General features: G+C 38.4%; 10 protein-coding genes and 1 long non-coding RNA gene across 17 annotated transcripts in view; 5 read left to right on the forward strand and 6 right to left on the reverse strand.

Moving 5' to 3' along the window:
• Positions 1-1585: 1585 nt before the first annotated feature.
• On the reverse strand, positions 1586-6573 carry LOC145479836 (uncharacterized). The gene is made up of 2 exons (XM_081458296.1): positions 6240-6573; positions 1586-3670 (listed from the first exon to the last, which is right to left on the reverse strand). The coding sequence occupies exons 1-2, from the start codon at positions 6571-6573 to the stop codon at positions 3174-3176; spliced, it is 831 nt and encodes a 276-aa protein (XP_081314422.1). The 3' UTR covers positions 1586-3173.
• A 1072-nt stretch (positions 6574-7645) lies between these two features.
• Positions 7646-9739, forward strand: LOC145479837 (uncharacterized). The gene is made up of 2 exons (XM_081458297.1): positions 7646-7735; positions 8089-9739. Exons 1-2 carry the CDS (start codon positions 7674-7676, stop codon positions 8690-8692), a joined length of 666 nt encoding a protein of 221 aa, XP_081314423.1. The 5' UTR covers positions 7646-7673; the 3' UTR covers positions 8693-9739.
• A 6088-nt stretch (positions 9740-15827) lies between these two features.
• LOC145479838 (cytoplasmic polyadenylation element-binding protein 1-like) lies at positions 15828-29429 on the reverse strand. 2 transcript variants are annotated; one of them, XM_081458298.1, is made up of 12 exons: positions 29158-29429; positions 28638-28707; positions 28359-28510; positions 26028-26388; positions 25547-25669; positions 25331-25423; positions 24912-25039; positions 23984-24098; positions 23111-23194; positions 22942-23036; positions 19719-19870; positions 15828-18040 (listed from the first exon to the last, which is right to left on the reverse strand). In XM_081458298.1, the coding sequence occupies exons 1-12, from the start codon at positions 29260-29262 to the stop codon at positions 18001-18003; spliced, it is 1518 nt and encodes a 505-aa protein (XP_081314424.1). In that variant the 5' UTR covers positions 29263-29429; the 3' UTR covers positions 15828-18000. The 2 variants fall into 2 exon arrangements, 1 of the variants encoding a protein (XP_081314424.1); XR_014048463.1 differs by lacking the exon at positions 15828-18040 and having other exon boundaries at positions 19795-19870; positions 22188-23036.
• Positions 29430-31460: 2031 nt separating this feature from the next.
• Positions 31461-37670, reverse strand: LOC145479840 (uncharacterized). Its single transcript, XM_081458301.1, has 4 exons — positions 37547-37670; positions 36618-36741; positions 34047-34124; positions 31461-33878 (listed from the first exon to the last, which is right to left on the reverse strand). The coding sequence occupies exons 1-4, from the start codon at positions 37615-37617 to the stop codon at positions 33801-33803; spliced, it is 351 nt and encodes a 116-aa protein (XP_081314427.1). The 5' UTR covers positions 37618-37670; the 3' UTR covers positions 31461-33800.
• A 61-nt stretch (positions 37671-37731) lies between these two features.
• On the forward strand, positions 37732-63390 carry LOC145479839 (signal peptide peptidase-like 2B). 2 transcript variants are annotated; one of them, XM_081458299.1, is made up of 13 exons: positions 37732-37826; positions 37917-38039; positions 39323-39502; positions 40601-40696; positions 41540-41682; positions 43519-43772; positions 44591-44714; positions 44932-45119; positions 48001-48120; positions 49543-49623; positions 50544-50698; positions 51647-51741; positions 63312-63390. In XM_081458299.1, exons 1-13 carry the CDS (start codon positions 37770-37772, stop codon positions 63382-63384), a joined length of 1689 nt encoding a protein of 562 aa, XP_081314425.1. In that variant the 5' UTR covers positions 37732-37769; the 3' UTR covers positions 63385-63390. The 2 variants fall into 2 exon arrangements, with proteins under 2 accessions (XP_081314425.1, XP_081314426.1); XM_081458300.1 differs by lacking the exon at positions 63312-63390 and having other exon boundaries at positions 51647-52182.
• Positions 63391-63813: 423 nt separating this feature from the next.
• Positions 63814-66454, reverse strand: LOC145479841 (U6 snRNA-associated Sm-like protein LSm7). Its single transcript, XM_081458302.1, has 4 exons — positions 66118-66454; positions 65959-66046; positions 65447-65518; positions 63814-64176 (listed from the first exon to the last, which is right to left on the reverse strand). Exons 1-4 carry the CDS (start codon positions 66121-66123, stop codon positions 64040-64042), a joined length of 303 nt encoding a protein of 100 aa, XP_081314428.1. The 5' UTR covers positions 66124-66454; the 3' UTR covers positions 63814-64039.
• Positions 66455-71787: 5333 nt separating this feature from the next.
• LOC145479844 (methionyl-tRNA formyltransferase, mitochondrial-like) lies at positions 71788-86475 on the reverse strand. The gene is made up of 12 exons (XM_081458307.1): positions 86222-86475; positions 83116-83182; positions 82188-82294; positions 81997-82077; positions 81588-81710; positions 80967-81006; positions 80811-80873; positions 79802-79880; positions 78595-78686; positions 78088-78157; positions 77699-77781; positions 71788-72568 (listed from the first exon to the last, which is right to left on the reverse strand). Exons 1-12 carry the CDS (start codon positions 86344-86346, stop codon positions 72419-72421), a joined length of 1080 nt encoding a protein of 359 aa, XP_081314433.1. The 5' UTR covers positions 86347-86475; the 3' UTR covers positions 71788-72418.
• A 24-nt stretch (positions 86476-86499) lies between these two features.
• On the forward strand, positions 86500-103551 carry LOC145479843 (phosphatidylinositol 4-phosphate 5-kinase type-1 alpha-like). Of its 3 annotated transcripts, XM_081458305.1 has the most exons (21): positions 86500-86750; positions 86980-87056; positions 90007-90120; positions 91290-91340; positions 91854-91933; positions 92885-92959; positions 93215-93257; positions 94238-94390; positions 94658-94717; positions 94833-94916; positions 95253-95345; positions 95499-95561; positions 96024-96216; positions 96639-96744; positions 96929-97012; positions 97141-97189; positions 97515-97599; positions 98283-98546; positions 99107-99189; positions 101337-101372; positions 101989-102077. In XM_081458305.1, the coding sequence occupies exons 1-20, from the start codon at positions 86717-86719 to the stop codon at positions 101361-101363; spliced, it is 1818 nt and encodes a 605-aa protein (XP_081314431.1). In that variant the 5' UTR covers positions 86500-86716; the 3' UTR covers positions 101364-101372; positions 101989-102077. The 3 variants fall into 3 exon arrangements, with proteins under 3 accessions (XP_081314431.1, XP_081314430.1, XP_081314429.1); XM_081458304.1 differs by lacking the exon at positions 101337-101372 and having other exon boundaries at positions 101989-103551; XM_081458303.1 differs by lacking the exons at positions 101337-101372; positions 101989-102077 and having other exon boundaries at positions 99107-99608.
• An 11966-nt stretch (positions 103552-115517) lies between these two features.
• Positions 115518-122486, forward strand: LOC145479854 (uncharacterized). 3 transcript variants are annotated; one of them, XR_014048464.1, is made up of 3 exons: positions 115518-119892; positions 120753-120844; positions 121804-122486. It is a non-coding gene; the product is annotated as an uncharacterized LOC145479854 (long non-coding RNA). The 3 variants fall into 3 exon arrangements; XR_014048465.1 differs by having other exon boundaries at positions 120116-122486; XR_014048466.1 differs by having other exon boundaries at positions 120767-122486.
• A 6849-nt stretch (positions 122487-129335) lies between these two features.
• Positions 129336-142206, forward strand: part of LOC145479846 (protein N-terminal glutamine amidohydrolase-like) — a 13476-nt gene continuing 605 nt past the window's right edge. Inside the window, exons 1-7 of the mRNA XM_081458309.1 lie at positions 129336-131115; positions 136867-136943; positions 137713-137812; positions 138474-138527; positions 139346-139491; positions 140786-140910; positions 141422-142206. The exon at positions 141422-142206 is cut by the window's right edge and continues 605 nt beyond it. Of these exons, the coding sequence (XP_081314435.1) occupies positions 130927-131115; positions 136867-136943; positions 137713-137812; positions 138474-138527; positions 139346-139491; positions 140786-140910; positions 141422-141528 (798 nt within the window). The 5' untranslated portion in view covers positions 129336-130926 and the 3' untranslated portion in view covers positions 141529-142206. The remainder of the gene's footprint in view (positions 131116-136866; positions 136944-137712; positions 137813-138473; positions 138528-139345; positions 139492-140785; positions 140911-141421) is intronic.
• LOC145479845 (UDP-N-acetylglucosamine transferase subunit ALG13-like) lies at positions 134710-136846 on the reverse strand. The gene is made up of 4 exons (XM_081458308.1): positions 136665-136846; positions 136438-136600; positions 135533-135671; positions 134710-135386 (listed from the first exon to the last, which is right to left on the reverse strand). The coding sequence occupies exons 1-4, from the start codon at positions 136761-136763 to the stop codon at positions 135269-135271; spliced, it is 519 nt and encodes a 172-aa protein (XP_081314434.1). The 5' UTR covers positions 136764-136846; the 3' UTR covers positions 134710-135268.

Consider the following 142206-nt stretch of genomic DNA (forward strand, 5'->3'; position numbering starts at 1 on the left):
GCAAAGGAATGTGTACATAGGTTTGACGGTCACTAAAAGGAATGTGACAAACACGGAGTTGTTTCAATGAAGAGTCAATGAAACTGCTTAACTTGAAAAAGAAATATCTGGAGTTGTGAAGTGTAGTAATGAATTAATAAAATAATCATAATAAATGCAACAAGTGAGGAAACAAAAGAGACCAAGTTCATAGCATATTTTAATCAACAGCTGAACATTTGTTTGTTCCGTTGCTCTGTTGCTGTTACACGTTCATTTGTAAGTTAAAAATGATTGCCGAGTAAGCAATACAAGAAATTTTCTCCTCATCATCTTAAAAGTCGTCGCGAAAGAAATTAAACGCCTGTTTAAGTGTTACGGGTCCGCCACAAACATCAAATATTTTAGCACTTGGTTGTTACCTTCAAAATCTAGTTGCTGTTAGGAGCACACAACGACGATTTTCTCTCAAATGCTTTGAAACGCTGTTTTACGCTATCTGGAGTTCTTTTAAGGCTCTGTATAGGTTAATTTTAGGCTGCGCTATAAACGTATTGTCTGTTAGGTTATTTTAGGGGAACTTGAAGGGCCCTTGTCAGCCATACCTTTGTTTTTTGTTTACATGCGAGAGTTTGGCTAATACATTTTATTCGGAGCATGTCGAAACGAAGGAAACTACTGTGAAACTACTAAAGATAATTGAAGATACTTTCAGGAACACAACTTACAGTAAGGCAAAAAAATTTCGCTTCACCATGCAATATCAATAATTTAGAGGGCACAGAAAATGGCAGAGGCTGACTTGGGTCCTTTAATTTGAGTCTCGACCTTTTTCGGTACCCAAAATGACATTTTTACCCATCCGAAAGCGTCAGACATTAACTCCTATCACGGGAACTCGAGGTGACAATTCTCTTAAGAAAATCAGAGGGGATTTAAAAAGCCTTCCTGTGCTAATCAGAAGTCCATATGGAATTTTTCTGGATTGGAATCCCTAATATGTACGATGAAATTCGTGAAATGAAGGGACCAAAGAATTCAAAACTTGCATCGCCTATCTAGAATCGCAAAAAGTGATCATCGTGATAATATCTAGCCTACAGAACAGGCGGTTTAGCGCAGTATTTTTCGCTGCTTCTTCTCGCTCACACTCTGTCCGTCTTAACCACCTGTTTGTAAGCTAACAATTTCTAGCTAATTTCTGGCAGTAAGGTTAAACTAAACATTCATACACACTTTATTTATTCCAGATGCAAACTAGATATGCAAGTAATTCATTCCATAATTTGACTAATTTAACAATCCTGATAAAAAACGAATGTTTATAACAATCAAGTTTTGCGGGTTTGACATGAAGTTTCTACGAAGCAATTAGATTATGAGCTCGAGATTTCAGTCTATCGCGTGTGCGCCCTCGTCAACTATTAACGCATAGAAATCGAGAGCTAATAATCTAATTGTTTTAGCATAAATCTACTAGTCGTTCAAAACTTTATCACAGACACTTCCAAAATGCGAAGCGGCCGTCATTTTGTTAAGGTGATTCCCTAGTAAAAGAACCCGCCATAGATTTCCGATGAAACGTGGTATGCTGTTGTTACAGGACAAGGAGATATTAAAAACGTAGTAAAATAGGGGGTCACAGTGCTTGTTTTCACGCCACAATGCTGACAAATACGGTTATTTAGGTGACTTTTGGTAATCTTCAGGCGTAACAAATAAGCTCGATTATTTTTCAATGCAGCGTGTTATATCACACAGAGTTTGAGTTTCGTTGATTTTTGCGCTGTTGGGCCCGTCATGTCTCCCTCTGTAGTATTTATTTCATTTGCAAAAAAAGTAGCCATAGATTTCTGCTAATTTTTTTTCTCAGTTATTGAGGATATTCTTCTCATTGAAATTATGAAATAAAACAGTGGGGGTCACCGTGCTCGTTTAAGAGAAAAGGAGCATTTATTTCGCTTTCGAGTTTAGTTTGAGGAAATCTTTCACGTTTTGTACGCGCACGCGCTCATGTGCGCGCGCTGATGACGCGAAAATCGTCCGCAGTAGGGATGCGCAATGCAATACTAATAAGGAATCACTTTAACAAGCGCACACTGCTACACTACTCACTATCTATCAACAATTAGTATCACCCAACTAGTGGACTAATGCAAATCCTGCATTTTGATTGGCTACGCTACTAGGGGACTATTAGTAATAGTCATCGAGTAGCGAAATTGGCGCCATCGAGCGTGACGCTTTCTTTCGTTTTATTCCCAAATAAATATTTCTTCAACTTGCATTTGCTAACTTTATTATTACCTTTTCTGTCCAACTAATTGGGTGATACTAAAACAATTAGACCCTTCGCCCTCAAGGACCACGGGTCAATAGCCCATTCGGCTTCGCCTCATGGGCTATTGACCCGTAGCCCTTGCGGGCTACGGGTCTAATTGTTAATTATTCCATGAGCGTGCGTTGGATATGAGTTGGCTATAATCATCTCATATCCAACAAGCGCAAGTGCCATAATTGTTTCATTAAAAACGCCCCCAAAATATAGAAAACTAAACAAAAAATAAAAGTTAAAAGGCCCCAAAAACTCACGTGTACTCTTACCATATTTGTAGAGCATGGTATAATGGCTCATAACCCATGATGGCTAAGCCAATGAGAACTCTTGAAATGCATTTTCCAATGATCCAGTTTTTAATAACACAGAATAGATAGGGTTGGGGAGGTCCTCCTGAAAAAGTGGAGGATCTATAATCGGGTCGATTATCTCTCTATAGATCTTCAGCAAAGAAGATGAATATTAAATTCCCTTCCATACTTTCCCCTAACAACGAACTGAAATGTAACAGTTCACTCTCTATTTACCGTCCCAAATTGACAGTTTAGAATTGTTCCTTTCTCCACATACTAGACATTTATATGTTACTGAACTAGTGCGAGGTCCACATGGGGGGAATGGGGTGGGGTGGGAGGGGGGCATGGGGAAAATATGGAGTGAGCTTCAAGTGACCTCCATAAATTTGCACAAAAGAAAAACAAGACCAATGGGACCAAACAAGCCAGCTCAATAATGTATTCACTAATTTATAATAATTCTTTTAAAATTTTGCAGATAATGCATTCATTAAACCCACTTCCAGTTATAACCTGCCAAGCATATAAATTTTTCAAAACAAAAAATAGTCTGCCAAATTTTAAATTTCCTTGTGACACCAGTACATGTACAATTTAAATCTAATACCCTCAAAAAAAATCCCTTTTTCTTTAAAGTGCTTCTCCATTAACTCATTAAACAATTCTTGGAAAGCCTTCTTATCACTTTCACTGCCACCAGCTATTATTGAATAAGAAGCAAAATGCTTATAGGCTTGATCAAAAGAACTTGCCTGTAAGCAATTTTCAAAGCTGATACACTCTTCTGGGGTGCTAAACAGATGCTGTGAGAGGAGACTGAAGACTTCTTTCCAATTTTCAAAGTGAGGGAAAACTAGAGAATTTCCCTCATGTAAAATCCTCAAAAAGTTGAAAAGGTCTTTTTCCCATGGTATAGATACGTCTAAAAGACTCCACATCAATCCAAAGGAACCATTTGGGACAAGCACTCGGTGGATCTCTTCCAAAGCTGAACGGTTTGTGAACCAGTGAAAACTTTGAACAGCAATTACAACATCCACACTTGCATCAGGAAGAGCTGAAAACAATAATTCCTTGTGATCAAGTTTATCATTTAAGCTCCTAAAATTTATCTAATATATGTATATATATTGCATAAAACGTACAACAGTTTTTAAAGACATGTTTCGGCATGCTTATGCCATCTTCAGTTTAATAGAGTGACTAATGATACGTGACACAAGTTATATACTACAAAATATGAATAAACTATTTACAATATGCATTACAAAACAGTGGAAACGGAAATTACAGAGTTAAAAAGGTGTTGAAGTGATGTAACTGTTTGTTAAGGTCAGGTTTGTTCTTACTAATATAAAAGGCTTCTTTAAGTTTAAGATCAATAGAGCTATTCGCTGAGTCTAAGATGCGAAAACAAGAAGGTGTGTACATGCCCCTGCATGAAGAAAATTGAGAAAGATGTTTAAAAATATGCGAGTTTTTATCGCTTACTGTATGTTCTTTAATCCTGGTAGAAAAATGGCGACTGGTTTCACCAATATAACAGGAATTACATCCCGCACAAGTAAATTGATAAACTACCATGGATTTTAGAGCATCAGGAGTACGATCTTTAAAACTGAACATATTCTTGATTTTGAAAGAAGTAAAAACTAATTTGATATTAAGATCCGTTTCACAAAAACGTTTAAGTAATTGCCGTAGTTTGAGTTCTGTTATTCTAGAGTACTGGCCGATAAAAGGAAGCTTAAAATAGCGTATATTGTTTTCATCATTAACGTTGCAGCTTTCTTTTTCTTTTTTTTTTTTTTTATATGAGCGTTTTCTGGAGGGGTTGAGAGAAAACCAATCTCTGCTAAAATTTGACACAGATACCATATCTAAGATGTTTTAGTGAAATGTGAACCTTACAAAGGGTCCTCACATGAAAGAACACTCTGTCAAGGATAATATTTCTGCTTTAGTTTTGTGGCAATCATTGTGAATTTCAAAATGTTGGTACATATGTCTGGAAATAAGAAATCTTCTGAAACTGCTCATACCTTTGAAAGGTTATTCACCTGAGATGACTGTCATTGGCTTAAGACTGGTACATAGTTATACATGTAATACAAGTGACAAGTGGGATATTTCAAGTATACCACTCGAAAGCGTTGCATAACTATTATACCATGCCATAGGAAATACAGTGGCCAACACAATCAATGCAACACGTTTGCAGTGCATGATAAGAATTGGTTGGATGTAATACCATCGAAGACACAACGGCTTTCCTGTATTGCGATTGGCTGTATTTTCTATGGCATGTTATATATAGAAATTTATATCTTGTGACAACATTTCTCAGCTGATATAGATTCATCATCATCGTCATCTCTTCTCATCTCGCCAGTACGTGCTTAAGGCCATTGATGTGGATTGCAAATAGATTAAGTTTTTAAGTCTTCTACCAAACCAGGTAGACCGCAAATTCAAAGACAAGCATGACAGTTGACTGTGGCGCCAAACATCAATGATTTTGGTCACTTGGCTTTGTTTGTCAAATCCCTAAGGTGAATGCACTTGCTCACATTCCTTTCTCCTTGCTGACTTCACCAGTTTAGTTTGTTGTTTGCACTTCAGAGTCAACCATTTAATGGGACCCCACAATGCTACAAATTATGAAAATCCTGATGCCAAGTCTCCGCTTTCCACAATGATGGGGTCTAAAATACTTTCTCTTAAGTTTTCATCTATGGATTTCCCGCACAATAGAGTGTGCCCTTTACTGTTTACAGAATATGCCATTGTTCAATCACGCTCTGGAATGTGACCACATGCATTCATCTTTTCGGTTTGACAAACAAAGCCACATGACCAAAATCATTGACGTTTGGCACTGAAGTCAACTGCCACGCTTGTCTTTGAATTCGCGGTCTACCTGTTTCGGTAGTATTTTGATGATCCCTTCCCAGTTTCATTCCCAGGGTTTCTCTTCCTGTGCATACATTTTTCACCTTATTATTTGGTTAGTGATATTTCACTAACCAAATAATAAGGTGAAACATGTATCATCACACAGGAAGAAAAACCCTGGGAATAAGACTGAGGTGGGATCATCAAGATAGACTTAAAATATTAATCCATTCACATGGTATATTGCTTGGTCCAGATGGTCAAAAAAAAAAACAACTCCTATTAAATGGCCACCCTTAGAGAAATGGATAGTGGCTGCTTAAAGGGGGCTGGCTGCTTTATAGAGGTAAAAACAATAGATGAGCCCTTAACGAGACTTTGATTACTGGCCACCTAAGAGGGGTGGCTGTTTGCCACCCAATAGGGGTGGCACAATAACAGTGGGAAAACAAGGGAATTTGTCAATGATCATGAGACAGGTCAAAGAATACAGTATCAACTTTCACTGAGTGAGCAAGCTCTGAGGCCATGTTTGTAAGCAGCTCAGCCAAAATTCAGAATAAATAAGTGTTATCCCCACCGCACCTTAGCTTGTGAGCAAGCTCTGTTGAGTAGTCCACTCCTCCCTCCCTTCGCCCCCCCCCCCGCCCCCGCCCCTTCCCCTCTCCCCACCGCCACCCTGGTCCTCCGCTATGTGATCCCGTGAGTCACCAGATGTTTTTGTTACTTACGTATTTTCTCGGCAGCGCATTGGATAATTTCCGTTTCAGGTACCATCAGTTTAAATTGTTGACACATGCTCTGCAAAGGTTCACTCGCAATCACTTTGACTTTCTTCCCCGTCAACAATTTTACCATGACTCGAGTAAATTTTCCTGTTCCACAACCGAGTTCCAAGATCGTGAATGGCCGATTGCCTGTTGTGTTTGACGCCTCATTGTCTGTAACACCAAGTTTCTGTAGCAAGAATTCCACTGCCTCTACAGGATAATCCGATCGTACTTTTTCATAATTGGCAGCTGAAGCAAAAGCTTTTCGCGCAACATTGGCAACAACTTCACTCATTTTGATAAGATGGGTCACTGATACACTTCATGTTAGCATACATAACCGATAAAGCTAAAACGCATCGTTCCCAGTCTCTCTTGACGAGCCTGAATGTTTCACCTGGCGTCTTCCTTTCTTTCTTCTTCGCCGTCCTGGGTTTCTGTCACTAATCCACCTACATCGAGTGCTGTGTCCTCGGAATCATACCTCATACGTAACTATAAACCTTCATTACTGTTCCTTTCGTGCTGTTATGTTGTATTTTAGGGGAAGAATAGTTCTGCCGAGAATAAATATGTGGAATATTAGAGGCTTTAGCGTTCTTTAGGTTGTTTGTCAGTCTCTAATATTCTCCGTGACTTGTCGGAAGTGTTTACTTGTTCTTAGCGTTCATATGGCATCAGATGTAATCAGGAGAGAGCTATTTATCAAGGGGTTTTTAACCTACACTACTTTCCAGCTTGGAAAGTACTAGTCTTAGTCTGCAAATGTTACTTTCCATTTCAAAACTTAAGCTAACCCGTAACCGACCTAATTGAACTGAACTTAATTTTTCCATACGCTGCAATTTAGTTTAGGAGCAGGAGTTCAAAATGTCAGTGTGATTTGATGATACCCAGTCTTGTAGGGAAATGTAACAGGCCTCAGTGGACCTCCATTTGTTTATCCCCCCTTAAATTGAAGACATTTTCTGAGGGTTTGGAAATGTATTTCTGATGTGTTTGCTCCAGCTTTAACTCTTTGAATGCCAAATATTTGGCGGTATACATCCCACATGTGCTGTCCCTCTTTGGCTTCTCTGTGGAATACAGTTTTAATACAGTTAAGTCATTTAGCAAATAGAGTTAGCAGTCTGTGTTAAAATGTATGTCTAATTTACGTTTTGGTCAAACAACTTCCTGAGCTTTTTTGGAAATCTTTTCTAACCATCTGAAATATTTGAAAAATGATCAGAAAGAGACAATTTTTGGAAATCTATAGGAAGTAAATGAAAATATGGTAGAAATAGTCACAGATTACTCTTCTGCTGATGTTTGTTGCTTAAAATGAACTAAGGATTGGTAATTCCTAACTTATTTGCTTGTCAAAGTTGCAGAAAGTTGAAATAATAATCAAAGATGTCTCATACACCAGCCAAGATTGTTCTCAAGAGTACAACAACCAAGACGCTGAATGATCGGTGAGCAATGTACCATGTGCCTTGCTGTGCATGGTATTATAGTACCTTATATCTGGCTTCATGCATTCAGTCACATTGTGGCTACTAGATAAGCCTAAAGAGCTTTATGAGCTTCATAAGTGTCATCACTGATGTTAATAGAATACCATGGTCCACAATTCAGGCCATACAAAAATAATAGTTGCCAGGGCATTATGCACTGCCCATAGAAATGCTGTGGCTATAAAGTTGGTTAAAATTAGTTTGTTGTGTGAAAGTGAAATGCATACAAGTTTGCACTGAGAGTGCAATTGCATTGAAGCCAGTCACATAATGCAAGGTACAAATTCCCCCTCTCCATCCATCTTCTGAAGCTTCACCGAAATGGCCAAAAAGCAAGTCCGCTCGCCACCACAAGTCACCATCACTGGAGTCCGAAGCAATCAGTTTCAGATGTCACAAGCCTCCATAAAGAATCGCCGCCTTGCAGCACAGATGGCCAACAGACCGGGTGTCCAAGCAGCCCTTGGAGGAAACACTTCAAGCCTTAAAAGTCGACTTGGTTCACCGACGAGGGGTAGAGGACGAGGTGGAAATGCTAAAGGACTGTTGAAAAACCGGCTGGGTTCTAGCCCAACTGTTGCAGGAGGAACTCGTGGTGGAGGACGTGGTGGTAGTTTTGGTGGTGGATTTAGGCGAGGTCGAGGTCTGGGTAGTAATTTACGTGGTGGTGTCCGTGGTAAAAGAGGTGCTGGTGGAGTTACCCGTGTTGGTCGTGGAATACAAGGTGCTGGACAAGGGGCTCGTGGTGGTAGAGGGGCAACTAGGGGTCGTGGTCGGGGACGTGGCCGAGGTGATAAGCCAGTGTCAAGAGATAAACTAGATGAAGAACTTGATAAATACATGTCCAAGACAAAAAGCCATCTTGATGCTGAACTGGATGAATATATGAAGCATGCAGAGGAAGACAATGAATAAGCCAAGTGTACTGGCAAGAATAAACACTCTAGAAAACATTGACAACATTATATGGCTGTCATGAACTGGATGAAATTACCAGCAATGTGAACATTTGCTCTATTGTAGCTTTTATCTTCAGACAAGGCTTATAATTTGTGATCGTGTTTGCAACAGACCAAGGATGGTGCACATGTTTAACTTCTATACTGAAGAACTTTGTTTTACTTTGTATTTTCTAAGAACAGACATTTCAGTTATTGAATGTGGACCTACTTCCATGCTATATATAATGCTGGTGCTATTGTATTGTACAAACAAGTATTTTTATTTGACTGCTGAAGTGCAGGAAAAGTCATATAGCATTATACTGTATATAATTATTTGTAATGTTATGAATAATGTATGTGTTATGACTAGCCTTTTTCAAGCTGGATCTTCACTATTTAAGGCACTTTGCAGTGGTGTTACAACATTACATGACTAACTGTCCTTCGTGTCTGCATAAAACCAATACCGTACTTGCTCTATCATTCAGCAATTCCTCTCTTGTTTTAGCAATATTGTTTTCTGTTTCGGTAATGATTATAATTTGATACTGAGTTTTATCTACTTCAGTTATTAATTTATTTTATCTCGAAGGGGAAAGGGGTTCACAGGAACCTACTTTTTTCTGTGAAAAAACCATTGAGCTAAATGCCTTGAATAGTGTAGGTCTTAGCAGTTAGAAAATGTTTATTCTTTTATTTATCAAACATTGTGAGACATTTGATCAGTAATTAATTATGTTGTACAGGAAACATTTTGTTAGGATAGCCAAAACAAATGTGGTTCCATAATCAGTAGAACACAAAAATTGCTGCTAATCATACTGGATGCAATTAGTGATATCTTGAATTTTTTGTTGAGCATCTCAAGTTGATGGAAAGCAATATTGTTATAACTTACAGTTTCCTAGATGTACTATTTCCCTGTACTAAAACATTTTAAGTCTTGAGATTATACATCTTCTGCAGTTAGTCTCTTAGATTTTTTTAGTCAGATGGATTAAATGAGTTTTCTTTTAAACTTTGTGTCTTTGTAGATTTACTAGAAAGCATACTGCTTCTTAAACTGAGCCATTGTGAATGATTGTCATAGAACCAAAGCTGGGAGAGTGAATTGCAAAAATTAGTAATTTTTGTTGGTTTAGACTTGATCAAATATTTTAACAGTAGCCTTCATTTGCAGGAAAATATGCTTGGCCATGGACATTATCAGTTCCGAGAAGTGAACGTCAAGGAAAACTGGGGGCTTCAAGGAACAGAAATGTCCATGGTCAAATATCGAAGCATATGAGGCTATTGTGTTATTATCCTTCAATTATTTTTTGCCATGAGCAGAATTTGAAAATTGGGGAATATCACTTGGAATAGGGGTTGTTCAGAGTCTGGAATTCTTGAAAAGTACGGAAATCTGCAAACTAGTTCTCAAGAGCTGGAAAAAGTATGGATGATAGAGATTAAGTCTGGAAAAAGTTGGAAAAAATGGAGTTTTTTTCTGAGCTGCAGCAAGTTCTTTTAATCATTAATTGCTAAGTGAAGTCTTTGCCACTTGTCTAATTTCATGGGTTCAGTCACGGAAGAACTTTCTCTGTTCCCAGTGCATCAGGGTTAACATTTTTGAAATGTCCTGGTTAATTCAGTCTGGATGGTATGGGAAAAGTTTTGAATTCTGGATACAAACGTTTGTATAAACTCAGTTGGATATTCCGAGTTTAAGCTGGGGGCATATTCAGTCGTCGTGTGACGAGTTTAGATCGATCTTGTGTGAGCGAAAATATTTGCTGAATTATTACTGTAAGTATCCCTTTGAATATCAGGAATGGCAATGGAAACGTCCCAAATACCGTATAGCCTGCGTAGCAAGTGTTATTTTGAAAAGCACGCGAAGGGAAGGAAACTGCGAGCGAGGGTGAAAAAAACAAGGAGCACCCCCTTCTCACCTCTGCCCATTTTTTGCTCACCCCAGATGCACTCGCTTTCTCGCTTGTTTGCTCGACCTCCCCGCCTGGAAAATGGAAAGGAAACGTCTACTACGCAGGCCAAATAATTTAGAAAAAAGGTTTATATTATCATAAATATTAAAAGTAGAAATGACAAGACCCACATTTCACCGTTGCTCACCATAGAGTCTCCAGTAGCGTAACATTAATATTGACAACCCTTCTGTGTTGTGTGGAGTGAGGTGGATGGGTTGGGGGTGGGGGGTGGCAACCCTGGTGCAGGGGGGTGCAAAGTCTGGGAGGCAGGATATGAGATTGCTATCGTCATTTGTCTTACCACCATGCAATTGAATCCCAATTTCAATCAAAATGGGTTTTAAGCCAACTCGTGATATCTGAAAAGGATGGTCAAAAAGATTTAGAAGAGTTTGTGTGAAAGTGCGTGACACAACAAACATTTTACTGCAATCATTAACTTAGAAATAATCATTGACGTGGAATACTTGAGCTGGTTTGATCGTGCCTTTGATCGTAACTACTGAAAAAGTAAGAGTTCTAACAAAAAAAAAAAAAAAACTGAATGTGTTATGTCCGATATTGCTTTATAGGTAAAATAACTCAAATGAACTTCATTTCTATCAAATCAAACAAAATCCAGCTTTATTCCACGTCTCCTTACAGGTATCCAAAGCTTCTTATGAGCCGTGAACATTATTATTAACCCGAGCTTGCGTAGCAGCATACATAGTAACTTTTGTATGGGAATGTAACGATCGCAATATAATGTAGTGAGTAAAACCTCTACAACTGCCGCCGTGGGGACAGAAAAACAACTGGCCGTTAAGGGGAGGTAGGGGTGTAACATGACACCTTTTTTCTGGGGTGCAACACTTTTTGTTAAAAAAAAATGCTTATTTTAGCACATATATGCGTAACACGATCAAACTATATCAATAAAACAGAAACTGAACAAAACCAGAGACCAACGACGTACCGCATAGGGTTTTTTTTATACACAGTTTATGTTAACTGTCCGTTGTTGAGAAGTTATTTTGGCAGTTGGGACGCTCTTTAGTTGCCGTTACCGTTGTCGAGAGGTGACCGTTGTGCAGGGGTTAATATAAGAGTGCATGTTTGGACTGTCCGCCGGGACCAAAGAAAGAGTTGGCCGTTAGTGGAGGTTCGTCTGCATATAGAGAGGAAAGCTATGATTCTGGAACTCGTGGAATCGCTTTGAAATTCTCGCACATGATTTTTACTAAAGTTTCGTCTAAAGCCACTTTCAAAGCTATATCGATGGACTAAGTTATACAACCATCTTTGTTGTATACCAAATAGTATTTCATTTAAGAGCACTTCGACTCCAAACGCGAAAAATCAGTCCATCACTTTGGCAGCCATTCCAAAAAGGTCCAAGCTCAAGCAGCAGGGCTGGATCCAGGATTTTTTTAAGGGGGGGGGGGAGGGGGGGAGGCGGTTGCTTGAGGTTGCAGAGTCGATGGGGCATGCTCACAAAGTGTTGCGATCTGAGAACTGGAACCTAATAGAAAACTGTTACACCAGAAATACTGACAGTGCTACAAAGTAGAAATTAGAATGAGGTACCTGTCCAGAGTCTTCTTTTTTTAATTGTTGTCCAATCCACCCCCTCCACAGTGAGCAGTCGGTGCAATGCTTCTTTGGAGATGTGCGAAACAGTAACGTGACGTAACAAAATGGTAGTTGTGAACTTTTCAGTCATGTGGGGACTCTACCTGAGTTGTGGATTTGCCTCTTTTCAAGTCTTCCTGGGGGTACAATATACGTTCTTTTATGTTATATACAACAACAAGGAAGGCATTGAGGAAGCGTTATGAGTGATATTGTGGACAATAATGGGGAAACGTGTGTGGACGTGAGGTTTTTTCGTCAGGTATGTCAGGTTTTGTTCTGTTTTTTATGCTTTGATCAGCTTCCATGGGCCATGAAAAAAATTCAAAGACGTTGTACAGTCATTCTAGCTGCTTTAAGCGAAATCTGAGCGATTTGCCGATATTTCGGTGGACGGGCCGCGATTTTGCAGGAAGCTCTCGTCTGAGGTGAAATGAGACTGCTTCCAACTGACCTGTTTGGGCGTCCTTTACTTCACTTCAGTCTGTAACTTGGTGGATGATCGACATCAAGGGACATAAAAAATGTACCGAAGATCACTGCTGATTATTGTCTGGACGTGTGCTGGCGCAAGAGGATGTGAGGTATGTTTTCTTTCTGGTTCTGTGAATCCCGCTGGCCGCGGTCTGGGTGTGTCGCTAATTGAACTTGGCCGAAATTTACTCAGTCTTTTGCCATTTTCAAACTGTAATATAATAAAATGCATTGTCAGTTTTGTACCCACAAGGAGTTAGGAAAAGAATATGAAAGGAATGGAGACATTTTCGATTGACGATAGACTTTCGACCAGAGGTCATAGGTCAGAGAGTCAGGTAGGCTCGATCACCAGCCGCTGCTCGGGAAAGGAGTCCGCCGGACAGACTCGAGAGAGCGGCGGAAATCGAGCCTAAGAGTCCGGCCAATTAGGAAATTCTGTTTCACTGTGCTTAGTCGTGTTCATTTGCATAATCTGATTCCTTCTGGTTATGCTATCACTCTTGAATTACCCGCTGACATAACAAATCAACACCGGAACTTAACAGATGAGTAACCGACCTCTCGTTTGCATAATCTGATCACCCACTACAACTCGTAACTTGCTAACCTAATTACGAGTTAAAAACAGGAGACCTGACTGTTAATTTTTTTGCAGTCCAAAAATGTTTGCTTTTGAAGATCTGATTCTGGGTTTTGATATTTCCCGTTTGGACGAGCTACACTATCATGTTATTTTACGCACTTCACCTGGGTAAATTTAAACAAACTTGACAATTTTTTTCAAAATGCTCAAGCCCAAATAATTCGTCCACTGAAAGACCAACAGTTTGGAAATCACTCAGCATTTCTAAATAAGCATACAATCCTTTATATGGATAAATCTTTACGTGGAAAATTCTGTAATTATGTAACTGAACTGCTGACTGTTACTCTGGGCATGAATTTTTCAGTGTTGAGAACATAGTTATTTTGTAGTATGCTTAAGCTCGCGAATTCCTCAACTAAAAAAAAAACGCAACGAAAATGATTGATTTCCAAACAAATGTAGCACACTCGAGAGGTTTGAATAAGGCCTTCCGTCGAAAAACTAAACATTTTAGACCCATCTTAGGCTGCTGGGGGAATTTGTCAATTTGAACCAGGGGCCCGTTTCTCGAAAGCCCCGGAAACTTTTCGGGCCCGGAAAGCCATAACAAAATCTCGAACCTTACGATTACAGCGCTCCTTTATTCATGTATTCTTAATATGAACAGGGGTTCCCTTCACACAAGAAGTTTCAGGCGTATACACTACTCCGTTTGTGGACACAGATGAACTAAAAATGACTTTACGGGCCCGAAAAGTTTCCGGGGATTTCGAGAAGCGGCGCCCAGGAGCCTGTTTCTCGAACGCCCCGGAAACTTTTCGGGCCCGTAGGGTCATTTTTAGTTCATCTGTATCTAAGAACGGAGACGTGTATACGCCTGAAACTTCTTGTATGAAGGGAACCTCTGTTCATATTAAGAATACGTGAATGAAACAGCTCTGTAATCATAAACTTCGAGATTCTGCTGTGGCTCTCCGGGTGCGAAAACTTTTCGGGACCTTCGAGAAACGGGCCCCAGGGCGGAAAAAGGCCCCCTACATTTAAGAGCCCTGATTTGAGCCGTTTTAAGCCGCTCATGAGCACTAAGGCAGAATAGAGTATTCAGAGGTTAAAATAAAATGGGGAATTTATGAAGTCACGGCCGCCTGAATCAACTTCTCATGTTTGTACGGTAATGAAAAGAGAGCACCATTTTTGGTGATAAGTTGTTTATCCAACATATTTCTAGCGTCAGAAACCTATCTAGTCCTAGGCGCTATAGAACACGTCGACTGCGCGAGTAGTTTTTTAAGGATTAGATACTTATTGGCCGGGTATTCTGCAATCTAGCCTTAAGCAGTATTTGCTTAGTCCTTTACAATCAAAAGGTGAATATCAACTGATCATCATGTGCCTTGGAAGGTCTTAGCCTATCTTGAACGGAACTCAGAAGATAGTGGGAGCTTAAGCAAACCGCGACGACGACGGCAACGAGAACGCCGCCGAACAAAAGGTTTAATGAGCTGAGTACAATGGCTACGCACGTGCGTTATAAATTTTTTGTACGTTTCTTTGCCGTTCTCTCCAAAACACGAGGGAGTTTACGAAACCACGACGGCAACGGCAACGGCATTGAAAAAAAGAATTAATGAGCAGTACAATGGCTGCACACGTGCGTTATAATTCTTGGTACATTGCTTTGCCGTCCTCTGCAAGACAACAGGGAGCTTAAGCAAACCACGACGATGACGGCAACGAGAACGTCACCAAACAAAAGGTTTAATGAGAAAAACAAAAGCTGTGCGCGTGCGTTGTAAATCTTTGTACATTCTTTGCTGTCCTCTGCAAAACAACATGAAATGACCGAGTTCTTCGTCGTCTACGAAACGTGGACGACGACGGCTAATTTTTGGTATATCCATTTGGAACTGAACGCCGTCGTTGCATACTTAGCTTAAGCACGTTTTTAGAACCACTGGCATACTGAACAGATCTAGACAATCGCGAATTTCGCTTGTTAAATGTAAGTTCATTTTTTACTAAGCGTCGTCCTCGGGATCGTCGTCGTTGTTGCTTAAGCTCCCTAACAACGTGAAATGACCAAATTCTGCGTTGTCTGAACAACGTGAACCTACAACGGCCAATGTTTTAAATTTCTATTCCAAATTTGTGTCCAACATTCAGTTTCGTGATAGTTTTGACAGTGCTAAACAAAGCAAATGACTTAAAGAGTATCGAGAGATCCGTAGGTAAAATATAAATTCACTTGTTAATCGACGTTTTCCTCGGCGTCGCCGGCGTAGCTTCTTTTAAAACTCCCTAATAACGAGAAATGGCCAAATTTTGCGTTGTCTGGAGAACGTGAACCACGGCTAATTGTTTAAATTTTTATTTCAAATTTATCGCCGTGTTCCGGATTTAGTTTTAACAGTGGTAATCGAGTATCGCGAGGTTCTTAGGTAAAATATAAATTCATTTTTAATCGACGTTGTCCTCGGCGTCGCCGTCGTGGTTTCGACTCCCTAAGAACGTGAAATGACCAAGTTCTGCACAGTCAGAGGAACGCGAACGACAACGGCTGTCTCGTATTTCCATTTGGTATTGAACATTGTCATAGCAATTTTAACCTGAGCAAGTTTTTTGAGCCATTGGTGTACTGAAGAGATCTAGACCATTGCGAATTTCGCTAGTAAAATATAAATTCATTTTTGACTGGGCGTCGCCGTCGTCGTTTCTTAAGCTTTCCTAGGCTCAAAAACGGTCCTCGCACTTGGGGTAAACATTGATCTCGTCTGCTCTGCAGCAGATAGGTTTCTTAGACTGCCAAAAGATAATTAAGAATTCATCACCCTGCAATCCTTCACCTCACAACATACATGATATGCTGTGAAAAATAGAAGGGCCGATTAGGGGTGCCGGTAACGAGACACAACCACACAAATGCAACAAGGCTTTTCAGTTTAATCTGAGAAAACAACCTAGTTTTTACCAAGGAGTCTTCTCATATACTAAATATCTGTACACCAATGATGCAACAGGCATGTAAGATCCTGTCAATAACAACTTTTGCCAAGAGCACATCAATATTTCTCAAAACAAAAACATTAACATGCCCAAAAAATAACTTACCAATGAGAACTCTTTACAAAACTTTTTAGCTTATCATACTTGAACATTATAAATAGTTAATTATACTTATATTAGCTCTCCACCATCTCTCCAACAATAAAAAGCTCACCTACTTTATAACAGGTACAAAAATAAATACATTTCACACTTTCTACATATACGTTTTTTTTGTTCCGTTTGTTTTCTAAGTTAAAAAACGATTTTATCACGCTATACTCAACAAGGATGAAACTTTTTGTCTAAATAAGTGTAACCTCAATAACTTAATGGTATCCAAACGTGTCAAGTGTAATTCACTACAACAATTAAACTTTTTTCAATTCTTTTTTCCAATTATGGATAAAAACAGCTCTTTTTTTCCCTTTTTTACCTTTTGTCATATAATTATAGTTAAAAGAAGCTATATCAAGACAAAGTAAATTACTTGCATTCAAAAGTTGAAAATTAGAAAACACTCCAGCAAAACTATGTACAAGTATTTTGCGCAAATTGTGGTGCCCAATAAATCAGACTCCAGTTTAGTAAAAAAAATAAGTAGAAATTAGTTAACGATAGAAATACAAGTGTTTGTGTGAAAATGACACAAATCAGTATAAAAAAAAATTGAGGTTAGGAAATAGACATAAAAAGAGTGTACTCCTACTGTTTGAGGCCCAGCCCTTGAGGAGTAGACTTTCTCCGATGCAATTAAACAACACTAGGCTCAGGCAGTGTAGCTTGCTATTTGCGCAAAAATAAACAGTAACTGCCACTCAAAGCATGTGGACATCGTAACAATCAAAAAAGCCCTAGATAACCTAAAACAAATACAAAACTAAAATAATTCAAAACGAAGATTATCCATCAAAAACAGAATGATAGCAAGTTTAAGCAAACCATGGCAGTGGTAGCAAAATGCTGTCAAATACAACTGTCAAAGTTTACAAAACATAGATCATCTCACAGCCATATATAGCCTAGAAAACAAACGACAAATGCGAATTTTTCATGCCTCAACAAGGACACAAAAATTGTAGGTTTTTTTAATATAGTTTCTTTTTTCAAAGAAAAACCCCTATCATGAATGTTTAAACTTGCAAATCACGCAGTAGAAATGTGTAGAAAATGCTAAAACTGGAAGTGATAGACAAAGCAAAAGTAAATCATTAGCTTTTTTGTTAAATTCATAACAAAAATTAAATCAAAACGGTGTTGAGTAACTTTGTAATCCCCAGCTCAACATATTAACACCAGAACATGATAGCTTACGGTCAACGTCAATGCAAGGAAACATTTTACCGCATGTTGATGTTGCCTGAGGACTAGAAAGAAATTTAGACTAGTAGGAGAACTTAAACACTTTAACCTTCAACAACTGTACTTCAAAATACCAATCAGAACATTCACATTACATGACTGAACCCGTAGCAAAAAAGAAACCAATATTAAAGCACAGCTGACAATCTTTCTCTGCAAGTCAGATGCAATAAGTCTAGTAAGCAGCTGGCTTGCGGCAGGTACAATGTGTCGCTAGGCTGTAGTGAATCACTGAGTTGTTCCACTCTTGCTTGTACGAGTCAAAGGCCTGTAACAGATCGTAGTTACTTTAAAATAGAGGGAGCAAATATAGCAAAGTAATGTGCCATACAGCATGAGTATAATAAAAAAATAACTTGGAGGAAATTTGTAGACAAGTACATGCTGATAATAATCACCAATTTCCTTCTGTCAGCATAAAAGGACTGACAGCTCACATAGGACAAAGAAAAAACTCCTCTCGAGTTGGGTCGGATTCAAATCTACAACCCACCTGATAGTACTGTCTGTACTATCAGGCCTGAAACAGGAGCAAGTAATGGATTAAGGCTGTTGCCTTAAAAGGACATTTTTCAGGAACCCAAGCCATTTTTTCAGTAGCCCAGGATAAAAAAGTGCCATGGTTAATCCTGGGGATTGGGAGGTTGATAGGCGGAGGGGAAGACGGAAGGGGGGGAGGGGGTTGACAGAGCTCGACCTTGTGTCCACTGGGGTCGCCAATTCGACCAGATTTCTTTCACTGGTGACTAACTCTTTACACTTGGTTCCCAGGCTGGCCCCCAAGCTGGCCCCCAAGGTATACAGTGAAACCCTGTTAATCCGGTCACCAAGGGGCTACAAAAATCTGGCCGTATTAACAGGGAGGCCGTATTAAGGGGTTCTGTAAATGAGACAATGATTGACCGAGCTTTTTGCCGGGCCAGAATTAAGTGGCCGTAATAACAAGGCGACCGTATTAACGGGGTGGCCGTAAGGCGGGGTTCCACTGTATTAATTATTCTTTTAAATCTTCATACTCATCTTTTTATGAGTAGAATGAATGTTGAATACCAAACTATACTTTCAGTTTTCACATATGCAGCCTTTGAAACGGACGGTGTTCTTCTTGTGAAGTACACTTTGAAATATTTTATGAACAACATTCTATGGAGGCTTTTTCACTAAATAAAAGCAAAGAATTTAATTTAGCCATTTTCCCTGTAACTTCAGGCCATCCTCTTTTTTTCTTTCGTTTAGCGTCGTCTAACCGACCCAAATTTTTGGCGTTTTCAAAAAAAAGTAAAGATGTAGTTAAACCATTTTTCACTTTAAATAACTCTTTTAATCTGAAAAATGAGCATTGCAACAGCATAGAGAAAAACAGGAACAAAACCAGGAACATTTTTTGCAGTATGAATTAACCAACAACAACTTCATCAACATCAACCGACTTTTCTGCCTTATTGACTTTGGGTTAATGTCTTGTTGTTTCCAGGCTCCACAGCAATGATACTGGGGTACCAGGCCTCCTATTCAGAGACCTGTGGTTTTTTTAAAGGTTTTGTTTCGAACAACTGACCCAGTATCAGGAAACGCATTCGACGCTAAATGAAAAAATAAGGGGATGACCTTACAAAAAATGACAAACTGGTTATACATGAATAACACACGATTTGTGCCATTTCAGCACGTTTTTCATGGAAATATATAAACCGCTTGAAGGGCCTAAAATTTTTGGTGACTAAAATACTTGTGCTGGCGACCAAATCTGAAAACTTAGGAGCCAGCTGACCCCAAGGTTTTTTCCCGAAAGTCAAGCCCTGCTTAGGCTTAGAAATTTATACATTGAGGAGTATTATGTTATTTTTAGGAAAAGCCTATGAAATGAAACATGCGAAACTTTGGAGGCAAAAAAGCAACAAGCCACCTGTGGAAATAGAACTTTTAACTAAAGATGGCCTTACTACCTGTGCTGACGATAACCCTCAATTGAGTGATGCCACAACCAACATGAATGACAGTAATACTTGAAACAGGACTCTTCACGGCAGAAGAAAGGTCCAGAGGTAGTATGGCAAATGTCACACATGGAGTCCTCTAAATATGGGTCAACTTGGACCTAAACAAGTCATGAGCAACACTGATTAAATACAATCCAGAAATGTAGCCATGTATCAGATAATGATCTACAACACACAATTTTATGGCACAAGCAATTTGCTCCACATAGTATAAGTAGTTTTTAATTTATAAATCACATTGTACAAGTAAACGTTACGAGGCCTTCTTTCCCTGGGATACTCCCTAGTACAGTGAGGCTGTACCTCTTATCAAGTTGGAGAATATAAAAATTATAGGAGCTGAAGAGACGAAAACGTAAGGAAAACTACCAATAATAAATTTACGCATTTAAAAGTCCATTTTAAATATCCTGAACAAACCCACTTAACAACCAACAAATCATCTAATATGTCTAGTCTAAGGGCTGCTGTGTATATCGAGTGGAGCACCAGCTAATCATTTTCTACACAAGATATATGAATGGGTTACCTTTTCTGTCTAAGATAGATGCCTTTAGCCTGGAGGGAGAGACTCCTCATATGAAGTTAAGCATTCACCCTCACCCCCTGGTCTGATCAAGCCAAGACTGATTCAAAAACTTGGAAATACAGGGTTTTCAAAATTAGCCGGCACCTGACACAAGTCACTGGCTGCTTCAAGCATTTGCACCGGCTACTTTTTTTCACAAAGTTAATTAATACGCTGTATTAATTCACCTACGTAATCATGATCTGCTTTTTCTGAGATAATAAATGAACAGGTGAAAACGTAACAGTGTGGCTATAATATAGGCCTTTTGAATTCCGAAGCGAGATCAATTTTGGCAGGCGTTGCGTAGTACATGAATCAAATTTGCGCAGAGACAACAGACTATACCGTCTTTCATTACCTTACTATTGAAAAGTCACAAAGGCAAACAGATAACAGACAGGTTACAAAGAAATATCATGTGCTGTTCGTCTTCAAAGCGACGATAAAACAATTAACAAACTGACCTAGCCTCTGCGCGTCCACGTGTTGAATACGAAGGCAGTCTTCGTCATGAAATGTTACTCATTAAGATTAGAAGTGCTCCAAATGTCTTGTAAGCAACGGTTTGAAAGGTTTCTTAACAACTAGATGCTCTAAGAGCGTTTACTCTGGCTTGGTACCACAGATCAAATCGTACTTTACGAGCATGCGTATTGAAGACAATAAAAACATAAAAGAATCAGGGTATTTTTCGCTAAGATATTTACTACTGGTACTCAAGTTGCTTCGTTGACTGTCCTCCTAATCCAATCGCAAGTTGTGAGTTTAAACCATTTTGGTTCAAGAATCAAGCACAGCTGTCTACGCATTTATGGAGAACTTGTTCGCAAAGAATTTTCCAGGCCTAGGTCTTTTACAACTTAGGACGATTACATTGTACACAGTGTGGCAATCCAAGTGAATCGTGCAGCTGAACATCTTTGCCGTGTTACATTCTTAAACCCTTTCCAGAGTCATGTCTCCTTTAGAGGGCGAATAATCTCTTTCGAGAGAGCCAAAACAAATCATGATAAACTCCTGGCATAAAAAACAGTCTAACGACAAGGCGTTAAATTAAATTGCACATAATTTGCATAAACTTTCAAGTTCTGTTTTTTGCGAGTAACTTCCGAGAATTTGCTACCCTCAACGCAGTTTCTGAAGAAATATTCAAGCTACATATTTTTACTGAATCAAGAGAGTAGTTTTAAAAAGGAACTTTTAAAAGGGAAGATGCGGCATTCTGTCTGCTATTCATTTTCGTTTCGTACTCGTCTAGTTCATGTCACGCAACATGATTTTCTTTAGCAGTCAGACACAGTTTTCTAAAAGAATTGGCGATTGCCAAGACTGCTAAGTATATTTGAACTACTGGTAAAGTAAATTTGGCTAAACTATCGTCAATGCAGATTTTCCCTAGGACTTTGCAAAAATACTGGTGCGTCAGTAGTCCCACACAATTCCTTGCACAATCGAATTTTTAATTTTCCCGTACAATTTGTCTCTAAAATCATACAATATTTTTCCTGCACCATACCAGAAAAGCCAACTACCTTAGAGGTAAGATATTTAATCCAAATTACCGAAAGTGTTATCTTTACATATTTGGAGATCGACATATTTTGCGCAGTGCAAGAAACAAGTCGCAGGTTTTCAATAAGCTACGAGTCCAAAAACGTTTTCATATTTAGCTTGTTTTATTGCAATATGATTTGTTTCAATGCAATGTTCTAAATAATAACAGCAGTAGCTACATGCAGTCATTGACTGCCTACTTTTTGTCTGTGCTTTCCTAGTTTGAACTCATACCGCGATCGGCCCAGTTGATATCTCACAAGAACATTTCAAGCATGACCTTTGCTTACCTGGCTGGCTTTCTAGCGATATAATTCGAGAACCGACCCTATCCGAAAACGATCGACATCTTTGTATGTGAGATGAACGTATAAAGCGGGATTCTTGCCAAAACACCGCAATCTGTGACTGTCGCGTTCTCGTCCCCAGTTTCTGCAGCCTACGCATGGAATGCCTGGGACCATGACCCCCCTTTTGGCGACCAACAACGGCTTGCATTTTCTGACTTGGGCTTTCCTATGGAAGCCTGAGTAATAAAACTCTTCATTAACGCCAGTGTTCGGAATTTAAGGCAAAAAAACCCCACAAATTCGAAGCAGAAACGAAACGAGATCGCCGAGTTTCTACTGATACTTCATGTATGTGGCAGGAAATATATCACTGGAAAAAAAGTTTCAAATGCCACAGGAATGACTAGAATTACGTAGCATCTTATACGTGAACTTCCAAAGAGACTACTCTTGCATTCAGCAAGTTTTAAATAAAAGCATCTCAATGCAAACAGATTTTCAAAATTTTCCTGGGTGAGCACCACATCTCCCTCACACAGGAATGGGTAACCCACTTCCAGACTTTTCCCCACATGGCCGCCCTTAATTATTGTGAGCCAGATGTGTGCCAACTACTGTACGATTTCCTCCTGCTACTTTATTTCAATTTGAAAACACTGAAATATTAAATAGTTTAATATATGCACCAGCTGTCTTCATCGTGTCTCTTACAGAAGAGACATTACTCTGTCATAAAAGGTTACAAGTTACTCACCTTTTTAACAAATTTTGGTGTTTCTATTTCAATGAATCCTGAACGGACAGCATCGAGAAAGCTCTTCTGGTTGTTAAATGTAATGCGACCAGAACCTGCGATGAAAACATTAAAATTGAGACTATTTTGTGGTGTCTGCTTGATGGCACAAATATATAAATTAACTTACCTATAGGGTAGCGATGTTTATCAGTGTCAATGCCAGCATAGACAACTCCACCAAAAAGCTCATTCATAATATAAGCCAGACCCTCTGAAATATCAAAAACCCATGCTATGAATACATACAAAATGTCATCTGATTTAATAGTTTAACATGTCATATGTGCTGAGGAAAATAAAGCTCTCTGTTACTGTTGAAAGAAAGGATTGTCTCTCTGCATTGTTTATTGTCTGGATGCTTCAACAACGGATCATGTGTACTAAAGGCATCTGCAGTCACATGTCGATCGATATCCGCAATCGATACCCTTGATTGACCTTCAATCAAGTGTTGATTGAGTATCAATCGGGATGTCGATCCAGTATTGATGGAGATGTCGATCGAGGGTATTGATTGAGATTATTGATCGACAGTTGACTGCTGATGCCTTTAGTACACATGGTCCTCATCATCTTAGGTCTGTTCACCAAATAGCTCACCACCCATATATTGTTCTTAACTTTTGACTGGCAATTTTTCTTCCAAACTCACATGGCATTATTATCAACTGAGTATGTAGCCATCTTAACTTATATGTACAAGCTACAGACTACAGTAACTTTGGACAAGAGTTACATGCAGAACTTACAACAGTTAACTTAAGCACAAGCTAGAACTGGTACTCTAACTTACTGCAGGCTATGCTAGTCCTAGGCAGGTTGTGCCAAGAGTCTTGCTCAAGAAAAAAACCGACCTAGGTCAGCACCTGCAGCAGGCCAGTGCAATTGAAGTCCAACAGAGTAACCACGTGTACTGTATACCCCACCCCTTTTGCATGAAAACACCTTTTTGAGACAGAACTTCAAATTTTCAAATTTCATCTATACTCATGTGACATACCTGCATTTAGCATACCATGTAATCCACCTACAAACACAGTCCAGCTGGTGTCCAGTCTTTGATGAGGACCACGCACATAGTTTGTATCAGACAGAACCCACGGAATCACCTGTACCTGCACCCACAAGCAAATTGATTAATGATTACATGGCATGGTAACAATAAGCAATACACCATTGTTCACTGATTGACAATTTAAATCAAAATGCCTTGCTAATGAGCAACTCTAACAAGAAGTACGTGACTGATAGTGCTGTGATCAATTCGAACCACGTTTTAACCCATTGACTCCTGTGCCGCCCATCACCGGCCGTACGAGCCTTGGCCTTTATTCCACTTCTGACGTCATCACCTTTGACCAAAAATTGCCATCATTTATACTCAACTTCTGCAGGACGAAAAGATCTTTCTGATGATACCCAGATCAGAGTGATTGGCCCAATGGAGCCTGAAGTATGCACAAAAATGCACAGAAATTGGAGTGAAAAACTCAGAGCAAAATTTCCTGCGACTACATGTGGCTACTCTGTGGTAAAAATTGCCCGTCTCAATGATACTCTCTCAGAATTTTTTGAACTGGAAGAGAGCCCAGTAGAAGGTCAATCACTGCAGCAAAAAGATAAGAAAAGGGGAAAAAGGAAAGAGGAAAAAAATTAAAAAAAGGAAATGCCTAAAGACATAGGTCACTTTCTAGCCCAAAAACTCAAACTCAAAATTTGGAATTTTTTTGCATGCCTGAACAAAAATGTCGTAAAACACGATGGTAGTGCATAGAAAACCATGCGGTCATGTTGCAACAGCCTTTTTGAGTAGATTGGAGCTAATTTGGCCCATATCCAGCCTGAAAATCTCCAAAATGTCCAAAAAATGCATTTTTGGCAAAAAGCTCTGGGAGTCAATGGGTTAATTATTAATAAGCCATAGTTACCTCTTTACATCTCATACGTCTGCTAGAGATCTTAAAGTACCAATCTCCACCATTGCAGAAATCATGAGTGCAGGAAGCTAATAAGGCTTTGACTGATTTCTCAGAATCAAAGATCAGATAAACATAACCTGAAATGTTAGTCATAGAAGAAAAATTAGAATCTTGGGTCCAATGTGAATAGAAAAGCTATACAAGATGGCTCAAACTTCTTAACAAGCAATCGGGAATTGGCGGAAGAGAAGGAAGAAAGACCACTTGTTACATTTGTTCAACAAGTCTCTGCCACCCTAAATTTAAGTCTGTCAACATAGCTATCAGCGATGTCATCTGATAAGTGTGAAAATCAGAATTTACATAGCATTTCCCTTAAGTATGGAATTAATTTGATAAAGACATTATTAAAGACAGAAAGACCTCACCTTTAGGAGGGTGGTGCAGATGTCGACCATCAGCCTTCCCAGGCCACTCCACTTTGACTGAACCAAAAGGTTTAAAGGACATCACTAGAGATGCTAAGAGTTTGAGTCTGTGTTAAATGACTTTTATTTTGGCAAATCGCGAATAAGAAAATGGAGCTCTAACATGCCAAACAATATCACAACTATTACAAAATACTATTAATAAAGTTTAATTACCTTCTGTAATATCCCAAGGAACACCTCCGAGGAAAACTTTGGTTGAGTAGCTTGGATTCTTATAGTTACGGCGAGGTAGTTGTCCTGACCACTTTTTCATATTCACCTTACTGTAGTCAGTAACTTGCCATTTTCAAATAAGGAAAAGTGAATCAGTATGAGATTAACATGACACCGAGGCTTGTTGACAGAGTTCTATAGTTGGTCTTGTTTTCTTTGTATCAAGGTGTCCTATTGTATTTATCAGACAAAGCAATCAAAGAAAATTTGCAATTTTGGGCAGTCAGGCTCAGAATCATGTTACGGTTTCAGCTTATAACTTCAGTTTACCACATGTTCTTGAACTCCTATTCCTGGTGCATTGTAACTAGCACTTTATGTGACCACAAACTTTAATCATGTTATTGGCAAAGTTTAGCTACTGCCATATGAAAACAAATGAAAGATAACTCATAGCAATTACCTGTTTTTTTTTTTTTACCTGGTAACAATTGTGCAAGCCCAGTTTGCTGCATATAATCAACACCTAAAGGATCAGTCCACATTCCAAACAAAGGATTAACACCAGTCCACCGAGGATCAGTAAACAGGCTACCCATTGATGGTATCTCAGCTGGCTGAAGTGCTGCAGGAGGTAACCCAATTTGTCTTGGCTGACAACGGGGGAACATAGGGCTGCGGTATGAATGCCTCAAGGGACTAATACTGGAATCCGACTCCACAGGAGAAAGAGGTGAGAAAGGAAATGCTCCAAATGGTGAAAATGCACCAAGTGGAGAAGACGGAAGACTGTCTGGTGGCGTATGCATTCCAAAAGGAGTACTGCCAGTCATGAAATTACCCTGAAATAAAGACAAAAGTCCTGACTTGTTACTTAGTCTAGGACCACTTCATGTATGGATTTTGACCATACTAAGCATGCATGCATGAGCAGGATGTTTGGGATACTGGGGAAAGTCCACCTTTATAACGGTCAGTGTATCCAGCAGGCAAGAGGAACTGAAAGTGTCCTGATATCACATGCATATGAACACAAAAGGCATTAAAGTTAGGCCACTATTCTTACTGGAGACCACATTAACTCAAATGTCAACTGAAAAGAGATTTGCCAGAAACACACAAAAGTGAAAAATATGGTCAAAGTCCCAGGAACTTCCGGGGGGGGGGGGGGGTGGGTGGACGATCGCTTTAGTTTCCAGAGGTCCTTCCATTCAATACGGATCCAAGTGTCGATCTAGCTGTTCAAAAATCCTTTCTTATCTAATAAGTACAACTTTCACATGAAAAAATAGTGGCTTGAATACTGGTATTTTAATCGCATTATATCTGAAATACATTTTCTTTCTTCAAAAAACAATTTGGAAGCTAACAAATGCGAAAAATGTGCAGTTGCATGGAAATGGCTGCCATTACTTATTGTTAAAGCACTGGTGACTAGCCTAGTTTGTTTTAGCTTTGGTCTTCAAAGTGGCAGTCAATTTCTTTTGTAAAAATAACTTTCTTTATAAAGGTAGAAATGTTACGATTTCACAAACTTGAGAATTTCCTATTCTTGTTTATCTCTGTCCCTTTGTATGTAATTTCGCTGTAAAATTGGCTTTCATTCCGAGTGTGTTAATGCTCGTGTTCACGATAAAAGTATGGTGTCAATTTCATCCACACTTATTTTATCAGTCCCTCAACAGAAATTATACAACATTTACAAAGGGACTTAGTCATACAGGAAGGTAATTTGACAAGTTACCATTTTATCTTTTCTTTTAAAGCATGTTTCACTAAACTGCTGAATGTTTTCTTTGTGAGTATTTTCAGATGTTATGATTGATCGTGAATATTAACAGTGACGTGCAATGCAGAGGAATACATGTTTGGAGTGTTTACTTTAACTTTAACACACTTTCTTGCCAAAACTATTTTTCTAGAGGGTATTGGGGGTGTACAAATAGTAGTGGAAATTCTGGAGGGTGGGTGGTGGGTGGGGGAGTTATTTTTGTAGTCAAAAAATGGAAATTCCGGGGAGGAGAGGGGCAGGCTTGAGTGAAATTCCCTCCGTGGTGGGGGTTATGGATATTTTCTGGAACTACACAATATGAAAAAATAAATTGGCAAGACACATGCTTGTCAAAATATCATAGGACCATGGAAGCAACAAGTTCTGTTGAAATGACAAGCCATACCAGATTGTTCTTAAAGGAACTTTGGGAAGTTAACAAAGTTTGATGTACTTTAGAAGGTTGACAATACAGTTGTAAACACTTTATGTCTCTGGGGGCGGGTTAGCATATAATGCTAAGAGACATGGCTCAGCAGAATTATTTCACTATCACTAAAACATACACCAAAAAATATAAAGTAATCCTGTTCTGAGTTTTCTAAGTTACCCTCCCCAGACTTGCAATGACTAACTACTTCAACCGAAATCTGTACTACAAGTCTATCATGTCTGCCTGTAATTTTTTTTGCATTGATTATCAGATCAACCAATAGGTCCATTGCTGCACCAGCAGAATTTTTATCAAAGTAAGTTCTTGTAACATCAAATTTAACAGCATTTTCAGAGTGATGACAGGCGTAGTCTTTGACACAAACCCACGAGTGACAAAGTCAACGGCAGCGGTAATAACTATGGAAATTATCTGCTAACATCGCCACAATTACGATTCTACTCCCCTACATAAATCGCCTTTTTCACAACTACTACAAACATAGCAAGCAATCAAGCAGATGCGGTCAGAAACAGGGCGCAATTGACCACGATCAGCTTCTCCAAACGGCTTCAATCAGCACTAAATACTAATCAATACACGTTTACCATAAAATGTTCGCCAGCCCTTTCGTCTATAAGCAATGGGCTTGGAGATCTCGAGTCTGGCGGTGTGGGCTGAAAACCAGGATAACCGATGAAAGACCCACAGGATGGCTGCTGAATTGGTTGAGGTGGAAACAGACTTCGCCCAGCTGAGTCTGCAACAAAACATCAAAGGAACAAAACGACACATTTTGCGTCATGCCTTTCCGTTAATTACATGACGATTTGAGTAAATTTTTCAGTTTTGTACTTTCTCAAATGAGCATCGGAAAGTTTACTTACTAGGATCCAGGGCTGAGTCCAGCAAGGCATTGATTCGGGTCAGGATGGAAGTCTTATCCTCTGGTGCATTCTACAATATCAGGGAAATAAATGACCACAGTGCATTGAGCGAGAGTAGAAAAATTCTTAAAAACAGTGGAGCACAATTGATGACCTCAATGTCTGACCCACAGCGATTGTTACCTTTGTGAATTTATTTATCTCGACCAACGTGTACAAAACAACTTCAAAACATTACTCAATCGACGTTTATTATCTCTTGGACTTTAAATTTGAGATGAAGGTAAGATTGTGACTGTGATTTAGTGCTGAAAATATTATGTTGGCGTTTTGCGTTTCATTAGAGTCAGAAAAACAACTACATCGAAGGCAGCCTTTTAGCCGGAAAGAATTCTTTCCTTCCGCACCTGGCCCGTTGGCAAATACCGAGGCAATTCTTGAAAAATAGCTACCAGTCGCTTGCCTTAGCTGTCACCAATATTCAACTACAGAGAAAAATTAACTGAAGATTCAAGCTCACCTCCTTACTCATGGCTGAAAGTGAAAGCGTCGGGAACTGGCAAACCTCTCCATTCTCGACTCTCATGGCCGCACTATTTGTATCATTTCGGTTTGGAAGCTCCATGCACGTGGAATCTGTGGATTCTCGTGCACGTCAGCTCATTGGTCAGTCAATATTGTCATTGTTTCTTAGCCAATCGAATCGTCGTACTCAAGTCAGGCGCTAACTTCCTCTTGTTATCACTCCCAGTTAATTTTTTCACCCGGTAATTATCATCTTCGTACCAGTTAATTAAATGCTAAGTTGGAAAGAAAATAAGATCTTGCACGTCTGGAGAAATACGAGGGAAAAACACACTACTTGGTCTTCACAAATACCTGTCAAAAGAGGTGCTGTCTGTGGCACAAATCAGAGTTTCCGGCCAAAATAATACGAATGATTCCTCGCCAGCTTTGCTTTCCCAGCAATAATAATTCGATCATTAAAAAGATATCTGCTAGTTAAGATTTTCAGAATTCAAATTTCGGGAAAAGATACTTATTATCGGCTTCCCCTAAAACAGTATTAGTATTTCGCGCCTTTTTCGCACTGTTTTCAAAACAGGAGAAAATTTACTCTAATGCAATGAGGTGTATTTCCTGTTGATTACAGTTTGCTTCGTCAATTCGCGATTTGGCAGAGAAATGTGCTTCGTAGTAAACAGGATTTCTCTATAGTAAAATATTTACACTGCCAGAATAAATTAGAGGTGTTTATGATAATTGTTTTTGTTCTCCTTTTGTATTGTTGGGGACGTGAAATGATTTTCAATTGTTTGATTGCGTCCTCGAGTCATCATGAGATTGTATATTTGGAATGTTTATATAGAACAAATAAATGACAGAAATTAAACTATTCTATAACACAGAAGTGGCGGAAAATAACGTCATGCTGAAGCCGTTGCAAAATAGTGTCACAAAACCCTTGCAGAGCGCAAGCTGTATTTTGATGCTTTGATTAAGCCTATAATAATATACATGAAAAAATTACTCGATTCTGATTGGCTGAGAGCAATGCAGTTCAAGTGTAACACCAGTGCAAAAAGTGTAACACCAGTGCAAAGACTGTAACACCAGTGCAAATTACACATCGAAATTGAGGATTATGATTGGCTGAAAGACAATAGGAAATTTTCTAAGCCAATGATATCACGTAAAAACTTTGAAAAAAGTTTTCTCGAATGCATGAGTAAAGATGGCTTCTAGAGAGATCTTCCGGCACTTCCTTCACGCGAATTGTTTTATGTTTATATTATTAATAAGTAATCACACGGTTTTTCTCGTTCAATTTGGAATTAATTTGCACTTGTGAGTTTTTCAAAAAGCTCACTCGTGCAAATTAATTCCAAATTGAACTTGGAACTGTATGATTACCTATCCTAATTTATGTTGTATGGATCTCGTGTATGGACCACGGCGACGGAAGAGAACGTGAAACGTGTTTTTAAACAGTAAAAGCGTACAGCTCGTGTTATTCTTGACGCAGATTTTAGTGAAAGAAGTGCGGAGCTTTTTAGACGGCTTGACTGGCTGCCACTGAAGGATGAAGTAAATGTTCAAAAGTGTAGTTCAATATTTAGGCGCATAAAAAACGAACAAGACTGTCCAAGCTATATAACGAACCTATTACCTAGGAATGCAGATACCAGGAGTGTGACCAGATCTAGCCGCTATGGAATGTTTAATTTGGTGTGGCCATGTTATAACAGGGAAACTGAAGGGGACCGTACTTTTCAAGTTCGTGGGGTTAAGCTTTGGAATGCGATTCCACTCGATGTACGAAAGAGAGACAGCGTTAACGCGTTTAAAACTGCTTTTAAAAAATATTTTTTAGCGTAGCTTCAACGTGTATAAATGTCTTTTTTATCCTAAATTTTAATGTATATGAGTAATAACGAAGAGGCAAGATTTGCTGTTACTCCGAGTTTCGTGCTTACGCACTCATCAGACAGTATTTGATGAGTGCGTAAGCACGAAACTCGGAGTAACAGCAAATCTTGCCTCTTCGTTATTACTCATATACTCAGCTCTACACTATATGTGTATTGAGCACTATTTTAATGGGATCTGCTACTTCCTCATATGGTTAAATTTTAATGTATATACTTTTTTCTTATTTTCTAGTCTTTTTAATCTTTAATTTGCTGTATTTATCATAGTATTGTGTAATTTAGATCGAGGGCCACTGGTTTATCAGTTTTTACTGTCATGTGCTACACTCGAAAAATAAAGTTGTTACTTACTTACTAGCCTGTTTCACAATTTTGAAAATGAAACAGCGAACTATAGAATACAAGAAACTACTATGAGTAGGAAACCTAGGAAGCCATAACTCGTTAGAATCGATTCAAATCAGCAGAAAACGCGAACAGACAACAAGCAATACACTGTGGAAGTACAAGGCATTTTTATCAAGAGCTTTCTTGTATTTCTACCTCCTAAAACCGACCGTACATATTGCTATACTTGTTACACGGCTGAACTGGTCCGAGATGAAAAGGAGAACTCTGATTGGTTCTCTTAGCGGTCCGAATTTTACAATATAGACCGCGAAGTTACACCGCTCAAGAATTAATTTCGGCGAACTACTTTTTCGATTCAAAAAACAACAGTTCATTGGTGAGTAGGAATCTCTTAAGCTTCATGTTTGGAGAGCAATTTCAGTTTAATGGTCACAAAAGCGACATGAGAAACAGAAATAGAAGCTTTCCTTTTTTATTTTGTCTTTCTCCTCGTTCTTTTTTTTTTTTTTTGCAAGTTTATAGACCTCGCCTGCTCCTCGGTCCATAAACCTGCTAAAAAAAAAAAAAAAAAAATCTTCGACCAATATTTCTCCAATACGGACACCACGCTAGTTAAATAACATTTATTTTAATATCAAGTGTTCTAATTTTGCCACGATCGCCATTACGCAAGATGAACTTGAGCTTAAGGTGCCTGTGGCCACATTAGCAGTGCAGTACGCAAGTTCTCATGTGTACAAAAACGTGACCAAGACTGCAGCTATATGCTTTCAAAATAGAAGAGATTGGAAATAAAGCTTGATGACAAAACATGGCTGGCAGCTGTATGCATGAGCGTTTAGCCATTAATTAACGCTCATTCACCTCTACGCCTGGTTGGATAGTTAAATTTCGGATCGAAAGCGGTTTACGATGATAAAAGGAAAAAAAATCTTCGAAAATGTACGTCAGGCGTGGAGTAGCACAGGGCTCGGTGATGGGTCCTATTTTGTTTACGTTGTTTACGAAAGATTTACCGTCATGTATTAAATCTGGAGATACGTTTATGTACGCTGATCATGATGACACTACGGTTTTCTGTATAGGCTCCTCGCAAGACTTCACTTGTAATTTACTAAACTGTACCCTTGAAGAACTTTTCACCTAGTGTGTTAACAACTGCCTTACTTCACATCCTGGCAAATGCAAGGTAATGTTACTTTCCAAAGCTCGGCTTATTGGTCCGCTGCCTTCCATTTATATTGGCACGTCCATTATTGAATACAAGGCTACGGCCAGGCTTCTGGTTGTTACCTTGGGTCAAAACCAGAGCAGAATACCTCATCTGAAAGAAGTTATTAAAAACTTTGCAAATAAATTAAGCCTTCTGAAGAAATACAAGTTTCTACCCAGTCATGTGAGTGAGTCTTTTTACGTAAAGGTTATCCAGCCATCCATTCCGTACGCGATGCCCTGGGGTGGGGTTAATCAGACAGAGTTATTAAAAGCATTGGAAAGACAACACTGCCGTGCTCCTAGAATTATTTTTGGATTTTCACCGGACATGCCAACGGTTGACGTTTTAGCTACCGTTAAGTGGAACACTTTAACACATCTGTACAAATGTTCTTTAATTAAACTTTTTTACAAGGGTTATCATAGCATGCTCCCGCGCTCTTTAGCTGAAGAGTTGATTGTCTACGGCAATAGATCTTCTTCCAAGACTGAAGCATGGGCTGATAGCTCCTAGTTGTGCCTCCGAATACGTTCAAAACTCCATTTCCTATAGAGTCGAAACAGTTTAAATTCACGGTTTAACAAGCAGATATGAACTCTCAGTTCGTCTGACCACCAGTCCATAAAGCTGAGGAAACTGACATCTGGACCAATCTCGTGAATACTCCTCTCGCACTTGTCCTACCAGGGTTTATGGCGGGCTATAACACCATTTGATTGCTTGATTTAACTTGACACTCTCTTTTTCATTTGCTCATTAGCTCATCCATCCTGTTTGCCGCTTCTACCTAATTGAACCTTTCTGGTACTCCTCGGAAGCGAACCAAAAAAGTTACCACACCCAAATTTGGCCAAAATTCAGGAATGTTTTTCTAGTTACGGTAATCTGTCAGGCATTCCAGTTATGTGGCATGTGTGAGGAACAGTCCAGGACAGTTGTCTGGTTTCTGTTTGCAGCTCATTACACCACTGTTTGAAATGTAATTCTCACTGAGGTGATTGAATAATTGACCTACCCATACAGGCAGACACTTCTCTGTCAAGGCGTTGTTTTAACTTCCACCGGCTGCGTACTTTTGATGGCAGCTGCGGCGAAGTCAGTGAAAATACAGTCTATAACTGAGTAGATAAACTTCATTTATTAGAATTTACTGACTTCTCTTCCTCATTCTGTTTTGCTGCTGTCTTTATTTCTTGCTATCCAGCGGGGAAACTCTTGTTCAACCAACTTCCAGTAACTCTCCTAGAAGTTAACAAAGTTAAGAGTTAGACTGACGTATGGGTATGAAGATGTTCTTAGCTCCAAGCTCTTCCTTATGCCTTCTTATGCACAGATCACCGACTATCTGAGAAAGGAAAAATTGTCAGGCAAAATAACAATCAAACTCAAAGACACTAACTATTAACTGACCTGAAGGCCAATAAACTTAGCATTGTTGGAAGAGATGGATGCTTTCTTTTCTAATCCACTTTGAAGCACTTCCAACTCCTGAAGAATTAAATAACAAAATTAACGTCATCATCCACAGCATATAGAACTCTAATTAAAAGTTCAAGATTATTTCTGACTGCATGCACATGTAGTACAGCACTATTAACTACTTAATAACCGAGAGTGAGGTCGTTACGGGAAAATCTCAAACTGAGGCCTTGCCGTATTGACCGAGCGATAGCGAGGTCAATACGGTAGGTCGAGGTTTGAGATTTTCCCGTAACGACCGACTTTTGGGGCGAAACGTCAACGCATATAGAAAAGACAGTAAGTGCTTCAGAATTGTCCAAACCAACCGTCTTTCGGTGAAAGAAAATACTAATGCTTCAGAATGCACTGCTCAAAATAAGCTTAACTCGATCTTCGCATTCGCTTTCGACAACATATCTTCGCCTTCTTCATTCTGGGATTTATGGATGAACATTTCAAGCCTTGTGAACGTCTGCAGTTATCAGAAACACTGCTACCGACAGAAACCGCCCGATTGTTTACATCTGATGATCCTGGAAGCTGATTTACACTTGCTTGTGTCAAAGCGAGGGAATCTATTTGACGAGAACTTTGACGGAGTTCAATACTTCGGTAATTGCTGTGACTAAGATGATAACTTATAAGTTTCTTTGTGGTGTTCTGCTCAGGATGCATGGCAGATCTGCCGATGGTGTTTTTTACTTAGTGATTTTAGCTTTACTTAAGACTAGGCAAACTTTGATTGTTTTTCACTAGTGCCCGCCACGGTTACCGACTGGTAAGTCATCTATATAAATTTTATTAAAGAAATATCTCTAAACTTTTAGCTACTGATATTCTCGTACTGATTTTAATCGGCTTTCATCGCTTCAATGCGCTTGAATTTTCAGAACCAGGCTCTTCCTAATTTGCATAATCCGTAATCGGCCCGTGGGCATTACGGGAGAATAATGCCCTACAATTCAGTGACAATTAACCAATCAGAGCGCGCGTTAAATCGGCCACAAGCCAAAGCCATATAATAATAATAATTATTTACAAATCCCATGCTTCATGCTATAAAGCTGTCACAACTGATTACCCTCTACTGATTATGCAAGTATCACTTACAAGAGACTGTTCTAATACGTGGCCAGCTCTAGTTATGACCATTTTTTTAAAAATTTCCTAAGCTGGTCACTTTCAAGAAATTCAATTGTATTTGGGTCCCAAACATTGCACCTGAGCAGAAACTTAAAATTCTGGTTAGGAAAACTGTTCTACTTTAAAAGTGCAGTCATTAGGAGGGATGTACTGTGTGACCCATAAAACTCATAAAAAGACTGGAAAGGAAAACCCTCCATCTGCCTGCTGCACCATTCATTTACATTCATTCGTTTGTTAGTTCATTCATTTGTTCATTCATCCATCTGTCCAATCAGAGGCTTGGTCAGTCCGTCAGTCATTGCACAGTTCCAGAAAATATCCATACTCCCCCCACAGAAGGGATTGGAATTTCCTGGGGGTTGAGCGTTCTCTAAGACCAAAACATTTAAAGAAATGTATCAAGCTTTATTGGAATTTCCAGAGGTGGGGGGTCTTGAAAAAAAATCCCTCCTGCAGTGCTTGAAATTAGCGGTCGTCCGGTCGTCTGAGACAACTAAAAAATGGTCTGGGCAACCATTTTTCTGTAAAATTAAAGGCCTGGTTATCCAACGAAAATAACAATGGACAACCCAGGAAAAATTGAAGTATTAACCTTTACTGTAAAGTGCAACCGAATAACAAAAAAAGGTATATAAAAGATTTAAATCTGGTGTTTTGTTTGTTGATGAAAGCGGCAAACTGCCATGTTTTCAAACCCAGACCTCCCAAAAATATTATGGTGCATAGGTAATCATTTCTTTTCTGAGGCATTGTTGGAAAGTACTTCACAAGTTGTCAAATATACATTTTATACAGTAAGAAAATTCTGTTAATTTATCGGGGCTGTTGGAGAGTAACTAGCCAGCTTTGGCGAAAATTGCCAATGCTCAGTTATAGGGTTATGAACTACACTATTATCTAGAGTACCATAATATCGTATCTTTCAGGGGAGTGTATTTTGTTTGCCACTCCCCTGCTTTTCATTGAAACTACAGGCCTTTTGCTGTTGTTACTGTATTTCTCTTACGTGAATATGCAAGTGTTATACTTTCTGTTTCAAGGAAGTACTTTTGCTAAGCGTTAACGTTTTTACGTGAAAGTGCAAACATCCTGCTTGAAAGATATTGCAAGGGAGCCATTTGCGCCACTTGGCGTCATCTACGTCAAAAAAAAAAAAAAAAACCCTTCCACTACCTATAACTAAGCGACAAATTACATAATAATTTAAGGGCAACCAAGCAGTCATTAGGACAACCAGAGCCAGGGGTTAGGTTGACCTGCATTTGGAATACGGACAACTTGGATATTTTTTCTAATTTTGAGCGCTGGTTCTGTGGGGTAGGTATGGATATTTTCTGGAACTACACATTCTACAATAACTAACCTACATCATACCTTGACCAACTGATCATTTCTTGTCTTGGTCCTATGAAAATCATCTGCAGTAACCTGGATTTTTTTTTCTTTTGTTCCCACAAGTGACTCATTTGCTGTAAGTAACATCTCGCGCTTTGCAAGGCTGAAAAGCATTTTATGTATAATTTAATACAAGCCATAATTATTATAATATTGCTTCCAGTAACACGTATTTATCCCATACACAGTATGCAGTGTTGAAGTAGTGTAATTAGGTAATATGATCCATATTGAAGACAGTTTAAACCCAGTAAGAAAAGGTCAGGGATGCTTGTCAGAAAATTTGAGTTAAACCCCTAAAAGAGACCAATCTGGGCGTAGATTGAGCTTTATTTGACCCCTTACACTTGGGAGACTGGTGGAAATTGAGACTAAAAACTGAAATAACAGCATTTTTTATCATTATTTCTTCGAGTGCACCTCATATGGGAGTCCCCCCTCCCCCAGGGTTTAAACCCAGAAGTGTTCTCAAAAGTCACAAAGACATATCGGGTCAGAAAACTATTCTGAAATCTTACGTTCACGAAACATAAAAGGCTAGATTTAGCCTTAAACTTCTCGCAGAGATTATAATAGATCTCAGACAAACCAGTGGAGGCCTCTCAATTTCAATCACAGAAAAATATTGGAATTGTGTTCACATCTTGTTAAAATAAATCTGTATACCAGCCGGACCAACCTGGCTAAATAAACTTGTATTTTACTTACTTACGTTACTTTAAATATAAGTTAATAGCGATACGTGAAGCTTAAAAAAAAAACGAAAAATAAAAATTAGTCGCCGACATCGAACTGACCTTGGACAACATGTTTGAAATGGGCGCGCAATTTTAATTTATATGCGTACCCCCGAGAAATGAAGAACGCTGCCTCGTCAATTAGGTGTTAAAACAAGAAAGAGAACTTACATTTCTTCGTGCTTCTGGCTCAGCTGAGCTTCTCGAGCCAGCCATTTCGTATATTTAGTTTGGTCTTCCATTTCTTAATTTTTTGCAGCGGAAAAATCACGTTAGAATTAGGTCCATCGTCATGTAGCGTACACTGTACTGTCCTGTGGGACATGCGAGGGGCTCTGGGATCCACTCATGACGTAATTATCAGACAGTCCCTTCAAACACGGAAAGACCCAAGATGGAGGAAGTCCGCCGTGTTATTTTGCTCTTAGTTTTAATCTCTTTTATGAGCCAGGTGTGTATTGACAGCTGCAGGAACCTTAGCAGTTTTTTTCATGTTGGGTTTTTTTAACAAACATCTTAAATGTTGTGCTCTTTTGATTAGGGAAATGGGCAAGATGCAGGCGATTTGGGAGTTCTTCACGTCGAAGGAACTAAAGATTGGCAAGATTTTTGTATCGCTTACAATACAATATGGGCGTCAATTCCAACGGATCTTGATAAAACGGTAAAAACAACATGCATAAGAATTTGTTTAACAAAACACATTTCGTCTTGCGCTCAAACATGGCGAACACGCATGGATTTTTTGACGAGTGTTTGAGTTGCGAGGTAACGAAACAAATTTTATTTAAGGTTAAATCTTGTACTTCATCGATTCATGACTCCTTGGAGAAATATTTCGCTTGTTTGTTTGGTTTTCGTAGAGATACGTTCATTACGCTCCAGTAGGCTAAAAATAATTTGATTCTACCATTTTGAGTGAACCTCTCAAAGGCATAATGAATGCCACTACTGTGCATTTGAAAATAATCACTTTTTTATTAGAGTGGGGGTGGGGGGGGGGGGGGATGGGGGTAGGGAGAGGTTCAGATTCCGATGTCTACTGACAGTCAAGATTTCTGTATTGTGTGTGCAGATTTCACAAGAGTACTGGTGGCCATTTTGGAGAGTTCCGATGTCGTCAAATTACTACTACTCAGATTGAAATATTAAAGTCCAATCATTCCATAGTCAGATCGGGTCAACAAAATAGTCAGATCGTTCCACTTATAAAAAGTCATTCTTACTTGATGAAAATGTAAAGAAACATGCTACTTTATTACTGACTGATCTCTTCAGTTTAATATTGTGCAAATAGCATGGTTTTGTTTCATGGCAGAAACAGCATTATACTCTTGATCTATCATGTAAACAGTGCATGCATGGATCGTGGGCATGTGCACCCAATGCCGGCGACAACAACATCGTGCAACATGGCGGCCATACTCCGGCTATCACCAAGTCATGCAGTCTTGGTTTACAGCGTGTATCTTTGATATTGGACATCCATGTTATGATCAATAGTAGAGAATATCTAAATACACTATAATAAGGAATACATGAAGTACTTAGGCCTGTCTAAACAAGGTATCGGCTGACCAGTATCACATGACCATAACGTAGGCTCACATTTAGAGCTCATTTTTGTCTCTTGTTGGTTCTTTTAAAGTTGACTGCTGTCTAAGTACTGGTTTTTGATTGGATCGCAGGCTCATGTCAGGTTATTTTGTTGTAATCAGGACCAGGTTGTTCTGAAACTGGTTAACGCTAATCCAGGATTAAAAGTTAAGGTGGCTGAACACAGTTTTTGATACCTGTGTTTCATTAACCCTTTCCTCTAAAACCCTTGATCCTTTGGTCGCAAAAAAGACTGAAATAGATAATCAGTGGCTAGCATTTATCAATCTGTTATATGTTGCAATATTGTAATTGAAAGCTAATTATAATTATTATTTTGTTTCCTACCAGCCCAAGTATTCATTAGTTGAGGCCAAGCCCTCTGTTCTGTGCCAGCAACCTGAAAATCCCTCAGAGATACAAGGTGCTGCTGTGGCAATACAGAGGGGAAACTGCACATTACTTGTGAAGGGTCTTGCTGCAAAATTTGCGGGAGCAAAGGAGGTGATTATTGTCAGCAATGATACTTTGGTGAGTATTCAGTAAGTTCTGTATTTACTCAAGTAAGCGCCATGGTACTTATTAAATTTTTACACCTCAAATGCGGCACTTATTCGGGGGTGGTGCTTATTTCAGGACAGCGTTTACTCAAACGATGAACATGACAAAGTTTTTTCTTTTCATATAAAGGTACATTTTCAATCTGTGAGAAAATCTATTTGCACAAGTAATTGGGAAAAGGAAGAGAGAAGTTGGGCTTGTTGTTCCCGCAAAGTTCATGGCCTTCACAACAGAACTACATATTGCAAGAATTTTAAACAGGGAACTTAATGGGCTAGTGGCTTGCAAAACTGTAATCATTTTGAACTGAAGAACATTGTCTTGGTGAAAATAAATTTCCAATGCTGTGTTAGACTACGTTGCTTTTTAATGGAGTTTTAGTTACACTGAATTCCTCGAATATGCACCACATCCAGGCCGCAGCGATTATGCGGGGGTGGCACTTATTAACTGTTTTATCCCAATGCTGCACTTGAGGGTGGCGCTTAATTGGGGGCAGCACTTATTCGAGTAAATGCGGTATTCAGACAACTGGAGCATACAAGGGTCTGTCGGGTAGGACTTGTAAGTAAGTGACTATGGAGCATCTACAACAGCAAAAACATATGTTTGACCTTTGATTTACAAAGAAGCATTATAATATAGGAATACAAGACTGTACATTTAGCTGGTAAAATTCCAGTTACAATACCTAATAGAAGCCAATCTAGCTGGATGGCAGATCTGACAAATTGAAAGGAAAAAAGATCTGGTAATTAATTGAATATTATATATTGTTGATAAAGTGCATGGAGAATTTCAACTTACATTTAATAGTTATTTTATTAATAATGTTGACTTACTTGTATATACATTTATGGTCTTTATTATATGTGGGATTGTCCACCAAGGTTACTCAAACCAGGGAGAAAATTGTTATCCTCAAACCCAGGTTTAACCTTCCTACCTGTACTGTACATATCTAAACTCTACAGGTATTAGGTACCTAATGGAGAGAAAGACCAGAACTAGCAGTGTGACTTTGGTAAATTTCTACTGAAGGAAACTGTTATGTCCTTGATTCTGTAGTTTACTCCATTTGCAAATTCATCTGCTGAATATATGAAAGTAGATATTCCAATGGCTGTGATCAGTCAGGAGGACTGGGTAAAACTCAAGAATAAGGTTAGCAAATGGTATCAACCTAGAATGCTGTTATATCTTTGAATCTATTTTTAGTTTTACTTTTTATTAATTCAAGCTGATCGCTCATCACATGACATTTGGAGAGCTACATCATACAGGTTTAAGCTTTGTTACTTCATGATCATGTAATCAATAGAAATTTATTAGGATTAAATTTTTAAACGAGTTTGGAGATATGATAAAGGTGCTCTGTAGATTGCTTGAGCTGGGCAAAATTCTGACTCAACATAGAAGTGTGTATGGTAAAAATGTGACAAGTGGCAAGCACCAGCAAGGCTCACATTCAGTGGAAAATGTACTGATAGTTGATACTCAGATACATGTGTGATGTGGTTCAAAGACTGGGGAAAATGATCTGTTGGGATCAGCAAGCGAAAAATTGAAATTGAGACTCCGGTTATTATATAATCAAAATATAGAGTGTGCTTCTTATAGCAGTAGTGGGAGGTGCTGTGGCCTCATGGTTAGTGCACTCAATTCTGGAGCGAATGTTCCTGGTTTGAGCCCTGGCCAGGGACATTTACTCTCACAATGCTTCTCTCCACCCAGGTGTGTAAATGGGTACTGGCAAATTTAATGCTGGGGGTAACCCTGTAATGGACTGGCATCCCATCCAGGGGGGAAGAGAAATACTCCTAGTCACTTCATGCTACTGAAACAGGGATAAGCTCCAGTCTGATGAGCCACTTGGTTCGTATGCAGTGATATATAGTGATAAGCACAATTTACATGTAATATAATATTTAATTTTTATAATGATCCAAATTACATTGTAGAATAATTTGTTTATGAATGTTCATCAGAAAACATTATTTTGTACAGGATTTTGGTAGACATAGAAAAGTGCAGCTGTATGCTCCACCTACGGGAAGCATTGATGGAAATTTGGCCGTATTGTGGATTCTGGCAGTAGGAACAGTCACTGTTGGAGCCTACTGGTGTGGAATCACGACCAAGGAAAGGATGTGAGTGACATCCTATACACAGGACTCGAAAAAAGTGCTCTCCGGTCGTCCAGGACAAGTAGATTCTCCTCCTGGGCAAGTAATTTTTCACTCTCTTTTGCCTGTTAGGCAAGAGATCAGGCAAGTCATCTGCCAACTAAATGGTAATAATATTAAGAGCCAGAGCAAACTAAGACTTGCCCAGGGCAAGCAAAATTTTAGAAGCTACTTGTCCCAAGGGCAAGCTGGAATTCAAGTTTTTTTTTCGAGTCCTGTATACAGTGTAGAAGTATGGAGTGTCACATAGTGATATTAACAGGGCTTCTGATATTTTGCGGGGTTGCGGAGCTGCGAATTTCAAGTAAATCTGTGAAATCCCACGAAATTCACAAAAACACTCGAAATCCTGCGAAATTCGCTAGAAATGATGCCAAATACTTGTCGGCACAACATGTTTGAAAGTTATCTTGGTTGTTGGGGCTGCTTACATGTACTTGCTGTAAACTTGCTAAATTACCTTAAAACTTTGTCACTGCAATGAGTAAACAACATCCCAAAACTACCAGGCGTTCTTAGATTAATGCTGTGAAAAACTGGGCAGCAGCCACAATGTAAAAAGCTTTGTCGCTGGCACATTTCTAGAGCACATTGTTGTTAAAAGAGCAAAATAATGATGTTCTCTATTAAAAATAACCTCATGGTCAAACATAGGGCAAAACCTAAACAGAATAGAACTTTGAAGATGAGGCAAACAACATGCAATTGGATAAAGAAGATATTCAACAAAGCAACTTGAATAGTAAATATCTAAGCGTAACTCCTGTGTTTTTAATATCCTGATTCTCGTATTTGTTTTTATTGTGTTCCATAAGCTTGCTTCTGAAGTACGATTTTATATTGCAGTACGAAGCCTGAGCATAGTTAGTAGAGGAGACAGATACAATCTCCTCTACTAACTGTGGCCTGAGTAAATGCTCTAAGAGCATCTAGTTTCATTAAAAACTCTCCTCAAATCAGCACAAGACCAATTGCTTTCTAGCGAAATTTGCCCAAAAAACTCCTGGAAAATTGGCTGTTTTTTACCAATTGTTTTTCAGCAACAATGGCCTCGAAAATTCCCACAAAATTCCCACAAAATCGCCGTTTTTTCCTGCAAATTCGTCCCTGGAAATCCCGTGAAATTTGACTTTTTTCCCGCAACCTACCAGAAGTCCTGTATTAAGATGATAATGGTGTGGATAGTGGAGTGGAGGGGAATAGTGAGCTTGAATGTATTTCAAATACTTTTAAATACATTGCATATGTTAACCAAAAACAAATACAAATATTGAGAGAATCAGATACAAAACTTAAAGTTGGGAAATCTTGATAGTAAGCCCTGGTCTGGCTTCAGATGGGCTTACATGTATCTTCAGGAGAGCTTGTTATTGCTGGAGGCAGGGTAGGGTAGGGGGCCTTATTACCAGAAGGAATTTTTTCATTTAAAACTTATTTGCATGATGGGTTTATACAATGTATTTAGAACTGATGTTGTACATGGCAAAAAAATTACCTGACATAGCTCATTGTGAAACCATAAAGGAACATACTGATATGCTAGTAACACAAAACAAGTTGTGCATTCCGACCAAATAAACTACAAATTTAACAAATTCTACGAAAGGGCCTAGCTTGTTACGCTATCTATCTACAGGTCTGACATGACTGGTGAGCAAAAGCCAAACAGTTCCTCTGATCTTGGATTGGAACTGTGTACCTATCTGTATGTGAAAACGAGAAAAAAAAAATGGAAGTTACAAACATTTGTAAAATATAATGTGGTTGCAAGGTTTTTAGCTGTGAGTTGATGCTTTTCAGGATGAGATTGCTAAGAAAAAATCCCTCAGCAACTGGAGAGCAAAATGAAGCCAATGGGTCAAATGAAGATGATGGCTATGTTGAAGTGACTCCTTTGATGGTGGTAGTATTTGTTATTCTCATCTGTGGAACCCTGTTACTGCTCTACTATTTCTTTGATTACTTGGTGTATGTTGTGATAGTGCTCTTTTGCCTGGCTGCCTGTAATGGACTGTATGAGTGTCTACGCCCCATTGTCCTGTGGCTTCCTCTTGGTATGTGAGCATTGATTAATTAACATTACATTGAATCTGATATAGAGGATATTACATACCCGTGCATGGATACGAATTTTATCTTCGAGTGTTCAACTCGATATCTCATGAGTGAGCGCAGTGAATGAGTGAGATATTGAGTTGAACACAAGAAGATAAAATTTGTATCCATAACCAGGCATGTAATATTCTGTTTATTATATAAACACACTAATGACGACGTTTTTGACGATTTTCCGAAGATTTCCAACCAATTTCTGAAGATTTCTGAAGATTTTTCAAAATTGTTTCGAAGGCCAGATGAACGTATCCGAACATTTTCCAGACATTTCCGAACATTTTCTGAAGATTGCTGAAGATGACGGAAGAAGATCCGAAGATGTTTTGATCATACAGTGCATCAACAAATTTTAGTGTAGTTAAAGGGACAAAAGAAAAATGTTATCAAAAAGGAGTGATATCTTCACAGTGTGAAAGATAAAAATAGTATCTTCACTATGCATGATGAAGATATGATTTTTTAGTAAAAGGAAAAATCCTGGTATTTTACTGGTGTTTAATAAAATTAACACTTATTTATTAAACAGTTAGATAATGAGCTCGAGATTTTTATGAAATCAAGAATGAATTATTTAATAATCTGCTAAAAATTGTTTTTCATGTAGGGGAATTCTGTGTAACATTCCTTCAAATAAACATTTTCAAAAATTTCATATTCTAACCTAAACTTTATGTTATAATGTATATATACACATGTTATTACCATATTTTCATTTAACAGCAATTGCTGTGAAATTGAGTATTTTGTTACTCTTTAGGAGACTGTAAAGTCCCACCCAATCGAATTCCATTGCTGAAGGGACAACCCCAGATCAGAATCATTGTGTTGATTGCATTCTGCATGGCCGTTTCAATTTGGTGGGGTATTGAGAGGCATAAAAGGTACGCATCTGATAAATAACAGTATCTATGTTAAATACTGTATACATGTAGGTAGTAATCAGTACTGGCAGTGTTTGGATTGTCACCATGCCTAATTTGTAGTAAGCTGGTTTCTTTCAATTCTTGTATGTGTGGACACTATTGATTTTGAAAAGTAATTTATTTGTCTAGAATAATTATTCAGCAATTCCACATGTAGATTATTTGCTTTTTTCAGCTATGCCTGGGTCCTCCAAGACATCCTAGGAATTTCATTTTCCATTAGTTTGATCAGGAACATCAGATTACCGAACCTAAAGGTGTGCACCATGCTACTTGTTCTGCTTCTTATTTACGACATATTCTTTGTGTTCATCACACCCCTCTTCTCTGCTGGCAAGAGTATCATGGTGGAAGTTGCTACAGGTAAGGGCTTAAAATGTTCTGATAAATATTTCAGTCTTCAATTTGGTTTTTGGCTCACCATAGGTTATGTGTGAGAGGCCTCTTGCATGGTGGAGGGGGGCTTACAATAGTAGTTCTTATTGGTAATTTAAAATGGAAATTTTTGTCACTGAATCACTCCTAAGGATGTTAGCTAATTAAATGTGATGGCCGTCTACACAATTCATTTATTAATCTGTCAACATCTAAGCTCTGTGTTCAGATGCTGTTAAGTTTACATTTAAGTAACACTCTGGCTAAGAATGATAGCACCAAGGGCAATGGAATGAGCAGAATTTCTTTTTTAGCCACAGATAATTGGCTTAAGTCATTCAAATATGGCATTCTGATTGGTCTAAATCAGTTTTACCCGAGAATGCCACAAGTTTTGCTGATCATGGCCCTGAAAGCCCAGATCATCGAACCAATTGGTCAAAATCTAGTGTTGTGCAAATTCAGGGAAAATTTGTATGTGAGCTATGCAAGCTATTTATAAAACAAAGATTGTAACACATGGAGCTCATATGTCACAGCGTGGTAGCCATCTTGTGAACAGCAATTCATTGCGTTTTTTTATGAAAAACGGTAAAATGAAAACAGCCTAGATTAGTCATGAATTCAGAGAAATTCTAAAGATTGCAAATGAGGATCAATAATGGTGATCTTGGGGGTTATTCTTTGATGGATCTCTCATTGTGTTGTTGTTCCCATTGGGTACGCACATCGATTTGTCTGTTTGATATCATGTGCCTTGTGGCTTGTAACTGACTGGGCTGGAAATAACAGTCGGTCATCGGACATTGTCCGACCAAATTTTGAATATGTCTGGCCAATTTCACATTATGGTCGGACATGATGTCCGAACATTTCACCAACACCAAGTTATTGTCCATCCATAAAAGTTGGTTATATTCATTGTTAAAAGGCTCGAGGTTGCGACCAGTACGGTTGCCAATGCGGCTAAAATTTTATCTTTGGCGACCCAAAATTCTGGTTTAGTCAACAGCTGAAAATATGTCAGCGTTCACAGGCTACCATAATGGCGACTACATTTCCCTGTGTTGACGATCAATAACGGTTATTTTCTCAGTCATTATGACCTTCCAGAAATACATAGTGAAAGATCTTTGCTTCTTTAACATTCAACATAAGAAAAGAAAGCAATCTATCATTCTGCTTTGCTGTAAAGGATTCCTCACATCGGAGAACTTGCAAATGGCTGATCGCATTTGAAAAACCCTTAAAACCCTTAAATGATAAATAAATCAAATTTAAAGACAGTTTTGAACGATTTGTATTGAAAATCTTTACTGTATGCTAAAAAATTTTCTTATGCTAATTAATTATGCTAATCAATTATGCAAATTAATGTCCGGTCAGATTGATAAGATGTCCGACCAAAATGAAGATTTGAAAGGACACATGTCCTGTTAAAGAAGAAAAATTATTTCCAGCACTGAACTGAAGAGAAAGATTACCAATATCAAAGGATCCAGTACTACAAGTACTGCTAAAATTAAGCAAAGTAACAAGATTTATATTCGTTGCCAACTGAAACATGAAGTGAGATTTCTCTACTTTATAAACACATTCACGTCACATTCCTGCAAAATAATTATTTTGTTTTCGCTGTGCCAGGCATGAAATTTTGCAAGAAAGTAATAATTCCATAGAAAATGAATGGTGTTTTTCTCTCTGTCTGCTTCAATTAAAAAATCTTTTGCATGCAAAATTTGTATGGCATATAAACTTCGTATGAGTGTTTGCTTCGAATGGGTAATAAGAATTGCGTGAATAAAAAATATCACTCTCACTTAATTGCCGCGACTGTAATACAGGAAATGGCAGTCACTGAACACCAGTAGATACGGCATTGTTGTTTCAGTTAATTTGAACTTGAGACGTAAAAGAGATAAATACACTGTAGAATCCTTTGTCAGAAGACAGAAGCTAATTGCGGGAAGGCTTCAAGAAGGCGGTACTGTTTGTGAGCGCAGTTGTTATATTGCCAGCTCAAGATGTTTGCTCAAGATATTTTGAGCTCAGCTCAAACAATACCAGCATTTATTAACTGGCTTCAAGGTGAGCGGATTTCTTGTCAGATTCTTTTCAAGACTTTCCTGGAACTTATTAACTAAATAGTCTTTTTTGGGACACTGCAGCAGATGAAGATCTACTCTGAGATGTTGCTTGCTGTAAGCTTTTGCATACCAAACTAAGTTGCAGCTCTAGTTTTGCAAATGTTTTGGTTTTGTAGCCTATGTACAGCCACCTAGTTTTGTACCAGAACGCTTTTGGCCAAACAAGACAATAAAATGCTGTTGACAATTGATAAATAGGTCAAAATTATGACGAAAAGAAGAGAAAATAGAGCGTTAAGTCTGGTGGTTCACAAAAAGTTATTAGTTCCTCATTATCTTGATACGTCGCAGCCAAGTAGGTCATGTGATAACAAAGATATCCTGTTAATTTGAGCTAGGAATTGACCTCTAGGTACCCCAAATTTTTATAAAACCATTTGAATTTCACGCTAATAGCGATTTAGCCAATAAAGTAGCTCAGATTAGTTTAATCATCACGTTTCTGCTCATTAGCTACTAACAGCTCCTGTTGCTGCAGCCCTATTGTTTTTGCTATCCTTCTTAGCGGGAGCGTTACTTAATATCAATCTCACGCTTAAAATTCATGACAAGCTTGTTCTGTGTGTCATTTGTCCCTACCAAAAAGCAAGGATATATGAAACAAAAGTTAAAGGATATAATGCATGTTGTACTAGAATTAAATAAAATGCAGTGAAATGTGTACATTGTAAAATAATAATTACATGTATTTGTTACAAAAGAAATCCTTTGCTTTTCTGAAGGTGGTGGAAGTAAAGAACAGTTACCAATGGTTTTCAAGGTGCCTAGACTAAGCAGATCAGCACTGTCCGTGTGTCTGAGACCTTACTCATTGCTGGGTTTTGGAGACATTCTGGTACCTGGTGAGTAAGAATTACTCAGGTGCATGAAGCTGCTCTTAATGATTTCTAAAACCTAGAACTATGTCACATGGTGAGCTAAATTTTCAGGACTGAACTATAATATAATTATTGTAGTATTTTCTCAACCAACAAACAGTGTACATGTACATGTACCATTATACTTTGTCACGTGCACTGTGTCATGGTTGCCGGCCTGTATTTTTTGCTCCTGAGTATTTTATTACTATTTGCCTCTCTGGGCCATTTTCACCCGAATTTTCTATTCCTTCTGATGTCTAACAATGTCAGCTTTACAGAGGAACAGAGTTTGTACAGGGATGTGCAGTTTTTAGATTTTTATGAGCTGTTTCTGCTATGGCAAGTCAAGATATTTCAAAATGAACTTGGTTCGGGAATGAAACCTGTCATTTGGTGTTAAGTTTGCGAAGCATGGCATGATTTCTTTAGCTCTTCCATCAAGGTTATTTTGTGTTTGACTCAACAATCCATGCTGATATTTCTCCATATCTGGGCCCTTGTTTTCAAAATGCATCAAGAATATCTGACAACCACGAACATTGTGAACACTTCAAGGCTGCCCATGTGGATGATAACCATAATTATTCCAGAGCGCAACTCATCTCGCTGAAAATGTTTGCAACTGCTTATCTAGCCTCTCAGGTAATAACAAGTCTGAAACAGCAAGGACTTTTTCGCGCTCGCGGAGTGTGTAGTGGAAACCTAGTGTGACTGAAAAGACTGAAAAGGATGTGGTATATGAGTATTCCTGCTGTCACTCACTCTAGAATATTCAAATCTAACTGTTACACTAGACACGCATCAGTTAACAGCCCTTGCAATGCCAACAACTTGTCTACAGTGAAGTTATTTAAGCCTGGCCCTGCTCCCCCTAGTATCATCCTCAGTTGCATGGTCATCAATGCTTGTTCTCTAGTTACACTGGATGCACTGGCAGCACTAAATACTGAATTATGTATTAACAAGATTGACCTTACTTTGCTTTGTCTCTGAAACCTGGCTTAATAACAAAGTTGCATCAAATTTGATATGTCCTGATGGGTATGTTATTGTAAGGCAAGACCATTTTGACTTATATTCTGACTTACAAACAGTCCCAAGAAAGCTTGGTTAATAAGAGATTTCTTCTAGATTAACGACTGAAAATGTCCAGAAAAATCCCACAATCACAGACTTGAAAGACACTTGACCCTAAGTTTTTGAAAATAATAAATAAATGCAACCTTTGAGCAGAAAAGCAGTTTTAAGTTTTAATTTTTAGCACAAAAGGCCTGGTAGTGAGCTTCTGTAAATGTTTTATTGTTGTTGTTGTGTGTGTGTTTAGTTTTATGTCATGACTGCATAATATCTGTTCATGATAGATATTAGTCAGAGTAACTAAGACTGTGGCTTGTCTGTTTGCAGCCCTCTATATTGGTTTTTGTCACTCATTTGATGTCATGACAAACACACCACGTAGGATATATTTTATTGCAACATCTATTGGTAAGTTGCAATAACTGTTGCTGCAAGTGACCTTGGTGTACTCTTAGAGTTTGTATGGAGTTCTGTGAGACTTTGCACGGGTTTCTTTCTAACTTCTTTTTAAATTTTATTTAACATTCTCAAACTCATAAGTAATTCATTAAGTTTACACAAAGAAAATGACCGTAGCGGTGTTTGGATATCTGATCTTAATTAACATAGAATTTTACAATTTTAATTCTCTGTTTTCTCCTTAGTTGTAGTTTCGATTGAGAAGATATATCAAACACTCAAGACACTGTTTGACCACATTTCCAAACACCTCGAAGTTTGTTAAAAATACTCTGCTGCACGTCTTTTTTTCCAACTCTCTTCTCGGTGGTTGGAAATGTGGTCAAACATGGTCTTTCATGTTTGATAGATTACTTACAATTCAATAAATTGCTTTCTAAACATTACTAATGATATTTTGCAATGAATTTTACAATACAGTACTCACTAACACTCAGTTACTTACATTAAATGTTTACTTGCAGTATTTATGGTCAATGTTAGAAATGTTCTTGACAATGACTAGTTATTTGTATTCTATCAAGCTAACTTTTGAAAATCAAGTTCAGGTTTAATTTATTAGGTTTAGATTGACCTTTACAGGTTTAATATATGCTTAGAAATCTTGTTGCTGGTACATTTAAAATGTGAGGGACAGTTTTCATTAATTTTTAAAGTTCTTTTTAATATGCTTTGATCAGCTGCAAGTTATTTCAATATCTGCATGCATAGAACTGCTGTGTATAATAGATAAAAAGAAACTTACTGAAAAAAATAGTATTTCATTTAATGTTTTCGGTTTTGTGTGTAATTGTTTCCAACTGGTCAATGTTTGTTGAAAGTTCAACCTTTCTGTTAATACACAATCAATGGTATTTGATTGTTTCCAGCTTATGGTGTGGGTTTGTTCATAACATTTGTGATGCTGTTCATTATGGAACAAGGCCAACCAGCCTTACTTTATTTGGTACCATGTACTCTGATTACTGGTTTGCTGATTGGCTGGCGACGAGGGGAACTAAAAAAACTCTGGACTGGACAAATGGTATATCTTCCTGCTTTTGTTTAATCTGGCCTGTATCTTCTACATCATCTTCTTTCTCTTCATGTTAGTATTCAAGACTTTACTTTCTAACATATCTTAATCTTAAACATTATCTGTTTCAACTTAACGCTTTTTTCATTTTAACAACAACAACAAGCTTTATTTCCCCTTGGACGAACAAAATTACTTTTTACAAGGTTGTATATTAAATTATAGAGTTAGGGGTGTGCCTACCTGAAATATTAGTAGCTAATCAAAAAATAGCTTCTTTCCTGCCAATTGCAAGTACAAGGGTAATTAAGTAACCATCACTTTTAATTAATAATAAATTTCAATGTTTCCAGTGCTAGCCTTGGATTGAAAACATAAAATCAAAATGTTATGATCGCACAATTTAGTAAGTTAATGTTGCACTGGTGTACTGTACATGTAACATTTTAAGATACACCTTCTGAAACCTTTCTCCAGTTTGGTCTCATGAAGATCTCTGATCACTTTGTACTTTGCTAATAAAACTACCTTGAAATATAAGACTGAGTAAAGATCTTTACATTTCCATCATGGCTCTGATAAGATCTTCTTTTAATGTATCTGATTAATGTATAAAACTTTCCATTGCTAAGTATTATAACTGTAATTGTAAATTATACAAATAAATGTGTCCAATTAAAGTAGGTATGAACAGGTAGCTGTTTTTGACTGGTTGGCAGTCTAAAGCACATAATCCAGTCTCAGTAACATGAGCCTTTTTAAAGTGTTTACTATTATTTTAAAGTGCAGCAGATTGTCTGTGATAAATTTAGAATTAACTTTAAGTTAGTTCTTCCATAATTGAAAGGAAAGTCTCTGTTTTTTCATTGTCGTAATGCCCTCTTTTTCCATTATTTGTCTAATGTAGTTAATATGTAATAATCATTTATCTTATTATATAATAATTTTTTTTTTCAGGTTCCAGATGATGCTGATCAAGATGATAATTATGAGAGTGAAGATGAAATTTTAAATCGTGAAAGTTTAACAAGAAAGCTTCTAGAAAATGAAAAGTAATGAACAGTACTGAAATAAGTTCACTGTCAGAAACTTATACATTGTACATGTTATAAAATATCAATTTATAATGCATGTTAATACATTTAAGTTATATTAGTATAATGGTACTGGTATTTTGTTAGAAATGATACATATTTGGTATTTTTTGGATGCTATTGTGGTATATTTTGCTATTACTAATAACTAAATTCATGACAAAAAAAACATGAAAAATTGTGTTGAAAAAGTAGGACTGATTATGAATGCTTTACTTGTCTCCTCAATGACTTCAATTTGCTTGATGGAACATAAGCAGGAGCACATTACTTAATTTTCCATTTCATTGCTGTCAATGAAGTTGTTTTGATATTTTAAGGCATTGATATATCCTGCTGTTGTTTCATGTTGTTTGTTTTGACTGTTTGTCATGATTAAAGTGTCATCATTTTACCAGAGGTTAACATCTGTGGTAGGTATTGACTATAGGCAGTGCCTTAACGCTGAGGGTTTTTTCTCCTTTATGTTCTACTGTACTGTTGCCTTGTGCCTCATGGACAGTTTTTTAATGGTTTTTGACATTGTAATTTTATTGTCTAGAAGGGCTGTTTGATGTGACCAATCAGTCAGGTCTGGGACTAGCATTGACATTGCGATTGCATGATTTTCCTCCAGAGTGTGTTTTGATTTTAATTTCCCCTTCCCCTCTTGTTTCCCTGTCAAGATAAGTTCATTGGTAAAGTTAACCAACATCTTTCAGTTGTCAACTGGCAACAGTGAACTGCAGTACACTGCCATTTGAACAGTTTGCACAATTAAAAAATTGCGTTACTTCAAGGTATATTGTATTTGGCTTATAATTGGTCAGAATTTTAATGTTATTTATTACATGTTCATTTGACTGCAGTAGTGATTAACTTTACTGAAAGTTTTTTTTTTTTTTTTTTATTTACCAATGACATACGTTACTTACATTAAAGTTACTTACAGAAGAATAAAATATCTTCAATTAACTTACAATCAAAAATGAATATATAATTAGCTTACGATAACAACTCTACAATATACAATGATGAGGAACACACTTATATATTAACTAACAGTACCGAGATTATTTACTAATAGATTATTCACATGAAATATACAAACGCGATTACATTGCTCACAAAAATTAATACTAACAATACTACAAAGCTTGAAAATTAAGAGATACAACAGAAGGGAGAATATTTTAATTAGCTTTGTGCTTTTAACAATGCAAAAAGAAGAAAGAAAAAGAGAAAAAAAAAAAACAGTTACAGTTGTCATGCTGTTCAAAAAGTTCAAATAATAATAACGCCATCTACGTGATTAACAAAAAAAATGAAATAATACATAAATTAATTTGGGATTAGTACCCACTTTTTTTTAAAATAATCTTTCTTTTTGATCTTACTTTCCGTTTCGTATTTGATGGCAATTTTAGTACGAAATCCTTGAATTGTGGGTTGAATTTGGCATCTTCTGCAGTCCCATATAAGTAGTTTACCAATGATTATAAAATAGTTCAGTAAGTTGAGTAAAGGGCATGGTTTGGATAATATTCCAAATAAAACATCTTGGAGGGAAAGATGAACCTGCTGATTTGAGATTTGGTGCCAGTAACCTTGAAACTCACTCCAGAATCGTTTAACAAAGGAGCAATGATAAAGTAGGTGGTATAAAGTTTCCGGTTCTGCCTTGCAAAATGAACATAGATCGTCTGTTTTAAAGCCTATTTTGTGTAATTTTGAATTAGTGTACAGAATAGAGTTGAGCACTTTGAATTGAAATCCTTTCACATAAGACTCAAGAACAACAGAGTGTGGCAGACTGAAGATTTGTCTCAGCTGATCGATAGAAAAGTTAAAATCGTTCTGCAGTTTGTTTATGATATTAGGCAATTGTGCTATTTTGCGAACAAGAAGTGAGTAATAGTCTTTTGATTTCTTTTTTCTGACGTCGAAGATGTTGTCGTCAATAAAGAAGGATGGAGGAGCTAAAGATGGACAGGAAATGATATTCTTTAAAAAGGACGGTATAGAATGGCGAAGGCCAGCCCATTGCAAATAACTAATATTGGCTATCTTGTCAGACCAGTGGCTGAGTGCGTCATTTATAGTTAAATCAAAATGTAGGTCTTGGATACGAATCACTCCCGCCTCAAAATACTTTTTGTAGAAGACTGGTCTTTTTTCGATACGAATTTCCTTATTATTCCAAATAATATTTTGCCAATCTCGTTGAGAGGCAAAGGAATCACGAAACTCCGACCACCATGAGAGCATTTCACTGTAGAACTGAGAGAAGATGTTGTAATCCTTTATATCATAGTTACAATTTAAAAAGAAAAACCCTCCCATGGGATCCAGCAAGTGTTTTAGATATGATTTCCATGTTCCGTTGTTGTCATCAAATATACGTTTTATCCATGCCAGCCTTAAAGACTTAATCATGCAATTTATATCAATCATTTTTAAACCACCTTCCTCGTATTTATTTATAGCCGAAACTCGAGTGACCTTATCCGTCCCATTCCATAAAAATTTGAATAACAGTTGATTCAATTCTTTCACTAATTCTTTAGGTGTAGGCAGTACCGAGCAGACATAAACAAACTTTGGAATAAGAAATGATTTGATGATTGTAACCTTGCCGTACACAGATAATCCTCTAGAGGACCAGATGTTGATAAGTTTTTTAATACTATCCAAACGTTCAATGAAATTCTTTTCTTTTAATAGTTTTGGGTCGTACGTGAAGCACACCCCTAGTGCTTTAATTGGCTCGTTAGGCCATTTAATGCCAAACGGTTGTGCTTTGTTTCCTTTTGATGAACCAATCCACATACCCTCGGTTTTTGTGTTATTGATCTTGAGGCCTGAGATATTCTTAAAAAGGTCTAATACTTGAAATAGTACTTTGGCCGAGCTAGTGTTGGCGAGCATTGCTGTTGTGTCATCAGCGTATTGTAATAGTTTTGTCTCTTCCTTGCCAATAGAGATACCCTTTATAGCTGGATTTTGACGAATGGCAATTGCTAACGTTTCTACAGCTACAATGAAAAGATAAGGAGAAAGTGGATCTCCCTGTCTAACGCCTCGTTCAAGTTTAAAAGGTTTTGAAATCATGCCGTTGTTAATTATGCAGCTTTGTATGTTTTTGTAGAACAGTTTTACCCAGCGGAGAAAGTCGGAACCAAAATTAAAAGCTTCAAGGCATTTAAAAAGGAAATCCCATTCAATACTATCGAATGCCTTTTGAAAATCAATGAAAATCATTAAACCAGGGATGTTTTCTTTAACAGTCGAATCCATAATATCATAGATGGAGCGAATGGTTTCGCCGATAAAACGATCTTTAATATACCCTGTTTGATTATGATGAATGATATAAGGTAAGACATTTTTAATTCTCGAGGCTATTACCTTAGACATAATTTTCGCGTCCACGTTAACAAGAGAAATTGGGCGCCAATTTTCAATGAGAGAACGATCTTTACCTCTTTTTTCTATAAGTGTGATAAACGCTTGTGTTGTGTCCGGAAAGGTACCAAGACAACAGACATTAACGCAACATGCTTTAATACGGTCGATTCCTACAGCTAGCACAATTCCTTCCCCCGCTATCGGTCAGCGGTCAGTTAGGACTTCATGTTACTACATCTTCCTTTTTCTTTTAACTTAACTGAATGTCAATAAACACATCACCGTTTTCCAGTGTCCTAAATGAATACTAATCTTAGCATTGTTCAATAAGTCTTTCCGGTCTTCTAAGAGCTCCTCTAGGTCTAAGGCGGGTCAGCAATGGTTCAGGCTGTAAGGGCTCATTTACTGCTGGTTGGTCCTCAGGGACAGGCAGTTCTCCGTAGTCTTCTTGGCTGGCTCCAAGAGCTGAGGAGACGTCTGGGCTCCTCTCTCTTGTTGGTGCTGATTCGCGACTCTCATAGCCCTCATTCTGGGGTGAGACTGGAGGTCTTCCCTCAAGAACTCTTCGTGTCATCCTTCGGTTCCTTCTGACTTGGCCATTTGAGGTCTGTATGACTACAGACCGTGGAGATTCGTGTTGCTTAATTACTGTCCCTTCTGCTTTCAGGTCAGGAATCCAAACGCGGTCACCAGGTGACAGCTCCTCTCCCTCTACTACTCTGTGTCTCTGGTCATAACTGAATTTCAGTTTTGCTCGGTACTCCCTCTCTTTTCTTCTAATGTGATCATAGTCAGGGGTCTCTGGCTTCAGCTCATCCGGGTGACAGGGGACTCTACTACGTAGTTTCCGACCCATGCTTAATTGTGCTGGAGAGTAACCATGATGCAATGGAGTATCTCTGTAATTCAGGAGAGCCAAGTATTCGTCACTACTCTTATTTAAGACCATCTTCATAGTTTGGACCGCCCTTTCCACTTCACCGTTGGACTGGGGATATCTTGGAGATGAGGTAATGTGCTGAAACTGCCACTCAGTGGAAAAGTTGGCGAACTCGCGTGAATCAAACTGGGGGCCGTTGTCGGTAAATAAGATGTCCGGAATCCCCTGTCGACTGAAGATCCTTTTAAGCTGCAGGATAGTCTGGGAAGAGTTCACATCCTTGGACACTAGGCATATCTCTACATCTCTTGAAAAATAATCTACAGCCAGGAGGTAATGCTTATCCTTGTGCTGAAAGAAGTCTACGCCGACTCTGCTCCATGGTCGATCTGGAAATTCAGTACCTTTCATCGGCTCAATGCGTTCTCTGCGATATTTCTCACATGTGGCACAGTTTTGCACAACCTTTGTAATGTCTTGGGAGATTCCAGGCCACCACACCGAGGAGGCCGCATTCGCACGTGTTTTGGTAATCCCTTGATGACCATCATGTAGACGCCTCAATACATCCGCTCTTAACCTTGGAGGTATAATGATTCGTCGTCCTCTCAGGAGTAGCCCGCTGTGGAGGGAGATGTTGCCGCGTTCACTCCAGTATTTAGCTACTGGCCCATGGACTCTTCGTTTCTCTTCAGGCCACCCATTCTGTACATACTGCATCACAGTTTTGAGTGTGTCATCGTTCTTCAGCTCAGAACGTATCTCATCTAACCGCTGGTCAGAGGCAGGTAAAGTCACTAGTACAGCATTCACATAGCCCTCAACTTCATCATGTAGGTCGTTCCATGACTTAGAATCCTGGCCTTTACTTTCTTGTGGGGATCGAGACAATGAATCAGCTGTGTACAGGAGTTTACCAGGAACATGCGCGATGGCAAAGTCAAACCTCATGAGTCTCATCCTGAAGCGTTGTATGCGCACTGGAAGCTCGTCTATCAACTTAGTGGAAAACAACGGAATCAATGGCTTGTGATCTGTTTCTACTTTAAATCTCATTCCGATCAAGAATTCTGCCCAGTGTTCAAGTGCCCATGTGATAGCCAAAGCCTCTTTGTCGATTTGGGCATAACGACGTTCTGTCTCGGTCATTGATCTGCTTGCATAGGCCACTGGCCTCATCTCGCCGGATGGCTGCTTCTGCATAAGGACTGCACCAAGTCCAAAACTGCTGGCATCAGATGAGACCATGGTCTCCTTTTCCGGATCATACAGTGCAAGAACTTGCTCGGATGCCATGTCTGCTTTCAGCTGTTGAAAGGCTTCTTGTTGGGCTGGGCCCCATACCCAAGCACTCTCCTTCTTGAGTAAGTCTCTTAAGGGTTTCGTCTTCTCAGCCAGGTTTGGGCAGAACTTCATTAGGTGGTTGACCAGTCCTAAAAAACGTCTCAGGCTTGCAATGTCCTGGGGTTCTACCATGTCAGTGATAGCTTTAACCTTTGAGGGATCTTTCCTGATTCCTTCACTGTCAATGATTTGGCCCAAGTATTGCAACCTGGTTTGAGAGAATAAACACTTCTCAAGGTTGAGCGTCAGTTTCCTCTCCACCAGCCTGTCCAGGACTTCCTTAAGTCGCTGATCATGTTCCGCTTGGTTTCTCCCGATGACTAGAATATCGTCCATGCGGCACTTGACCCCCTCTATTCCAGAGAGCTCTTTATCCATCCTCTTCTGGAAATATTCGGGCGCCGATGATATGCCAAAAGGAAGACGCTTGAACATGTAACGGCCAAAGGGCGTAATAAAGGTAGTTAGCTTGGCACTTTCTGGGTTTAAGACTATCTGGTGGAACCCTGAGTTAGCATCGAGTTTGGAGAATACCGATCCTTCTGTGAGGCTTCCCAGTGTCTCTTCAACTGTTGGCATTTGATAGACTTCTCGGCGGACTGCTTGGTTAAGCCTTGTAAGGTCAACACATATCCTTACTCTTCCGTCGGCCTTTGGCACTACCACAATCGGCGAACACCATTCTGTCGGCTCGTCTATTGGTTCAATAACGTCCAGTTGCTCCATACGTTTGATCTCCTCCTGCACTTTCTTCATAAGTGGCAGTGGTATTCGCCTGGGAGTGGTCAGACAAAAGGGTGTGGCCCCTTCCTTCAGATGAATTGTATGCTCACCCTCCAGTTTGCCAAGGCCTTGGAAGAGCGTCGGGTACTGCTTGACAATGTCCTCCTTTGTCCCTGATCGGAGTGGATGGTTATCAGGCATCTGATTGACAGCTTTGACACTGTACGTCCCAGGAATTTCATGGATAAGGCCAAGACTTCGGATGGCAGGTACCCCAAGAAGCAGCTTGGATGCCCCTCTAACCACGTACACTCGTTCTTTAATGACTGTTTCAGCTAGGGAGAGGTTCATGACTGCACATCCAAGGGTCACCAGAGGAACATCCCCTGCTCCGACAAGTTCTCTGTCAGATTTTGAAAGCGTCCCATATGACGACTTGTAGATGGCCTCAGGCATCACAGACACTTGTGCTCCTGTGTCAATGCACCATGTCAGCATGTCTTGGTCTTGGATCTTGAGCTTGACATGCCATCCGGGGTCGGACCTCCCAGTTTGAGGGTTTGCAACTGGTTCTGCCATGGAAGTATTGGAACAAGTGGGTGCGGTAACCCCTCCCACGAATGTGGGGCTAAAGGCATCCTCAGTTTCGAGAACTTGGTTGACTGTTTTTACAGGTACACTCTTGCATATGACAGGGAAATGTCCCATTTTATTGCACTTGCTGCATCGTGTATCCGCAGCTGGGCAGTTCCTCCTTCCAGGAGGATGTCGGCGGTTGCAATAACCACAGTTCCGGCCACTCGTTTGGAAGGGCTTCCTCTTAGAGTCTTGCTGGGTCCTTTGCTCTGTATCTTGATCAGGGATACGGTCTGGCCTGTTCCCTCGCGGTGTGACACTCTCAATCTCTGAGGTTTTTGATTCTTGTAACTCACGTTTTGTTGCTTCCTTCAAAGACAGGATTTTCACTGCCTTTTCGAGTGAAAGGGCTGCTCCTTCGTCATAGAGTTTAAGCTTGTAGGTGTCTTCCTTGCAGGAAAAGGTGAGTTTGTCTCTAACTGCTTGCTCATAGAAATCGGCTGGAAACTTGCACTCGGCGGCTCTTTCTTTGACAGTCACGACCCACGAATCAAGGGTCTGTGTCGGCTCTCGTTTAAGGTGAACCCAAAATTTCTCTCGCAGCATGAGTTGAGGGTCTCGTTTTTGAAAGTATTCATCAAACTTTGCCATAACGGTCGCGTAGTTGTCGGGATTTTCGGCTGGAAGTTTTTCTTCTCCTCCGGCGGGGTCGTCACGCTCGGGTAAGAAGATGAAATTTGAGTAAATTTCCAAACACGGCTCGCCGATGTGGTTTAATAGCAGCCCCACTTTCATTTCATCAGGTTTCTTTGCAGCTCCAATTGCCTTGAGGTAAATTTCGAATTTTTGTTTCCATTTCCCCCACGAATGAGCGGGATTTCCCGTCGAAATTTCCAGCGGTACCGGCGGTCTGGCAAATGACACACTTTCCGCCATCTTGTTTGAAACCACGTGTAGAATTCGCGTGCAGTTTGACGGGTCAATTCTTCTATTCAATCCGTTCCTCCAACTGGTTTGATCTCAGCAGCTGTAGGCTAGTAGGACGATCTCGCTTCTGACACCATGTTGTGTCCGGAAAGGTACCAAGACAACAGACATTAACGCAACATGCTTTAATACGGTCGATTCCTACAGCTAGCACAATTCCTTCCCCCGCTATCGGTCAGCGGTCAGTTAGGACTTCATGTTACTACAGCTTGCTTTTGAGATTGGGACATCTCTCCTTTTTCGAAACAATCATTAACACATCTAATAAAGCAATCGCTGATTAAAGGCCAAAATTTTTTGTAGAACTCGATCGGAATTCCATCGTTCCCTGGAGTTTTGTTGTCTTGAAAAGTATCGAGAAGACGTAAACATTCCTCCGAAGAGATTTTACCTTCACATGATTTTTTTTGCTCTTCAGTTAATGTAGGAATATTTAAATCATTTAAAAAGGAATCAATTTTAAGTTCAATGTCCGGAAGAATATTATAAGTCTTGTACAAATCACAGTAGAATTGTTCTACTTCCTTTAGTATACAGAATGGATCCGTTTTGATTGCCCCGTTTATATGCAGTTTTCGTATGTGTTTCTTAACGTGATTTCTTTTTTCTAAGTTTAAGAAGTATTTTGTACTCTTCTCGCCTTGTTCGTGCCATCTGGCGCGTGCACGCACAATAATTCCTTTTGTTTTCTCTTCGTAAAATGATTCTAATTGTTTCTGAGCTGCATCCAACAGGGTTGCATTGTTGTCGCTAGGGTTGGTTTCAGCAGCTTCTTTCGCTACATTAAGTTTATTTTGGAGTTTAGTTTCTGTTTCATTTCTTTGCTTTGATCTTCTTTTGGAGTGACGGATAGCGTGAGCTCTTATGTTATATTTGATCCAATCCCACACACATCGATCATCAGAAAGTTCTTCCCGTCCTTCCGTAATCCACATTGGGATCATTTCAGTAATACTGTTGACATATTCTTCATCATCTAACAAAGAGCAATTCATCTTCCAGTAATTTGGTCCTCTACACTCGTTATATGGTTCTCCGCAAAATTCTAGATAGATCGCGTCGTGATCGGTTCTTATAGCTGGAATTATATCCGTCAGTTGTACAGAATCATTTAAGTTGTTCGAGATTAGCCAATAATCCAGGCGACAAAAAATTCGAGATTTTTTACTCCATGTGAAACTTTTAACGTTTGGGTTTTTAATTCTCCAAATATCTACTAAATCAAGTTGGCTTTGCAAGCAAACGATGCGAGATGTGACAGATTTTCGTTGAATAAGAGTACCACCTTTCTTGTCAATAGTAGGATTAAGTGGACAATTAAAATCGCCTCCGATTACGATGTTGTTTTCGGAATCCAGATCCTCGTTTTGCAGCGTTATAACTAATTTGTTTAAGAAAGTTACAATTTCTTTATCTTCATTTGGTGCGTATGTTTACTAGAACATATAACTTACCATTGATTTCAGTTTTCAAAATAATGTAACGTCCCAAAGGATCTAGAATTTTTTTATGTATGGTGCAGTCAACACCTTTCTTAATTAGAATTGCAACGCCGCGAGAATTAGAGCTGCCATGGCAAGTTATAAGCTCCGCACCCCATTCATTTCTCCACTGATTTTCCGCTTCTTTCGTGGAGTGAGTTTCTTGCAAAAATGAAATGTTTGCGCGTTTCCGGCACCAATTAAAAATAGCCCTCCTTTTTTTAAAATTGCTTATTCCCTTTACATTAAGCGATAATAGTTTTAGCACCTCGGTCATCTTTTGAGATCACAATTGTCGCTAATGTGACTGAAGAAGAAAGATTGAAACAAAGGAAAAAGTGATGATGAAGTATTTGAAATGACAACTGTAAATGCAAATCCAAAGTCGAAAATAAACAAGTATAACTTAGTTAACAAAAATAAATATGGTACAAAGCAAGTTACTTCGCGAATGCAAGGTGATCTAAAGACTAAATAGAACGGTTTCCACTGAACAGAAATGAGTACAATTAATAATACATAGTACAATACGAAAAATATAAGTTGAACTACATAAAGTAAAAACACAAATACATCAATTGTCCATCCGACGTGCATTTGAGAGCTACAGCTCTCCATCTGCTTGGGTATTACTGCTCATAATTACACCATAATATGGAAGATTTTCTGTTTCCTTTCCTCTGTAAACTTGACCATTTATTATCAGTTTGTCGACCTTAAAGAAGGCTTGTTGTTTGTCTCGCTTAGCTTTCTTCAGAACTGGGTATAATTTTGCATGGATATCATCTATTTCTTTAGGATAATCATGTGCAAGTCCAATTCCGGTGTCTTTCAAGTTTTTGACTGAAGACCAAACAAATTGTTTGTCCTGGTAGAAACTGAATTTTGCAATAACAGGTCGTGGCTTATCAGGATTGTTTTGGTTGCGTCGAGTTGGCAAACGATGGACCCGCTCGAACCGAATATCATCAACATCCTCTTTTCGGATATTCATTTTTTCTTCAAACATAGATTTAACTAACTCCTCAGTATCACTGGGCGTCTCACCTCTTATCTCCGGCAAGTTGAATATCTTTATATTCTCTCTGCGGGTGTAAGCCTCCAGCTTAATGTTCCTGCATCTAAGCTGTTGGATGTCCGCTTTCAGCTTTCTGAGTTCATTATCGTTGTCGGCTGCCAGGGAACACGTGTTGACCATGCTAACCTTGAGTTCGGTTAACTCTTCTTGATTGGAAGCCACCGTAATTCTTAAATTCTTATTTTCCTCTTCCACCTGTGTTAAGCGTGTTTTTAGGGCATCTAATTCAGGCAGCACGGCTAAAAGTTGGTCAATTTTGGCCTCCATTCTCTGCATGTTTGCCGAAGCTTCACAGCAATGGCCGCACTCCGCGAGGGTTTCTTCGTCAGTTTGAGAGCCATTTTCGCGTTGTCTTTTGCGCAATGGCCTTCTTTCGCTTGAAACATCATTTCCTTGGTCTTCGTTCATAATAACTGCAGACGGAGAACTGAAAACCTTTCAAAATCACATATTTTTTTTCGAAATTACACAGAGCTCAAAAATGTACGTCCTTCGCCGTGCACTGCCGCTACTGAAAGTTTTATTTTTGTGAAAGATCTACCGTATATATAAAGAATATTACATGGCATGCAGAGATAAAAAAAATATTGGAGCACTCAGCTCATGAGTTATAATTTGGGACCCAAAATGAGGCTTTACCTCAACCAGCTGTAAAAGCAATGTTAAAAGAATGTCCAGTAATCTTCTAAAAGGCAGGGGAAGTGAAACATTTGTGCAGGTACAGCGAGCTGCACATGGGAAGAAAGACAATTGTCCATCATGTCACATCGTCATACTTAAATTGCATTTTACCTTTTACAAAGCTTTCATTTTCTAGCAGGGCACAACAATTAGTAGAATGATATAATTGTGACACATGGAATTACACAGTGAACAGATAACCACTGTCTGTAACACGAGATTAGCTGTGTACATTTACAACAGTATTTCACTCTGGTGACAGAGTACTGTGTATTTGTCTGTATCAATATTAAGTAGGCTTATGTAACATAATATGAGCATTTCATCAGGAAAAACAAAACTGTCTATAATAAGTGGGTGTCTATAAAGTTGCATTCTAATCAAATTTCAGAGGCAGTGGCTGTATACAAGGTAAAAAGGTAAACTCTGCATACGAGCCAAGTGGCCCATCATGCTGGAGCTAGCTTATCACAGTTTCTGTAGCATGAACTGACTAGGAGTACTTGTACACCCCCTGGATGGGATGCTGGTCCACTGCAGGGTTATCCCCAGCGTTAAGTTTGCCGGTATCCATTTTTACACCTGGGTGGAGAGAGACACTGAGAATTAAGAGTTTTGCCCAAGAACACAACACAATGTCCCCAGCCAGGGCTGGGCTGCTCCATCTGGAGTCAAGCGTACTAACCATCAGACCACCGTGCCTCCCTGGTTGTATACAAGGCAAACTACTATTTAATCAGCCTAGAATTAAAACCAAAAAGAACATCAACACTAATTTTTCATCTTTATTTATTAAGTTTTTGACATTTTCATAGAAACTTGACATAGCAACATTTACAGTCTAATGTACCACATAGGCATTGTACTGCTGAGACTTCAATCTGCTCACATGACCTGTATCAGAGTGATCAAAAGAAGATTGCAGCCATCTCCCACTCCTATCCCAACTCCAAACAATAAAGATCTTTGGAGGTTTTCTACCCTTATTTGAAGCTGACTGGTATAGGTTGCATATAGATGAATACATACACATATGTAAGGTACAGTACTGTTGTTCAGGGAGTGCTATACAAGAACAGTAATAAAATGCTCTAACACAAATTACTCTTATTTCCACAATCATTCTTGTTGTAAGAATGGGTTTGCAATGGGTTCCATGCCATCAACAGGACAGACTAACACCACAGCTGTTCCTCGACACACTGCGAGACCAATCTGTCTTGTTTCATCAGTGAGTTTGAATGGATCATCTGGATCTGTTAGTAACAGAGAAACCCAAAAATGCCTGTTAGAAAACACATTAGGTAGGTGAACATTTCATTGTAAAAGTATGTGGCACCATAGAGTAAGAATCCCAATGCCAAGTGGTCCATGACATATTTTAATTTGCCCATTGCTCCAGTGTTAAATTTGGTTGCATATGCATTATCAAAAAAAGATTATCATAAAAAAACTACCACTCAAATGCTAAATAACTTAGAAACATATTGTTTAATTTCTTAAAAAGCTTATATACTGTACCTTCGAATTTAAAAATGTTCACACTGGACACCCAGTGAACCTTCAAGGCAGAATATTTATTAGAAATATATTTTAACTCATCCAACAAGGGCATTTAGAGCCAGTTGAAGTAAATTATGAAACAAATGATGTAACTGAACATACCATGGTTAAAAATCCCACCTCACTTCCCACATAATGTAAATCTGAATAATCAATAGACTGTTGTTATCTCCTAGTCAACATGTATGAGTTTATTTTGTTTTAGCCTGCGGACAGGCTCCCGTAAAGGATGGAAAAAATATTGGCAAGCTAAGTGAGCGGACGAACGCAAAACTGAAAATTTGGAGAGTGAAGTGCCACCCTTGGTGATTAGCCTGTAACAAATAAGTCAATGAGGTAATTAGACCTGTCAAGAAACTTCATTTTCCGTACCTGTAAACAGTTCTAATCAACCTAATCAAACAGCTGGGCTCGGCGTCATAATATAGAGTGCAAGTATTAAAGCAACATGTTCACAGAATATTTTAAACTTTGTCCCTCCAGAGCCAACACTTAAAGAGCTTAAAACAAATTTTTCAATACTGAAATGAGCCTACGGTAAACGAAAATGACGAAATAACGAAAGGTCGAGAGACCAAAAATTACAGAGAAGAGCAAATGCACAACTGTCCCGAACCATAGCAGTCGCATTTTACAAAGATCTGTCAAATATCTTTCTCAACGATGTCAACAACCAGGCATTAACCAATCATATCATGATACCAGAACCTGGTATAGTGGAATAGTGGCATCAATATAATGTCTACAGGCTCCCTCGCTTAGTCCAAGCTTGCCAGGAGCGTGTTCACAGCCTAATTTTGTTTATACTACCTGCCAGCAACACGATGCATAATCACACCAAGTGCAAAGTAATGATATCCATTTCATGAAATAACAGAATTTGCATCCTGAAAAGAGGTCAGGTTTCAGGTTTTGGAGTAAAGGCTTGGCTAAATTAAAGTCTAATTTTAGTATTTCCCGTACCTCTTAAATATTCAGTTGTGTTGTCCAGCACAATATTCAGTAATGCATCAAAACCCTTCAAAACCCCTGTGGCTAAACAAAACAGGAAACAAATTATCAATTAATTTTCAACAATTATCATTTTTTTTGTTGCTAAACTTAAAATAGAGTTGAACCTCTCCGCAACGGCCACCTTGGAAACAGAGGATAGTGGCCGTTGTAGAGATGTGGCCGTAATTGGAGTTTCGACTGTATGTCATATTTTTATAGCCTGATGAAGTATAGTTTGTGGTGTAATGCGCAACAATATACAGCTTGTCTGTAGCTTTGGTTTCCAGTCAAGAAGTCTTTTTGTTAGAAACCCACATTTCATATTAACGTACATGAGTAAACGAAAGAAACATCCTCGAAGCTGCAGTTATATTGAGTCATTCCTGTTTATACCTCCGTAGAATAATAACTGAACAAGTTTTCAAGAACGTGTATTGATCTACGATAAGGCGGAACGAGTTTGAACTAAGCTTATCACTTACCCTCCCTGCCCCCTTGAAATTTCACTCGGACTCGTTTATCGAGGAACTTGGATAATTCAAAGATGCTCTCTTTTTTCTTCCTGTCCGTCTAAAGAAAAAATCCCTCATTAGCAGTTAATAACATAAAACCAGAGAGCCACATTCTACGACAATTCTTACCGCCATCTTGATTTTTTCCACGCTGCTCAGGCATGACGGGATCGAAAAACGTTTTCCCCAGATCTCCAACGATCGCTCTGTCGTTCGCTACCTCCAGGGTCATCCGGGTAGTCCGGGGCATGTGCTGATCTGTGCTGGATGTACCGGATGTACGGCGTCGCCAAAATCTGGATCGGACCGGACCGGATCACGGATCGGATCACGGATCGGATCAAGGAAAAAAATTCAACATTCAAAAGTCAAGATTCAAAGTTCAAAATTTTGTTGAGCAAATTACACTAGAGTGACTATTGTGAGCAGAACGTTTTATTTAATTCAGGTGTGATATTCCTTTATTCTTTCATAATATCAAGCCAACTGGGAGCTGGTCACAGATGAATTTTTTTCAGGCTGTTGGGTTTTGATTGTGATAATAATGATATTTTAACGGGAAGCTTTCTCACCCGTAGGTGATCTACAGAAAGGTCCCGATCCAAAATAACATTAAATTATTAAAAAATAAATGCACAAATTAAAAAATATATTAAAAATACAAAAGTAAATTATAGACTAATAGATTTAAAAAAATTACTTTTAAACTGACATATGGTGTCAGAGTTCTTCAAGTCACTGTCCAAGGCATTCCAGCCATTCCAGTGATGATCAATATGTCTTCATATCTTTCTCCGCAGTTCAGGTAAGTGATATTTCGTATATTCGTTTGCATCAAAGGTAAACTGTCATAAAACGAGTAAGCATGGTAATAATAGGACGAACGTGTGAATCGAAACACAAAAACTAAAAACACTAAAAAAAATTAAACACCTGATGATTTCAAACAATTTCCGTTTCTGAGACAAGTCTATACTTTTACAAGATGTGAGTTTGGAATACGATATTTCGTACTGGAATAAAACGAAACAAACCATTTGTATTTCAAGGAAATATAGCTGTTTTACAAAAAATTATAGGAATAACATCGATAGTGTGAACGATAACGCAACCCGAGAATAAACAACATTTTAGGAGTTACGTCACGATTTTTAGAGTCATTTTTAGGGTCGTAAAGAGTTGCCTTTATATGGACTAAAACCTTAAAATGATCGTGTTCTAGGATAGAAAGTACTTAAGAGGCAAGAACAAATCAAAATGGAATGAGGGTCGTTAAGGATGGCAAAGATTAACGAGGACTGCAAATGACGAACTTGAAAAACTAGGCTATTTTTTTTCAAGATACGCAAATCGTGACGTAGCTCCTTTAAAGCAAGTCATGTCCTTAAGCTTTCGTACGTAAGCTTTCTCATTAACTGTAACGCTAACTGTAACGCTCACATCTGACACGAAAAAGTAGCCAAGAATTAGCTACTGATACTAACAACAATTTCAAAAACGAGAATGGAAGGTTCACGCAAGCTTCGAGCCAACTAACGTTCAAATATAACTACATCTGCTGTTCATTACAATTTAAATTCCGTGATCCGATCCGTTATCCGATCCGTGATCCGGTCCGTGATCTGATCCGTGATCCGGTCCGGTCCGAACCTGGTTTTGTCGACGCCGCTAGAGGTAACCAGAATGTGTGGTTCGGTGGTTCCATTCCACCTGTTACCATCCTTCCCCGGGGAACTCCCGGGACAGGTCCAGCCCTTTGTGTCGGGGATGGGGAACTGTTTTAGGCAGTCTTGTCCCGGGGGTAGGGGGCGGGGCAAGTAAAAAAATTGCTTCGTGTAAGTGGTTTGACCGTTTCCGTTTATCAAACGCAATGGCGACGCACCGCTTACCGGACGTAAAGAGTGTTTTTGTAGGAAAGCTGGAGGAGTTTGCTTCGGCTTGGCTGGAACAAAACAATCTTTCTAAATTAAAGTCCATATTTAAAGGTAGGTTGATTAAATACAAATATGAAATCAAACGAGTTACACATTATTACAGATCCAGTACCTGTAAATTGAGTAAAATGTTTGTTGGTCTGATCATATAAAATCGACAGCTACTGATTCAACCTTTTAAGAAAGTCAGATTTTTTGAAATAGCTTTTTATACGGCCTTTATTATGATTCAGTATTCTCTTTACTTTTTGGTTCAGCGCCAATATTAATTGCCACCCTTTTTATTGCATGCACATACAGACATAGTTGAAGTAGATAGGAATCCCGGGGGCAGGGAATTGTCCCCATTTTCGTGCCCGGGGTGGGGAATAGGCCGCCGAATAAGAAAAAAAAAAGTGAAATCCCGGGGGTATGCCTGGGGGACCGGGAGGGTGAATTGTAACGGGCCAATTTCGATATATCAAAATTCAGCCTAAAACAATAGACCTCGGTATGAAGCTTTGGGGAATAAGTACAGAGTTTGAGGGGTTTATTCCCCAGAGCCTCGCGATCGTGCTGAGGTCTATTTTGTTAGACTGAATTTTAATATATCAAAACTGGTCTGTTGAACCACGCATAACGGAGTTAACGTAGTTAACTGGCCTGGTGGAGTTGGCGCCATATAAGGCATGAAAAGTGTGCAACTTGCCTCTGCTGTGGGAATGAGTATGTTTAAGACTATTCACGTTTATTCGGTCCTATTCGATTGCGAATTTTTAAAAAGTAAAAATATTCGGGTTTTCATTGACTTGGAATCCTTTTTGTCCTTTTATTCCAATTAATTTGAACCACATGAAAAATGTAGAACACAAACAGCTTGTCCTGACTAAAGGAAGAACGGCTATCACCCTGTGGATTCCTAGCTTCCCCCAGGCTTGTGGGTGACGTACCGCCTAGCAGTTTATTTGGATTGAAGAGGGAAGAGTGAATGGTGAAGAGTGAAGAGGCAAGAGGCAAGAGGCCAGAGGCAAGAGGCAAGAGGCAAGAGGGAAGAGTGAAGAGTAAAGCGTGAAGGGTGAAGAGTGAAGCGTGAAGCATGAATAATAATAAATAATAAATAAATATTTATATTACGCCTCTCCATGCCTGCTCTAGGCGCTGTACAATTCGCCAAAATGAGCTGTACTAATCTTAATAATTAAAAATGTGCATTTAAGAAAGTAATAGAAAGTAAAAATCGCTAAGAATAATAAGTTTTCTTAAAAAGATGAGTTTTGAGTTTAGATTTAAAAGAACTTAGATTGTCACATGAGCGGATAGAAACAGGTAGACTGTTCCAGAGTTCAGGAGCGGAAACAGCAAAAGCTCGAGAACCATACGTCTTCAGGTGAAAATTCGTGGGGTTAAGAAGTAATAAGTGTGATGATCGGAGGATTCGGAGTGAAGTGAAAGCGTCAAGGGTGAAGAGTGAAGAGTGAAAAGTGAGGAACGAAAAGTGAAAAGTAGAGGGCGAAGAATGAAGAGTGAAGAGCGAGGGGTGAAGAGTAGAGCGTGAAGCATGAAGAGTGAAGAGTGAAGAAGGGAGAGGGAAGAGGGAAGAGGGAAGAGCGAAGAGTGAAGAGTGAAGGGTGAAGAAAGATGTGCGAAGAGTGGGAAAATCCTTTGCCTAGTCCCTATTTTTTGACCAGCCTTCAGTCCCATTCGCATTTGATTCCCAGTGACCCCTCCTTTAGCATTTCCCTTAAGTGAAATCACATAATTATCGTGATGTAATCGTTTTTGAAAAGCTCCGTTTTCAAATCATGTTTTCCGTCCACTCTAGAAGGCAAAACCGGTGTTTTCAAATTCCTCCGGTTTGAAGAGCGTTTTCGTTAAGCTCCGTTTCCGTGACGGATTAGTGTGGACGGTAGGCCTAACCGTAGAAATAAAGCTCCGTTTTTGTGACGAATTAGTGTGGACGGTAGGCCTAAGCGTAGAAATAAAGCTGCGTTTTCGTGACGGATTAGTGTGGACGGTAGGCCTAACCGTAGAAATAAAGCTGCGTTTTCGTGACGGATTAGTGTGGACGGTAGGCCTAACCGTAGAAATAAAGCTGCGTTTTCGTGACGGATTAGTGTGGACGGTAGGCCTAACCGTAGAAATAAAGCTGCGTTTTCGTGACGGATTAGTGTGGACGGTAGGCCTAACCGTAGAAATAAAGCTGCGTTTTCGTGACGGATTAGTGTGGACGGTAGGCCTAACCGTAGAAATAAAGCTGCGTTTTGGTGACGGATTAGTGTGGACGGTAGACCTAACCGTAGAAATAAAGCTGCGTTTTGGTGACGGATTAGTGTGGACGGTAGGCCTAACCGTAGAAATAAAGCTCCGTTTTCGTGACGGATTAGTGTGGACGGTAGGCCTAAGCGTAGAAATAAAGCTGCGTTTTCGTGACAGATTAGTGTGGACGGTAGGCCTAACCGTAGAAATAAAGCTGCGTTTTCGTGACGGATTAGTGTGGACGGTAGGCCTAACCGTAGAAATAAAGCTTCGTTTTCGTGACGGATTAGTGTGGACGGTAGGCCTAACCGTAGAAATAAAGCTGCGTTTTGGTGAGAGATTAGTGTGGACGGTAGGCCTAACCGTAGAAATAAAGCTGCGTTTTCGTGACGGATTAGTGTGGACGGTAGGCCTAACCGTAGAAATAAAGCTGCGTTTTCGTGACGGATTAGTGTGGACGGTAGGCCTAACCGTAGAAATAAAGCTGCGTTTTCGTGACGGATTAGTGTGGACGGTAGGCCTAACCGTAGAAATAAAGCTGCGTTTTCGTGACGGATTAGTGTGGACGGTAGGCCTAAGCGTAGAAATAAAGCTGCGTTTTGGTGACGGATTAGTGTGGACGGTAGGCCTAACCGTAGAAATAAAGCTGCTTGTTGGTGACGGATTAGTGTGGACGGTAGGCCTAACCGTAGAAATAAAGCTCCGTTTTGGTGACGGATTAGTGTGGACGGTAGGCCTAACCGTAGAAATAAAGCTGCTTGTTGGTGACGGATTAGTGTGGACGGTAGGCCTAACCGTAGAAATAAAGCTCCGTTTTGGTGAGAGATTAGTGTGGACGGTAGGCCTAACCGTAGAAATAAAGCTGCGTTTTCGTGACGGATTAGTGTGGACGGTAGGCCTAACCGTAGAAATAAAGCTGCGTTTTCGTGACGGATTAGTGTGGACGGTAGGCCTAACCGTAGAAATAAAGCTGCGTTTTCGTGACGGATTAGTGTGGACGGTAGGCCTAACCGTAGAAATAAAGCTGCGTTTTCGTGACGGATTAGTGTGGACGGTAGGCCTAAGCGTAGAAATAAAGCTGCGTTTTGGTGACGGATTAGTGTGGACGGTAGGCCTAACCGTAGAAATAAAGCTGCGTTTTGGTGACGGATTAGTGTGGACGGTAGGCCTAACCGTAGAAATAAAGCTCCGTTTTGGTGACGGATTAGTGTGGACGGTAGGCCTAACCGTAGAAATAAAGCTGCGTTTTGGTGACGGATTAGTGTGGACGGTAGGCCTAACCGTAGAAATAAAGCTCCGTTTTGGTGACGGATTAGTGTGGACGGTAGGCCTAACCGTAGAAATAAAGCTGCGTTTTGGTGACGGATTAGTGTGGACGGTAGGCCAAACCGTAGAAATAAAGCTGCGTTTTGGTGACGGATTAGTGTGGACGGTAGGCCTAACCGTAGAAATAAAGCCTCGTTTTCAAATTCCTCCGGCGTAGTTTGGACGGGGCTTACTTGTTTTCCCGCGTTTTTTCTTACTTGTTTTCCCGCGCTTGCCACCAGTTATGATATTATTCTCCATTTTCTGTATTATTTTAATTATTGTTGGTTTTAATGGGAAACACAGTCATGCTAACTGATTGGCCTTTCAGGTTAAAAAAAGTCTTTTATTTTTATTTATTTTTTATTTAGTGACATTTATTGAAGACGATACAAAATGAACAGTATTAATAAAAATAGCATTTTAGAGGGACTATTTCAATTTCAGATTGAATCAAGATCAATCAACAGAAGACTTCTTTTGTTTTAACGTGGTTTTGTATTTCATTAGTGTGCGCTTTTGCCTACAATTACCATTAGTAAAGAATTTGTTTCAATTTAAGTTAACATTACGTTTTCCTTCTCCGTGGAACATACGTAACAGTTCTCCAATCAATTACAGCTTTTGTTATACTTGCATTACAGAGTAATTCATTGAACCTAGCAATTGTTTTATATACGTACTAATCATAATGTCAAAACTGTCATAAATATAATTCAGAAAAAAGAAATGCAAATGTTCCGTCAACTACTGTCACAGCCGATAATACTATCTAGAACACTATTTAAAGTAAATAAATATCGCGAATTACATTATTTTGTATTAATTGTCGACCTTACATATTTAAACTGGCCAAATTTCAGCTGCCTGGTACCCTTCAGTTATCAGAAAGACCTAAGATCCACTGACCATGGCACAATCTATTTTCTTTTCCTTCATCTAGGTAAGGACATTTGTCATCTTTCCTTCCATGGCAAATTTTCAAAACATTTCTTCGCTGAATTTTGCGCAGAACTCGGCAGTCGCAGGTATGAATTAGCAAAGTCTCTAGCAGTAATGACTGTCTTGGCCTCAAACTGAAGCTCTGTCACTCCAACCCAGCCGTCCTAAATATAAACAAACAAACAAAAAATCTTAAAATGAGTTTAAAACTGATGTAAAAAATGTTTAACAAAAGAACAACTAAATTTTCGACCGCCTTCTGCGGTCTTCTTTAGAGGAATGGCAAATATGTTAGTAAGGCCCCGGACTCACTACGGCAGAGAAATTTGAAAGCGCAGCTTTCCTTCTAACGTCTACGCGTCACGAAAAGAGAGCTTTTCGAAAACGCTTGCCGTTTTAGTGCCGACGGATATCATTTAGAAAACGGACCTTTTCGATAACGATGACGTCACGATATTCATGTTATTTCCCTTACCGAGGTTTCCTCAAACACAAATCCAAAATGACCGGTGATTGCTGCGTTTTTCAATTTCTCCAGGGTAGTGAATACGCTATTTCTCGCCATCGCCCAGGGAGGTGAATAGTGATAACACCTTGGGAAGGGTGCGCTTTCAGTATTATATTCACATTGTCTGCTGAGGAAATTTTAAGATGTCATAAGATGACTTTCTAAGGACAAGCTGGTTAGAATTTGTAAGTTTTTCTTTAGGATTCTTATACAAATAATCAAGATCGAACAATTACATTATAGCTCTATATTCAATTGTACTTCGTAGATTTGTCAAATCAAATTAAAGATACTTTTCCTTTAGCTACTAAGTAAGGCGCTAACAGTGGGTAAACCAGTAAATAGAATAAGGGGTTTTGTATCGTTAAGTGTCACTTTCTAAAAATGTTTAAACTTCTTTTGTCGCCCATTGAACATATAGCTTGTTCAGTTCCTAGACCACAGCCAAGGAGTGAAAGGGAGCCAGCGATGCCAAGGATGAAGGCTGGAAAATGATGGATTTATGTTCTACGTTGGGATTTATCAATTTATCTAGAATTGTTCAGAACGCAGAACGGTCTAAAACCCTACTCAAATTAAAGATGTAACGCCACCGATTAGTACCAGAAGAAAATACGATAAATTAGCCGTCGTGACTCACGTTCGTCAAAATACGCGAAACTTGGTCTTTTGCAGAGGACGGTTACGAAATGTACAGACTTATAACTCACGTGCACAGCTAGTGAATTGCTCATGCATTATACCTTTTGTTTGCTGGCGTTCTCGATGCCATTGCAGTCGTAGCAACTCTCTAAAACCTAGTTCACACTAGCGACATAATGACAGAACGACATATTCGCCTGGTAATGTGAACATCGACATAGCGACATAAGGCTAAGTGAAAAATGGAGCAGGAGACACTTCTTTTAGTCTTTAAGTTCCTTCATACTCTTGTCATACAATATTGGATACCATCAAACCGTTTCGGTTTCGGTTTGATGGTATCCGATATTTTATTCTCCGTTTTCGGAGATTGTGACGTGACCGGCATGGCGGACGGACGCACCTTTTAGCGCTCCGTCCTTAGCCCGTATTTCCCTCCTCTTGAAACAGTTTTTGGCTCGAAGAGTTACTTGTTTCTCGGTTAGCGTAGACAGTTAACATGGTACATGGGAAACAAGAAGAGAAAAAAGAGATTCAGCAGCCCTAAAGCTCCACAAACCGTTAACGCGAAGCTTCCACGTGTAAATAGTGCGAACATGGATACATCAGACGACAACACTCTTTCGCCGGTAACTCTAAATGCTATCATGGATACTCTTAGTTCCCTCGGAGAAAAGATGGACAACAACTTCAAGAGGCTTAGAGAAGAAATGGGAATTTTCAAGCAGGATTTAAAGGCCGAAGTCCAAGTGTTGAGAAACACTGTGTCTGAATTAGAAATGGCCGCACAAACGTCTTCGTCCAAAATCGAATCTCTCGAGGAGAGCAACAAGTCGTTGTCGCTTGTCACTGGCCTCTCAGGCAAAAGAAATTGTTACGCTACGAGCAGAATTAAAGAAGGAAAAAGAAGAGGTTTTCATCTGGAAGAGTACTCGCGAAAAGAAAACTTAATATTCAGGAACGTTCCCGAACGCCCAAGCGAGAACTGCAGAGAGCTGATCTTCGACATCATGACCAAAGAAACGGACATAGAAATAAGTCAAATGCGTTGTAGTGCTGTACACAGGATGGCAAAGTCCATTCAAGGTAGACCTAGACCGATCATTGTGAGATTCGTGTGCAGGGAAGACAAGGAGGTTGTCTTTCGAAAGAGGAATCTATTAAAAGAATCTATTCACTTCCCAGATGCATACATAACCTTGGATTACCCGAGCGAAATCAAAGATGAGAGAGCCGTTCTCATCAAAGCGATGCTAAAAGCCCAAGCAAGCGGCACACAAGCGATGGTTACCGGAAGAACTCTGAAAATTGGAAGTGCGAGCTATACAAGTAAGAATGTACCCAAAGAACTATTAGAGTAAGCTTATCTTAACGATACTTGAGGTTAGTACCTTTGAAGCGGACAAGGCAATTGGGGTTGCTCTATAAAACGCAACGCGAATATTAATTTCTGAGGAATATCTTTTTTGGGGGGGGGGGGAGGAAAAGGGTAAGAAAGTGATTGTCTCAGTGAACTGCTCTCTCTTCCTTTTTCTTTGAGAGAGATTTAGCATGATCAGGTCAAAATGGACCTTAATTCTATGCTTAGTCAGCCGAAATATTTTTCTGTTAGTATTTGTTATTCATCGTTTCAATTTAATTTTTCTTCATGCTGTTTATCGTTTTAATTTTTTTCGTACAATGCTACAACGCTACATATTTGGCATGAAGTAGCATATTTTAAGAGATAAAATGTATTATGCCCAACACTTACATGCAAAGATCAAGTGTTCTCACACCTCTTCAAAAAATGATAAAAAGAATGATATAGAATACAAGAGGGACTTTGAAACTAATTTTTACTATGAATGACTTAATCACAGTTCAAATCAAAATTATCACCCTTAATGTTAGAGGTTTAAACGGGTCCACTAAAAGGCGGTCAATTTTCAGATGGCTACACAACCAAAAAGCACATTTCTATTTTCTGCAAGAAACCTACAGTGATGAAAAAACAAAAGCTTCGTGGGAAGCAGAGTGGGGTGGAAAGATTTTCTGTAGTCATGGAACAAATACAGCAAAGGTGTCATGATTTTACCGAACCCAAAATATGCGGACATCGATGTGATAAAATTCGAGAAAGACAACCATGGAAGATTAATTGTTCTTGATACAAAAATGAATGGCGCAAACTTAGTGCTAATGAACCTTTACGCCCCAAACGACATTCCTCAACAGGTTGAATTTTTCGAAAAGGTTTTATCATTACCTCAAAGTTTCAGTAAAAGGGTTGGCAAAACCACATTGGATTTTATATGGGATAGCAAACCACATAAAATTAAAACAAATACATTAATTGGAGACAGGAATGTAGGTGGATTAAAAATGAGTGAGTTTGAGTCGATGTACCAAGCCTTGAAAGCTTCATGGGTGAGAAGATTTTTAATACAGAAATACAGAAGTGGATGCGCTGTGGAAAATCATCCCAAATTACATGACTCGACACCTAGGCGGTTTTAAGTTCTTATTATCACGCAGTTATAAAACCAAAGAACTCAATTTAAACAGCATTCCTTGTTTCTATTCAGCAATTCTAAATTGTTGGGAAATGATAAAAAAAAAATCAAAGCTGAAATAGATCAAGAAAAAACAGATCCATACGATGCTATAATATGGAACAACCATGAAATAAAAATCGCAACTAAGCAAATATTTTATGAGTCATGGCACAAGGCGGGTGTTACAAAAGTTAAACGCCTCTTAAACCCTAATAGCGGAAAATTTCTGACGTATCAAGAATTTGTTAACCTTTTCAAAGTTAAATCTAGTTTCACTGTTTACTATGGCCTTCTCAGTGCAATTAAAAATAAATGGAAAATTTCGCCTACTGGTAGACAGAGGCAAACACGGAGACAGAACTGGTACGACAATGAAGAAAATCTTTCCAACGCTGCTCTGCACAAAATAACTGTTGAGAACAAATTTCAAAAACCTACCAATGAAAACCGAATTATTAGTTACGGAGTGGAGCCTTCTGAAATCCAAAAATTATATAAATGGCCTTTTTCTTTTACGGAAAATACAAAGTTAATAATGTTTCAATTCAAGATAAACCACAATATCATCTACACTAAAGCCAAACTTAAATGAGCCAACATAACGGCTGATGATATATGTTATCTATGTAAAAGTGAACAGCATACAATCCAGCATGTGTTTTTAAAGTGCTCCCATGTAACTTTATTTTGGAATGAATTTTTTGACTGGTGGTCGCAATTCACCAGTGAATACATTCAGTTACCAGACTCAACAATTTTACACGGACCTACAAACCCACTCAAGCACCATCAACCCCTAAGCTTGGCTTTGTTGTTGGCAAAATACTTCATTTATAAATGTAACCTAAATGAACAATCTTTACTCTTCTCGCTGTTTAAGATACAACTTCGAGAAAATATAATGACTGAAAGGTACATTGCAATAAAAAACAAAACTGCCCAGCTCTTTAATGAGAAATAGAAATGCCTTATATTAAAAGGTTTTGTTCCAGAAATTTTGCCACCACCAACGTCTCAATAGGACAAATTAATTTACTTACTTTGTGTCAATGTTGTCATGGTTTTCAAATTTCTAATCAGTAGCGCCTTGCATTAATTTATTTCTATATCTATTGTAGTCCTCAAAGTGCCGTAGTTTTCTTTTTGCATGGAATTTACTTTACTCTATGTTTTATTGTACTGTAAGTGTTTTCTTCATGAATAAATAAATAAATAAATAAATAAATAAATAAATAAATAATAAAACAATCAAACCGTTTCCTCAAGTGTTTCTTCATCTATCCGAGCCGTCAATATTTCTTACACGGCAACCGTCAATTCTTGCTCAGTCGCCGCCATTTTGAATATAGTCCTGGGGGCGGACTGGATTCTATCATTCTTGCGCCGCTCTGATTGGTTCTTTGTTCTGTTGTTATGTCGATGATGTTCACACTTGTTTTCATTGTCGTTGTGTTCATGTCGTTATGTTGCTATTATGTCGTTATGTCAAGATGTTCACACTGCCAACACAACGACATAACGTCCCTCTTATGTCGCGCGTGTGAACTAGGCGTAAGGAAACCTTTAACTCCCTAACAAGCAAAGTCTACGAACTGCTTAGCACGAACCTGACATCTAATGAAGAGTGTATCACGATCTCTGTCAAATTTCACTTCTCCTGGGATTGTGGTTATGACCTCTTCCTGAGTCACTACAAATAAAGAAAAAAGAAGAACTTATAGTGAATGCTCTGTATAAGCTTTATAAAACTGAAATTCCTAGCCCATTATCAACTGTTAAACCGACCGAAACAAAAGTGAAATACTCTCAGCTTTCGGACATAACATTTGAAACAAGACATCCCTACCCACAAATTTTTACGTTGGCTATTCCACTGAATAGAGAACGAGAATTCGAAGTGTAATGTAAGACTAAGTAATAATAGAACCAACATTGTCTTGCAAGTCGTCGTGAACACTGTTCAAACAAACAGAAATATAAAAATAGAACTACTTACGATGAAGAAACTCCTTGGACATTTTTATCAACTTAACCTTTTTGCCTTCCCAACTTGTCTGAACTCCAACCTAACAAAAATAGGAGCGCAAAATGTCGATCAAAACGCAGGAATTTGGCAAGAAGAAGGTGATAAGATCTTAGTAATATAAGTCATAAGTAATGTTGCTATAATTAAAGTTAACCTGCGTAGTAGGGAGTTTGTACAGCTGACGTTTGCGGTTTTAAGCGTTATTAAATCCGCCTTCGTCAGAGAAAGTTAACAAGTACTTTTCATCCGGGGCCTACGTTCTACATGAACCAATCAATTCACAGGTAAAACATAATCTGTGAAATTTAAACACATCATTAAAGGAACTACGTCACGATTTGCGCATCTTGAAATTTTCAAGTTCTTCGTTTGCAATAGATAACCTTCGAGCAGAGAATTACAATTAACGCAGTTCTGAAAAAATAGGGACTCCCAGAGGAAACTAAATTTTTTGAAAACTAATTTTAAAGTTCTTACTCTGGAAGAGAGGGCATTCCATCGTCTTCTGATATAAGACCAAGTGTGATACGTCCAGTCAATGTAACCAACCTCTTTAGTAAGGCGACGAGCTGTTACAAATCACACAAGGCAGATTGAAGAAAGAGAAAGCAAACGAATTTAATAGTGCTCACCACAAGGAAAAGGACAGTGTTTGAGTAGTTCATGACTTGGCAATATTCTTCACGGGACCAATTCTTCATAACTAAGGCAACGTCCACCCTGCGCCAGAGGAATTTGAAAACGCAGCTTTATTTCTACGGTTAGGCCTACCGGCCACACTAATCCGTCACGAAAACGCAGCTTTATTTCTACGGTTAGGCCTACCGTCCACACTAATCCGTCACCAAAACGGAGCTTTATTTCTACGGTTAGGCCTACCGGCCACACTAATCCGTCACGAAAACGCAGCTTTATTTCTACGGTTAGGCCTACCGGCCACACTAATCCGTCACGAAAACGCAGCTTTATTTCTACGGTTAGGCCTACCGTCCACACTAATCCGTCACCAAAACGCAGCTTTATTTCTACGGTTAGGCGTACCGTCCACACTAATCCGTCACGAAAACGCAGCTTTATTTCTACGGTTAGGCCTACCGGCCACACTAATCCGTCACGAAAACGGAGCTTTTCGAAAACGCTCTTCAAACCGGAGGAATTTAAAAACGCTGGCTCTTCGTTTTAGTGTGGAAAGAAAACATTTTGAAAACGGAGCTTTTCGAAAACGATGGCGTCACGATAATTATGTGATTTCCTTCACCGAGTTTTGCTCAAATTCAAATGTAAAATGACCAGTTGTTGTTGCGTTTTAAAATTCCACCGGGTTAGTGTGGACGGAAAACATTTTATGCCTTTTCAGAGTGAAACTTCCCCTGCGTACTGTGGGCGGGGCCTAAATTTATAAAATCTGTTCTTAGGTGGAGAAATATATGCTATATTCAAAGCTAGAATCAATTTAAGTTTAAGGATTTTTTTTATGTTTTTTTCTTAACAGTTTCAGCCCCTTTGTTTCCCTTTTACAATTTTTTCATCGATTCTTGGAGTTTTCGTCAAAATCTTCTTTTTTTCTGCCGGAAACGTATTTTGCATTTAGTACATATTTCGTGGAAGGGGGCAGGGGGGGAGGGGGGGGGGGAAGAATTCAACTGAGCTTACTTCATCGATCAAAGTGGTTCCACTAACTTACCCCAGCTGGCTTTCATTTGTCTAACTGGCTTCACAGGATTTTCCCGCAATGACTCCAGATTCTCAAGAGTGTACATCAACTACAAATGTAAAATAACATGGCATTGTGAAGTCCTCTTCGATGTAGGGCCATAAATCCAGGGCGAAAAATCTAGGATCCGTAACTCACAGAACAGACCGAGAAGACGAGGTTAGTGAAAAATAAAGTATTTTTTATAGATCGCTTCCGTGTCTTACGGGTTTGGGAAGCCATTTCAATTTACTCAAGACGGCTTCAAATGATTGACATTTGCCAAACACAAAACGAGTTAGTACATTTTAATACCTTTCGTCACAATTTTACGGAAATGAGAAAGTTTTGTCCGTTTATTCATAACGTCAAGTCAACCTGTAATCACAACTTGGTTTATCCACAAAGTTAAGACAATCGGTTTCAAAATTAGCGTGCCGAAGAGTAGAATATGGCCCGCTAAATTGGCCAATCACAGTGCACACAGCATAAACTAACACAAGTGAAAAGTTTTTACAAGCACATTGTCACTCAGTGAAATGTCTATATCAGGCTGCGAAATGACTTCAAATTCTGTACTTCAGCACTTTGTTATAAGAAGGCTATAAACACTTGTTTCAGTATTTTTGTGGGATGTGAAACAACAGCTCACAAATAAGCTGCTTTTCACAGCTACAGTAATGTCAAACCAAAAGGAAATTGTGTAAACCAGAATGTAACTAATACCAAGTAAAGAAATCAATGATTTTTTTTTGTGGCTGTCTAACCAAACATCACAGAACAGGATTTAGTTCATGTTGCCTGCTCCAGAACTTGTAATAAAGTGGCTGACTGTAGACCAATGGCAACCCGCTGATGAAAATATGTCAAAGACTGACTGGTAAAATTGAATTGCTGTATAATTTATTGATTGAAGCATTCCGATATTTTCATTACATGTAAATAATGCTAACAAAGGCTTTATGTAAGATAATTGCTATTAATTACTCAGTATACTCACCATTTTTGTTCCAAGGGTGGCAAGCTCATCTGAAAGATCATCATACATAATATCTTCTGGAATCTTTGAATAATAAACATTCACTCTTTCAATAAGGAAAATGAATTATCATTGAAGATTTCTTTTAAAAAGATATGGTTCAATCAATTTCCAAACCTTGTAAGTTTCTTGAAGTAAACTCACTCCAGCATCAAATCTACAAGTTAAAAGTCAAATGACAAATAAATAATAAAGTTGTTGTTGTTGTTAACAAAAAAATTATTGTCAGGATAAAAAATTCTGCTCACAGCCAGTTGACTCTTTCAATAATTTTCAACTGATGATTTAACTACGTGTACATGTACATGCATGTTTACGGGCAGATTTAGGAGGGGGTGGATTCAGGGTGGTTAGCCACCTAACCACCCCCCCCCCCTCCCTAATTCTGGAGAAACAAAAAAAAAAACACAAAAATTGACATAAAGGCAAACACTCAGGACAGGTACTTCATTGTAATTTCTACTTCGTGGCATTTTTATTATTTCTGGTGTAGCAGTTTTCAATTAGGTTAAAAACCTCAAATTGCAAGATTCTGGGTCAGGGCTGTTCTGCAACCCCAAGGTACACACCAGCCAGCCCCCTTGAAGAATTCTGGATCCACCTCTGCTTTACCAAGTACAATTATTGCTCTGTTCAAGCTTGAGTTTCCTCACAGTCAGCATAGATTTCAGGAAAATACAATTTCAATTTTTACTCTTCATTTTAGCTAAGTTTTCATACTATTAGAGATTACTTGACCTGTCTCTTGAGACTTCAACTATGGAGACCCCAGTCTCCTTTGCTCCACTTAAAATTGCATGTGACATTGGAGCAGCTCCTTTCCACTGTGGCAGGAGAGATGGATGAATGTTTATGGCACCACTGGAAAAAAAAAAGGATGATCACATGTCAAGAAAGTCGTACCTTCCAGCTATCAAAATTAAGTTCTCTCACTGAAGCTCTGAATGTAGGAATGGACCAAGGAGGGATTAGAACACTGGCAATCTGAACCAATTACTGATAATGTGCTATGTATTAACAGTCCAATAATTATTTTATATCCAAACCTAAAAGGGAAAAATGTTAACAAACAAATGGAGCAGGCACACAGGACTTTTGGTCTTTTCCAGAACTAAAAAAAGTGTCAGTGTGAACTCTTTTTCTTTACCAAGGAAACAAGTCCAGGACATGGTTAGGTATCAAATAGCCAAAAGATGCAACTACAGCAATGTCATATGGGCCTGGAGGTCTAAAGGAAAGAGAAGAGCTTATTAGTCACTTACTAACTAAAGATGACCAAAATCATGCCAAACACATAATTTTTTTTTTTGTGCACCAGAAGTTATTTATAGGGCTTACCCCTGATTAGGTTCCCATCCATCCTTACCATGCCAGTAGTGTATTGGAATGTCATGTTTGATAGAGAACTCTCTTGCAGTGTCTATAGTATCACCATTCAAAGCTTTCTAGTGGATAACATTTGCAGAAAAATTAACTTGATAATAACTTCAGTTGTAATTTGACAAGTGCGTAATAATATTTATCAAAGCTGTCTCACAATTACAATCTCTAATAATTTTACTTGATTATATAGATTAGCATCTCAATCAAGACTGTCCATTTGCTCTTCTGAGGGACATTTTATCAAATGTGGTTAATCATCCAGTCGCCTTCCCATTCTCTAGACAGTGGTCCTGTAGCTCTAAAAGGGGCACCTTGTATATAACAAATACAGTATGAGTCATTTCTTTTTTGTTAGTCTGTTTCAGTGTCATTGCTTCCAAAAACAAGGAATGCATGCCAAATGGCTTTCAGGAGTTGTTAAGCATGCAGTCATCTGCAGTTTGTTGCTCTCACTCTATCTTTGTCTTAGCGAATGTTAGATAAGTATTCCATTGACTCAAATTATCAGTGTGCTGGTGCACAGTGGCTGCAGTTCACGGGGATGCCATGGATTCGTTCCTACCATTTCAGAGCTCTGCCCGGCTCAAAGAACTAGGCAGCCATTCAAAAGTGCACCTGTTGATGATGAGTTTATAAACTGGAGACAGGAGTATACTTTTCCAACCATATTTAATGTAAGTAAACCTTTCGCACAACTATTGCATATGGCTATAATAACTGATACTTTTCTATGATGTTCCTCAGATCTCCCTGTGAACGCTACAAACTGAAAACAACAGACATCTCCAATAGACAATAAGCCACACAGAGATGTATCATTTGGTTATACAATATTTAGGTTACCAATAGTTAAACTAGGCAGCTGTATCTATAGGTAACATACCTTGCTAACTCTTCTTCTCTCAGGAGGACACACAACATCAATCAGTTTCACAACAGAGCCTGAAGTCCTATAACAAACAAACTAGTGAGACAATCTCAGATAGTGCAGGGGGCAATTTACAGCTCTGATACAGTAGTCACACAGGTCCTCACCCCTGCTGTTCTCTCCCTTGGTAGTCAGTCAACTAGGCCTTTTCCCCTTTGCAGAGTATGAGTGGACAAACACGTGACAAGGCATAATCTTGGTAGTGTGTATGTTTCATGTTTGTCTTTTCTTTCAAGGCCCAAAAATAACTTACAATTACCATTTGTCAAGACGGTTTTGAATTTTATTGTACATAGTGTTTTACTTTAAGTTTCATTCATTTTAAATTCAATAATACATGTGTGTACAAGTACAAAATGTGACAATTTTACTTTTAATGCCAACGTTTGTAACTCGATACTTTTGTTTTCCTCACCAAGGTATGCAGCATGACACCCTTGTTACCTCGAAAATATAAGAATAGATGAGTATTTTTTACTCACTGCTGGAGATAAATGGCATAAAGTAACAGATGTGAAGAAAATTTCAAGAGGACCGATGTTACTTTATTCTAAGCACAAATTTTCATTTCACTGATAAACAAGAACTAAATCTAATTATCAAATAGTCACGTCAAGTTATGGAAAAGTGCATTCTTATTCACGTCAAACTAATACACTATGCTTTTGATTAATACAACAGAGGAGCATTTCAACGAGAAGTATTGAAGGTGGAGATCGTTACTTGGCTGAAATTATACCCCACATCAGGGAGCGAGACACCTCAAAGACCAATGAAAATAATTGGTGGTTTCAGTAAGTGCCACATGTCTGCAGCAATAACTGCGAAGTTTCTTCTGTCACAAATTTAATAGTTTTACATGTAACTAATGCGGGAAAGTTTCGGATGAATGTGAACTTTTTGCTCCCCTTGTAGAAGAGGAAATAAACACGCTGCTAAGGAGAAGCAATATGTTTCCATTCTATATTTGAACCCTAGCAAACACACAATAGTTATAAAATGGCAGACACAGACAATAAGCAGTCACGGTAATGTTCTTTGCACTAATACAGGGATAACTGATGTTACCTGAAATATAGCTGCTATCCCCCAAGAATGCACATATCTGAACTCGAGAATGAGTGCATGCGCCTTACATGTTGTGTTCTACCACAAGGAAATGCACTCTACGTTTGCATGTGATCCTGTATGAAATGTATCTTTCACATAACACATAGTCGACACTGACCCTAACTAATCTGTGTGTGTGTTTTGAGCGAATTGCCTTTGTTCTTAAGGGCCCATTAACCGATCTTTTCGAGCTGTTGCTAAGGAAAATCTATTCTCATATAACCTCATCATTTTTGGTTAGTTCAGAGTTATTTCATGTGTTTTAACTTTTTCATGATCAGTAACACTAGTGATGTCATCAGGCCACGCCCATGGTCATGTGACTAATACTGAAAAAACACAAAGGCTCCCAGGCAAATTACTTTATCGGGATTTGTTTCATTGATTTAATATTTTAATTTAAATCCTCATTACGCTATGCATAGATTTTGTTTCATTTTTAAAAGATCAGATTTTGAGAGAATTTCAAAATATTAAAAAATGCGTAATTTTCTGAAAAAAGCATGATTTTGACAAAAGAATGCATAGCTATCTTTCCAATGTTGGCTTTAATCGAAATCCATCGAAAAAGGCTGGATTTAAGGAAAAAACACGTTTCCTTTAGCATTTAAAGAAACCGGGAGTGCGCCCGATATATATTGGGAAAAACCCTATCAGCGCGTGTGCAATTCACACTACCAGCGCACTTTGGTAAGATCAAACAAAGCCACGAGGAGTTAGTTTTTCTCTTTCTGTTGCTCTTGTTTTTCTGACTTTTTGTTATTTTGTCTTTGCTTGTACTTTTTGTACTTTACATTTTGTGAAACACAAAGAAAAACATCTAAAATGTAAGCGAATTTGGAAGTTATTAAGTTGTTTTGATTTTCTGCGCTCAGGCTGACGTAAGTAACCAGAAGTGAAATTTCACCTCCTTAGCAACGCGCACGAGCGTGTGCATAAATCGGTTAATGAGCCCTTAAGATAATAGTACCACAAGGATAGCATGAGATTTGCGATAACATATATAGTTTTGTTATGTTTTCAACTAAGCAACGTAAGGATAACATGTTTTGCATGATGCACTCGGATACCTACCCCACCCAACTCCCCTACCCACAAGGTTAATTGATCAATTGAAATTAATTAATTAAACAAACATTAAAGTTTACACCTTATGGCAATATTGTGTTAGTATATTAGTGCCTTAGCGAATAGCAGCCCCCCAAACCATCCTAATAGTGCACTCTGCACTAAAAATACCATTGGTATATCAGTGTGTCTCACACAACCTTGCAATGGCAGGGGCAGGAGCCATTTGGGGAGGGGGGGGGGGAAGTGGAAAGATCTTCTGATCAGATCATATACTCTAGAATCTGGGTACGTTTTGCAGAGACTACAAACCATTACCCTGAAAACATGTGTGATGCACAGTAGGGTATATATATAATTATGCTTCTCCTTTGGTATGTAGGTTGGTAAATCAATGATACAACCATGAGCACAACAGTGGGCCAGAGCTATAGAGGTTTTCAGACGAGCGTAGCTGATTAAACATCAACCCATTTTGATCTTGATCAAGGTCAAGTAAAGGTGGGTTGGCGGTTCCAGTACGTCTGTCTGGGGTGGACCCTTTGAACATTATATTTTTCCGGTATATTTGAAGGTTCTAGGGGCCTCAACTCTTCAGCTGACAAAGTCATAACTTCATATGCTCAGCTTTCTGCATTACTTTTGCATGCAATAAGAAATAAACGCTTTTGGTGAAAGCTGAACCTATTTAATGTACATACACCCGCGATCAAAAAAAAAATTAATGATTTCAGGGTATGGAGCACAACAACAACCTCAAGCACTTCATAAATGACGTTTTAGAGTTCAAGTACTTAGAACTGCAAATATTTACGTTCATCATATTCTTAGTTAATAAAAGTTGATTTGGCAGAGCTAGCGTGAATGTTTTAAAAAAGGTTACCTCTTATTTTCATTCAGAGCCTTCAAAGGGTATACAGCGAAACGATCTGTTCCAAAAAATAATATCTTCCATGGAGGTTTACGTGTTCCATTCGCAGTTGACAAAGATCTCATAAAATATCTCATACTTGATTAACTTTATAGTCCGCCATATTAGAGAGGATTCCGCCAATAACCGAATCTACTTGGAACATTATCGAATTTCGCGGGATCTACCGATGGTGAACCGACAAGTTATTGATCTATATGAAGTAGATTTACCCATCAGGCTGTGCCGGTAGAAGCTATGAACTTGCTGTTCCGATGGTGTTTTTGTGTAAATTATGTTATTTATCTCCTGATCTTACCTCCTCTTGAAATAATACAGAAGTTTAATTTTCAGATAATCCAACGTTTTCAACATTTTCGTGTAAATCTGTGGCATGCATGTCGTTGAGTACGGAAGGTAATATTTTGACCGCAGTATTTTGCTTCTTATGTGACAAAGGTTAGACTTATGGCGACAGGATTGAGCCTGAATTTAGAACCAGGTAGGATCATGCAGAGGACATCATTTATTGATCAGTAATTCTTGTCTCTCTTTGGCTTATTATTTGTGTATTTGAAAACGACTTGGCTGGTTCTTTGAGAGCAGCAAGTTATAACCAAAATACGTTTTCGTTGAGTTGAGAGCGTATACAATGTAGCCGCTAATTGCTCAAGTCGGTTTCGTCGCTATATATTGACTTAGTGCAAAACAAGCTTGCTTTACTTTTTTAGCAAAAGGGACAAGCTCGTATAAAGTGTCGCTGGGAAATTCATCGGTTAAGCCAAAGACTAAACCAGCGCCTTTAGAGGTAAGTAGAAGCAATATGATAAGCTTAAATGCAAAATGCTATCGGTAGCGTTAAATCTGTGTTTTCATTTTCGAATTCCAGGAATTATAATAACATTTCGGATGTTCAGAGACGTATATCCCTACTAATTCTGGTCTTTTACAGTCAGTTCGAATAATTATCGAAAGTTTGTTTGGATAACTGCTTCAATGTTGCCACAATGTTGTCTGATACTACTGTTTCGCACAATATGAGGATTATTAATGTGCTGCACATGTAAACGTAAGCTTATTTCCTTGCTCAGCTGAACGCGTTGCGCTAGATTTTTCATTCATTCATTCATTCATTCATTCTGGGCAAAAATGAAATAAATGCTGTAAACTTGTCGAAGGGAAGACATTTTATTGTGAAATAGATTAAATGTTGATCAAATGGAGAAATCAACATCACCGCGTTATACCTTGAAGATTGGCAGAGTAAATTGATGATCCCGGGGGACTGGTATCAGTGTTTATTATTGGGGTGGGGATTTTCATAGCATATGGGAGGGGTGGAGAATTTGAACAAGTTACACTAAAACAATGATGAAGCTTAAGGTTAGGATGTGCATGAGGATTTGACTTGTTGAGTGTAAATTATAAGGAAAGATCTTTGGGATATGACCTTATTATTTCTTTGACCAAGTTGACAGTGCAATAATGGTACACAAATAAATCTCAGTACCCTGGGATCCATTTTAATTGGCTATGCTGTAGTGGTCTCCCTGCCTAATGAATTTTATTGTATATAAGCTTAGTATTTTAGTTAGGCAAAGTTAAGTAAATAAAAAGACTCTTGAATATTATGGCTGATTCAAGCGTGCAAATAATTTTTGTCTGTAGGCAGGTCATTTGTCAGGACAAGGACAGGTTTTGACCTGACAAAAAGCCAGTCTGGTCGGACAAAAAAAAATTGTTTGTCGTCAGAAATTAAAAAGAGACATTTGAGACATTTTGGTGTTTCAGTTTATATAATAACCCAAGTTGTTCTCGCATTTTGATTGGTTCTCACCTATGATATATTAGAGGTTATATAATAACCCAAGTTGTTCTCGCATTTTGATTGGTTCTCGCCTTTGATCTATAAAAGGACAGACGATTGAACATCAGTGCCACTTTTTTGTTCTTACCACATTTTGACATCATCTGTGATCTATTACTGAACAGACGCATGGCAACATGAAATCTGTTTGTTAAGTCGACTCTTCACCAAAATATTGGTTGTAAATTCAAAGAGCTTTAAAGTCAACTGAGTGTAAAATCGCTACTAGCACCAGCAAGGGGACCTTTACATTACTTCTGGTATTATTTTACCTGTTGAAAATTGACAAATTGACAAATGTTTATACCCCTAGTCACACAAGCATTTCCAACGTATCAAGTTTCCCACGACATCTAAGGAAAACGGGAAAAGTGATGAAACAATCTCTCACGTGGGCAGCTTGTCAGTATAAAACCCCATGATAACATTCAGAGACTTGAAAATTGGCTGAAATGAATTCTTCGACTTTTTCTGATAGCAAGTTTCCTCTGAAAGTTTTTGGGGTCAATTGAATAAAAGGTTGTCATGACTATAAAGCGTGACTAATCTGTACATTCACACTTTTCACAAAAACATTTCTGTGGTACAGAAACTATATTTCAACCACACTGACAGACGTAAAAAAAACTATAAAGAGTTTAAAATTAAACTGATTTTTAATCATACAGACTAGAAAGACATTTGGTTACGTTTTAGAGGCTTTAAAGTTTTTGAAAGTGATTGCATTCAGATGAATGAAACGTGAGTATTTGGACCGTGTATTCAATTTCCATAATATTTTAATCGGGTCAATGTACGACTGAAAATTAATTCCACAACACTTGGTGGCAACAAACAACGAGTAATTACAGTAGACCTCAGTTTTTAGTAGTTTTTCAGATGAACGTAATTCAGACTAAATGGGGCTTCACGATCTTTCACAACACCACCACAAAATGCGTAAATTAACATTTAGGAATAGTGGCGCTGATGGGATGTGTTTACAATCAGTACAATTCAACATAACATTTGAGATGATGCACTGCGTGTGATAAAATTCTTAGAATTGGAATAGAAACAAAACCGATAACAAAGCTTTTTTGCGTAGTATTGTGTGGCAGTATAACAAAATAACTTGTCCCATATTCGGCCACAAATTTCCAGTTAAAATATTTTTCATTTTGGCAGAAATGCCCGGTCAGAGTGTCCAACTAGGCTAAGCTTTTACCTGTCAAAACCTCAAATTTACTGGACAATTGTGCGATGACCGACTGTTATTTGCAGGCTTGTGATTTGAGAAAAAAAAAAATGAAATTACCTCCACACCAAAGCCACAACTTAAACCACCAAAAAAAAAAAAAAAATGTGACACCACTTGCTTCAGTTTTGAAATTAAATGCACTTGTGTCACACATCTGTGTCGAGGATGTCATTTGTGAAGACGTCAAATGTTTGCCCCTGAAATATCTTTGAGGGGGCCAAAATGTGAACCACTTCCAAATGAAAAACCTGGATTTTTCTCGTTCAGGTGAGTCACAGGGAGACCAAGATGAAATTAGTATGTATTCACATTAATCTCAAATTGAATAATTATAAAAAAATTCTTGGGACATAGAAGTTAAATGTAGGTGCAACATTGATGTATGTCCAGCAGGTAGCAGCTTGCAGTGTGCAAATAAAATTGTGTCATATACCTCAGGCTAGTGAATTTTGTAGTTTAGGCTAGCGCTTTGTGTTCTTCTCTTGACAAACAGGCAAAATAGATTTTATTGCGTGGGAAAAAAATGTTTCTATTAAATGAAAAGTGTATGTTTCCAGCGTTTGAAATGGATACATTCACATGCAGGATACAAAGGCACTCACAGAAAATCAACTATTGATTTAAACATTATTTTGTTCCTTTTTTTGTAAGATGTCCCGAACACAGTCTTTCACATCAACAGACAAAGAAAAGAACCCTCCCACCCCACGGTCCAAGATTGGACATCGTAGGGTGGACGAGACTGGAGAAACAACATACAAAAAGGTAAGTGTGAAAAAAAAACCTATTTTTAAGTCAAATACTATCCCTGTACCTGGTCTTCAGTTAGAGACTGCTCCTGCCATAGAAACTAATTTTTTCACCTTATATTTTTCGTACAGTTTTAATATTAAATATTGTAAATAGCTTTTTATAACTATTCTTGATATGATATGTCCTGTAAATAGCTTATCTTTATATACATAATTATATATCATTCTGGGAAGCATCTTGCATGGGGTACTCTTGTCCCATTTGCACTTTCCTTTCTGGCAATTATTATCTTTTCTTTCTTTCTTCTTTCTTTCTTTCTTTTTTTTTGTTTTACTTCTTTCCCAATAAAGTTTATTGGATCAGTTTAAGTTAAATATACACATATTTGGAAGCGAATTTTCAAACTAAACTTAATACAGTCAAACCTCCCGTAAGCGACCAACCAAAATGTCAAGCATAGGTGGTCGCTAATGGGAGATGGTTGCTTGCAAGAGCTTACACCATATTGGGTCAAAATTTGTCTCATTAGCACATGGTAACTGGAGACCTACCTCATTGTTTAAATGTTTTATTCATGTGAAGAGTCAATGTTGAGAAAAAATCTGGTACTTGCCATTTAGAAATTTTGGTCTTTTGTACTACTCAGGAATGCAATAATGTTACAAGACCTTATTAATATCCAATGTCCATGCTATTACAGGGTTCAAGATAAGTTTTCAAGGTTGGGTGTCAACACGGAATTTGAACAGGTCGATTCCCACTGCTCCAACCATACCATTATAAACTTTCTATTAATTTGTTGGGTCATGTAGCTGACCTTGTAGGGTTTTTGACCTGAGATCCCCTACTTATCTGGAACACTACATGTTATCTTTCAAGTGGTCACTTACAAGACAAAAGAAAATGCTAAACTTTAAGAGCCCTCAAAAAGCGGTCACGGTTCCTTACGAGAGGTGGACACTGACAAGAGTTTCCAAATGTAGTGATTTGAATTGGAAACTTTTGGTATTTTGGAAACTGGTCGCTGAGGAGAAGTTGTCATGACGGGAGGTTCAACTGTATTTAATTCAAATTTTAAGTGAAACAAATTCTGTGGTAAAAGCAGGGTTAAAAGAGCCTTTTGATTTCAGGGTAGAAATGATTCATAATATTTTAATTGTTGTTTGTTAATAAATCCCCAGACTCCATCATCAGCACTTATGTCAGCTATTCAATTGGGGATTGGATATACAGTGAGTAACTTATTACATGATTGTTCAGATAGACGTATTACTGGAGGTACATGTACATCTTTTTGTTATAAAACAGAAAGTGTTGTTTTCTGCTGGCTGAGGAATGAAAGAAGGGGAAATGCTTTATTCATGTGCATTTGAACATTGCATGGATTTTGCACAGTATAAATATTATTACTATTGAAGTATTACATCTGGGAGTCTGGGTGCTAGTCTGCAGGGAGTCAGGTCATATGATTTGTCATTGTTTACCAGTCGTCTTGTTGCTATTTGCCATCATCTGACTTCCCAACCACCAACCCTTAAAGCATCAGATGATAGATTTTTGGCTTCTCAAGGCCGTTTAATCTCTCTTTGTGTTCAAGATTGTGAAGCCATTTTGGATATTTGTTGCTTTCTAGTACTATTTTAATGTTTTGTAGTAAAGGTCAGGCTGTGTGGTTCAGCTGGGCATGGCTCCTAGTTGTGTGCAAGAAACAAAGTAATTATGGTACACGCTGTGTTTTGTTAAAGGTTGGAAGGTTGTCAGCCAAACCAGAACGTGATGTTCTTATGCAAGATTTTGCTGAAGTAGAGACTGTCACATTTCCAAGGTGAATTTGGTTTACAGTAAGAGATATTTTCCTTTTTATATTAAATTTCATTTTTGAAAACAGTACGAAGAAAATACATGTGCTGATTGGTTAAAAATCGTGTTTCTATAACTCGATTGAAACACAGAACTAGCATGAGCTGTTGACATAATAATGACGCGAGCAAGGAGAATTTACATTTTGATAATCAACGTTAACAAGTTGTTTTCCTTTTTTTCATCGCGTTGTTTTCTAAAAGAAATAGAAAACATGTTCTCCGTGTTTCTATCTAGTTATAGAAACACTCGTGAAAGTTTTGGAGAACTCGAAAAAGCTGTGGAAACACTTGCCTACGGCTCGTATTCCCACAGCATTTCTCTTTCTCCCAAACTCCCACTCGTGTTTCAGTAACTCGATAGAAACACGGTACATGTTTTCTATTTCTTAAATAAAATAAATATCCTAAGTATGCTGTTAATAAGGTTTTCTTTGTTTGTTCTTACTGACTTCGGCCCAGCATTTCTTTCTTGTTTTCCAATTCCTTTTTCACTGCAGGCAAACAAACAATACATAGATGTTTTTAAAGACAACTGGTGTAATTTTCTTTCATGGTTATTCCAAATCACCATAATTGTCTTTTATCAACAGTGTTACCATTTTTTGTATCAGGGAATTGTTAAATGTTGGAGAATTTGGGGAAACATTTCTTCAGTCTGCAAGATCATTGACCACAGCTCATTTTATTAATGGCAATCATTGTAACCTTTAATTTTATGGGAAGTACACCAAATGCATACCGACATTGTTAACCATTAGTTAATCTCAGAACCACTTTTTGTTTACTTCTGTAAATACTACCACATGTAGGCAAATCATATGCAGTACACTTGGCACTTTTAATTTGGCATTTATTTAATTATTTGTTCAAGAGAAAGCTTTCTTCACAATAAAGAAATCTTGTTTGTTTGACAGTGAGGGATCAAGAGAGACTCCATCCCATCGCTTTAGTGATTTTAAATTCAAAACGTATTCTCCAGTCGCTTTTAGGTAGGTGAGCTTATGGTGTTTCCATCATGTGAAATTATAGAAAAGATGTTAACTTTGTAATTTATCTATTGGTACTTATTTAATACTCATTGACTAGACCCTACATGTGTGTGTACAAAGCTGTCATAAAATCTACCATAAGGTTGAAACTTGCTTTTCATGCTTAAAATTGAATGAAATTACTTTGACGAGCACTAAATGAATATGTACTATGTAAATTAAACATGTTGTATTAATTGTCAGTGTCATTTATAGGTATTTTCGTGATCTATTTGTAATGAATCCAGCTGAATTTATGGTAAGAGAAAACTAAGATTTGATATTGGTTTTGTTTTTCTTGACTGTCATCCTGTGTGATGTCTGTGTTCAATTCAGCTGTCATGCATTCTTTAGAGTTGAGTTTTTTTGCCTGGTAATGACATACATAAATGTATGTAAAGACAAACCCATAAAGGGGAGGAGGCTCACACAGACATCTTCATCTACATGTCTACTGATGTGTGCTAGGGTTAGTGTTCATTGTACCCTGCAGTACTCTTTCAGTCTCTGAGTTTCTGTAGAACTGAATTGAGAAATTAAATAATTTTATAAACAATGTATGAAATATATAAATTTATTAAAAAAATAAATAATTAAATGATATGAAATAATTAGTATAGCTCAGACAAAATAATATTAGACGTTTTTTTCTGATATTTGATGAAAGATATTCCTATATGACTGGTATTAAAACTGTCATTTTAAATTTATTTTGGTTATTAAATAAATATAATAATCCAAAAAATTTACAGTTATGTGCAATGTGACCCATACATTCTCTGTATCAGCATTCCCATACATGCTCTGTAATGAGCATAACTTGAGTATTGCAGCTATTGATTTGACATTTAGCAGACATCATCTCTGTATTATTGACTTTTTGGATTGAAATATTTATAGCTGAGTACAGTAGAACCCTGTTAATGCATTCACCAACAGGCCATGATAATTGGGCCATATTAACAGGGTGGCCGTAGAAGCTCCTATTTCAAAGTGATATGCTCGGGAAGGATATCTGTGATATGCCCCATGTTTGCCAACATCAATTATGCTCTGTCAGTCAAGATTGTGAGCAAATTTAATGATGACTAATGACATGTTAAGTACAGCTGTTTAATTAAAATCTCAGTGTCATGTTATCTTTATTGATTAAGGAAGTGCATCACCAGTTAATGTAAATACATGTATCTGACAGCAACTGACCGGTTCTTGTACTGTATATTTTTTCTTTTATTGAAGATGGCTCTGTGTAATGAACCACTGGTGGAACTGGCCAATTCAGGAGCAAGTGGTTCCTTATTTTATGTTACAAATGACGATGAATTTATTGTCAAGACCGTGCAACACAAGGAGGCTGAATTTCTCCAGAAATTGTTACCGGGCTACTATTTAGTAAGTTAATTGACCTTAGACGCATTGAATAATGAATTCTGATCAAACTGTCTGCCTTAGAGAGGTGTCCTGGCTGGGGGCAAATAGAGTAAACAAGTGAAGTACATGTGCATGTAACCCCCCTTATTATCGGCTTTGGAGATGTTTCCTGTTTCATTCTGCATAGCTGTTGTTACCAAAATACAACTTGCTACAGCACTTTCACCTGATAGGTACTAAACACTAAATGATTGTTAGTTACAATGCATTTCCTTCACTTTCTTTCAGAATTTGAATCAGAACAAGAGAACTCTGTTGCCAAAGTTTTTTGGTTTGTACTGTTACCAGGTAATGGCTGTGACTTCTACCACAGTACTTAATGATTCGTTTACGACTCTCTGAAGTCATGGTAAATTGCTAATGTTGATGAGAAATATGAAACTGTTTATTTATATTTCAACAGTGTGGAGGAAAGAACATCAGATTAGTAATAATGAACAACCTCTTACCTCTGGGATACAAAATACATTTCAAATATGATCTTAAGGTAAGCACTTACTGGATTTGTCACTGGTTTATTGTCAAATGTACCTCACAGTGGATTGTACAGGACACCCCTAATGGTTGGTGTTTTCTTTTTTCCAGTTGTTTCACTCTGCCTTATTTCTTTCATTAAAGTTTAACATTACTAAATTAACATCAGCATGTGCACATTAAAAACCCGACTGTTAATGCCGTTAAAGGTCTGAAAATGGTGAAATAAACAAGATGTTCATGTATGACAGAAATGAACAATAGACTTGAAACATTCAACATTTTAAGTGAGATGCCATCCATGATTTGCAATGTAGCTCTAACATTTGAGTTATATACTTTTTAACAGGGTTCAACCTATAAAAGAAAAGCTTCAAAAGCCGAAAGAGCAAAGGAAACGCCAACATTAAAAGACTTGGACTTCTTGAATGATCATCCAGAGGTAACAGCCTGATCATTGTAGAATAACTTCAGACTTTCTGATAATATTTTTAATAGCTTATTTTGATTTTTATGTGTCAGTCAGATGTAGTTCAAGGTTGTTTACACGCATTTTGCTGATGTTTGTCACAGAGTCCTGTTCTCATGTTCACAGGGCCTTTTTCTTGAACCGGAAACTTACAATGCTGTAATGAGGACAATCCAAAAGGATTGTAGAGTAAGTTATTGTTTCTGTCAATCAGTGCATTGCTTTTGAGTGTCACCTTTAGGCTTCCAATGCATCAAGATTAACAATTTTAGCAAATATTCTCAAACGTGGTACATCTATTGTTCATATGCTGCCATTCTTTACAACTCCTCCACTCCTTTTTCAACTTGCAGTATACCTTGATCTGTTGATCCAGGAGATTAATTACCTGTACCATGTTTGTCTTTAATGAGCAGTGCTTGTGCAAGTGTTATGTGCAATCTTTAATTAATAATTTTGTTGTTACTATTATTGCTGACCCTGTTTAGAATTGACACTAGTGAGGGTCCCATGGGTGTCTGCTTAATACAGGTTTGACTCTACCTAGAAGTACAAAACAAACAAAACAATGTTTGAATAAACTGGAAATTCTTGGTCTTCTGTAACTGCTTCAGTGTACCAACCGTTTAGAATTCTATTTGCTCATTTTAGGTGTTACAAAGTTTTAAGATCATGGATTACAGTCTTCTTCTTGCAATTCATAAAGTAGAAGAGACTAGTGCTGGTGTACCAAGATACAAGCGATCTAACAGTGAGCCGGCAACTGACAGACCAAGCATAGCGGAGACGCCATCAGGGCAGCTTCCCTTCTCTCCTGATGAGGATACTAGAGCAGGCAGCCCAGGTTGGATTCAGTGTTCGTGCCTTTGTTATGATTATTAATGGAAATACCAACAGCTTTGTGTGTACCTTGTAACCTAAATGTGTCCTGCTAGCTTACAGTAATACTGACAAGCTCATTTCCAATACCAAGTACCGGTAGCCCCTGGTAGAGTACAAATTTCCATTGTGGCGCTAATATGATTCTTTGAAAACATCTACTGTTAATCAGCTAGTTATGATTTTCAACGAGTTTTTATCAAAATGTTTTAAAGATTAGAGATCAAACATTGCGGTAAGCAGTATGTATGAAATTAGAGTTTCATATGCTTGCAAACAAAATATGTTTCCCTGACCTCCCCCCTCAATTTTACCTCGAAGTAATTGGTTTCAAAGGGATCTGACCTCCAGAGGTGGTAAGTAATACACAGTTTGGTTTTTATTCAGAGGGTGGTCGAATGCCTCTAACACGTGCACGGAGTCTGAAAGGAAGGGAAGGCTTCAGCTCAGCATGGGAAGCAATCACTGTAGGAGATGAAACAGAGGAAAGACCGTAAGTAGACCGATTTCTTCTCTAACCTGTGTAACCTGTCCCAAGCTCACAGCGTCAATGGCCATGACAACTGAGTACTGATCTGTTTGATGACTGTAGTGTCACTAATGCTCTTGATTCAACTAGTATAAATTTGAACCATTTGAAGTAGTTGCGTGATAATGTTCCTTTACTTTTGTTGCAGGGTGGGAGGCATTCCAGCTCGTAACGCCAAAGGCGAGCGGTTACTTTTGTTTATGGGAATTATAGATATCTTACAAAGTTACAGGTAAGTTAATGACCCTTAAAATTGTTGCACAACAAACGCTCTTCGTAAGTCAAAGAACTTGATTTGACTTGGCCTGATTTTCTTGTAATTTGCATAATTATAATTGGAAATCTTTTATTTGTCATTAGAATAGTAAAGAAACTTGAACACGGTTGGAAAGCTCTTGTTCATGATGGGGTGAGTTGTGTGTGAATTTGTACAGGTAATAAAATAATTTCGAGGGCAATTTTATTTTAGAATAAGTGAGGACAAATAAATTTTTAGTCTTTGAAAAATTTACGAGTGCTTATTTTCTTGTCAGTAATATACAGCACATGCAATTTAGTTTCAACTTTTTGCACTCAATTTCAACGTTTTGCACTGGATTTCAAATTTCTGCACTTGTTGGGATTAATTGGCGTGCTCTCAGCCAAACAGCATGCTGAAATATTTGCTTGTATATTATTAGTCAATAAACAACACACATGTAGTAAGCTCATTTGGTTGATTTTCTTGTTTGCAGGACACTGTCTCTGTTCACAGACCGTCATTTTACTGCACAAGATTTCAAGAATTCATGTCTGCACACGTTTTCAAGAAAGCCACAGGTATGTTTTTCATTCTTAAACTTACCAGTCAATCAGGCAGTTAGTTAGTCCGTCCGTCCGTCCGTCCGTAAATCAATCAGCACAATACAGTCAGTCAGTCAAACAAACACGTGATTAGTTTCTGGTTGTATGCAGCATTAATTTTGCTAAGTCAGAGGCGAACTATTAGGGACGCTAATGGTACTGTTCGGTTCTGTGTAAACCAACGCAAATTCTAAAAAAAACTATGGAGAAATATTTTTTCGCTAATTTCAGAAACAATGCCAACGTCAGCATTTTTGTCTGAGATTCAAGGCTAAATATTTTTGAAAAAATGCGCGGCTACCCCCAGTTTTCTTGTTGGATTCCAACAGCCCTTGCTGAGGTCTTTTTTTCACATAATCCTAATTCGGGCGAAAGACCTTTGTATTTTGGTAGGCGCCCTCCATAGTGAAGGTATTACCGCGTTAACCTTCAATGGCGCCATGTTTTGCAAATAATCCTCTGACTTTGAACAAGCGTCATTATTACGCCTGTGTTGATTTGATACCTACAGTTACCAGTCTGCACAATTGTTACACATCCAACCACCAGTCTACACAAGTGTTATACCTACAGCCAAAAGCCTGAACAAGTGTTAATACCTACAGCCAAAAGCCCGACATGTTAATCAGCTCATAAATGATTGCATTTCTATTTTTCAGTCAAAACGTCTCCAAGAAAGCGTAATGTAGGAAGTTCAGTAAATCGTGTGCGATCAATGACAGAACAGGACCGAAATCAACGAGAAAGAACACTTACCGGTGATAGTATGACGTCTGACAAAGGACGATCGAGATCATTTACGGAAGCTGATAAAAATATTGAAGGAAGTAGCCTCAAAAAGATCATGGTTACTGCACACAGCAGCCACACGGCGGCGGCCCCTGACGAGACTGGTACAGCTGAGAAAAAAGTCGTCGTAGTTGGTAAGTATCGGAATGTCGATTCTGTGAACAAAGCTTCGTTAAATTCTACTACTAATAACGTTACTGATGTTAGAAACCCGCGGTGAATAAGTTGAAAGCAGGCAGGAGGGCATCGCGCGCATACTCATGCGAGTATCCGCTGAACTATACAATCAATTTAATCGCGGAAATCATGATGGCGGGAAAACCACAGAGAAAACTTGACGTATCTTCGTCAACTGTTTTTGTAGTCACGTAAATTTTGCGAAGGAAAAAGACAATTGCGCAGTTTAATGAAATACAAAATGTACAAGGGAGCGATGTGCTTTAGGATTCTAGATATCTTGCTTTTCTGTCTTTTTTGGAGTTTTTTTGCGTGGCGAAACAGTGTTAGTTCCATTTGGTCAAGCATCATCTATTACGTGCTATCAAAATACTTGGTACATGTCATTTGCTCCGTAGCACTCAAAATAGATGATAGAAAATATTGAGAAATATGTTAGAATTCAAATGATGATGTATAACCAATGGTGATTCATCACTGAACTATACAATGGCACAATTCAAATTGTGTTTTTCAGATCCTCACGAAATTTCATTAACAGAAGCGGAGGAATCGAACTTTTCCGAGTCTCAAACAGCATCTGCAGTCACTCAGGAGACTGTAAGTAAAGAACCCAGTCCACAAACGCGCAGTGATACCGCTGAACAGCCAGCATCGGCGGCACCTAGTGAAATACACGTATCCTCAAATGATGTCAAAGAGAAAAGTGCGGAAGAAACTACAGGCCAGGATAATTCAAAATTTGTACAAATAGTACACAATGCGGGCGCGACAATAAATGATACATAGACTTATTTCTCAGAAAATAAATGCAAATTGTAGATTTCCGTCGTTTTCTTACGTGTCTTTTCTATCGAGGAATTTATTCAATGGAATTTTGTTCAACAGTTTCACGTTGCAAATATTATTACGATGTATTTTTTTGAATGTGAAAAAGCTGGTGAGAATATTTTAGGAGAGAGTTAGAAGTAAATGGGATGAAGATATGCTATGTAACAAGAATAAAAGAATAAACATGGTCTACGGTAATTGCTTGGTAGAATTATGGGAGAAAAGATGAACTGTAGGTTAACAAGCTTAACCTGATTAACCTGTGTGGGGGCTTTGTGTTCGTGTGTAAGGCGTGTCTGTACTTGTGAGGAAACATAGGCAGGGTGCTGGTAAAATGCGCTGGTTGATATACTTAAAATATAATTGTCGATACGCTTGTTTAGATAAATGTTAGATATTTCAAATAGTATGAAGAAACGTGTAGTCTAAAACTCATCAATGGTGACTGTCTCGATGGTTTAATTAGATGCTAAACCAAACTAATCGTGATAAAAAGGTTAATCGGTCTTTATTTATTCATGTCAATAATTCCTAACGTTTCTGACGAATTTTTCCTTAACGTCCATTTTGCAAAGTTAAACATGTGGGAATTGTTCCACTGCCCATAGCGTCTGTTTAACAAGGACGTCCTGTTACCTCAAGCATGAAACAAAGCTTGTCGTTTGTTGAAAGCAATTCGATAATCAAATTTCTAATATACACCTCGTAATTTCAGAAAACCGAGACCCTCTAAACTATTAACACAATTTAAGATTCCTCACGTTACTTCGATTATATATAAAAAAACACATCTATTATTGAACCTACGGATTGCTTTGCACCTAAATCCTTATGCTACAAATTGCTAATTGAAGATGTCACCCATATGTAGGATTATTTAATCGTATCAATAGATTCTTTCAAAACCGCAAACTAAAGCACCAATTAATTGAACTGAACAACTGCTTAATGTGAGAATTCACCTTAAATTTCTTCCTTAGTAACTCGGTGCCGTTACAAGCTGGCTGGTCCGCTGTTATTTATGATTTGTTAAACATTGAAAAATAATAAATTCTTATCTTGTTTTAAACTCTTCTTTTCCCATTGGAACTCTTCTATATTTCATTAAATTCTCTTTAATAAACTTCAGGTGTATTCCAGTTTAGAGTGATATTAAGGGTGTTATTTAAACCTAGCCCACACGAGCGACACAACGGTTCAATGAGAAAAGGTTCATGTATATTGTTATATCGACATAGTAAGATCGTGACGATATGAGCCTAATAAGATGTTTTAATTTTGCTAGTGTGAAGCAGAATTTTAAAATTGCACTATGTGAAGTTTACATTGTTTTTTGTGTGTGTATGTGTGTGGAGAACTGTAATTCAATCTACACAACCTCGACTAAGTTTTAGTTCAAATAGTGCGTTATTTCCGTTTGTCCGCCAGACTTGATTGTCAACCACCAGAGTGTTTCTCTGCGGCACTAAGTCACTATATGTTTGCCTGACTAATAATGCTTGATTGCCTTACAAGGGACTGTCAGAACTTGTTGTTCGCCCGGTCACTAATATCTCTATTACTATAATCTACTTAAAGTGTTTTTAAAACCTATCTGGGTAGTCAGTAATTCTTTCCTTGTGCGGTATGTCCAGGCGAGGATTATCTTGAAATTGACCGTTGTGGATGATGATTGACACTTCGACAAGCTGAGAAGCTTTCATGAAACATTAGTTCTTCTTTTGTCAGCAACAGTTTTTATTCAAGACTGTTCTCACTCGGATGTACTCACTGGACGAATTAAAAAGCATGAGAACCAAAAGCCAGAGAACGCGGATTGGATGTATCTATATAGTACCTGCCTTGCACTCAATAAACAGTTCCTGGTCCTTTAAAAACTCAGTCATGCATGTGTTAACCAGTTTTGCTTTATCTAGAATAACGAAGACCCACTAATCTCTTAACTGCCAAAGGTTTGTGCAGTAACCATTTTTTTTGTTTGGTTATTTTATTTTGTTTATTTTGTTGACGTTTTTGTCTTTGTTTATTTATTTTTCTTTGTGCTTGATGTTTTGTTGCTTTGTTTGAGTAGTTCCTTGCCCTGTTGCATGTAACTTCCTCCTCAGTAATCAGACTTAACTGTAAACCCTTATTCCACCATGCCTTGTAATTCCCATGTTCCAGGAGTTAATTCCACGTAATTTCTAAGTAGTTCCCTTGTTCCACCACTTGTTGGCGACGAGCAAGGGAATGGGACTTCTGTGTTTGCGATGAGGGATGCCTATAGGTAGAAAATAAAGATGTTGTTGAGGGTGGATTACGTGGAACACAATTCTCTGCCTGGAAGCCTGAGTAAGGCTTGTTAAATTGTTTAACGTTTTCGAGTAAAGGGATTGTTATCAAAACGCCGGACATACTTATTAACAAACACATGGAAGTAAATGTCGAGTTTGCGTCGTGTGGTTTCGTTCGGTTGATTATGTACGTAAGCGGGAATGGTAGGTTAAGTCACCATATTATGCATACAGCTTTCCGTTTTTCCTACTTTATTTAGCTACATTTTTGCTTTTTTTCGAAAAATCTTTTTAGGGGAGCGCTGCTCAAGGTTGTCTTCGACGCCAAGTTAGTTTCCAACTTCCAGAGGAAGTAGAGAACTTGGAAGAGCAATGAGTGCATAGGAACAGATGATTCATCTTGCTACCTGCAGATATGGAAGGGCGTGACAAGGCTGAAAATTTCCTTTTTTGCATCCATTAAAATCGACCACTATGAACATCATCGTGTGACAAATAATTGGTCTTCTTTACAATCTTGAAATCCCCTCCTTGCTCTATACACGCGGAAGGTTACTCAGTAGATCAGTTTTCTTTTAGCCAGTGATAGTATTTTCCTTTCCAGCTTATAAATAAATACAAAAGCAGTCGAACTTGAAAAATATTGCAGCTGGTAGGTGCTTTGGACAGAGATTGAACCGAAATTTTCGGCCAATTGCGATTACAAAAACGTTTTACTGACAAGACTCCACGTACAAAGACGATAGTAAAAGCTCGATCACATGGCAACGATACATCATGTACAGCAGTAATTTGTAAAGAGGGTGGTCGACGGGTTTCCTTTTTCCTTTTGAATCATGAGGACGTTTTATTGCGGTTAGCTAGTTATAGAGATCGATTGTTGTTAAAAAATAGAGTTTTTAAATGATGAAAATCAATGTTATGTCTCCAGGTGGGACGCTGTAAACTTGTATTGAAACAATAACCTTGGGTTAATTTGAAAATAATTGTTTCATCTAAAAACATCAGAGTTGTTAGTAATGATAAATGACATCATATTCCAAGACAGTATAAACACGGTTTACACTATGTTCCAAGTAGCAAAATGCTTTTTGACACTTGTTGTTTTTTTGTTTCAAACACTCGCGACATGGCGACACAGGGGACAATCAAAGATAAAATTTCTGAGCCACGGATAGCCTGGAGCTAAGACGGGTGATTTTTCACACTTAGTCAGCTGTAAGATCTTCTAACAATAAACTGCAAAACTGAACAAACGGGGTTAGGGATACAGTATATGGCTGAGGATAGCCTTGGCATTCCTTGGAGACATATTGGTTTAAAAGGTGATAAACATAACACCTGCAAACTCAGAGTATTTTTTATACTGCAATTATGACGTCAAGGTGGTCATACTGATGTTCCCAAACAATATAATAAATATTACGAGTTCTTTTTTCCAACGCAAAAAAACACCAACATGGCCACCTTAAAAACGCTCGTTGTTGTAGCAACGAAAACAACAACTTCCGCGTACGATAATTATTATATAGTTCTTTGAAATGTTAAAAGCCTTTAACACTTGAATAAATCTATCCGTTCATTTGTTCTTTTGTTTTAGCTTGGAACTCTGGGTCTTGAAAATGCTTAATGAAGTATTCAGATTAAAGTCTTGTCTTTTCTATTATGTTTTATTTGTAGTTCCAAATTTGGCCTATATATCGAAGTATATTTCTGTTCGTTGGTTATTTTGTTCGCTTCCCTAGGGCCACTTCTTAGGGCCCGGCAACCGGGCTGGCTCGGCAACTGGCGCGAATTTCTAGTCTGCTCATGACTCATATGGGAAATTTCACGCCAGTCAACCGTGCTATGCCTTCACCCCCCCCCCCCCCCCTACCCTTCAATCTGATATCCAAAACCCTGAAGAATGTAACAATCGACCAAACGATCTCATTCTCGTTGCTCCAGTTTGGCAAGACGAGCCCTGTTGGCCGGTTCTGTTGAGACTTCTAATATCTCAGCCAGTGTTGCTACCGAAAGGTCTAACCCTCTTAACGGACTCGACCGACCCGAATTGAGTTTATCCAATGTATCCTCGCCTTCACTTGGCCGTGTTTCGCATTTCTACCAACGCTTCCAAGCTGAGGGCATTCCAACAAACGCTGCTGATCTACTCATCGCAGCTACTCGTACCTCCACCTCGTCGTATCTCTGGACGGCAAATTGATCCTCTTTTGTCATCTATAAGTGACATTCTAATTTTCTTAACAGAACTCTTTAACGAAGGCTTAGCATACCGATCACCCTTCGTTCTGCTATTTCGTCAACTCATCCAAAGATAGATGGTTTTTTCAGTGGGTCAGCATCCTTACGTTACTAGGTTCCTTAAAGGAGCTCTCAATAAACGTCCTCCAAAGCCCAGGTATTCCCATACCTGGAATGTTGATGTTATGATTAAATAAATGATTTCTTTGGGGAAAAACAGCACCCTATCACTTAAAGCTATCTCAATGAAGATAGTCACCCTGTTTGCATTAACCTGTTCTGAACGGATTTTCGCCTTGGCTTCCCTGGTTCTCAGACATTGCAACGTCCTTCCAGAATGGGTGTCTTTCAAACTCACCGTCCCTAGAAAATCTGGCATTGCAGATAAACCAGCGGAAGCATTTTTTTGCCCGCTTTGACCAAAACAAGAAGCTCTGTCCCGTAGATTGTTTTAGACTATCTAAAATCATCCAGGAACGTTCGACCCGTTATCCCGTCTTACCTTGCCGATAAGTTGTTTATTTCATTTAAACGCCCCCACAAACCGGTCACTTCTACAACGTTGGGCGTTAGCTACGAACCTTTATGAATGCAGCAGGAATAGTCAGATTTTTAAAGCTCACTCTGTCCGTGGTGCATCTACGACAGCAGCTGCCAATACATTTGTCCCGCTGTCGACTATCATGTCAATGGCCAACTGGTCTTCTGCTTCAATTTTCAGAACATTTTGCGTTAAAAACTACCATTTGTTGTCTCATATATTTCGAACGGAGTCTGTGAAATATAATGAGAATTATACTAGGGCCGCGAAGCGGCCTGAAGTTATAATTCAAATTACATGAACAGATGAAGTGAGAAATATATGAGCTTCCGACCCTTCTTCCCTCCCTTCCATGGGGTCTCTCTATTGCCCGTCTATTCCGTGGCGTCAAAAAGCCACCGAAGCATCATGGAACCACGAGATCTAGGTCCCATGGCCTTGCGGGTATACCCAGGCTCCTTTTATTGTTTCTTTAGGGAGGTTCGCCCTTTTGTTAGCATTAAAAAGTGGTTTGAAGCACTAACCGGGAAATTCCTACCATTTGTTGTCTCATATATTTCTCACTTCATCTGTTCATATAATTATCTGTTCATATAAGTACCGAGAGGAATTTTGTTGTCTGTTCACATGAGAAATTTCAGCCCGGTCGACCAGGATGAAACCAAAGAGGTGGAACTGAAACTTGTATTGTTCGCGACGTCTGTCGTAGATCTGTCGTAACTTCTGGATTTCTGCAACCTTACTAATAGAGGTAATTCGCAAAGCTTATAAATTTCCTAAGCGGAGTACGGACGGACGGACGTACGGACAGTCACGTGACAACCAACATTAATTTTGTTAGCTCGTTTTTCAAGGTATGGGGCTCCGCTTGCACGACCTTAGCGCGTAGTAGCTCCACTGCCAAAATAAGTTTAAAGGGAAAAAAACATAAGAAAGCTTGTTTTAAATTTACTGTGGTGAAGTTTCTCGAATTTATTGTAAATTACAATTGTTGCATTATATAATGTAAATGAGGTTTTAGAATTACAAGTCAAGCGTGATTTTACAATTCTTGTTTCACCACTGGATAGTGAGGTATATTTGTGTGAGTTTGTCGTAGGTGTAGGGGCAGGTGGTACAGTTCTTTCCATAAGGGTAAGTGTGAGCTTTGTGGTGTTAGAGGCAGAGACGCTAGAGGGCAGTTAAGCTTTCTCCAACACGTCCCGAAGACTATGCGAAAGTGACAATGGATGGGTGTTGGAAGACTTTTTTACAGCGATCCGAAGTTAGCAGCACGCTATTCTGTTTAATCCTTGATGATATTAGAAATATTTGGAGGTAATGAATTAATTGTTATGAAAAATGGTATACGGTTAGATAGATGTGTGTCTTTAGTTTGTACAGCAGGATGCAAGGAATGTCTGCGCTGCATTGCCCGCACTCTTGCTCTACAAACGTACCCAGGAAACTTAACACATCATTCTCACCGTATGACTTTCGTTATCTTCTTTAATTCAGCAAGTCAGCAGGAAAGACACGGCAAGTTTTCGATGAAAACAAATGACGAGTTTAATTTCACATACATGTCTCGACAGAAACTTCTGCCTTCTTGAGTTCAAATATTACAAGTGATTCAAATTTGAATCAAATAACTAGTAATTGCTAATAAGCATGCGTATAAAGTTTGTTCAGTTTATCTTGAGCTGGGATGTTGTACAGGCTTGACTACAGAAGGATTCGCCTGACGTGTGTACATTCTTGTTGCCACCCAACTAAGCTCATGTTATGATTCATTTGGGAGATTTCAATTGTTCAGTTTGTACACACTCCCATGCAATCAGTTGCGTGTTGCAAATTGCAAAAGGCCAGTCTCGATATACTAAAATTCAAACTTGGCTCCGAGGCTTAGGGGAATAACGCAAAATAAATTAATTATTCATCCCTCATCCTCGATGCCGTTTCTTTTGCTTTATTCCCCTAAGCCTCGGAGCCAAGTTTGAATTTTAATATATCGAAATTGGTCTCTAAGGTCCCAAATGAATCAACACGTGGTGTGAATTGGGTGGCAACCAGCATGTAAATACATTAGCCAAATCTGTCTATTACAAAAAAGCTATCGCTGGTGATTGCAGAAAATTCTTTTAAACAGCAAAGTGTTAAATATGTGTTATATATGAGTGTATCTATGGAAGTAAATCTGGTTTTGAGGACAATGGCTATGAGGCCCGACAAAGTTCTAACTAAGGTTCCTACTGACGTTTGTCCAAGGAACTTGCAAATAGAAACGTCCATACCTAGACTATGTAAGGTCGTGGACCTTCCGACAGAAATCTTGGTTTGTATTATTTTTTTGGCTGCTTCTTGGAAGTTTGCCGTCGGGCTTCCAAACCATTTACCTCCCATTAACTTTGCTTTAAGTTAATCCTGGAAAAGAGCTGTAATAAATTTACTATACTACTGAAAAGTTTCTTTGAAAAAGTTTCAAAAACTTCAAAGAAGATGAGCAATAATTACCAATGCAAGCATCAAAAAAGTCATGTAATTCCCATTCAGAAACACCGACCCATTACAATAGTCTGTATTACAGCAATCGAACCGGCAACTTTGGCCATGGTTCACGCAATCCTCTCCACTACAATGGCTCGATGGCAGGCAGCTTTTTGAAAAGTGATGGATATCCTTTCCACCTTTTTTTTCCACCCGGTGAACTTTGGTGCACGCCCCATCTTTATCAATTGTAGGATCACAAATATCTTGCTTGCTATTGCTATCACAGTCACTCCATGACTTGTTTGAGAAACAGAAGTTGCAGTATAGTGCTTCACCTGAAAACAGCCAAAATATATTACACTGCAGCTTTGCTTGTTTGTGATTAATGAGACAAAGTAAGCAAGCCATGTATACGTAGCACCCGGTATAAAGTGGAAATAGTTGTTATGGTGAGATGGTAGCTGTGAAATCAAGTACATTGCCCCTGAAAACCTTCCAACTACCTCTTAGCCCAGTTGGTATGATCTGAATACTTTTGAGTTGTTGAGTAGTTGTGAAAAGTAGTCTGGAAAAAGGGGACGACAATCGAAAACCATGAATCGTCATCGTAAAACTGCTAATTAACCATGTTAAAAGTCAAAATAATTCCTCTTATGGATTGGACATTGATTTCCGATACAGTGGAACCCCGCCTTATGGTCACCCTTTGTCCCGGCAAAAACCCCGTTAACGCGGCCACCCCGATTACAACAAATGCGGCCATCCCTGATCACAACAAATGCGCGCTTAGAAATTAGAGAAAATGTTCAGATGCATATTCACTCTGCATGTTGTAGTTCTCGAGGAAACTAGGAGGCGTACGACGTAGGAGAATCACAATTTTTAAACTCGTGATCTTTGATCGTGATTCATCATGTAACTCGCGATCTTTTCATCGTGCTTGCGTGTAATTTTAGAATACTTCTTATATATATATCGGGGACCTGGAAACTAATTAACGACCGCAGACCGAAAACTGAGACAGGTTGCTAAGCGATACTGCGACATCCCCTTTTCTTCAGGAAAAAAACAAATACCTCTCACTAACCGAGTTCGAGGGCCGTACTGTAAGTTACGGACCGAGATTTTCCCCCATCGATTTATGGCCCACGCGCGGACCATGAATCGAAGGGGAAAACCAGGATCCGTAACGTACATTACTGTGTGTCTGACGGGCTCAGGAACGATTTCTATTCACGCGGAATGGCTTCAAATGTCTGACGCACCTCGAAAGCAAAACGACTTAATTTGAAATCGTTTCTAAGTGACTTTTCAGTCGTTAGCAGGTTTTAATACACAATTTCACAAGTGAAAGAAACTTTTAAGCTTTTACTTGTTAAAAAGTTAAGAACTCTCGGTGATAAATCACGAAACATTTTGGCAACAAAGACAGCTTTAAATTTTAGCGGACCGTACAGTGGATAACGGCCCGCTAAATTGGCCAATCACAGCGCGCGTACTAACTGAGAGATATAATAAAACTGATTACAACAAATGCAAGCTTAGAAATGAGAGAAAATGTTCAGATGCATATTCACACTGCATGCTTATAAGTTCAGTCTATCCGGAGCCACAACAACGGGCCGGCCATAGGTACAATAATGGAAATTCTCCAAACCAAACAGGACAGCTAACATTTCCCTCTCAAAGTTGGAGTAACGACTTTCAGTTTCCGTCAACAACTTGCTAGCGAACTCCATTGGACCATTGACTTGTAGCTAGGAGAACGGCACCTAAGCCCCTCTGTGAAGCATCCACCTGAATGGTTACAGGCTGGGTACTGTCAAAGTACTGTAATGAGGTAGGGCCCAAGATTGCTTTCTTGACGTGGTCTACGGCAGACTGATGCTCAGGAATCCAAACAAATTCACTTGTCTTCTTGGTGAGCCCCCAAAGGCTAGCTGCTTATGAATGAAACGACTCAGGAACTGGACCACCCCAAGGAATGTTTGTAGATCTTCAAGGCTGGTCGAGGGGTCCATAGGCAGTATGGAATCGATCTTCCGTGGATCAGGCTGGAGACCTTCAGCACCAATGATAAGGCCAAAGAAGGGCATTCGAGTGCATCTTAATTTACATTTGTCCAGTCTTGATGAAGTGAAGACCAGTTTCACGAGCACGCTGAAAAACAGCGCGAAAGTTTTCATCATGATCGCTAAAATCACTGTTGTAGCCATATACAACAATGTCATCCGCAATTCCAGTGACACATACCAAATCACCAAAGGTTTCGCCCACTTTCCTTTGGAAAATGTCCGGGCACAAACTAGGCCGAAATGCAGACGTAAAAATCAGTATCTTCCAAACGGTGAATTAAAGGTTGTCAACAGCGAGCTCTCCTTGGTAAGCTTGATATTCCAGTAACCGCTGCGTGCATCAAGAATTGAGAAATATTCAGCACCATTAAGTTTAGGGAGAACATCCTCTAGTGTAGGTGTAAACTAGTGTGGCCTCTTGATAACACAGTTCAGATCTTTAGGATCCAGGCAAAGCCGCAATGCACCAGTGCTTTTAGCGACGCATACCAGGGAGCTGACCCAGTCAGTAGGCTCCGTAACTTTTGCTAACATTTCTTGTTCAACCAATGAACCAAGTTATTTATCAATATATATTTTTTAATTAATAAATATTTATTTATCATTGTTTGTTTACATTGGTCCTGAAAAGCCCCAATGGGGAGTGGCCAATTAAGTATACACATACATACACAAGTTCCTTCTTCAAGGGCTCCCTGAGGGCCTCTGGAACTCTTCCTGGTGGGTGCACAACTGGAGAGAATGGTAGGATCAGCTGTAATATGACATTCGCCTCGAAAGCAACCAACACCTTCAAGACAACCCCTGTACTGTCTAAGCACCTGCTCTTTATCAACTGGATATGAATCGTAGGTAGGTCGAGGAGGAGTACTTGGCTTGAAAGCACCTTCATAGTTTGTGATGCTGAAATTCATGGTCGATCATGGTAACCAGATTCAAATTTGTACATTTTGGTAGGCGTAATATGGTTGGACCATTAGCATCAACAACATGGAATGGGCATGATTTACAGGAGCCACCATAATCCAGTTTGAGTACACAAGTGCCATGATGACCAACAGCATGTCCACCAAACGCAGTGATGATGTTGCTAGATGGTGTGAAGCTAGTGGGAATGCCACCAGGGTTACAGGACGCATTTGGGAAGAGCGACTTGTATGTACTCAGAGAGATAACGTTTCCCTCAGCGCCAGTGTCAACCTTCACAAGAGTGGTTTCTTGTAGTGATCTGAGACCACTTCCACCTTTGGGAAGGCCTGAGTGTCATTTTTGGTGACCTGGTTAACTGACAAGGTATGGAAGTACAGCTGATCTGGAACTGATGTTTCGGGGTTGTTATCCCTTCGATCGCGAGTCTCAAGGCTATGGAAATGCTTCTTTCTTTCTTTCTTTCAGGTTTCCCTTTTGGAGGGTTAGGATGCCTTTGACGGCCACCCTTTGTCTTCCCCTTTTTGTCAGGCTCTGATGAACGGCAGAATTTTCTTCAGTGATTCTGTTTTCCGCATGCACCGCATTTTGAACCATAAGCGGGACAAAAAGGTCGCTCAGAAATATCGTGCTCGGTGCAGCAACATCCACACAAACGGATGGTGGGGCCGTGGGACTAGCTCGTCAACATGAGTTGAAGTACCAGGTGAAATTTCTTTGATTTGGTTACTTGTTACCTCTTCAGTCCGGGAAATATCCAGAGCGGTGTTAAGCGTGAGAGCGGAGTGTTTAGGAGCTTCGTTTGCGTCCCGGGGAGGGTATTCCCTTATATGGGCTGTATAGGTATGTGCAGCCAAAGGGTAGGGTTTTTCAGCCCGTTTTGGTCATAAATAAGGTATCGATGTTGGCCATTTCGATCATAAATAGGGTATGGTTTTAGCACTCTAGCCTTGAATTGGGTATGTTTCTTGGAAGAAGCGACCTTTTCGTCATTATCAATAAGACCGTCAACAAAAGCCCTTCATTACTTATGTTTAGGGCAACTGTGCCAACCGCAACGGTCATGAGTAGGACATCGAACTTTTGGTCAGGTCACAAATAGGTTAGGGAATATCGCAGATTTTGGTCATAAATAGGGTAAGAATTTTGGGAAGTGGGCCGCACACCTCCACCCAACTTTTCTGGGACTACCCCCCCAGGAGGGGGAGGGGTTTGCGTACGCTTGGAGTTAGATCCAAAGATGAGCGCATCAATGATATGCTCATCCGAGCTTGTAAAACGACATTCTTCGACTAGAATTCAAATTTTCTTCAGAAATGAATCCACTGTCTCACCAGGTTCTTGTTTCCAGGGTCCTAAGCTTGTACCTTGAGAGCCGGAAGTTGCTTTTTGGAGACAATTAATTCTCAAAGCACGTCCAGTAGGTATCGAGTTTCTTCTTCCCATTATGTTCATCTTTCCATTGTTAATATTTCATACACTGATTCAAGTTTCACTGTTTTTAAAGTTATGTCCACATTGCGGATGCTTATTAAAGGACAGCTGTTTAGAAGTGTAAATTGTGATATATCTGTCTAGGTGTCGCTCAATTTAGACCCAATCACGTTAATACGTCCACCCTGTTGATACGGCCAAATTTACATGGCGCGTTGGCGACCGTATTAAGGAGTCTGTACTGTATCTACCAGTCCATTGACATTGATCTATCTAGATAACATCATATCGATTGGAAACTAGAAAACTAAAGAATGTTGAGTGCAATGAATGCAGATTTATTAATTAATCCACTTTTTTAAAATGAAAATGTAATTTTGACTTTTTACACTCACAAAAAATTAATTGGTTGTTTTCTAAGAGAGCACGGAAACAAATCCTGCAATCTGATTGGCTCTTAGCACAGTTTGGATTTTCTTATTTCTGACGACGATCACGATAACCGCGCGCGATGTGTGTGTGGAAAAGGTCAACAATTATAAAAGTGATTTGAATGAAAGGAAAGAATAAAGATAATTCCTGTGGATGGGCAGTTACTGGGGTTACTGAGTTAACTCAACGTAACGCAGAGAGTATACGAAAGACGTATTTGATGACTTAAGTTAGCATTCATGAATTTCGGGCGTGTGTAATCATCCTGGCCTTAACTTGAGCCATTCCTATAAACTGATCACTTGACGAGTTTCGGCGATTAAAATCCATGGTCTTTCTGAAGTTTATTCGCTCAGACTGGCGTTTGAATCGATATAAAACATTAGTGCTGTGAAAACAGATGTTCAGCTAAAAGTTACAACTAAATAAAAAGGTCTTGCAAATTTGTTGATGTATGAGAAACCAGCAACCAGTCTACTTATGCTGGGTCAAATTGATGTATATCATATATTGATGTAGATTGTAAGAGCACGCTTAGCTTGGTCTTCAGGGAAGCCTATATATTTTTTGCTTAATGATCCTGTATTACCTTTACCTTACCTTTTAAAGGCAGCACGAACCAGCAAATTGTAAAAACAAATGTAGCTTTCATGTTTTGCTTCAGTTATCAGCGTATATTCAGTGTGATCTCTAAAGGGTTCAGTTTTCGACACGCGTCCCTATCTTTTGTGACGATACCAAACGATATGAAAAATCTTCACACAAAGAATAACAACAGGTACAAATTTACACAGTAAGATGTAAAAGGTTTAATTGCATTTGCGGGAAACTTGGCTTCAGGCGGTGGGATACTAGCTTCGAGTACTGAATAATAAATCATCTTAATCAATGACTGAGGTGCATGTTATTTACATACGACAAATGTAGTCTTTATTTTATATCTGAGGAACCAATGTTCATTTAATTTACAAGGCGCAATAGAAAACCTGTAACTTCATTTACGCTTGATTTTGCCAACTGGAACAAAAAAAAAACACAAAAAAAAAAACACTCAAGATGCTAGCAAGGATAAAATCTATGATCCACTACGCCAAAACGAAAATATCCTGGATTGCCGGGGAGTATTCAAGCCTCAAATACGCAATCGTGACGCCATGCAATCCTAGAGTGTTCAAGGCACAAGCCATACGTAATGTACACCTGGACTTACCTGGAGTATTCAAGAGTATTCAATCATGGACAAGTGAACTGTTCAAATCGAATGCGGCCACTAGAATGCTTGAGTGTTACAGCAAGTTGCACGCAGAAAGTGGTTTCTAATACATACATAAATTAGAAAACAAATGGACAAAAAAGAAAGAAAAATACATTAATGATATTTGTTATAGATGACTTTTACTGATTGCTGTCATTTTTCCAATGTTCGTGCCGCCTGAAGTGCTTTGTCGCTTAAATTCGAACGGCTTCCAATTATTCTCCAGGATTTTCAAAGTGATTGATGGTTATCGCAACATTACGCAATTGCGTTTGGCGTATTAAAGAAACTATGCGGACATAAGGGTTGGACCGCTGTCAGCCAAGCTTGCGTTTAAAGTCTGAGAGCCGAATAAAAGCCAAATAATATGAAATAATGATACTGATGGATTCTTTCAGCTCTGTCTATCCGTAGTTAGTAATAGGTGAACCGAGCTGTTTCCCGTAAGAGACTACGAATTCAAAAAAATAATAAATCAACACAAGAGACACGTGACGAATACGACAGTGATAAATCTCCGACATGTCCTTATTTTTTTTTCTCCAGCTTTTCTGAGCACAGTAAGCGTTACGTTCTCAAACCACTAAGCTAGAGTTGTTTCTCGGTTAGCCTGCGAACAGGCTGACGTTTGGGGAGTACACGTGCGTGCGCACACCGAAGCCCCGAGAAAAGTGAGCCTGTCCTGATCATTTCTTAGCACGTACGCACCAGACTCCTCGCCGCTGGATCGCTTAGCTCACCGACTCGCGTGCGCTTCGTTCGCGAGTGGCTTCAAGGTGAGCCTGCTCACTGGCTAATTTCCACCCTAGCTCAGTTTGCATTTTCTCGGCGGTCATGCTTGTAAACAGTCAACTGGTCTACCTCCCACAAGTTGGGATTTTTGATTAAACCTGTAATGTCTATTTGAAATATTCGTTTCTTTCAATTTATAAGTAGCATGCTTGAGAATAGGAGCAGCTAAGCACATTGACCACGATAAACAACAACATTTGACATTTTTTAAACCGTTGATATCGTTAAGTATAATAATAATAATTTATTGATTTATAGTGCGCCTTTTAACATACCAGGTGGTCAAAAGCGCATTACAACAATAAATAACCTAAAACTATACAAGTATTAAAAATCTACAATAAAATTTAAAAATAATAAAAAACACTACATCATTTATTTATATATACACATATTTAAGATATAAATACATAAATAAATATTTAAGATATAACTATATCGTTAAGCATGGTTCCATGGATCGGAAATTTTACAGTCACGAATGAAGCTGACAAATTAAAATTAGTTAGTTGCCGGTCTTAAATTAATAGCCATCTTGGACTTGGGTTTGTCGCATGAAGGCGGTCGTCATTAAATTCACTGCAAGTTTCAGAATGAGAACTTCATATCTTAAGTTGTCATGTTTAGTTTCGTTCAATTTGTACTTTCCATGCAGATTCCTGGTAGCCGTTTCATTCTAAGTGAGCAATATTGCTAATATGAAAATTACAACGAAACGGAAGTATGAAAAAAACCGTTTCCTAAGATATTGGTTAACCTAAAATAATGCCTTAAATCCACGGTGATCATAATAGGTGAACATTAAGCTGGTTTCTGAGAACTAGATTGCTCTCAGATGAAAAATAACCGAAATGAAAGTTTTAATTTATTCTGTCCTACGTAGACTAAACTTCGTCTTAATGCTGTCAACTAAGGAGTACTCGAATCCAAGTCGACCAGGTTAGTAGCGATAGTAAACTGAAGAGATAACTTTATTTTGACTCGAAATTTTCGACACTATATAATTTATCTTGTTTTCAGCTGCAATTCTCGATCCAATCAACTTCATCGCTTTTATCGCGGTGTAAGAAATGTCACTTTTGACAACGATAAATTCAATAATTTTACATGTCAGCTGTAGGTTTATCCTCTGCTTGATCCAATCAGGTAAGTAAAATAGTTCAAAAGCCTTTGTCGGCAACGACTAAGGTTCGAGCCGCGCGGGTTCTGCACTCAATGTATATGCTCTTCATATTGAACGCGACTTTTTCGCAAATAGGTTTTTCTCGCTCGATGAAGGGTGATAGAATCCTAATAGGACTTAAGTTTTTTTTATCAATGGTTTATCTCTTCTCGCAAATCTCGCTTAAACCGCAGGCTATTCTGCATGTCCATGCGAGAGTCACATTTTCACAGTTAAACGGAGATGACTCAGTTTCTGTCAATGTAATTGGTTTTATACTTTTCGTTGTTTAATCTCAACCCTAAAGATCTGGTTTTAGCTTATTTATTACATGTACTTTGTATTGTCGGTGGCCAGTTCTAATTTTCAGTCTTTCATGGCCAGCTCTTCTTAATTATTTAAGTGTTACAGTAAAACTCCGGTCCCTACCTTGAGAGAAGATCCAAGCATAGTTCAAAATCAGCATAAAAAGTTTTGCAAGCTTCATTTCAAGAAAAACAGAAAAATGAGCTTCCCGGTTTTCATAAAGGTTAGTTTTTTTCTCCCTGAGGATTCTAGAAACATATTTGATATAATAACATTCAATTCAGACGTATGTCTGTTTAGCCCCAGGCTCAGAGTGTAATTAAACATTGGGATATTGTGGATTGCCTGGCGCCACCTACTGTGTGTTGGTTTATCACAAAAACTGTTATCACTGAGAGCCAATGAAAAAATAAATCTGTTGAGAAAAAGAATTAGAATTATTATCAAGCTTTTTTTATGACAAATTGCCGCGTTTGTGTGAAAGCAATAATATAAACAGATGTTTATCTTCTGCTATTACCAACTCTGAGAGCAAAACGTAATGAGGAAAAGGTTTGGGGGTTTTCAAAGAATACTCGGACTAGAGCCAGCTACAGCTATAAACTTTAAGTAAAAGAAGCCAACCTAAACTGCTATAAGAATTCGTTCTTCGTCCGGATAAACAATGCATGGAATTGTCTCTCTAGTGAAGTTGTACACGCTGAATCACTGACTCTGTTTAGACCAAGACCGAAGACCTTTATGAACGTTAAGTATTTTTTTGAATATTTCTTAGTTTAGTATGTGAATATGTTTTACAATTTTAACCTGAAAACTAATTGATATTGCATTTTATTATGGCTTGTAAATAGTTGTTAGATTGTATATGTCATTTACGCTTTTATTTATTGGAATTGTCACGTATATGGCTAACCCGGCTCACGATTTCCCTTTCAAGATGTATTTTTTAACACATTATTTGTATCCCTTGAATAAAGTATTGTATACAGATCATTAGATTATAAAGTAAAAAAGTTTCCACCGGCTTAGCCATCATGGTATATGAGCAAATATCCTATGACGAATTATTCCCGCATTTTGATTCGTTCCTACTTATTAATGACAGACGGATGACGGACGGACAGATGACGTCATTAACATCTTGCTTTGTTTCTTTATTATGTAAAACAAATAGACTCCATGTTGCCGTTCGTTTGTTCAGCAACTGATCCGGCAGAGAAGACTTTAAAATGTGGTAAGAAATTCGGCTATGTGCCAGCTTTTTTTGTTCTCACCTTATTTTGACGTCATTTGTGATCTGTTACTGAACAGACGCACGGCAACATGAAATCTATTTGCTGAATACAAAAACATTCAGTTGCCGATGGATTTGTGTTGTGAATTAATTTTAAGCTGAATAATTTTAGATCATTTTAATCTTCTTATTATAACCACACAGTTTTGAAATGTTGATGAGGCTGTTTTTTTATACTATTAGATGATCTTATCATTTTGGATGTTATTAGATAGCTGTGTTGTAAAGACCAAGACTAGAATTACGTTAATAAAGAAAGCATTTTCACCTTGGTTAAGGGAAAATACCTTTAAATTTACTGATCGTTCAGGATAACCCATCTTATTCAGTTCACAAATGCACTTATTACTTCCGTCACCTCTTTGGTATAAATACATGACTTTCCGGCCCGTCCATAACTCTTGATTTCGCGGAGGATCCTAAAATTTTAGATCAGTGGCATTTCCACCCGGGTCATGTGTTGTCATTAATTATTAAAAGAAAGAGAAAAAAATAACTCGCCTGAAGATATAGGCCTATAATACTACAAGACATTTCTAATTTGACAAGAATGTTTTATTCAGAGTATGTTATTCTCATTGGCAAATACCTGCATACGTATAACACACTCCTTGAACCGTATGATGTGCCGTTTGCTTCAAAGTCTGCTCTTGCGCAATGCTATCAATGTATTGAAACCCGGTGACTGTCTGTCACGTGTTTCTATTTGCCAGTTAACGTGACGTCACGACCCAAACCGAGTAAAGAATGGGGCGGATCACGATGCTGAGAAGACAAGAAAAGCCCTGGCCTTCCTTTTAGATTCTTCGCGGCTCTAGTAGGTTCGGAGTAATGGACCTTTTGGCGACAAGGTAGCGTTTAGAGAACGAGATCATTGTTATCAAAAAATACCGTGATTTCTGTTTTTCTTTCAAATCAAAAATTTGCTTCTGCTTTCGACACAATAAAAAATAATAAGTAATTGCTCAACCTCGTCCAATAATTTGCAAGCTTCCGAAACAGGGTCAGATTGCGCAATACTTTAAACATAAAATTTATTAAAGGAGCTTGTCATGCAAAATTATTATCTAAATGCGAAAAGGGTTCTCTTGTAAACCCACTTTTATCATGCGAGATACATACATGATTTGTTCTGTTATCGCTGTCGCCATGTTTTTGCGTTTCCAGAGACCCACAATCAGTGCATAAACAATGCATGCATAGTTTTTCTCTCTCGGCCAAAAAGCGTCCGAACTTTTTCAGTTCAAAATTTTTCGGAGCAGTTCCCTGTACTGTATTCTTTGTTTCTTCCACGTTGAAGTTAATTGGCTTGTTCCATTAATTTATGAGTATGTTGTACCGCCTCGCAGGTACAGCTAACGAGCGCTACTAAAAAGAAACAGCATACAATGGCAAGTTTTACCTGGGTAGGCACTAAGAAACGTAAAGTCATCTTTCTAAATGACCTTCTATGGCAGACGATTGGTGAGTCCGTGGCATGACCTTCTGTTGCCTCTCGAGGGGCAAACGGCCCACTTGTGTGCCCGTAAAATCCAACTTTGCACAATGTGTTGTGTTTGAAAAGGATGTTTCTATTTCCTACACTGAAAAATATGACCTTGTCTACGTCTTTAGAGGGCTGGTTGATTCGAGCGAAACAGAAATGATGCAAATTTATTTTAGCTTCATTATGGCGGATCTGGTGAAATTTTCATTGTGTTTTGGACCAGGAAAGGCCGTAAGTCTTTCAATTTCGTTCATTTGTTTTCAATGTTCAGAGAATAACGGAGTTGAAAAGGTAAATTAAACGCAGCAATGGCTACACAAAGGAATAAAGAGCTATGAATTGCGTATATTCATAGTAGGACAGATCCTCGACGAAAACATTTTGGTCGAAGATTAATTGCACTTGACTGAATCTCAGTTCATCGGCAAAGCTCTTCGTTAAGAAAAGACAAGACTTTATTTTCAATTCACATATACTTATTTACAAAAGTTGACAAAGGTAATATTTTTTCCTTACTCAGTCAAGTCTTGTGCATTAAATTGAAGTGTCCGTCATAGCATAGATTTTAGCATGATCAGGGCTTGAAATAAACGTAACTTAATAATTAAGCTTAAACTTAACCCTATCTTCGTATAAATTGTTGTGCACAATGCCTCTGGTAATTTCTGAGCTTAAGCAATTCCCTTGAAAGAAAGCTCATGTAAATGTAAAGGAAATTTGCATTGAAGGAAAAACTCTGTCAGCCATGCATGACAAACCATCTCGACCTGACTTAATTATTATATTAATTCTGAAAATTTAATCTATGGATAAGTTTTTGCTTTTGTCTCTAGTTACCATTCTATTGAAAAAAGCTCTCTTTGTTGCCACAGTTGAAATTATGATGATGTTTGTTCATTGATGTTGATAAATGACTTCACTGGTGTGAATTTAACAAATCGAATGTGGTTTAGCGTGGTCTGCTCTCTTATTGACAATGATACGCATCATCACAGTGGCCAAAATGTTGTGGACTCGTGAAACACAGCCGAGTGAGTCCACAACAAATTTTGACCGCTGTGATGACAATCAGTTTGCGAGATCAGTAGCAACTGTAGTAAAAATATGTTTTGATATTTGTTGTATCTGGCTTATGGATCAGTCATTTGGAACTCCACTATCTCCTGGCCATCCGCCACGAACTTTCCAGGCATTTGACATTTTGAACTGTCTCCTGGGCTAAGAATGGTGTCATACCAGGTGATCAAATGCACCTACCCTGTGACATTTGCAAAACTGAGTAATAGAAATGTAGATTGAGTATCGATGGAGGGTCGATTGAGTATCGATCAGGTGTTGATCAAGTGTCGATTGAGAGTATCGATCAAGGGTGTCGATCGACACTCGACCATGGATGTCGTTAGTACACATAATCCAGCTTATCTTTAGTGGGTGAAATTGTTACAATGTTTGATAAAAATCAAACTTGCCATTAGTTGCAAATTAAAAAGCTGACCTCGTAATAATATTATTACGTGACATCTCTGGACAGTACCAATAGTTTTAGAGTTTCATGTCTTGGTCTTTTGAGCAGTAGACAATTAAATGCCAATTAAAAACTGACTAGTGGAAATTTGCTTATGAATGTTGTTTTTATCCTTCAGCTAACCATTCTAGGAGAACTGAAGACCTTAACAGAATAAATTGGGAGAGGATACAATATGCAACTCTGTAGTTCATAGTCAACTCAGATGCAGTTTAATCATGCAGTGCTCCAAAGTGTGCAAACATCACAACATTTTGGTAAGTAAAAGGCTGGAATATTCATTTGTTATTTCTGTATTTTGTAGCATAGACCATCTTATAACTTCTTCAGCCACAACTTTTTATATCTTTTTCCAGCAAAGAAAGTATATAAATAATTTAAAAAACCTGCTATAATTTATTAATATTATTTTAATTGATCATTTTTATTATAGTCTCATCACTCTGTGAAAAAAAGTTGTTTCTTTTTGGTTCATTTAAGGACATTGAGTGAGGAAATGTTGTCTTTCTTATGGGACAAATACATCAACTGGCTCACCTGGACGAAAATTAAGAAATTAAAATGTTGTTGAAAACATGCGAGGGATGGGAATCTTTTTGGTAAATGAATCAAAGTTTGCAACCCAGTCTCAGGAAATGTTGGTTTTTGATTGGTAAAAGCTGAGTTTTGCATCTAAATTTTGTGTGGTTGTCTGCAATATCAACTGTTTTGGTTTGGCCATCAGGTTTCCAAACCAAATTTTTTCAAGCAAAATTAATAATATGATTAACTCATAACTATTGATGGGATCAGTAGAGAATTTAAGGTGTAGAGGATTTGATAATAACTTAGTAAAAGTAATTGACAAAGACCTTCATTTGCTTTTCTCAATTTAAAATTTTGTTGGCAAATTTGTCTGGATAATGGCCATTTCCCTCTATGAGATGCGGCTGCTGGGAGTCATAGTGGTTGTATTCATCATCTTGCACTGGATTTTTGTTTCAATGAATGCAACAGCTATGCGATTCCATGCAGGCATGTCTCATGTTAAATTATTTAATTTCAGGAATTTTTTTCAGTGGAAAAAAAGTGTACAAGTAGTTGCTAACTGTTGATATGTTTATATGCTCCTTTTCACATATGATCTACAAGGAAAATAAGGAAAAAGATAACACTACTGATCATGAAGAGATCTGTGGAAATTACACAGGAACAGCAATATTCCCAAAGGTGTGTGTATTCCTCATTTCTTGTCACAGTTTATGTCAGATTTGTTGGTTTTTTAGATTGCTATTTTGCAACCATAAAAGATCTTTGTTGTGAGATGTCTGTAAGAGACAGGCAGACAGATGGACTGGTAAACTGGCTTTAAGCTTTTTGTTTATTTGTGCCAAGCTGTGCACTTTTAAAATGACCCCAAGTCTTCGTTCTCTTATGAAATTCTAGCTGGGGATAAGCCCTTGTTCAGCCGGTGAAATTAGCATGTTAAACTGGCTCTTAATGACATATCTGTGTGACCAAATCTCTAAGTAGAATGGAGAGAAATACAAAAAAAAAAAGGCTACCAATTGAGTCCCCTCTTCTATCCTTGACTCATGCATTTCTCTGAAAAGTGTTATGCACTCTGATGAAAATATTTGTCCACAGACAGTACCAGTTCCCAGATTAGCAAACAGTTTTCTTAGAGCAAAGCTCAAGGAAAACTGTGAGCTTTGAGGAGCACATAATGCCAAAGACATATATCCTTACATATTTTTAAAGTCAAAATATGGAGCTATTGTGTTAATTATCCTCAGTCAAGTATATTATGCAACACACTTGATCTTTTGAAAATGAGGAATATTACTCATATTTTGCCCGGTTTTACCTGGGGCATATTCGTTCACGTGATGCGTTTAGACCAACCACGTGAGCGAAAATATGTTTATGGACTACAGACAAGACTATTTTCACCGTTCTTTTGTTAGTGGACTGAGTTTAAGATTAAAATTCCAAATCTGCGGTAACATTAAATACATATTTGCTATTGACAGAAGCACAAACTATTCGGAGGAGGAGTAATGATCTGATTGGTCACGTTTTATTAATGTGATATTAGCAAAAACCATGGGTTAACTTTAAGGAATAGAATGCCAAGATTCACCCTTAATATTCATTTCCAACGTTTTTGTCTGTTTGCTTCTGTTTAGACAAATGCGGACAAGCAATGGTTGACAGGATGGACTTATCCAGTGAAGATGCACTGATTAATTTCGTCAACGCCTTAGACTTTGTCAAAATGTGTCTTCCCTAGAAAGCATGGGGATTCAGTTGGCATTGACCCCAACAAGGCAGTTTAACCACTTTGATGAGAAAGAAGTGGAAAACACTGTACTCCATTCCACTGATAATGCAAGTATTAGCAAGTGCAAGCAGCAGAAAAGGAGAATTGCCAAAACATTAGGAGTTCCATGCAACGGACTGTACGTGCCATCTGGAAAGGAGGCTTTTACACTAGTTGACTTTTGTGCAAAGTTTGCCATATCTTTCACGAAATTTTGCGGTCATCCTCTCTATTGTCTAGTCTGGTCTGGTAAATTTAAGGAACTGAGAATTTAGCCATAGTACTTCAATATTAGATAAATGCGCTTTATACCATGGAAAATATGTTGACTGTTGTTTTCACGATAGATAGAACAATGTTTTCCTCATGATCAGTCGCATTACGTGTAGTTTGAAACCAAGCCTGCAACGTGGCTTTTTGAAATCTGAAGCCCAAAACATTTAGGTAAGGTACTTGAAGGTATTTACTCTTGATAAAAACGGGAAAGAAAAATTAAAACTGAGATGAATTAAGTTGAGTATATTTATTTTCCTAAAATCATTTGTCAAGAGTTTTGGTACAAAATAACCTTATTAAAGCTGACATAATCTTCAAAACTTGTCAGACATAAAACAAGAGTACGGATATGATTGCATCCTTCGTATGCGGTGCTACAGAGCTAGTGTAGAGGGCAGAGAAATGCGTATAAGATGTGGATCGCGCGAAACGTGATCAACGGTCGCGAATCGCGAAAGAGGAGCGCGAGCGCGGAACGCGCGGAGCACCGTTGACAAACCTTTGGCCTGCGTCACAGCCATCTTCGACCACATCTTTAGCAAACCTTTGACTTGAATCGCAGACAAATTTGATTACACTTTTGACCCGCCTTCGACAGTGCGCAAAGGCGTATCAAAGGATCACCTTTAACCCTAAAAACACAGGCGTTCACAGGCGAGTAAAAACGGCCTTTCACGCCTTTGATTTGGTGGTAAAGGTTTATTCACAGATGATCTTTGATTCGCGTCACAGATCGTCAAAAGCGTGCAAAGGCGACCTTTACAAAACCTTTAACAACGCATTTGACGCGCGGTAAAGGCGATTTTTCGTGCCGTGAAGGTTTATATGGTTAACCGTTCAATTGAAATAGAAAGGTAGTTACGTAGTTAACTTATTGTCTCCGGCAAACGGTTAACCATATTTCAAGTGTCAAACTCGACTATTTTGCCACCAAATTGCTTCCATCCTGCATTTCAAATAATGTCAAGTGAGAAATTTTTGAACCTTCTGCCAATTGGGAAGAACAGGGAAGGTTAGGTTGCAAAACGCAGACTTTCAAATGGTTAACCGTTGTGGTTAACCGTTGTGGTTATTCGTGCGCGTTAATAAAACACATGGAACCGGGAAGTTATCGTGTCACGTGTAATGGTTATATATCTGATCACTGTACGCGGATGAGCATTTCATTGGGTTTAAGTCAATTTATTTAACACTATTTCGTTGAACAACACAAAGATCTGCTACTTTGCGAATTGATAATCCTGGAAAATGTCTTAAATAATGGAAACGAGTTCTAACGTTCCCTTAAATGCCATTTTGCTTGAAGCAAGTCGCAAATTTCGTTTTGCTACAGGCGGTTACAAGTTATATTCAACGAATATCTGCACCGAGCCTTAATCTAGATTAAAGTAGAAAACTTCTGTCCAATTTCCAGAAACAAAGTGTACGTCATTGAGCCGAAATCGAATTCTAAAATATCGTGACGCCATGACAATCGCTGGCGTTACCTTCATTGGAAAATTCCTCGCATATCTCTTTTAGACAATCCCGGCCAAAAGTAGTTGGGACACTTAAGCTGTATCACGTATCCCCCTTCCCCCTGATCAATGTTGGAAAATATCGCGTTTTTTCCTACAAAAAGGGAAAAAAATCACCTGATTATCAACATTGAAAGTGGGGGGAAGGGAGAACGTACTTCGTGTCCCAACTCTTTTGTCCGGGATTGTAGGCTCTGTAAATCTGCGCGGAACATTTTGACGAATATCTCAACTTTGAGATAACGCACACACCTTGAACTTGCAGAACTGTCTTCTTTATTTATCTTCTATAATATCACAATTTCTTGACCTTATCCACCGAATGGTTTTTGATTTTATTTTTTACTGCATGACAGTGAAAACGCCCTATAAACAAAACCCAGATTGCTGAAAAGAATAACTTACGATATCTTTAATGTAAGAATGGCCGAAGCGAGCTTGCTAATTTGATCAGTATATTTCTTGAACAATGTTTTATTTTGTGTGTAAACTGCGGACAGATGTCTGACTGTTTAATTTCCAAACAACTGCTAAATCATAACAACATTGTGTACTAGAATATGAATGGCACTCATAGTTAAAAAGTTAAACAACACCTGCTGTTGATCATGATATTTTAGCCACTCTGCATGAACAATATGAAACTTATGGCGGCCTTTGGCGACTTAAGGCTACTGATAGGAGAAAAAAAATTAATTTAAGGCATCGTTTGCTGGAGTTTTCATCTTTCGCTGTTATTTACTGCCCTCGTAGCATCTTCCGCTGTTGTTTACTTCCCGCGTTGCATCGATCTTTCGTTTATATATACTGGCCTCATAGTTTCTCCTGCTATACTACCATATCACCTCAGGGCACACTGTGTTTGGGTAAACAAGGCGAATGTCCCGTGTCATTTCCCAAATTTTGCTGCGGTTAGTGTTTATTAGCTCTTTTCTGTGGTGCAATAAAGTCTAGTGAGACAATTAGTTTCTTTCAGCCCTAAATAACATATCTATTGACAGGTGTTCACATGCAAACTATATATACTATATATCAGTTATTCTTTTGATTAATTGTTTAAAGAAATTTCAGAGGGGTTTTTGTCATCAGTTAATCGGAATGTGAGTTCAGAGAATCGGAAAGAGCACCAGGAGTACCTTACATCGCTTGTTTAATATTTTTGTCGCTTTTTTGGCAGAACGTATACAAAATACGAATCTCGATTATGAATGCAAATACGAACCCCGCAGGCGAAAATTGCCTGTTGTGCAAGCTACTGAAACAGTGAACAGATAAACCTTTTTGTTATTTCACCACTTTTTGCATCAGTCTAAAGAGGATCGCGAAATTTTTGTTGTGAGATGAGGTACCATGTTGTAACGAACATTTTTAAAACATTTGCTTCGCCGCGCCGTTGAATTCGTATTTTTAATGTGGACATTTTAACATAACGAGAGCAAAGCGTTTTATGTAGGAGAGGGACATATTTAACATAGAAATCATTCAACAGAAGAGATGTCAGAGAACTGACAGATCCTAGTGACGTCTTTATTGATTATTTCAAGAGAGGATCATCCTTTCTTGATTGTTTCTAAATCTCCTGAATCGAAGAAAATTATTATCTCGATTTTGATCATTTGTTTTTGTGAGCGGTAAAAAAGTTATGTCTTCCATGAAGCTGCAACTTAATTAAACAAAAAGAAAAACGTTGCCATGTGTGTTTGGCGTCCTTCAGACACGAAACATATTTCTTGTCTAAAATTCATAATGTTTCTTTTAACACAACTAACCACCAATAATTTGTTGTTTTTGGACCTGAGAGTTGAAAGATTTCCAAATTAGTTATAGCTGGTCCGATGCAAAATGCAACTAGTCTGGAAAGAGTTCTTTCTTTTAAAATTAGAATCTTACCTTTAGAAACGATGCAGGCAAAGCTGATGAAAAGTACTTGAAGTTTTGCTGACTTCATTTTGCCGTGAAATTTTGGCTCAAACTAGTCTGATAGATGACAGAAGAGTCTTCAAGTCAGAACTGATTACTTTAACTGCCTAACAACATTTACTGTCTGACGTCACTGCAGACTCTTTAGTTACTCCGGCCAATCCCAAATAAGGACTGGTAAACAATTCTTCCTATTTATCAATAAGTAAACTTATCTTTCCATTTATGAGTGCCTTTCCTATAAGGATAAGAAATACATTATAAATATTTACTGAGACGAAGCATAAACAAACGAACATATTTTGCTATCAGAGATACAGAAAAGCTTTTCTTTAACGTATACGGAAAGGGAAAATTGGATATTCCAATGAATAAAAAAAAACAATGTTGCATTTTAAATGGTATCTTTTGTTTTTGACTCGACATTTTCTCTATGTTACTTATTATTCAATTCTTTTTTCAATTACAAAATTATAAACATCAATCAAGCTGGCTTTAGAAATTGCCAACTGTATCTCGCTTTTAGAACGCTTAGAAAACAATGTTTCACTGTCAGTTCGTATACAACCGAGGAATAGTACCGGCCGATAAATAAATAAATGAAATACCCCCCTCTAACGTCACCTGCTACAGTGATATCTAGTGCTGACAATCCTGTACTTAATCTGCTTCTTTATGCCGTTTGTTGTTCAACGATCTCCAAAGTGAATGTGACAGCAATATGCGGCGAGTGGGAGGTATTTCAACGATAACAGTCCACACCGACTTAGAATATCTTTCATCTAATTTCTTATATTCTTCATTTCTTGTTCCGTTCGAACTATCTCACGTTCAGGGGATCATAATGAATATAGAATTGGATAATAAAAACCAGTAAATATTTTCTGGTTGTTAGACACATCTTTCGATTTTCAGCGAAGTTAAATCTTTCCTGAAAAGTTTTTTTCCAACCAAGCAAAGTCATGACTTTTTAATGAGATCGAAATTCAACATTGTTAAGAGACAGGGCTATACATGGATACGTTAGAGTGTATGTCAGAGCATTTAAACCAAATTTTCTAGCAATCAATTGCAAGTCAAAGTGTCCGTTTGTCCCTCAAGAAGGGACGAAAAAAAGATACTTACCTTGATCTTCGTTTGGTTTTCTCTCAGACAAGCCATTCAGCTAAAGTTATTATTTATTTATTTCAACAGTGATAGCGCTAGAGATCTGGAATTTAAAACACACTGCGATAAAATGTAGAAATGGGAAAATAAAATTCATGTAATGCGCGGCGCTCACAACAATCAAAATGGCTAAAGCCAACTCGTGATACTCGAACCGGACATGTTTCATGTAAAATATATGACAAGGGTTGTCAAAAAGATTTTGAGGAGTTTGTATGTTGCGTGACACAGTATACATTTTACAACAATCATTAATTTACAGAAAATCGTTAAGCTTATTTCATAGCTGGAACACTTGAGCTGTTTTGATAGCTGACTGCTGATAAAAGTATAGCCTGCGTAGCTTGGCGATTTTTAAGCAATTTGAGCGCACTAAGAAAGCGGCGAAGCCGCGATAACGAGCGCCAAAGCCACGAGGAGCTTGGGAGAGAGACAACTGAGAAACCTCACGGTATAGAAGTTTGAAATAACTCGCGGAAGAAAAATATGTCCCTGGCACAGAGGTTTGTAAACAAATCTTCAGGGGCTAGAAGAAACCTGACCGTCCTAACTTTCGCCCCAAGTTGAGGCAATTATCCTCGGTGAGCCAGGGACAGTCAGTGGGTGCGAGGGAAAGTCCAAATGAAGAATACAAAAGCAAAAACCGACACAACGTAGGATGATTTTTTGAAGGTGTACTATATTTCGGCTGGCCAAACCCCCCCCCCGGGGCCAAACCAGCCTTCTTCAGATACAGTGAAAATTTTACATTGGGACGTGTTTTTATGTAGCCGATATTTACGTAATACCAGAAATAAGTAAAAGTAATTGACAGTGTAAATTGAAGATAAGCATACGGTAAAATAAAATAACATGATAAAAGAACATAATAAAAGAACATAATAAAAGAAAACAAATGGAAGCAATTAATATGTTTCTTCGCGGATGTTCAGACCATCAGGATCAATTGTTCTGCCTTTTTGAATTAAAAAGCTTCCCTGGCCTTGCGGATAGAGTTTCGGTTCGAAAAGATATTTTCGATGGGGATTAATTGCATGTCGTTAGCAGTGTGGTTAGGAGAGGACAGGAAATGTTCGGGGGCTGTAGTAGGTTTAGATTTGTTGTTAGGGTTATCTATGGTACGGCGGTGTTCATTAAATCGGTCTTTTAATCGTCGTTTCGTCTCTCCTATGTATTGCAAATTACAGCGGTTACATTGAATCATGTAGATGAGGTTTTTAGTGTCACAGGGCAGGTTAGATTTTCAGTATGGGGCGCGTTTCCCCGGTAGAAAAGAAGGTATATGTGGTATGTCCGTGAGAAATGTAGGGACAAGTAGCACAGTTTTTGCCACAACGGAAAGAAGCAGAGGGGAGTTGGGGATTAGAAGAGTTAGAAGAGAGTTTAGCTGTTACTAGTAAGTCACGAAGGTTAGGGGAGCGTCTGAAGGCTACAACAGGCAAATTCTGAAAAACATTTTTGCAGCGGTTAGAAGAGAGCAACGAATTGTAATGTTTTTTGATGATGTTAGAGATGTGAGGAAGTGATGGACTGAAGGTAGTTATAAATGGTATACGTTTAGGTTTGTTGACATCTTTGGTTTGTAAAGAGAGTCTGCGGGGGATGTCGGCGGCTCGTCGTATTTGTTTGGTGACTAAATTACGGCAGGAGCCATAATCGGGGACGGAGACCGTAAGTCTTGGGATCCGCGCGCACCTATGATATGGGACAATTTTTCTATTTTTAGAACAAATTGCGCCATCCTAACGTCATATATCCGCGCGGATCCACGCACATGTCGAGGGCTCTTGCGTGGATGTTGTCACGTCGCGTGATCAAATGGTGGGAGTTGAAAGACCTTTGGGGATTATCTTGCGTATTTTTCACAGCGTAGGTAGGGAATAAGGCAGGGAATACGAACCAGGGCGCTTATATGTAGTTTTACGCTCTGAGCTAACGGAAAAGGTGGGCTTTTCAGGGTCGAAAACAAGACTTCAATCTCCCGCTGGGAATGGATAATAAGATCTGCTCGCAGTAGTTGAAAGCTTACGCGTATGTTTTTTCGTTTGTTTTGACTTAAGAATATAGCAAGAAACTCTCTACTCTGGTATCGAGTTAATTTGTGAGTTTCTCAGACAATGGCGAATCAAAACCAAAACCTGTTTTGATGGTTTCTTATTGTTTCTGCTTGTTTGGTGTGTTTGCAAAAGTTTTTGAAAGGAAAGTCTGACGCGTACAATTAGCTCATTTGCATAGTGCAGCTCGTACACTTTCAAGTCCGAGTCGGTATTTTCAATTGCCAACAAATCTTGACAAAGATTTCTTTCGTTATCTTTTGTGCTGAGATGCTGCAACAACAACAAAAAAAAGGCTACTAACATCATGTGTGTTTCTTCAACATAAGCATAGTGAACTACGAAAATGAAAATAGACAAGGAGTTTTGATAACTCGATCAACAAAATCGAAATCGTTATTCGAAGTTGATTAAAGAAAGCGTCATCGTACATCTCATACTTTGCTGATTATTTCTGCCTTATTCGCATATTTTCAGCTTAGCTTTTAATATGTTCTCAAACACTTATCAATCTTAAACATATTTAAAAACTACAGAGTTATTGTTTGAGTTCGATGTACGCTTTCACACGAAAGTGCGGTGGAAGTACAATTTGTCATGTTTACTGACTGTACAAAACACGCATCGGCGGGCGCTCTCATTCATCGACAACAGAGAATTTACTGGATTTTTACACGAATAAAACTGAGCAGTATCTACGGACATAAAGTTATTAAGCCTTGATGAAATATCAAGCATTGCTTACAATTCACGAGAAACTCAAACTAACAATTATTTTGTTTTACTTTTCGGTCGCGATAGACTGACAAATTCCTCGCAAGCGTGTGGCAAGAGGAGCTGGGAAACTATGAAGTCCTGAAGCTCTGCTATATCTAAATATATCCAGCTAGTTTTTTGCTGTGTAATGGAAAAGCTGTTAATCTTCAACATATGTGAAATTTAAAGTAGAGTAATGCACAGCTCATGTAAAAGAAGCATCCGTCAGAACACAACTTGGTCAGCGATATATGTAAGCTTACAGCGGAACATACCTAAATTCGACACTGTCTTACTTCACTCAAACTGGAGCAGCTTACGACGAAAATACTTAAGCAAAATTCCAACAGACGTAAACGCGTTGAGTTGTGGGCCAAAAACATGAAAAATTTCGGGAATTTCGGGAATTTCGGACGCCTTTTCCCCCGCGCGACATCCGCAAAAATCCTCGCAGCATGTACGCGCGTGTGCCGCAGGCGATGGAGCAATTTGTTCTAAAAATAGAATTATTGTCCCATATCATGGGGACAACCCCAATACTAGAAATGGCGCGCGCTTACGGTCTCCGTCCCCGATTATGGCTCCTGATTACGGTTGTAACCTCGTTTAAGGAGGTACGTGGTAACACAGTAAATGGTTTGAACCCAGGAGTATCAGTAGTTCGTATAGTGTGATCGTCCGGGTGAGTGTAGTTCTGAAAAGAACTGTTGTTGGTGGCTGACGTTTCACAGCGAAGGATTTGATTCATCTTGCCCGCTCACGGAGCTAGTCACACAGTATAATAAGTAACCATACAACACGGACGATTTTAATTTCGAACAAAACTGTCCGAAAATAAAATCGTCCAAAATTTTTAAGCGCTCGAAATATTTACAGTACAGTTAAAACGTTTAAGTACTCCTAACCTCTTAGTTTCCTTTATGTAGGAAACTCTAGGTCAGACACTGCTTGAGAGGGGCTTGATAGAATTTGTGTTATTTTCTTGTTGTTGTATCTGTGAAACCTCGATGATACAGGAACACTATGATTTTTACAGAAATTAAACGTCGGAAATAAAAGGTCCGGAATTTTAGCGGCCGAAATTTTGGGCAAGTACAGTCAACTCTCGTTATAGTGGACATGCTCAGGGACGTTTGATGTCCGTAATAGCGAGAGTCCGTAGTAGCAGGAGTCATTTCCAGTCAAACCTCTATAGCTTTCGCCGGGGATCTGGATTTTGTCCGTAATAGCGGGTTGTCCTTGGTTGTCCTCAGCACAGGACCGCAGGGACTGACCAAACCAAACGCGCGGGATCTGGGAATGAGATCCAAGATGGCGGACAAGAGAGAGGATGAACATCTAATCCTTGAAGCAGTTCATTTTGCTGCCTTAAAACATAGAGATCAGCGACGGAAAGATCCCGAGAAAACACCGTACATTAATCATCCAATCGGAGTAGCTTATATCCTGTGGAAAGAGGGTGGCGTTCAAGACACGGACGTGCTTCAGGTAATCTGCAACTGTGCGGACCGCTAATCAAATGCTAGGACCGCGGATTTATTGCCCTTACTTCGGTCGTGGAAAGTGGTTGTAATCAGTAAGCTAAACAGCGTTGTAAATACACGTCTCTGGTAAAGTGAGTTCCAATACAAATTCTCGTAATTTGCGATAAATTTTACACGAAATACCACGAAAACCACTTTGGCAAATAGAAAATAATATATGGTGCCCCTCGCGTCAAACTAATAGTTGCTTAGAAAAGTCACTTAGAGTACAATGATGTGAGCCGCCCAGACGGGAAATGTCGGGTGTCTCAAAAATGAACAACCAACAAACCAGGCCAACCATGTATAGTAGTATAAGCTCAAGTATCTGTGAAAACTAAACGAGCTGAATAGTCACAAAAATGACAAACTTAAATTAAACAGGTAAATAAATTACTGACATGTGAAAGAAAAGAAAAGACCTAAGAGTGAGAATTGTGACCAGTGATAATGGACAAACCACCACTTGATATATACTAGTCACATGCAACGCTTTTGAGTGGTATAAGGTAAAGGTAAAGTCTGCATATGAGCCAAGTGGCTCATCAGGCTGGCGCTTATCTCCGGTTTCAGTTGCATGAAGTGACTTGGAGTTTTTCTACTCCTCCCTGGATGAGATGCTAGTCCATCGCAGGGTTACCCTCAGCATTAAATTCACTGGTATCCATTTATACACCTGGGTGGAGAGAGGCACTGTGAGAGTGAAGTGTCTTCTTGCCCAAGAACACAACATAATTTCCCTGGCCAGGGCTCAAACTGGGACTGCTTAATCCGGAGGTGAATGCACTAACTGTAAGGCCACCATGCCTCTACCATGGAATATGCCACAAGTTGCTTGACTTTTCTTGGTATGCACATGTGGCTTTAGGCGAGTGTGTATACCAAGAAAATACAAGTGAAAAGTGGGATATTCCATGGTATACCACAAAAGAGCATATTTGCATAACTATTTTGTACCATGCCAATGCGGCATATGCTTAGCACATGATGAGAAGGTAGGATGTAATAACATCAAATATACAACAACTTTCCTGTCTCTTGATTGGCTGTATATACTTCAATGTATGGCATGGTATAAAGAGATAGTACTACAAAGATTGGCCCTGAAGTGCAGAAATTGAAATTTGCAAAGCTCTCTTTCAGTACATCAATTGAAGCATTCAAACTAGAGTGAAATAGGAATTAATCCGGGTGTTGTTTGTGACAGGAAAAATGTAAATTGATAACAATTCATGGGATTTCTATTCGTAAATCTCTCTTATATAGCTGTGCTATACATGTGGTTGACATGACGTGTAGTGCCATAAAATCTAATATAAATAACGGGTGAGCTCAAAAGTAAATTTATCAACATTGTTTTGTTTCTGCACATGTTTTGTGACTGAAGGCAGCTATTCTTCATGATACTGTTGAAGACACAAATACCACTTTTGATGAACTGGAATCTAGATATGGGAAAGAAGTGCGAGACATTGTGAGTGAAGTTACTGATGACAAAAGGCTACCAAAATTGGAGCGGAAAAGACTTCAGATTCTTCATGCAAAAACTTGCAGGTTGGTAAGGATGTGGTTGTCAACTACACCACACTACTTGACTTTTCATGACTTCCTGGTTTCATAATTAGTTGGTTGTATTTATCACAGAGGGATTATAAGCTCCCTCCCCCTCCCCCTCCCTTACCTGGAAGGCCAGGTAAACTAGCAGTCTGATTCATTACCAGGACCCAGGAACATAGCTTTTGTCTTCATGACAGCACACTAACCTAACAACAGACAACAAGTCGACAAGGTAGGAGATACTATTTACAATTCATTGCTTACTATTTTTTTTTTGTTTCTTTTTATTTTAATTTCAGTCACAAAGCCAAGCTTGTAAAACTTGGGGATAAACTATACAACCTGAGAGATCTTAATCGTGTTACACCAGAAGGGTGGACAGAAGAAAGAGTAGTTGAATACTTCCATTGGGCACACAAAGTTATGGAAGGATTAAAAGGAACTAACCAAACTTTAGAAAAAGAACTACATCAATTATTTGTACAGCGTGGCATTGTTGAAAAGTAGGGCTGGCAAGACCTTTCTCTTAAGTCTGCCAGTTGGGAGGTCTGTGTAGTGAAAAACTGCTACCAAGGTCATTTTCAAGCCTAATGTCACAGCTTTTTCAGAATTAATACAGACCTACCATAGCCAGTTAATAACTTAATAATATTTAGTTTTCCCTCTCTCTCTCTCAAATCACTTTTATATAATAATATTGTAGAGGTCTACGGTCTGCATGATTTCCGCTGTTATCTACATGTCACTTCACAGAGTTTGACACCCCTGTAATTTACCATGTACTTATACACAGTGGATACCAGGAGAGAACGTCAGAAGGCCAGGGCCCTTGCTCCACCCACTGATTCCACTTATGTCTGTGGTTCTTGTCACCGCATCTGCCGATCACGAATCTGACTCCAAAGCCATCTCAGAAAATGTTTAAGGAAATGTGCAATTACTAACACATGCTAAAATTATGGACTAGATTGTCCGATAATGCCAATACAATAAAATATACATGTGCTTTGTTTAGGCTAAATTCTCAATATGTTTTAAGCTCTGTGGTGCAACAAACTCTGAAATATTATGTGAACTTGTCGTTTACTTTAAAAATTATATATTGTGACACCGGGCCCGGCTGTTTGATAAGAACTGTTTGCGAGTACAGTATTTTGCTTCTTATCACATATCATATTTATCTTCATCTGGCTTGGTCAGATCAGAGTTTGCTGTAGCTTTACTTCAAGAAAGCTAAACATTTGTCTAGAGAAATTCTCATGTTTCTTTCATCAAATTTATTTGATCAAGCTTTTGTCTCTGGAGCTCAATGTTTAGGTTTATAGCTCCTTTGTTTGCTCTGACACCAAGTGAATCAAACATAGCTACTTATGCACAAGTCTGTTGACTGTTTTACCCATCATTTTGCCTATACCATGGTTTTGATTCTCCACTGATGTGGATCTCATCAGTTGCTGATATTTCTAAAATACTCTGTACGTCTGTAAATGACACAGACACCTCTCTCCTTGATTTCTTTGAGGGGAGGGGGTGGATGTACACTTACTAGCGTACTGTATACATTCATATATTTCGTTTCTTAGTATTGCAAAATTTTCAAAGGTAACAGAAAACTGTATCTTCTTTCTGAATATTTGAAATTCTGATAAATGTTTGAACATCGCGGAACAGATCTAGTCTTAGATATCCTGCCCCTTTAATACCACATGGGAATCATTTTGAAGAAATGTGCGAGTTCCCAATCATCTTGGTCTACTGAGTTTTCCACAGTATTTTAGAACACAAGTACTGTATTTATTCGATTAAGCGCCCAACCTCGAATAAGAGCCCACCTCGAATAAGCGCCCACCCTGAAGGTAGAAAAAGTTAATAAGCGCCCAGCCTCGAATAAGCACCCACCCCCACCACCCCACCCCCAAAAAGTACTTTTTAAGCGCCCAACCTTGAGTAAGCGCCCACCCCGCCTCCCTCAAAAAAAAAAAAAAAAAAAAAAATAATAATAACAAAGTGCACAAGAGGATATGGGTATTGATTATTACGGTATTTCTTTAATGGCTTACAATCTTTAGTTTCATTGTCTGAAACTTTTATGATGATTGAGAATTATGATAGCTACAGAGACTTCTGTGAAGACTGAACAATGAGTTGTTAGTCCTTGGCATAAACTGAACAATGAACAGTTACAATTTATATGCTTTAATATTTTGTCATGTTTTGTTCTTATTTATTGTTTTGTTACAAAATAAACTTTTTATTTACTGAAAATGGTGAAAATTTAATAAGTACCCAGCCTCGAATAAGCACCCACCTTGAATAAGCGCCCACCCTGAAAGTCCAAAAATTAAATAAGCGCCCTGGGTGCTTAATCTAATAAATACGGTATGTGATACTCCTCCCATAACCTTGAGAGGTGAGATATTAGTTGATTATGTTTCATTAATTTTTCAGAGTATTGTTTATCACAAAAGTTCTTTACACTTCTTTCATCCTTCATATGATCCCTCCATTTCACTAACTTGACTAAGTTTGTCATTATTGTTTAATCCTTTGAGGATCCTTTCTCACAAATGATCAAATCCCATAACCTTGTCTAAGAATGACGAGAAAAGTTCAGGTTTCCCAGGAGGAAAAGGTTTCAGCTCTGATAAATCTCTTTCTTTTAATGTTTCCTCAAGTGTGCTGTGGATGAAAAGGCAGTGGAATCATCACATTCTGAACTTTGACTGATTGTTAATACTGACTCTAGTGTTGAGCAAGTCCAAATTTGTGAACATGGTGAAGATGGATACATGGGTTAAATCATGTGACCACTGATTTGTCCACACCTGCAAGTTGCGTAACGCAAGTGACCATCCTCAGCCAGCTGACTTGCCAATTCCATCTGATGATTGTCCATTAAAAGTTCATTGATTACAACGATTAGTGGTCGACCAGCTTGCAAGGTCTCTAATACACTACCAGCCCCTAAGAAAAGGTCACAATCAAATTATATTTTAAATCAGCTATATTAATAAGTGATCATACCATTAACTCTTGACTTTAAATAAGTTGTCAAATTATCAACAATTAAGTTAATTTGTTAATCTGCATGGGCGTACGGGCACCTTCGAACTTGGGGGTACCATGACCTTATTGCCCGAAAAAAATTACGCAATGCCTGAAAACGTGAGTGTTGTTCAAATGCACTCAAATCGTAGTAAAAACAAAAAGTCTAATAAAACTGTTATCATTCCAAAAATGGTTATTTTGAAACCTCGCATACTTTACGACCTCAATTAACAGGCTAGTAAAATCAGAAACTTATAAATGAAACAGTTAATTTTTCCTCGTATGAAAGGTTCAAGAAAATTTTAAAACAGCTCTTTGTGGAACCATTCAAAACGGCTCTTTTCAGAGCCAACAAAAAAACAAAAGTATTGGATTTCCACCATACACATTTAAACGATATATGGCTTTTCCAAAACAGAATAACTAGATCCTTGTCTCATTTGACCTTACCTCTGTTTTGACAAGGCAAACGTCAGAAAAAATCGCCTACAAGCCTGGCCTTGACAACCTTTAAGAATGTTTTCTCCCTAGCACTTTTGTCAGAATCAACAGCGCTTTGCCCAAAAAATGTCAAAAATTTCTGAAACTGGGGGACCTGCAGCCCCTCCTCCCGCCCCGTACGCCCATGTTAATTTGTCAAATTCAGTTAATTAACTAGATAAAACCTTAAAGTTGGCCATACCAGCGTGACTGATCACAAGCGATGCTCTTTGGATATCCTCTTCTATTGAATCTTTATATCTGTAGTATTTCATAGAGAAGCCTTTCCTATTTATGATCTCTGGTTCATAAATACCTCTTCCAATTTGTAAAATAATGGAGTGGTAGCCTAACCTCTCAAAAAGCTGTGGAGAACATGAAACACAATCACTCATTTCACCAAAAACAAAAATAAAATTAATTGCTTACTTCTACCAATGCTTTGCTCGAAATTGTTTCGATTAAGTGATCAAAACTTGTTGTTCCAACAGTGACGAAAACGGTCTTCTCATCCCCCATTTCCGCCATATTGGTTTTTCGAGCTGTCAGTACTGAAGTTCAGCGGAAGTTCGCGTAAGCCTCGTTTTGAGGAATGGACAATCACGCTCGTGTCTTTTGATTTGTTTTCAAGGCAATGCAGGCTAAAACCTCGGTGGAAGCTAAAGGAGACATATCACTTTCTTCCTGCGTATATACGAGCTGTTATTGGTATGTTAGATCTGTAATACCTTGTTGATATACGTGTTGTCATTTCATGTTGAAACGAGGTGCACTTAAATTAAGGTATCACTTCAATCACTTGTGTACCTACAGGTCATGACTTTTTTTTTTGGAAAATTGCATTTCGTACAATACGTAAGTTAGTTAATAAATGTTGTAGCCTCTACGCTCTACGGTCATAGGTGTATTATGTAAATATATCTATTAGATGGAACATTGTTTACGAAGCCAAGCCGTGTCGTCGCTCTGATCTTTATTTTGCTGTCCGTAAAATTTAAATTGTATCTTCGCGGGGTTTCCCCATGTCTGTTCAGTCTGCTTGTCAATGTGACACTAAACCACAAAGACTCAAGGCTTATGTATAAATAGTTCACACGCAATTCAGTGAAGCGTTCTAAGGTTTGATGACGTTTTATCACGTTATGACGGTGAAATTTCAATATCACCAATTTATCAAAATGTAGTTTCATTTAGAGGCCGTGAACCCCCCATAGGGTTAAATCGAGTCAATTTTTGGACAGTGCGGGGAATTGGGTTAAGGTTGGGTTTATGATGGGACTAACTGTAACCACTAACGACTTAAAGAAAAAAGCAGAAACATGAGTAGTTACTATGCATTTCCTGCGAATCAAGTTTGACAGAAAACTAAAGCTATATTTAGTATTTAGCCTTATATTATATAAATCCTTAATGATAATCCACGACCCTACCTATATTGTGTTACCAGTGATTTGGTTTATTTACTCTTTTTTTGCAGTGAGGAGAATGTTTGGAAATTATGTGAACAGATAAGGGATGAAAAAGAGCAAAATCTAGATGAATACTATGCAGTGTTTATATCTAATGAAAAAAGACAGGTAATCATTATTTAATCGATAGTTTTATTCATACATTGCAATGGCAATGAGACACAAATTAGAACCATTTGTATGTGTTTTTGTTAATACCATGCTTCTAAATGGGGCAGTCTGCCTCGGCTGAACATATAGCTTTGTTTCAAGTTGGTTTCCACAAGGGTGGCTGCTTAACAGGGGTAACCTGGACAACAGAAAACCCTTATTGGGATGACCAAAAGGTGGTTGCAGCCATGTGATAGAGGTGGCCGGTTGATAGGGGTTTTATTTACTGTAGTTTTCTGACAACAAAATCAGACCTTTGCAAACTGGCTGCGTAATAGTGGTGGCCTGCTTAATAGGTGGCCACTTATTATGTTTTTTGATCTGGTCCCAAAACAAAGCACCTGATGATGAAGTGAATTTGTTTGCCCTGAGGAAATGTTGCTGCCGTGTGCCAATGCGTAAATTAATTTTTTCATGTTCGAGAAAAAAAAAAACCACTGTTGGCACTTATTTTCAAAGAAAAAAAACATAGTCACTGTCGCTTTTTGAGGACGACTTACAGTCAACTTGAAACTGTTAAAATTTCAAAATTTGTGTAATTTATTTTCTGTATTTCAGTGTAAAGTTTTCCTCTATAAAGCATACTAAACCTTGGTAAATTTCTTTTTTATATACACAGGTTCCTTTATGGATGCAAAAATCAGCTAAGGATCCCTTAGCCCCAGTTGTGTGGGTAAGTTAAGTTTTGATAACTTTATTAGTTTGTTTCTGTAGTTTGACCTTTGGGAATTAGAACTGTAATTATACGGTAGCAGCCTGTGTGTAGAAGTCAAATCGTTACCATCTACTATAATTTTTTCAAGCCATTTATGTTTGCCATTTATGTTTGTGCAAAATGTCTCAGTTTGTGAATGCAAAATAGACCTTATCACTGTTTTTGACGCTACTACAATGACCACACTATTGTGCGACGATGTTATAATTTAATTGGTTCTTGGTGTAAAGTGAGTCAGAAAAATTATCCACAATCAACAGCAATCTGCCGTTTACCATTAGCTACTTTTGCAGACTGCATGATGTTTAGCTGCCTGGCTGGTAACAGCTCCATGTAGTTCTAATAAACAAAGCCACTTATTGACTGTTATTTTTTTTAAATCAAACCCTGATAAAAGTTGGCTCGATCTCACGTATCTTAAGGTGAATTACATTCTAAATTTGTTTTTTCTTTTCGCTGTACATCGTAACCAAACAAAATTGTTGGATTAACCTTATCATAACTGTTAAGAGGAGAACACTGAGTCCTGCTACATCCAGGGGCTTTTAATTCACAAAAAAAACTCTTGCATGCCTGGCATGCTTATGCTTTTTTCTCTAGATGTGAGCATGTAGGCTACTGACAGAAGAGTAAAACTTTAACCATTGGCGCAAAAGGAGATGCACTTTTTTTTACATTATGTTTAACTTAAGTGATTATGAAATAGTTGCTTGTCTAATTATCATGAAAAGAGAACATTTCAGGACTTCAAATGATTATTTGTTGTAAATTTTCAGGATTACCATGTACTTTTACTACGTCGAGTGGGTGACAAGGGCTTCATATATGATTTGGATTCCATTCTTCCTTTTCCTTGTCCATTTGAACAATATGTTCACCAAGCAATACAGAATGACAGACAACTTAAAAAACACTTTCACAGGTAATTTTCAGTTTTATTAAAGGTTGGTAGAGAGAGTTTACTCACTTCCATCTAAAGTGACACGTTCCTTAGTAAGCGTCACAGTGACATGACAGCTCTTTTGTCACTGGAAAAAACGTACAGTGAAACCTGTATTAAGCGGACACCCTTGGGACATTCACTAGTGCCTGCTTAATAAGGGTATCTGCTCTAAACAGGTTCTAATATATTATGTAATAATAGTTAATTATTAATCTTTTGAAACACAGCCTAACACAGTGTAAGATCAAAGACTGCTCATAGCACAATGTCCAGTCAGTCAATGTATCAATCTGGAATAATCTACTTAGCTTTAAAACGACATTGCTGAGCAATGTTTAAGGAGTCTGAGCTGAACTTGTAGAAGCAAAAAGCACTTGAAGTGTCCACTTATTGCAGGTTTTGTGCAACAAAATGGCTTAATATTGGTGTCCACGTCTGCTCAAAAGAGGTGTCTGCTGAATGCAGGCGTATTTTACAGTAAATGTGGGAAGGAAATTTTGGGATTTGAGCTGGTGTCCACTTAATAGAGGGTGTCTGCTTAATATGGTGTCCGCTCAATACACATTTCACTGTAGGCAAATGGCAAGGGTGTTGAATAGGAAATTGCCTTTTGTTCAAGTGCTAAAAGATTTTATCAAAAGACATAAATTTAGGTCTTTGGGTGACGTGTAGATTGAGATAATAAAGTTAAAAAAATGGATTACTGACACTCAAAGTAATCCACATTTTAATTAATAATACACCAGATATGTGAGAACTTTACTTTGTTCTCCCATCTGAAAATATGTAATAGTAATTGGACCAAGTGGAGTACAATTCAGGACGTAATTGCTCAGTCAACTAATTTCAAAACTGAGGAGCAAGAAGTATGAGGCCAATTTGAAATTACAAGTGTTTGTACAACACAAAGTCCAATTACTAATTAATCATATCTATAATGACTTGAAATATCTAAATTAAAAAGGTCTTTTGAGAACTTCTTTTGAGCGAAAATGTCAGTATCACTATCCATAAGGTTTAAAAACTGCAGGAGACATTGAGAAGGAAGCTGTTAAAGAGCATGTAATTGACATGCAAATGGCCATCCTATTACAGGTATCCAATTACAAAAAGTTGTAATTGGATACTTGTTATTGGACACCCACATGATCACGTGCTGATTTCGGGACAAATAGGTGCGTGGAGAACCAATCACAATCAAGAATTTTGTTATAGATAGGATTAATTATATAGGAATAATAATTATGTTAAACTGATTTTATTCTGATCATAGAAAATTCCGAGTGATACCAGCAGAGTCATTTCTTAGGACCTTTGCTTCAGACCGATCACATATGAAAAAGCCAAATGGAGAATGGATTAAAACTCCTCCCCCATACTCGCCAATCAGAACAGCAGGTATATATGCTCGTGTTCTCCAGCTGACTCTTAGAGATGCTAGCCAATATGAAAACATACGTGTGCATATGTTCCAGTAGCACCTTCAAGATACAGATAACTGATATAAATTGTGGTTTAAATGTTTGTTTGGTTTGAAATGAATATGAGGCAAAAGAAAGTAAAAGTCAAACTGTTCAAATGAGAAATGTTAAATCTGTCATTTCCAGTTCAAGGCATTAAAAAGGTCCTGACATCTCATGAGCAACATGTAGACAATCTTCAAACAGTTCATTCATGCGAGGGCTGGTTAGATTTCGTAATACATGATCTTTTCCTACAGTGTAGGCTGATGGGTTTCCATAGCATGATGTGAGTGGGACCAGCCTCTTTCTCCTCCTGGGATTAAGCCAGGTTTCTCATGAGCTAACAGTTTAACGATACTGACGGCTTTTGTTTTCTTTGCTATTACGCCACTGCTGCTCCTGCTAAGAGGCAGTTTTATTAATCAGGGAATTATTTCATTTTGCAGAAAGCACAATGAACCTTCAGGAATTTATTGACATGACTGCGGGTGAAGGCGAAGGACAAGTTATGGACTATAAATCATTCATCAGAAATTATACTTCAAATGATTGACTTCATTTGATCCTTTTCAATCTATAGATCCTCTCTATACACCTAATTTATTGGCAAAAGTTTCTCTGATGGGTGTTCAGGAAAGTGTAGGACTTCTTTTGTGCTTTCACAACCTGCAAAATATTTACAAGTCCATATTCATAGATAGGTTACACATTCAAGTACACTAGGAATGGTAATGCTGTAATTGATCATATAACAAGCCGAACCCTATTATAAGTAGACTGAAACGTCAATTTCTCATATTGTACAGAAAAATTTAACAAAGTGACTGAAATAGGTAATTTACTATGTGTTGTAACTTTCTAAAAAAAACACATGAACGAAAAGGAAGAATAGTGTTTAGTGAATGAAACATGTTGCATATATTTTGCTAGTCAAGTATACTTCTATGTTGTGTAATTATATCATTTTTAGAAAAAACTAACAAAAAAACATAACACTGTCTGGAGGAAAGTTTCAACAGCCTTTACTGACTCGTCAGTCGGTACGAGAAAAATTATAAAATAGCACATGAATAAACTTTGTAGAGTGAACTTAGAATTGCTGGTAAGAAATGTAGTCACTGTGACAATACAGCGGGATACTGCATACTACAACAAGAGATTTCATCTGTTTGCCTGTGGATGTGATTTGATTTGCATACAGCAATTTCGAGAAAGGTTGTCGGATGAAAGT

Source organism: Orbicella franksi, chromosome 2 (assembly GCF_964199315.1).
Source record: "Orbicella franksi chromosome 2, jaOrbFran1.1, whole genome shotgun sequence".
NCBI classification, from domain to species: Eukaryota; Metazoa; Cnidaria; class Anthozoa; order Scleractinia; family Merulinidae; genus Orbicella; species Orbicella franksi.

Coding starts and splice junctions, on each gene's coding strand:
- LOC145479838 (XM_081458298.1), bottom strand. CDS start 29,262: ATGGAGCTTCCAAACCGAAATGATACAAATAGTGCGGCCATGAGAGTC. Junction 26,389..28,358: donor GGGCTGGCGAACATTTTATG/GTAAACGTGTAT, acceptor TCTTTATTTCAG/GGTAATTTCATGACTGGCAG. Junction 19,871..22,941: donor CACCAAAATTTGTTAAAAAG/GTGAGTAACTTG, acceptor TGACTTGTTTAG/GTCCAAGTTGACCCATATTT.
- LOC145479845 (XM_081458308.1), bottom strand. CDS start 136,763: ATGGCGGAAATGGGGGATGAGAAGACCGTTTTCGTCACTGTTGGAACA. Junction 135,672..136,437: donor GCTTGTGATCAGTCACGCTG/GTATGGCCAACT, acceptor ACCTTTTCTTAG/GGGCTGGTAGTGTATTAGAG. Junction 135,387..135,532: donor TTGCGTTACGCAACTTGCAG/GTGTGGACAAAT, acceptor TTTCATCCACAG/CACACTTGAGGAAACATTAA.
- LOC145479843 (XM_081458303.1), top strand. CDS start 86,717: ATGGCGACAGGATTGAGCCTGAATTTAGAACCAG. Junction 91,934..92,884: donor GAGACTGTCACATTTCCAAG/GTGAATTTGGTT, acceptor TTTGTTTGACAG/TGAGGGATCAAGAGAGACTC. Junction 94,718..94,832: donor TTGGTTTGTACTGTTACCAG/GTAATGGCTGTG, acceptor ATATTTCAACAG/TGTGGAGGAAAGAACATCAG.
- LOC145479844 (XM_081458307.1), bottom strand. CDS start 86,346: ATGAGATATTTTATGAGATCTTTGTCAACTGCGAATGGAACACGTAAA. Junction 81,711..81,996: donor GTCCTGGACTTGTTTCCTTG/GTAAAGAAAAAG, acceptor TTTTTTTTCCAG/TGGTGCCATAAACATTCATC. Junction 80,874..80,966: donor TACTTCAAGAAACTTACAAG/GTTTGGAAATTG, acceptor TATTATTCAAAG/ATTCCAGAAGATATTATGTA.
- LOC145479839 (XM_081458299.1), top strand. CDS start 37,770: ATGGAGGAAGTCCGCCGTGTTATTTTGCTCTTAGTTTTAATCTCTTTT. Junction 45,120..48,000: donor CATGGTGGAAGTTGCTACAG/GTAAGGGCTTAA, acceptor GCTTTTCTGAAG/GTGGTGGAAGTAAAGAACAG. Junction 48,121..49,542: donor TGGAGACATTCTGGTACCTG/GTGAGTAAGAAT, acceptor GTCTGTTTGCAG/CCCTCTATATTGGTTTTTGT.
- LOC145479841 (XM_081458302.1), bottom strand. Junction 65,519..65,958: donor ATTTCAAGGGGGCAGGGAGG/GTAAGTGATAAG, acceptor TGTTTTGTTTAG/CCACAGGGGTTTTGAAGGGT. Junction 64,177..65,446: donor CACAACTGAATATTTAAGAG/GTACGGGAAATA, acceptor TGTTACTAACAG/ATCCAGATGATCCATTCAAA.
- LOC145479837 (XM_081458297.1), top strand. CDS start 7,674: ATGTCTCATACACCAGCCAAGATTGTTCTCAAGAGTACAACAACCAAG. Junction 7,736..8,088: donor ACCAAGACGCTGAATGATCG/GTGAGCAATGTA, acceptor CATCTTCTGAAG/CTTCACCGAAATGGCCAAAA.
- LOC145479836 (XM_081458296.1), bottom strand. CDS start 6,573: ATGAGTGAAGTTGTTGCCAATGTTGCGCGAAAAGCTTTTGCTTCAGCT. Junction 3,671..6,239: donor ATGCGCTGCCGAGAAAATAC/GTAAGTAACAAA, acceptor TATTGTTTTCAG/CTCTTCCTGATGCAAGTGTG.
- LOC145479840 (XM_081458301.1), bottom strand. CDS start 37,617: ATGGAAGACCAAACTAAATATACGAAATGGCTGGCTCGAGAAGCTCAG. Junction 36,742..37,546: donor AGCCAGAAGCACGAAGAAAT/GTAAGTTCTCTT, acceptor AATGCTTTTCAG/CCTTGCAAAGCGCGAGATGT. Junction 33,879..34,046: donor CTAAGTTTATTGGCCTTCAG/GTCAGTTAATAG, acceptor GTTAACTTCTAG/GAGAGTTACTGGAAGTTGGT.